This window comes from Amphiura filiformis, chromosome 6, assembly GCF_039555335.1.
Source record: "Amphiura filiformis chromosome 6, Afil_fr2py, whole genome shotgun sequence".
Classification (NCBI taxonomy): Eukaryota; Metazoa; Echinodermata; class Ophiuroidea; order Amphilepidida; family Amphiuridae; genus Amphiura; species Amphiura filiformis.
The window spans coordinates 54377578-54521756 of record NC_092633.1 but is presented as its reverse complement, the minus strand read 5'-3'; the positions used below and the strand labels follow the sequence as shown (position 1 = coordinate 54521756).

The following is a 144179-nucleotide window of genomic DNA, read 5'->3' as shown; positions in this document are numbered from 1 at the left end:
AGGAACATAGTAGTCATGGCTACGGTATATCCTTTATCCATAACAATCAAACGTACGGTATCTAACAAAGGAGAATTACCATATTATCAAAGGAGGTACCTTAGCGGTCATTCACCGAATCCCAGAGAAGTTGGTGTGTTTACATGTTCGTTTAAATTCGAAAGTAACTTCCGAGTGTGTCCACACGAGGCGTATGCCTACTTGTTAGTTCACTCCCGGGAGAGGAGAGAGTGGAGGTGAGAGGGAATGAGAGAGACAGGGTGGGTGAGTCGGGGCACCACTGATATGGTTAGTTTCCGTAAGGGATTAGTGAAACTGCTCAGCTGCGCAAGCCCGATAAGTGTTATGGTAATTCTCTTCATTGTTTTACCGTATTAGACACATTAGGTAAAGGTTTACACCCAGTCGCCTTTGGAACAGCGGTTTTATTCAATAAAGTCAATCAATCGTCGCGATAGCGTAGCGACTGAGTTTAAACATTTACCTAAGGTGAGTAACCTGTTCCGTAACAAACAATGAAGAGAATTAGCATAACAAGCGGCCTTATGCGCTCTCTAATCCCTCACGGTAACTAACAATGAAGGAACATAGTAGTCATGGCTACGGTATATCCTTTATCCATAACAATCAAACGTACGGTACCTAACAAAGGAGAATTAGCATACTAACAAAAGAATAACCTTAGCGGTCATTCACCTAATCCCAGAGAAGTTGGTGTGTTTACATGTTCGTTTAATTTCGAAAGTAACTTCCGAGTGTGTCCACACGAGACGTAGGTCTACTTGTAAGTTCACTCCCGGGAGAGGAGAGAGTGGAGGTGAGAGGGGATGAGAGATACGGGGTGGGTGAGTCGGGGCCATGTGTGGGAGAAAGAAGAAAGGGAGAGAGAGCAAATAAGGAAAGGGGATGGACTGGGAGAGGAGGAAGAGTTAATGTTACGGAGGAAGCGGACTCTGTAACGGTAACTAACAATGAAGGAACATAGTAGTCATGGCTACGGTATATCCTTTATCCATAACAATCAAACGTACGGTATCTAACAAAGGAGAATTAACATACTAACAAAGGAATAACCTTAGCGGTCATTCACCTAATCCCAGAGAAGTTGGTGTGTTTACATGTTCGTTTAATTTCGAAAGTAACTTGCGAGTGTGTACACACGAGACGTAGGCCTACTTAAAGTTCACTTCCGGGAGAGGAGAGCGAATGAGAGCGACGGGGTGGGTGGGTTGGGACCATATGTGGAGAGAGAAGAAAGGGAGAGAGAGAGCATTGTGATGCACGGTTGTTTGATGGGATCATTTATTAGTTTTTCAAACAAAACATCATGTACAACCAAATTTTAGGCTTAAACAGCTAAATGTGATATCATCCTAATGTATACAGATGCTTGTGAGTCATTCTCAACATTAATTTCCCCTCTTTTACAAAATTATTCACTTTTATAGCATTTTTATAGCTTTTTCGGATATAAAATGTATCTATTAATGACAATATTGGTAGCGCTATTTTGTTACTGGAAATTACTCTTTCAAGCTTTTAATACAAATAATTCCTTTTATTGTTTGATGAAATATGTTTATAAAATTTTCTTGTTGCTTGTTTCACCTATTCCAGCTGTTTTAATGGCAGTATTATTCACCTACCCCTTGCAAATAAAGAAATATGATTTAGGATGAATAGCGCCATCTATAGTTTGCATTTAGTTAATAATGAAGCCAATTCTATATACATCAAACAACCGTGATGAGAGAGATAGAGAGGGCGCCTGACCACTTCAAAGGCCAGTATAATCAGCCCTATATCACCCCGGTTTTTATTTAGTACATGTACAATATTAATTGAGATAAAAATACCTCATTAAACAAACACATACAGGAGGCGCCGCGGGGGGGGCATGGGAGTAAATTGGTTGATTTAGCCCACTCCCATGCCCCCGAAAAAATCCTGGCCCGCCATTGTTTATGACATGAAACAAGAACACACATTTTATGACAAACAAGGTGGTGGCAGTACACAAAAAATATGCAAATGTAAACTTGTTGCGCCAATTTTGGCCAAAAGTTGTCTACCCCACCCCAGAAATTCACTTTGCCTATATCCCCGAAAGAGAAATTCATGGTGCCGCTACTACCTCCCCCTCCCCTTGAGAGGAGCCTGAGAGAGTGAGATAAGGCGGAAATATTTGAGGAGACAGGTATAGAATTTATTTTGCTTTCCAAGGCCAGAACAAGAACCTACAGATATAATCAAATCAATTCCGCAGTGGCCCAGGAATCGCCCAGGGCTTGGGGGGGGGGGGGGTAATTTTGGTGGGGCCAAGTACCCTAGGCACCTCCCAATAATCTAGGGTAAAATTCATAATTTAAGGGTAAAGTTCATAATTTTAAGATCAAATTCACAATTTCAAGGTAAAATTCATAATTTGGAGGTGTTCATTATTTTATTGTATTGTATTGTATTTTAAGGTCAAATTCCTAATTTTAGGGTATAATTCATAATGTAATTGATTTTAGGTTAACATGTATGCATTTCGAAACCCGCCCTCCCGCACCCACCCCTTCAGCATATCGGGTCTCGGAGCAGGCTCAAAATAATTGCCCCCCCTTCCCTATACTGTAAAACCACTAAATTTTGCTAGGGATTTAATTTCGCTAATTTCGCTAATTTCGCTAGAAGCCTTAATTCGCAAAATTAAATACCCGCACATTGAACAGTTTTACATTGAACTGTACACATAAATTGCTGGATTAGCGAAATTAAATACCAACAAAAATGGTGGTCATTGGCAATTAGCGAAATTAAGTACTAGCGAAATTAAATAGCTTTACAGTATTCAAAATCGTTCAGAAATTCTGCTCCGCGATGACCATGAAGCTTGTGAATCGAAAACCACCGCCCTCATTGAAGAGGACTACTATGCATCGATGCACAAACCCTCTCATTGTTATGTGTATTATACTTTGGATTCGATTTCAAGTCGGATTTATTGATTGATATCAGCACGCTCCTCGTGGTGTGTCACGCATGTTGAGTACTTCAAATTATACAGCTGATTGACTTTTAACCGTAGGTCTATTCATCAAAATCTACGGTGCGTATGCATACGGGAGCCGCAACAACGCTATTAAACCCAAGCGGAACGAGAGTTGCTAAGTAACCGCTATCCGAACCATAAACACATTCATGATCAGACAGCGAGTGTTCAATTTCCCATAGCTTCCCACGTTGTACACACGTCAGTTGAATTTGGCGGTGTTGGTTTGTTTGTCCTCCAAGTTCAGTTGTAGTCTAATTCTACCTAAAAGCGGGCCACGTTATTTCTATAGATCTGCAGCGCATTGAAATTGCATTGTATTGTATCGTAATTTTATTTGTGTCCATGCTAATTATGTTTACACAACATGAACTCACGTGTTTTCAAACAAATTCGCCGATAATAGGCGATCGGAATGTTACAAAAGTACAGATCGCATTCAGCTTACTTCATATGAGATGATCTTTGGAAAAATACGGCATAATTTGTCATGGTGCTTGCGTTTCTGCCATGCAGAAAAATACTAAAACGTTGCGGCAATTCATGATTGACAACTAAAAATCGGCGTGTCGTTCGTATCCTCGGCTGTCAATTTCTTATCCACTCACTAGTCCTCACAAAGCTTTGTGTTGATTACGTAATGTGTGGAGGCAAATTGCAATAAGTACAATAAAATAATGAGTAGGGCGGGTTTCTTCTTCGTCTTACGTAACAGTATTGTTCTCCAAATAACCCGGAAGCTTGTTGTCTGGCGCTCTAGCTGAAATACAGCAAGATAATGTAAGATAATAAAATAATGTAAACCTGTATTTTAGCTAGAGTATCTCGAGCTATCCAAGTTATAGCATTGTTCACTTTGTGTTGAACATTGTATCATGATTGTATGCCCAGATTGTATGTGGGCCTCACTGTAATAACATAAAGGTTACTGTGATATCATTAAGGTTATTAATTATTTTAAACTGTTGTGATTTGGTAGTTCACAGCATCTTACGAATGGTAGTGAGCTTTGGCAAACATTGCATTGCTCAATTCATAGCGAGCGTGTAGAAGAATTAAAATATCACAGATATACTTTTATAGGTGCTGCGGTTCTTGAGTTACGTTGTGAAGAGGGCTGAAACAACAACACTTTTGTAAAACGTACGTAACTAATTAACAACAACAAATTAAGCAAGTTTGCAGAGTATACGATTTGTAGAATGAACTTTTGCAAAACATCAAGGTGTTAATTTTCAATATAAATATATTGATCTAGATAATGAAAATCGATTTTTAGGTTGCTTCGACCAACAATACCTCGTCTACCCTTAAGAGGCCACTTTCCCGAATAAGCTGAACAGTCTACGTGGAGGAATTTTATGCATGAGAAATCACATCAATGACGTAGTAATGAATACACTCTATTCGAAGGCGAATATTCTTTGCCCAATACTTTTTGTGACGTCAAAATATAATATGGCAACGAATAAAATATGATGACACGCCGAGTTGAATCGGATTAAGTATGGCGCCCCTGATGCGAGATACTATTGACAGTGGCGTAGATTTCTTTTTGACATTGGGGGGATGGGGTTGGAAAAAATTTTGGAAATATAATGAATGCAGTACTTTTTGGCGACAGAATAAGTTCATGGTGCAAATGCGCGCGAAGCGCGCGAACAATTTTGCTGTTTTGAAGCTAAACTGATGAAATATGGTGCAAAAGCGGAATAAATGCTCGCGAAGCGCGCAAAAATTTGCACTTTTGGGGCTAAAATGGGCAAATATGAGGTTAATTTGATCAGAAACCCATATTCAGGCGTCAACATTGGGGGATGATTGTATGGAGCATCCCCCCTGGTAAAATATTGGGGGGATAAATCCCCCCCCCCCCGGATCTACGCCTATGACTATTGATTTATATGAAAGGCTCGAGGTCACCTGAATATTGTTCGACGAACGATGATTTCAAAAACCCCCAATGAAAATTTACCTACCCAGTAACTGTTGTCAAATACGCCTGGATAGTTCCAAAATGGCTGATAACGAACTGAAAGAAAATGTTAATAGAGAGAGAGATTGCGATTTCCAAACGTAGGTAACGGACATACGTCGATCTATTCAAAACCATTCTCCTGTATCGAAGCGAGGTCACGTGCGAAATCAACGTAGATACATCGTTGAAAATGCACAAAATGTGTCCATTTCACAATACTAGTATGTTAAAGACAGTCAAGGATAATAAAAATACGAAGGAAATTCTAATTTTTATTATGATCCTTTTGTTTATAACAAATATAGTAGGTACAGCGATGTATTAAAATTGACTAAATTTATACGCGATGTCCATACGCAGAGATTGCCCATTGAAATGTGTGTGATACTTTGCGTATAAAAAATGACATTGCGATTTCACATTTTGGACACCAACGTCGTATAAAACGCAGGTGTTACGTAGAAATAAGCTGATTTTACGACATGTCGAAGTTCATGCAACGCGCCTAATTTTCAGGATGAAAAAGTTTCATTTTGAAAGTAAAGTCATGATATATGGATGTAGTGATCCTTAATCTACCAAAATATATGTTTTTGGGCAACTATAATATTTGGGGAGCACAAAAACACAATTATTAAGTTTAAGCAGCATGTTAAGTCAAAATTTTAGTCAAAATCAAAAGCGTGCTGTTTGAATTAGGCAGAGACTCGGTAGCCTGCGGTTACCATTAACTTTTCAATCACTAAGCCTTCTATCGACCTAGATCAGATATTATAGTCTTTGTTCCAGCCGCCTTGTTCTCTATCGTGACGAATGAGCACAATCCAGTTTGGAACCGACAAAAGCAATATTTAACACCATATTAACGTACGTAAAAACGTACGTTAAAACGTACGGTCGCGGTCCACGTGCTGCGTAACATCGCAATCTCTCTATTAGTGCGGTACAAGCGTACCCATTTTTATCATACTGCAGTTACTGTCCGTTTTCCTATACACAATACACAGTGCTCTCACCATTGACGCGTGACCTTTACAAATGATCTACGTTGGAAGAATGGGCACTTGCCTAGTTAACATCACTGTGTGAAAAATAACCAGCCAATATGTTAGCTATTCTCCAAACTTCTAGCAAATATATTTCTCTAACATGACCTAAAATTACAGCTAGGTTAGATGTTCAGAAATAGTCGCACTTTTGTAAAATATGAGTGAGGGCAAGGCATAGCTAGCCAACTCCCCGTGTTAATTGAATGGAGATTTGACCGAAAATATTGGTATCGGACCGCTCACTTCTGAAGGATGCCACAAAAAACGGTACAAGCTACATTTTAACTATTCTCTGGCAATCATCATGATGAGTTTCTTATATAGTATGCCGAAATTGGGTACTGTAGGTGATTGACAAATGGTCGCACTTTTCTGATAAATAAGTGACAGTGAACATGAAATATCAGCGCCCATAAACCCAAGTTAGTAGCTAGTTAGTGGAGGCCGTCACGGACTGATTATTGATTATTGAAGTGCCTTATTAATAGATACGCACGATTTAGGGCAAGAAAAACAAACCGGGACACTTTTGGAGACATCATCATCATCATCATCATCATCATCATCATCATCATCATCATCATCATTATCATCATCATCATCATCGACATCATCATCATCATCATCACTTTCTACATTTTTTCTAAACAACATAGGGCCTACCGTTTTAATAAGATTTTTTTCTTGAAATGCATGTAACTATAATTATTGTTTAGAGCGTGATGAAATAAAACATCACGATTTTCATCACAAAACAAATATAATGCATAAGAAATCGTTTGTTTTAGAGCGTGATGATGAAATAAAACATCACGATTTTCATCCCGAAACAAAGTAATACATAAGAAATCAATTTTTCGTGAGTGATGAAATAAAACATCAAAATTGTCATCACGAAACAAAGTAATACATGAGAAATCGTTTGTTTTAAAGCGTGATGAAATAAAACATCACGATTTTCATCACAAAACAAAGTAATAGGCCTACAAAAGAAATACATTTTTCAAGAGTGATTGAATAAAACATCACGATTTTCATCACGGAACAAAGTAATACATAAGACATCGTTTGTTTGATTGCAATCAACCGCGACAGTTCGTCTCACACACATAACAATGCACTGCGATCAAATAGGTTGATGACAACATTTGATTGAATGGACTGCACTGCGCCATGATTACGTGCACCTGTTCAAATCCTTTGTTTGGAGCCAATCAATAATTTCACGTACAGCCTCTATGCAAATTAGAGTTTACACACGCTGCAGCTGGGGTAATCGACCGAAGCTTGTTGCCGTTAGTGATCGAATGCATGAGCTTATTTGCTTTACTGAATCGATTTACTGGTTTAATTTCCTGTTAACTGGGTTTAATGCCACAAAGGTCGAATCGCCTTTGCCATGGACTACACCACATTTCGCCATAATATATTCTAGAAACGCTTGCTGTTAGAATAAGAAAAATTTTAATTGTAATTATTGCACAGGTCACGGCGACCCTGTGACCTTTCCGGAAAAAGCCGAGTGGCAGGTTTTTCAAATAAATATTTTCTGTGTAAAAACTGTACCATCAGATAGGTAATGGAATATATGAATATTAACTGTACATCTATCACAACAATTTTTGATAACAACTTGCGTCACAATTGATCTAGTATAGAAGGTAGAGAATTTATTTCAATCTTATATACGCCATTTTTTTTTTGGAATTAAGTGAAAATTAATTCTGTAAAAACTGCATTTTTTTTATGTAATTTTCACATTAGACCCGACAAAAGATTACCGTTTTGTTGTTATGATAATCTAATCTTTTGATTTTGTAAATAAAATTAGGGGTCTAATGTGGATTTAGGATGCAAACTGGAACAATCCAATGCCTTGTCAAAATCATTTGCTTCAAAATGGAGTTCGGATGCACTTCGTAATACAACTTCCGCCACTGCGGGAAACCACATGCACAGCAGAGCACATGGCCGATATCAAAATCGATTTTATGTATTGTGTATGTATGCCTATTCATAGGACCCTCGTATTAATTGTCTCTATGCGCTTGAGAATTCAACAATATAAATAATGGTAGCTTTATTATAATACACATTAATGTTTTAAGGAGATAAAATTCCAAAATATGATGCAGTAATGAAGTTGCGATTTATTAATATTATAGGTATAAATTTTCACGATGACACTATCAAGTTCTTCGTGGTCGAGCGGTCTAAGGCGTTGGACGTATGGTATACGTGATACTAGCCAAAGCGGTGAGCCGTGAGTTCGAACCCCGCCTCTGCCAAACTTTAAAAGAAATAAAAATAAAAATTTTACTTTTTAAATATTTCATATTGGGGAAATGTGACTGGGAGAATTTATGTATGGCGTGGAGTGGTGTGGCCATGGACCATGACTGCATCATGTATGACATGAAAGTAATCTTGAAACTTGGTCAAAGTGTTTCTAATATGCTCTAATGTATTATATAATGAAGCCGCCCCCTAATTTGCATATTTGCATAATTAATTAGCATTTATGCAAATTAGCTCATTAATTATGCAAATATGCAAATTAGAGGGCGGGTTCACTATATAATACATTAGAACATATTAGAAACACTTTGACCAAGTTTCAGGACAAAAGTGTGCAAAATAAAAGTACCCTGAACATTTATGCATGGATTTTTAGCAAAATATTGGCAAAAATTACATATTAATGAGCCTTTGCAGTCCTTTTAGCTCATTAACTATATTGATTATTGACAAAAACAATAGGATACAAAGAACATATAAAGGGCATACTGATCAGTGTACTTTACCCTACTCAATTAATCTGTTTAAAACATGCACAAAGCATTTCCTAATTTCTAGAAAATGCATCCAATACCACCATAAACACGTCCAGAAAAAGGAAAATGCCTGGCAGGCAATAGCATTCCAATGCTGTAGTGATGGTAAGTAATGTTTTATGCAAATAATATGATATTTAGGGTTACAAACATAACCTACCAATGTATATAAGTTGGAATGTTTCCTGTGTTCTCTAACATGTCTAAACGATCTGGCTATTACATACACGAATAGAAGTGGCCATTCAATCTTTACCAAATCTGTCATATTTTTAAACAAAGGAATAAACACAATATTTTGAGGTTTATGATTTATATCGTACTTTCACTTTCAAGTGGCGCAGAAAGGCGTCAAACTTAGCTCCCTAGTAACCCCCCCCCCCCCAAAAAAAACCAACACACACACAAAACCCACACACACAAAATTGGGCCAAATCATGCCAATACCAAGAATATCCGATTACTAAAACATTTTAAGAGTTTAATACCTGTTTATGTTCACCGTACCGGCAAATCCTTTACTTTGGAAGATTCCAGATATAACATAATATTATAGAAACTTATGACAATGAGTAACAACAAAATATCAGTCCTAATCCTATAATCCTAAAATTATAGCTGTTGACTTGTATTGTTGGTCGCGAGGTAGCAGCCAAAAAGATCGATTTTCATTGTCTAAATTGAAAAATAACGCCTTGATGTTTTTTGCAGAAATTCAGTATACTTTGAAAACTTGCTACCCAGGACTTGCTTACTGCTATTGTTATGATTGTTGTTATTGTGTTATGTACGTTTTACGAAGGTGATCGTGGTGATGTTGTTTCAGTCCTCTTTACAACATAACACAAGAACCACAGGACCTATAAAAGTATATCAGATTTGAATCCTCTACACGCTCGCTATGAAATAATCAATGCAATTTTTGCTCACACCCGTTCCCTGGATGCTGACGCTGTGAACTACCAAATCGCAACAGTTGAAAATAGTTACTCACCTAAACAGTCCAACGGGAAATAATTTTTAGAACGTCATTTTTTCCTACAGTCGGCCAGGACAGTCGGGAGGAGCGGCTTGCTTGTAACTCGTTATTATGGATTTGGACATATTTTGTCGTGTTTCCTGCTTTATTTGCTTGCTTTTGGCACAGCAAAACATTATGGGTAAGTTTTCAGCAGTTCATTTAAAAACAATTTCTGTTTGTATTAATGTTATTTCGGACAGAGTTTGTTCAGGCCGGGGTTCAGGCTAGCTTACTTCGAACTTTGCGCAAACCCCGGACCCAACCCTCATAGAAATGTCTTCTTAGGCTTGTACCGGGGCCAACTAAGCACACCCAACATAAAAGTGCCCACATAGTTGCCGTTAATTATCTTGTGTTCTACTAACAAATAAAATTGTTCACTTGATTGTTGGGATTGGTTCTTTTCCGTGTTCTTTGTCTTCAAATCTATTTCTCACTTCTCTTTCCATAGGCCAGCTAGTCCTGCCAGCAAGACTTCAGTCTTTATCATAAACATAATGACATCTAGGTATGACGAGTTACAGTTACTGGAACTATAGGCCAGCATGCTTATATAGACTTTTAAGACTGGCTTGAGCATTTCGTTTGAGCCTCGTCTAATCAGGACCCAAATGTGTCTCTACATGGAGCGACCGTTTAAACAAACAAACAAACAACCAACCAAAAAATGAGTCAAAAAAGTTTAGAAAATAGTCGGGTTTTTTATTAATGCGATTAATGAGATGTTCACCTGTCACTTATAACATTTCTCATTTTCGACACTTTCCACTTGAAATAAGTTCTATCATTTAAAGCATAAAACCTATTAGCTTCATGTCATTGGGTCTTTCCAAATCGACACTTTTCAAGTTTCAACACGTTTTCTCTTATAATCTTCACAAAACACGTTGGCTCTTTCAAAATCGACACTTTTGGAAGTTTTCAACACCTTTTCTCAAAAGAGAAATTTGGTCGTCTGTGTCTTATATCATTTCTTATTTTCAAAACTTTTTACTGAAAATTAATTCTACCATGATAAGATTGATCATTTAATTTAAGACTAATTTTACCATATATATAACACAAAACCTACTAGTTTCACAAATGATATTGGCTTTTTCAAAATCGACACTTAAGGGATCTAAAATGAGCGTTTATTGCGTTTCGACAGTATTTTTTGTAGGACATGAGAGCACCTCAGACCTATAGAATTGCATTCTGAATACGAAGAATGTCTCTCTGATATCAAATAATTTTCCTTTTTGAAAATAACAATATAATATAAATTTTATGACAAATTATAATAATTTGATATTTCTCAAATTTTTTATATATAACAGTCCTCTAATTAAATTATATAAATCTAATGATAAATTCTTAAAGTGTATGTAGCAGGGAGGAAAAGCCGACGGTCAATTGAAAATTTGGACCTTTCATATTGAAGATATGGATTTTTCCCCAAAAGACCTATTTTTTTGGTGTTTTGGGAAAAAAATCCATATCTTCAATACGAAAGGTCAAAATTTTCAATTGATCGTCGGCTTTTCATCCCACCTACATACACTTTAAGTGTAAATCATCAGATTTATAAAGTTAATTCAAGTACTGTTAAATATCAAAAATATCAATTTTTAATGATTTGCCATAAAATGTGTATTAAATTGCGAAGTTCAAAAAATCAAAATTATTTGATATCAGAAATGACATTCTTCGTATTCAGAATGCAATTCGATATGTCTGATGTGCTCTGATGTCCCAAAATAAATACTGTCCAAACGTTCATACCCCAGCCCTTAACTGTATACGTGGTAAAGGGAAATTTGGTCATTTATCTCTTGTATAACATTTCTCATTATCAACATTAACCTAACTAGCTTCATATTACACCGGTCTTTGTAAATCGACACCTTTTGAAGTTTTCCACCCTTTTTCTCAACAGTGAAATTTTTCATGGCCTGTCTTTTATAACATTTCTGATTTTCAAAACTTTTCATTGAAATTTAATTTTCAAAACCTGCCTCTTGAAAAACAAAAAGTATTGAAAGCTTCAAAAAAAGCGTCGATTTTGAAAGAGCTTTTATGTCATTTTTACAGCCAGTAGATTTTATCCCCGCCCCAAAATATATACTGACTACGGGCCTGAGGATACTTAGGTGAAACTCTGCTTTCTTTCCGTATGCAAAATTTTGTGGTGGATATAGTCTCACAGAGGCCGTAGCATTCTTTATCAGTGTGCTGGTAAAAAAAAAAAACCTGCGCCGGGCAGCTACCGCTTAAAAGCACATCTATGATTATGTTCTCCGACTGATTTTCTCATTATACAGGTGTCTATTCGGCGAATTATTATAGAGAATTACTTGACAAATTGTTTGACCCCACCAATGATTACTACAAAGTGATTCGCCCCGTCAAAGATAGCTCATTTCCAGTCAATGTTTCTATGCAACTAGTTCTTACTGATATCACTGCAGTGGTGAGTATTAAACATGTTAAAGGCATATTCCGTAATTTACTGACCGGAGGATCGTAAAAACTCAACAAAATTCAGATATTGGCAACTTTTTTAGCGTTATAGTGATTAAGCCGAAAGCTAGAGTCAAAATAAGACATCTTACATGAGTGTAATTTCCCTAGCAAAATTAGCTACGTGTCATTTCAATGGGGCTTTAACTTAATCAATTCTTACTCTTTTCCTTGTTTTTGCCCAAGTTTTCATTTCAAAAATACTTAATGACAATTTTAATGACATATCCTTCACTTTCAGGCAATTTATACACAATTTTATTTTTTTTTACACCTTCGCTTACGTGCGGGAGCGGTTTTGTCGGTAGATTTGGTCTGAGCGAGTGCTTTGTGAATTTCCAATTACGATAAACGCAAAGGTTCAGTGCTTTTTGTAGATGTTCCCGTTCCTGTTCCTTCGCGTCCTCACTAGAGGGAATAGTGTTCGCTCTATGAAATAAAGTGCGTATTACACCCACAATCTCAGAAAATATTGTTCGAACACTTTAAAGGCCTTATTGGAAATAGTCCCCCTTCTACCCCCGTACAATGTTGGCATACCCAATATGCTCATCTTCACATATCTTCTCCCAACATTGATTGGTGGGGAAAGGGAGGGATATGCTTAAGATGAACATTGAGAGAACTCTATTATAAATCTTAGTTTCCAGTGACTCATATAGCGTGCGCACTATACTAAGATGAACATGGGAATTACAGTGGGTGTTCGAACACATTTTTTTTGTTTTTTTCTACAAAATTGCTTAGCAAAATCATCTGATTTTTGTTTTTGGACAATAACTCTGCAGTTACGCCTTCGATTTTAATGCAATTTGGCACACATGTTAGACATATAATTTGCTATCATCCCACAAAATATGGAGGAAATCAATGAATATTTTGATAGCGTTCTGTTAGTATAATTAACATAGCGTTTTGTACACACAAATACAGGCCTAAATTATTTATGTGCCATGTTTATTGAGCATATGTACATGTGGTATAATTAATTTAGAGAAGGTGTTAATATTTTATATTCAGCTAAAAACAGACATTACTCGTAAATTTAATGTTATGTATTTAAATGTCACAAATTTACCACTGTGTGATAAATCGGAGGGGGACGAGAGAGAGAGCGAGTGATAGGAAGGAGAGATACGCACAGGCTATGCACATTTATTGTTTTTAAAAACATTACTTGACCAACATTTAAGAAAATCAGCCTAATGTGTGAAATTGTGTTCATTAAACATTTTAAATACACCATGGTTAGGATGGTCAAATGGTGAATCATAACGATTTACACACATAGACAAGCACGCATTTCCAACGATTCACCATATAATAGAAAAGTAAATCCTATTATTCTTTATGTTTTGTGGTCAACCGTGCACAATGTGTGTTTTCAATGGGGAGATGTGCAATGATTTACCTTTACCATGAATAGGCTTTCACACTTTCAGTGTACACAGTTATACCCACTGAAGAGACAACGCAAATCATGTTTAATGAAATGTGCCAATTTGAGATTGCATAGGCCTAATAATAAAGGTCATTATCTATAATGCTCATAATGATCGGTGTTTGTTTAACTGAAAAACAACATTTTTGAATTGTTTATATTTTCTTTCTTTTTTCGATCCAAAATAATGACAATCATGAAATAAGCCTGAACTTGCACACCAATCATTGACCATGTTAGTTAAAATATTATTGATTGATGTGTCCTATACATTGCGCATGTGTCTTTTAATGTAAAATTGGACTTGAACTTGAAACATATTGAACAGCAAGTGACATTTGCACTTTTTATTCTTCCTTCTTTTTAATGCATTATTTTCCTTTTACTTAGATTTTTTGTTTTATCTTCCTTTATTTAATTTTGGCATTTTCTTTCCTATTTTGTGTTGGTTTTGTTTCTTTGTTTCTTATATCTTTCATTATTATTTTTTGTGGGGGGGGGTCTTTAATGACTTCTTTTTCGTTTTATTTGCTTGAAATCTTTGAAGTTTACTTTTGTGGGGTCAGGAATTACTGGTTTGGAAGGAGAAGTTTGGCAATGCATTGGACATAGGGTGGTAGATGTCGTTGCATTATTTTGCTATCTACTGCAGATAGCATTGACATATTTGCATTCCACATGCGTGTAATGTTTGATTGACGGTGCCCTTAGTGTTATAGCAAATATAAAAGATGGTCCATGATTGTCCAAAAACATTGTCAACTTTTTAGCTATTCAAATTGCTATGTTTTAAACTGTTTGGGGATATGTATCAGGTATTTTACGTCTTATTCGACTTAAATTATTCAAAATTTGATGAAAATATATGTTTAAAGTGACCGATCCCTGAAATATTTGTGGATGTAATGTAATATTATTTATTGCATGTGTTCCCTATTATATATAAACTAACATGTCCAAGTTTCATTTGAATCGCTCTACTGGATCTGAAGTTATGATCCCAAATGTGAAAAAAGCAAACACTGATTTTAGAATTCCTCAGACAATCTCAGAAAATATTGTTCGAACACTTTAAAGGCCTTATTGGAAATAGTCCCCCTTCTACCCCCGTACAATGTTGGCATACCCAATATGCTCATCTTCACATATCTTCTCCCAACATTGATTGGTGGGGAAAGGGAGGATATGCTTAAGATGAACATTGAGAGAACTCTATTATAAATCTTAGTTTCCAGTGACTCATATAGCGTGCGCACTATACTAAGATGAACATGGGAATTACAGTGGGTGTTCGAACACATTTTTTCCGGGATTGTCTACAAAATTGCTTAGCAAAATCATCTGATTTTAGTTTTTGGACAATAACTCTGCAGTTACGCCTTCGATTTTAATGCAATTTGGCACACATGTTAGACATATAATTTGCTATCATCCCACAAAATATGGAGGAAATCAATGAATATTTTGATAGCGTTCTGTTAGTATAATTAACATAGCGTTTTGTACACACAAATACAGGCCTAAATTATTTATGTGCCATGTTTATTGAGCATATGTACATGTGGTATAATTAATTTAGAGAAGGTGTTAATATTTTATATTCAGCTAAAAACAGACATTACTCGTAAATTTAATGTTATGTATTTAAATGTCACAAATTTACCACTGTGTGATAAATCGGAGGGGGGACGAGAGAGAGAGCGAGTGATAGGAAGGGAGAGATACGCACAGGCTATGCACATTTATTGTTTTTAAAAACATTACTTGACCAACATTTAAGAAAATCAGCCTAATGTGTGAAATTGTGTTCATTAAACATTTTAAATACACCATGGTTAGGATGGTCAAATGGTGAATCATAACGATTTACACACATAGACAAGCACGCATTTCCAACGATTCACCATATAATAGAAAAGTAAATCCTATTATTCTTTATGTTTTGTGGTCAACCGTGCACAATGTGTGTTTTCAATGGGGAGATGTGCAATGATTTACCTTTACCATGAATAGGCTTTCACACTTTCAGTGTACACAGTTATACCCACTGAAGAGACAACGCAAATCATGTTTAATGAAATGTGCCAATTTGAGATTGCATAGGCCTAATAATAAAGGTCATTATCTATAATGCTCATAATGATCGGTGTTTGTTTAACTGAAAAACAACATTTTTGATTTGTTTATATTTTCTTTCTTTTTTCGATCAAAAATAATGACAATCATGAAATAAGCCTGAACTTGCACACCAATCATTGACCATGTTAGTTAAAATATTATTGATTGATGTGTCCTATACATTGCGCATGTGTCTTTTAATGTAAAATTGGACTTGAACTTGAAACATATTGAACAGCAAGTGACATTTGCACTTTTTATTCTTGCTTCTTTTTAATGCATTATTTTCCTTTTACTTAGATTTTTTGTTTTATCTTCCTTTATTTAATTTTGGCATTTTCTTTCCTATTTTGTGTTGGTTTTGTTTCTTTGTTTCTTATATCTTTCATTATTATTTTTTGTGGGGGGTCTTTAATGACTTCTTTTTCGTTTTATTTGCTTGAAATCTTTGAAGTTTACTTTTGTGGGGTCAGGAATTACTGGTTTGGAAGGAGAAGTTTGGCAATGCATTGGACATAGGGTGGTAGATGTCGTTGCATTATTTTGCTATCTACTGCAGATAGCATTGACAAATTTGCATCCCACATCCGTGTAATGTTTGATTGACGGTGCCCTTAGTGTTATAGCAAATATAAAAGATGGTCCATGATTGTCCAAAAACATTGTCAACTTTTTAGCTATTCAAATTGCTATGTTTTAAACTGTTTGGGGATATGTATCAGGTATTTTACGTCTTATTCGACTTAAATTATTCAAAATTTGATGAAAATATATGTTTAAAGTGACCGATCCCTGAAATATTTGTGGATGTAATGTAATATTATTTATTGCATGTGTTCCCTATTATATATAAACTAACATGTCCAAGTTTCATTTGAATCGCTCTACTGGATCTGAAGTTATGATCCCAAATGTGAAAAAGCAAACACTGATTTTAGAATTCCTCAGACAATCTCAGAAAATATTGTTCGAACACTTTAAAGGCCTTATTGGAAATAGTCCCCTTCTACCCCCGTACAATGTTGGCATACCCAATATGCTCATCTTCACATATCTTCTCCCAACATTGATTGGTGGGGAAAGGGAGGGATATGCTTAAGATGAACATTGAGAGAACTCTATTATAAATCTTAGTTTCCAGTGACTCATATAGCGTGCGCACTATACTAAGATGAACATGGGAATTACAGTGGGTGTTCGAACACATTTTTTCCGGGATTGTCTACAAAATTGCTTAGCAAAATCATCTGATTTTAGTTTTTGGACAATAACTCTGCAGTTACGCCTTCGATTTTAATGCAATTTGGCACACATGTTAGACATATAATTTGCTATCATCCCACAAAATATGGAGGAAATCAATGAATATTTTGATAGCGTTCTGTTAGTATAATTAACATAGCGTTTTGTACACACAAATACAGGCCTAAATTATTTATGTGCCATGTTTATTGAGCATATGTACATGTGGTATAATTAATTTAGAGAAGGTGTTAATATTTTATATTCAGCTAAAAACAGACATTACTCGTAAATTTAATGTTATGTATTTAAATGTCACAAATTTACCACTGTGTGATAAATCGGAGGGGACGAGAGAGAGAGCGAGTGATAGGAAGGAGAGATACGCACAGGCTATGCACATTTATTGTTTTAAAAACATTACTTGACCAACATTTAAGAAAATCAGCCTAATGTGTGAAATTGTGTTCATTAAACATTTTAAATACACCATGGTTAGGATGGTCAAATGGTGAATCATAACGATTTACACACATAGACAAGCACGCATTTCCAACGATTCACCATATAATAGAAAAGTAAATCCTATTATTCTTTATGTTTTGTGGTCAACCGTGCACAATGTGTGTTTTCAATGGGGAGATGTGCAATGATTTACCTTTACCATGAATAGGCTTTCACACTTTCAGTGTACACAGTTATACCCACTGAAGAGACAACGCAAATCATGTTTAATGAAATGTGCCAATTTGAGATTGCATAGGCCTAATAATAAAGGTCATTATCTATAATGCTCATAATGATCGGTGTTTGTTTAACTGAAAAACAACATTTTGAATTGTTTATATTTTCTTTCTTTTCCCTCTTCCGATCCAAAATAATGACAATCATGAAATAAGCCTGAACTTGCACACCAATCATTGACCATGTTAGTTAAAATATTATTGATTGATGTGTCCTATACATTGCGCATGTGTCTTTTAATGTAAAATTGGACTTGAACTTGAAACATATTGAACAGCAAGTGACATTTGCACTTTTTATTCTTCCTTCTTAATGCATTATTTTCCTTTTACTTAGATTTTTTGTTTTATCTTCCTTTATTTAATTTTGGCATTTTCTTTCCTATTTTGTGTTGGTTTTGTTTCTTTGTTTCTTATATCTTTCATTATTATTTTTTGTGGGGGGTCTTTAATGACTTCTTTTTCGTTTTATTTGCTTGAAATCTTTGAAGTTTACTTTTGTGGGGTCAGGAATTACTGGTTTGGAAGGAGAAGTTTGGCAATGCATTGGACATAGGGTGGTAGATGTCGTTGCATTATTTTGCTATCTACTGCAGATAGCATTGACTAATTTGCATCCGGCGTCCGTGTAATGTTTGATTGACGGTGCCCTTAGTGTTATAGCAAATATAAAAGATGGTCCATGATTGTCCAAAACATTGTCAACTTTTAGCTATTCAAATTGCTATGTTTTAAACTGTTTGGGGATATGTATCAGGTATTTTACGTCTTATTCGACTTAAATTATTCAAAATTTGATGAAAATATATGTTTAAAGTGACCGATCCCTGAAATATTTGTGGATGTAATGTAATATTATTTATTGCATGTGTTCCCTATTATATATAAACTAACATGTCCAAGTTTCATTTGAATCGCTCTACTGGATCTGAAGTTATGATCCCAAATGTGAAAAAGCAAACACTGATTTTAGAATTCCTCAGACAATCTCAGAAAATATTGTTCGAACACTTTAAAGGCCTTATTGGAAATAGTCCCCTTCTACCCCCGTACAATGTTGGCATACCCAATATGCTCATCTTCACATATCTTCTCCCAACATTGATTGGTGGGGAAAGGGAGGGATATGCTTAAGATGAACATTGAGAGAACTCTATTATAAATCTTAGTTTCCAGTGACTCATATAGCGTGCGCACTATACTAAGATGAACATGGGAATTACAGTGGGTGTTCGAACACATTTTTCCGGGATTGTCTACAAAATTGCTTAGCAAAATCATCTGATTTTAGTTTTTGGACAATAACTCTGCAGTTACGCCTTCGATTTTAATGCAATTTGGCACACATGTTAGACATATAATTTGCTATCATCCCACAAAATATGGAGGAAATCAATGAATATTTTGATAGCGTTCTGTTAGTATAATTAACATAGCGTTTTGTACACACAAATACAGGCCTAAATTATTTATGTGCCATGTTTATTGAGCATATGTACATGTGGTATAATTAATTTAGAGAAGGTGTTAATATTTTATATTCAGCTAAAAACAGACATTACTCGTAAATTTAATGTTATGTATTTAAATGTCACAAATTTACCACTGTGTGATAAATCGGAGGGGGGACGAGAGAGAGCGAGTGATAGGAAGGGAGAGATACGCACAGGCTATGCACATTTATTGTTTTTAAAAACATTACTTGACCAACATTTAAGAAAATCAGCCTAATGTGTGAAATTGTGTTCATTAAACATTTTAAATACACCATGGTTAGGATGGTCAAATGGTGAATCATAACGATTTACACACATAGACAAGCACGCATTTCCAACGATTCACCATATAATAGAAAAGTAAATCCTATTATTCTTTATGTTTTGTGGTCAACCGTGCACAATGTGTGTTTTCAATGGGGAGATGTGCAATGATTTACCTTTACCATGAATAGGCTTTCACACTTTCAGTGTACACAGTTATACCCACTGAAGAGACAACGCAAATCATGTTTAATGAAATGTGCCAATTTGAGATTGCATAGGCCTAATAATAAAGGTCATTATCTATAATGCTCATAATGATCGGTGTTTGTTTAACTGAAAAACAACATTTTTGAATTGTTTATATTTTCTTTCTTTTTTCGTTCCAAAATAATGACAATCATGAAATAAGCCTGAACTTGCACACCAATCATTGACCATGTTAGTTAAAATATTATTGATTGATGTGTCCTATACATTGCGCATGTGTCTTTTAATGTAAAATTGGACTTGAACTTGAAACATATTGAACAGCAAGTGACATTTGCACTTTTTATTCTTCCTTCTTTTTAATGCATTATTTTCCTTTTACTTAGATTTTTTGTTTTATCTTCCTTTATTTAATTTTGGCATTTTCTTTCCTATTTTGTGTTGGTTTTGTTTCTTTGTTTCTTATATCTTTCATTATTATTTTTTTTTGGGGGGGGTCTTTAATGACTTCTTTTTCGTTTTATTTGCTTGAAATCTTTGAAGTTTACTTTTGTGGGGTCAGGAATTACTGGTTTGGAAGGAGAAGTTTGGCAATGCATTGGACATAGGGTGGTAGATGTCGTTGCATTATTTTGCTATCTACTGCAGATAGCATTGACAAATTTGCATCCCACATCCGTGTAATGTTTGATTGACGGTGCCCTTAGTGTTATAGCAAATATAAAAGATGGTCCATGATTGTCCAAAAACATTGTCAACTTTTTAGCTATTCAAATTGCTATGTTTTAAACTGTTTGGGGATATGTATCAGGTATTTTACGTCTTATTCGACTTAAATTATTCAAAATTTGATGAAAATATATGTTTAAAGTGACCGATCCCTGAAATATTTGTGGATGTAATGTAATATTATTTATTGCATGTGTTCCTATTATATATAAACTAACATGTCCAAGTTTCATTTGAATCGCTCTACTGGATCTGAAGTTATGATCCCAAATGTGAAAAAGCAAACACTGATTTTAGAATTCCTCAGACAATCTCAGAAAATATTGTTCGAACACTTTAAAGGCCTTATTGGAAATAGACCCCCTTCTACCCCCGTACAATGTTGGCATACCCAATATGCTCATCTTCACATATCTTCTCCCAACATTGATTGGTGGGGAAAGGGAGGGATATGCTTAAGATGAACATTGAGAGAACTCTATTATAAATCTTAGTTTCCAGTGACTCATATATAGCGTGCGCACTATACTAAGATGAACATGGGAATTACAGTGGGTGTTCGAACACATTTTTCCGGGATTGTCTACAAAATTGCTTAGCAAAATCATCTGATTTTAGTTTTGGACAATAACTCTGCAGTTACGCCATCGATTTTAATGCAATTTGGCACACATGTTAGACATATAATTTGCTATCATCCCACAAAATATGGAGGAAATCAATGAATATTTTGATAGCGTTCTGTTAGTATAATTAACATAGCGTTTTGTACACACAAATACAGGCCTAAATTATTTATGTGCCATGTTTATTGAGCATATGTACATGTGGTATAATTAATTTAGAGAAGGTGTTAATATTTTATATTCAGCTAAAAACAGACATTACTCGTAAATTTAATGTTATGTATTTAATGTCACAAATTTACCACTGTGTGATAAATCGGAGGGGGACGAGAGAGAGAGCGAGTGATAGGAAGGAGAGATACGCACAGGCTATGCACATTTATTGTTTTTAAAAACATTACTTGACCAACATTTAAGAAAATCAGCCTAATGTGTGAAATTGTGTTCATTAAACATTTTAAATACACCATGGTTAGGATGGTCAAATGGTGAATCATAACGATTTACACACATAGACAAGCACGCATTTCCAACGATTCACCATATAATAGAAAAGTAAATCCTATTATTCTTTATGTTTTGTGGTCAACCGTGCACAATGTGTGTTTTCAATGGGGAGATGTGCAATGATTTACCTTTACCATGAATAGGCTTTCACACTTTCAGTGTACACAGTTATACCCACTGAAGAGACAACGCAAATCATGTTTAATGAAATGTGCCAATTTGAGATTGCATAGGCCTAATAATAAAGGTCATTATCTATAATGCTCATAATGATCGGTGTTTGTTTAACTGAAAAACAACATTTTTGAATTGTTTATATTTTCTTTCTTTTTTCGTTCAAAAATAATGACAATCATGAAATAAGCCTGAACTTGCACACCAATCATTGACCATGTTAGTTAAAATATTATTGATTGATGTGTCCTATACATTGCGCATGTGTCTTTTAATGTAAAATTGGACTTGAACTTGAAACATATTGAACAGCAAGTGACATTTGCACTTTTTATTCTTCCTTCTTTTTAATGCATTATTTTCCTTTTACTTAGATTTTTGTTTTATCTTCCTTTATTTAATTTTGGCATTTTCTTTCCTATTTTGTGTTGGTTTTGTTTCTTTGTTTCTTATATCTTTCATTATTATTTTTTGTGGGGGGTCTTTAATGACTTCTTTTTCGTTTTATTTGCTTGAAATCTTTGAAGTTTACTTTTGTGGGGTCAGGAATTACTGGTTTGGAAGGAGAAGTTTGGCAATGCATTGGACATAGGGTGGTAGATGTCGTTGCATTATTTTGCTATCTACTGCAGATAGCATTGACAAATTTGCATCCCACATCCGTGTAATGTTTGATTGACGGTGCCCTTAGTGTTATAGCAAATATAAAAGATGGTCCATGATTGTCCAAAAACATTGTCAACTTTTTAGCTATTCAAATTGCTATGTTTTAAACTGTTTGGGGATATGTATCAGGTATTTTACGTCTTATTCGACTTAAATTATTCAAAATTTGATGAAAATATATGTTTAAAGTGACCGATCCCTGAAATATTTGTGGATGTAATGTAATATTATTTATTGCATGTGTTCTCTATTATATATAAACTAACATGTCCAAGTTTCATTTGAATCGCTCTACTGGATCTGAAGTTATGATCCCAAATGTGAAAAAGCAAACACTGATTTTAGAATTCCTCAGACAATCTCAGAAAATATTGTTCGAACACTTTAAAGGCCTTATTGGAAATAGTCCCCTTCTACCCCCGTACAATGTTGGCATACCTAATATGCTCATCTTCACATATCTTCTCCCAACATTGATTGGTGGGGAAAGGGAGGATATGCTTAAGATGAACATTGAGAGAACTCTATTATAAATCTTAGTTTCCAGTGACTCATATAGCGTGCGCACTATACTAAGATGAACATGGGACTTACAGTGGGCGTTCGAACACATTTTTTCCGGGCTTATCTACAAGATTGCTTAGCAAAATCATCTGATTTTAGTTTTTGGACAATAACTCTGCAGTTACGCCTTCGATTTTAATGCAATTTGGCACACATGTTAGACATATAATTTGCTATCATCCCACAAAATATGGAGGAAATCAATGAATATTTTGATAGCGTTCTGTTAGTATAATTAACATAGCGTTTTGTACACACAAATACAGGCCTAAATTATTTATGTGCCATGTTTATTGAGCATATGTACATGTGGTATAATTAATTTAGAGAAGGTGTTAATATTTTATATTCAGCTAATAACAGACATAACTCGTAAATTTAATGTTATGTATTTAAATGTCACAAATTTACCACTGTGTGATAAATCGGAGGGGGACGAGAGAGAGCGAGTGATAGGAAGGAGAGATACGCACAGGCTATGCACATTTATTGTTTTTAAAAACATTACTTGACCAACATTTAAGAAAATCAGCCTAATGTGTGAAATTGTGTTCATTAAACATTTTAAATACACCATGGTTAGGATGGTCAAATGGTGAATCATAACGATTTACACACATAGACAAGCACGCATTTCCAACGATTCACCATATAATAGAAAAGTAAATCCTATTATTCTTTATGTTTTGTGGTCAACCGTGCACAATGTGTGTTTTCAATGGGGAGATGTGCAATGATTTACCTTTACCATGAATAGGCTTTCACACTTTCAGTGTACACAGTTATACCCACTGAAGAGACAACGCAAATCATGTTTAATGAAATGTGCCAATTTGAGATTGCATAGGCCTAATAATAAAGGTCATTATCTATAATGCTCATAATGATCGGTGTTTGTTTAACTGAAAAACAACATTTTGAATTGTTTATATTTTCTTTCTTTTTTCGATCCAAAATAATGACAATCATGAAATAAGCCTGAACTTGCACACCAATCATTGACCATGTTAGTTAAAATATTATTGATTGATGTGTCCTATACATTGCGCATGTGTCTTTTAATGTAAAATTGGACTTGAACTTGAAACATATTGAACAGCAAGTGACATTTGCACTTTTTATTCTTCCTTCTTTTTAATGCATTATTTTCCTTTTACTTAGATTTTTGTTTTATCTTCCTTTATTTAATTTTGGCATTTTCTTTCCTATTTTGTGTTGGTTTTGTTTCTTTGTTTCTTATATCTTTCATTATTATTTTTTGTGGGGGGTCTTTAATGACTTCTTTTTCGTTTTATTTGCTTGAAATCTTTGAAGTTTACTTTTGTGGGGTCAGGAATTACTGGTTTGGAAGGAGAAGTTTGGCAATGCATTGGACATAGGGTGGTAGATGTCGTTGCATTATTTTGCTATCTACTGCAGATAGCATTGACAAATTGCATCCCACATCCGTGTAATGTTTGATTGACGGTGTGCCTTAGTGTTATAGCAAATATAAAAGATGGTCCATGATTGTCCAAAAACATTGTCAACTTTTTAGCTATTCAAATTGCTATGTTTTAAACTGTTTGGGGATATGTATCAGGTATTTTACGTCTTATTCGACTTAAATTATTCAAAATTTGATGAAAATATATGTTTAAAGTGACCGATCCCTGAAATATTTGTGGATGTAATGTAATATTATTTATTGCATGTGTTCCCTATTATATATAAACTAACATGTCCAAGTTTCATGTGAATCGCTCTACTGGATCTGAAGTTATGAAAAAAAAAAAAAAAAAGCAAACACTGATTTTAGAATTCCTCAGACAATCTCAGAAAATATTGTTCGAACACTTTAAAGGCCTTATTGGAAATAGTCCCCTTCTACCCCCGTACAATGTTGGCATACCCAATATGCTCATCTTCACATATCTTCTCCCAACATTGATTGGTGGGGAAAGGGGATGGGGATATGCTTAAGATGAACATTGAGAGAACTCTATTATAAATCTTAGTTTCCAGTGACTCATATAGCGTGCGCACTATACTAAGATGAACATGGGAATTACAGTGGGTGTTCGAACACATTTTTTCCGGGATTGCAGTTTGTGCACCAATGGGTGGTGTGATTCAAACAATAGATACTGATCTGTGTGCGTGTCCTTGCGGTAGACCGATGTTTCTAGGCTGCCATCGCTTTGCACTGTAACCAAACAGTCTAGAAACGCAAGTTTGTTGTCTTTCAGTTCTTCCTGCGTGAACTTGATATGTTCATTGACACTATTGATATGATCGTAGAAAGGGGCTAGTTGATCTTTACGTAGCTTCACCCAAGTATCATCAACATAACGATACCAGTAGTGCGAAGGGGGGTACCAGCATACGATGTAAGGGCCAACTGTTCAAACTGTTCCATAAACAAGTTTACGACAATCGGTGATACTGGTGATCCCATTGCGCAACCATGGCGTTGTCTGTAGAACTTGCCATCGTAGAGATAAAGTAGGTCGTGTTCAGACATAATTCAAGAACTTCACACACTTGGTCAGGACTGAGGTTTTTCGCTCCTTTAGGCTTGAATTTTGTTTCGATTGGCAGGGATGGGCTTCTCCAAAGGCGTTCCAGTTTCCAGAAAGCTGCAGAGGCTAGTATTTTTCTTCTTTTTAGGTCTCCAGCACTAGAGCCCATCTTGGAACCCAAGTACGTCTGTGACATGGTACTACCATAGACTTCAAGCGCTGGTTGGGCGTTACAGTTTGCAGTCATATATTCTGTCTTTTGGGTGCGCTGATGACAAGGCCTAGATCTGCTGCCGCAGTTGCAGATTTCTTCAGAAGGTAATCTACCAGGATAATGAACAGGAATAGTGCTAACACATCACCCTGAAGCACTCCAGTTGTTCCTTCGAAGGCTCTGCGATACTTCCATCTACCATAACGGCACTATTGGAGTCCTTGTAGAGCACCTGGATGGCATTTACCACAATCTTTGGTATTCCATAATGCCGCAGCACTGAAAACATGACGGATCTGTTGATGGAGTCGAAGGCTTTTTTGAAGTCCACAAAGGTGACTGTCAAGGGAAGTTCGCATGGCTCTTGCTTTCCAATACTCAGCAACTTCACGAACTGCTGTTTCAAAGGTCTCATACCTATCAGAGATGGGTGTGGCGTCATCCATGCTTAAGACCTGGAATCTGTTTGATAGCTCCAGCTGTAATTCCTCCTTTGTATCAGGATCTTGCAACTTCTTCCAGTTGTCTGGTAAAAGACGTAGATGAAGATGACATGCTTGTGTACCTCTATGGCTGCGCCAAACAAGGACAATGGCTCAGATGGGACTCTACCATGCAAGTAGATACATCATGGAAGAAGCTCCTGTATGTATGGACACCAGAGCTCCTATCTTTCCATGTCAATGCCATCCACGACCAACTTCCATCACCAGCTAATTTGAGACTCTGGAGAAAGACCAACCTTGGATCCTGCCATTTATGTCATCATAATAACTGTACTCTATTCCATATCTTAAACTATTCTCTGCAGAGTGGTAGATACAACTGGAGACATGATCAGACACTGAAAGATGTAGCAAATGGCATAATGCCCTTCATTGAAGAGGCAAATCAGAAGTCGTATATCCCTCCAGAAGATACCAGCTATATGACTACTATCAAATTCCGCACTGAAGATGGTGTAACCTACCGGAATCCAGCACTGCCTCTTCCAAAAGAGATCCAACAATTAACAAACCTCTTACAGAAGGCCAATGACTAGGAATTTCTGATTGATGAGAAACAGTAGTATTTCCTCCCATAATCACAGAGACCGCAAAACGTACTGATATTACAATCTATTCTGAAAGGACCAAAACAGTTATCATCATTGAGCTTACAGTCCCAATGGAAGAAAACCTGTCAAATGCCAATGCAAGAAAGGAAAGCAAATATCAAGATCTTGTAGCCGACTGCGAAAATAGGGGATGGTGTACGCACTACTTCGCACAAATTATTGAAATGGGAAGCAGAGGTATCTATAACACATCGCTGACAAAATGCATTGCTGCTCTTGGAGTACCAAGTGGAAAGAGACGTAACATCATGGACGTGGCTTCTAAAACTGCACTCAGAACCAGCAAAGCATTCCGACAGATAGACCTGATTCAATGCTGGGAAGTGAAGTTAAAGAAGTCGTACCAGCACAAGACACTCAGACCTAAATATGCCAAGTGATACTCCAACTGATAGTAAGACTAGGTTCCTGTAACCAGTCATTATCCTTAATGACACACAGCGTCATCATCCCTATATCTTCGTGTCAAAAATTGCCGTGATAGTACGGCGAATCCTCTCGTTTTTCAACAGCTACGCATGACGATTTTGTTCGAGATAGGCCGAGCGACTCAGGCTAAGCATGATACCATTTACACGATATGAGATACCACATGATTGCTGTGGATATATTTTACATACTGCAGTTACTGCCCGTTTTCCTATACACAATACACAGTGCTCTCACCATTGACGCGCGACCTTTACAAATAGTCTATGTTAGAAGTATATTGCATTTGCCTAGTTAACATCACTGTGTGAAAAATAACCGGCCAATATTTAAACTATTCTCCAAACTTCTAGCAAATATATTTCTCTAACATGACCTAAAATTACAGCTAGGTTAGATGTTCAGAAGGGGTCGCACTTTCGTAGAATATGCGTGAGGGCAAAGCATAGCTAGCTCATAGCTAGCCAACTCCCCGTGTTAATTGAATGGAGATTTGACCGAAAATATTGAGCTATTTTGGTAATGGACCGCTCCGTTCTGAAGAATGCCACAAAAAAACGGTACAAGCTACATTTTAACTATTCTATGAAATTCTAGAAAATATAGTTTTGTAACATGTCCTAAATTTTTAGCTAATTTAGGTGTTTGGAGAGGGTCGCACTTTTGTGTTTTAGGAAGGATATGTAAACAACAGATAACACCAAAAATATGAAGAAATTATTTCCAAACCGTGTTAAGTCAACAATCATTATGTTGCTCATTTTCAAGAATGCTGGTTAAAAAAAAGCAGGCCATTGTCTCATTTCGTGAACAAAGGTCCACTACCATTGTTTCCTTTCGTTTCCTTTATAATCGGTTACCCAACTGAAGCTATAATATCAGCGTGTAAAACAGACACATGTGCACAACCAGAGAAGATCCGATTTAATCAGTTGAGCTGTTTCAATGAGTGTTATCTTGGTTTAATAGCTTTTAATGGGGTTTAAGTCCTGCAAAGGTCGAGATGAATTCTACTGTAGACATGACTGCATCATGACTGCATTTTATACATTGCGTTCGGTGAAATACCAATCGCCCGTCGCTCACCAACGGAGTATTAAGTTGCAGGGAAAATATTTATAATACAGGGTGTCGACACTGTGTGACATTGCACATCCCAGTTCCACCAGTGCAAGCTCTGCTCAGCTGACTCTAGCTCAAGGGTCTGCTGGGTACTTGGCACGCTGGTTTACGCCACTCATACCAGCTGTTCCTAGCCTGAAAGTAGGACGGAGTGCCCACTCTCTGATGATGGTTTAATTAAATTTACCTCTGAGGGAAGCGGGACGGTTGGGATCCCTCAAAACCGGTTTAACCCACTAGAGTCTGGTCCTAAGTCCAGAGACCTCAGAGATGATTCCTGCTTCGTGGACACGTCGTCAAAGGATGTCCTTTTGAGCTCGCCGCACTTGAGCTGGTGTGTACGCAGGTGCTCGGGATCATTTCGGCTGATAGAGTTCATGTCAGCACTGAAATATGCTCTGAGGAAAGTCTGTTTAACCCACCAGAGTCTGGTCCTAAGTCCAGGGACCTCAGAGAATTGTTTGATGCCTACGCAAGACAAGGAGATATGCAGCTCAAGAAGAGGCATTATAATGGAGTGCTCATCTGTATAAGGGTAAAGCTCCGAAGGTGACTGCGCTGGTGCTCTACCAATGAATTACTTCTGTTTTATTACATTTTATCCCCAACATACTCATGATCAGGGCACAGTTCTTGAACCCCGATGCATTTGTATATTCATTGAAGCACCTTTGACAATTAGTGAACCAAAAACTCATACTCTGTAACTGCAGGTCAAATTTTGCACTATCATTGTTTAATTGAGGTTCTTGAAAATACCGTATACCATTGGGATAAGGCCATTGTGGTCCATAGTAATAACCCTAAGTGATTTGCAAGTTTACCTTGCTGTATTTCTTTTCATTATAGTCACACACAGACAGAAATTATAAATATTTGAAATGTCTTCTAGACTATTACGGGCATAATTTACAAATTATACATGTATATTATTGATTTTATTATTGATTTTATTATTTATCAATTTATTCAATTATTTATGATCTTCATCTATGATGTTGTCTTTTTTTAAGACAGTTCTAGTTACTATTGCATTTATTGTAACGTAACGCTTTTTGCCTTTTATTCTCCTCATAGGAAGAAATAAATCATCAAATTGAGCTTAATGTTTGGGTACGGCAAGTAAGTATTCGCAAACAAATTTAGTCAACTTTCTTTCAGACTTAGCAATAGTTCCTTTTCATTTTCTCTTAACGAAAATGCACAATGAGGTTCTAACAAAGCGCCAAAATAGAAGTGGAAGAAGAAGAAAGAGAATAATGATGATAATAATAACAACAATAACACTAATAATAATAATAGTAAAATAATAATAATAATAATAATAATAATAATAGTAAAATAATAATAATAATAATAATAATAATAATAATAATAATAATAATAATAATAATAATAATAATAATAATAATAATAATAGTAAAATAATAGTAAAATAATAATAATAATAATAATAATAATAGTAAAATAATAGTAAAATAATAATAATAATAATAATAATAATGTCTGTGGGTTTGTGCTTTTGTTTTTAGTTTTGATTTTTTTTTTTTTCATTCGTGTAAAGACGGATTTCTGACGTGGAATGAAACTGAGTTCGGAGGAGGAAAAAAACAAGTTGTGATTCCAGCAGAGTTTATTTGGATACCAGACCTCACTTTGTATAATGGGTATAATATATTTTACATACTTCAACCTTTTATTTTCTAGTATTTGTATGTATACCTACCCCCCCAGCTGGGTACTGAAATGCTATCCGATTCTTCTTTCGTTTTTCTTTTTCTTGCAACAAACTTAAACATGCTGCTCCTCGATCTACATGTTACGCCCTACATACAACTACAAACAATTACGTAACTTGCACACATGTATCGGCTATATCCAGTACCCGTAGGATGTAAACAAAATTAGGGTCAAAGGTCATTAAAGGGGCATTTCTGGTATATAACCAAATACCTTCAAAATGCTTCTTCTGTCACATTATATAGCACAATGACGTCACTTGCACATATGCATTGGCTTTAACCAGTGCTTCAAAATCTTTTTGGGGTCAAAGGTCATTAAGGGGGTAAATTCTTACAATTGCATCATCTTCTTATCTGTAAGGCGTATCAGGCTCCAAACTCAGTGACAACAAATCTCATGACCTGGGAAACATTTTGCAGGGGTCAGGTCAAAGGTCATGCAGAGGTCAAATTTTAGAAATGCATTTTCTGAACATATGTTGGGGTACGGGGCTCAAAGTTGGTGTCAACAAACTTAATGACCAGGGGAACATTTTGGAACACTTTGCAGGGGTCAGGTCAAAGGTTATTTGGGGTCAAATCTTATAATTTCTTTATCTGGACATCTGTAAGGGGTGTGGGGCTCAAACGCAGTGATAACAAATCTCATAACCAGAGGAACATTTTGCACGGGTCAGGTCAAAGGTCATGCAGAGGTCAAATTTTAGAAATGCATTTTCTGGACATCTGTAAGGGGTATGTGGCTCAAACTCGGTGACAACAAACATAATGACCAGGGGAACATTTTGGAACATTTTGCAGGGGTTAGGTCAAAGGTCATCTAGGGTCAAATCTTAGAATGTCATTTTCTGGACATCTGTAAGGGTATGGGCCCAAACTCAGTAATAACATATCTCATGACCAGTGAAACATTTTACAGAGGTCAGGTCAAAGGTCATGCAGAGGTCAAATTTTAGAAATGCATTTTCTGGACATCTGTAAGAGGTACGGGACTCAAACTCGGTAACAACAAACCTCATGACCAGGGTAATATTTTGGAACATTTTGCAGGGGTTGCACAACACCAACACGCCCCAGCTAGGTTTGTGGTATGACCACCATTTGCCACTAGTTCCGCTTTCATAAATACTTTGTAAATAATTGTATATGATAAATTAAACTCGTTTCAATAGTTCTCAAATCTAACCTATATTCGGGGCCGTAAAATAATTATGCTTCTCCCCTTCTCGGCCTGCCAAAAATTCTCCCCCCCAATTGCGAATGCCAAATTTTTGGGATCCCAATTTACAAACCTTAAATGATCTAGATACATGTGGCGAGCGCACCGAGCAGGTAAATTTGCATATTTAAGCATTTCCGTACTGTTTTCCTTTTTAGAACGTTTTATTTAAAAGGCGCCCCATGAATGTGTGCCAAAAATCGCTTTCCCCCTCTCGGGTTGCCAAAAATTGCTTCCCCTCCTTTCGGCTAGCCTAAAATTTCTTTATCTAGATACATGTGGCGAGCGCACCGAGCAGGAAAATTTGCATATTTAAGCATTTCCGTACTGTTTTCCTTTTTAGAGCGTTTTATTTAAAAGGCGCCCCATGAATGTGTGCCAAAAATCGCTTTCCCCCTCTCGGGTTGCCAAAAATTGCTTCCCCTCCTTTCGGCTAGCCTAAAATTTCTTGCCCCCCCCCCAATTTTACCCTTCCCCAAGGCTCATAATTATTGCACAGCCCCTTATGGTATCCTCAATGGTTTTGTAACGAACCAAAAATAATCTATACAGGCCAAAATGCTCTACAAAGGGATGAAGAATCCTTTAAAGCACTATGACAGTTCTATCTTTTTACAGAACTTTTTTTCACGGCTCCACATTCCATAATGGACAAAAAGGGTTCTTTTAGGGGGCTGGCATTTTTCCGAAGGGGGGTCCCAAATATGTCGGTGACCGGAGTCAATTTTTATGACCCCCCTATCGCGGCCAAAAATGTTTACGACCCCCCTCAAGACAAATTATTCATTGCCGGAACTAAGGCGCGGAGTACGCCAAAAGCTAAGAGTGAAGAAAGTGCGCGGAGCGCGTTACAATTTGTATCGTAAGTGTAAAGAAGGCGTGCGAAGCGCATAAAAATCTTGCATTATATAGCTATCGATCGTATGCACATTTTGATTTTGAAATTAAAGTATGCGCGCACAGAGCGTGAATGTTTTGAGTCACCGGCCCTTAATAATTCTATAACCCCCTATTTTGGGTCTAAAAATTATGTGACCCCCTCCCCTATATTTGGGACCCACCCCTTCTAAAGAAAATGCTAGACTATGCTATAGTCGAATTTTATTAAAAATATGTTATTATTCATGATGAACCCATTTCGTTGAACTCAAAATTATACTGATGTTTATTAAAATTAAAGTATTCAATAGTAAATGGTCATAAAGAGTTAACAATATCAGATGATTTAGACAATAAAAGTAATTGAATGCAACATTATCTTGCATAATTATAATGGCTCACTTTAATACTGAACAATTCTGATTTTGGAATCTACCAGTTTATTGATAGCGAGCCCCGAAAATCCGACTATGAACTTTGAATTTTAAGCAGAACTTACGGGACTTTCCTCTCTAAAAACACACTGTCAAGCATACTTGTTTATCAGTCCATTAACCACAAGTACTAAGCATGGTATAGTACAAGACGCGCTAGATGTTTGATGAGAGCAAGGGCGGCGGAACGATTTTGAAAGTGGGGGGGCCAGTCCGGGTGATGCAAAAAATATAAACAATGGCGAAGCGGCCATCTCGTCGCGCTTGCGCGACGCAGGGGGGTGTCTGAGGGGGGATGTGCCCCCCTCAGAAGTGAAAAACTTTTGCAAACTGAAGGCCCAATTGAAGCCATTTGGTGGACCATTCTGGCACTATCATTGTGTACAATTTTTGTTTGAAAAATCCGAAAAAAGGTTTTCACTATAATTGTATAAATTATTGCTTTTAGTGTTGGGTACTGTCCTAATACAGGGGAGTTGGAAAATTTTGCAAAATGAAGGTCCAATTGAAGCCATTTCGTGCATCATTTTTACACTTTTTTAAGCATGTTAAGGGTCTAGAATAGAGATTTGATTTTTATGTTCACCAGGACATGTTACACACAGCACATTATGGGTTAAAAGGGGGGGGCCAGGCCCCCCAGCCAAAAAGTGGAGGGGCCACTGGCCCCCCTGCCCCCCCCCCCCGGTTCCGCCGCCCTTGGATGAGAGATTAACTTTCGCGTCAACACAAAAGCGCCGCAAATACCACAGATAGTTGTGTACGGTGTAGTTAATGGTAATGGCGCGGGCCCTGAAGATTTAAACCATAGCGAGATATGGGCGACCAATCACAAGGCAGGTCCATTTAAAGATGCATTACATCATGGCCAATTTTAGTTAGGCCAGAAATTGGCCTAACTCTCCAAAGAGTCCCGTGTTAAAAATCTTAACCGCAAGGCAAAGTCAGTAGTCCACTTGGGAAGCTAACAAACAGAGGGAGTGCGGTGACTGAAAAGATCAGATACAGATGTGAAAATCTATCAGTTGCACACAAATCAATATAAATCAGAGTTTTATGCTTAAATGTGATAGCCAGAGTAGTGCAAAATGGGCAAGTGGACTACGGAGAAGTCTAAGAAAATGCCAGCCCCTACTTTTTGCTGAGAGTGTGAATGCAAATTGAAAGAAAATCCGTCTTTTCACACTGCGACTTTTTGACTAATACTTGCTTGTTTGTATATTTTGTAGCGTTGGTGATTCCAACGATTTAAAAGCGGAAGGCGCAAAAGTTACTGTTAGTTCCGACGGATCAATACGATGGTCCATAAAGGCCACTCTGCGGTCGGCCTGTCAGATGAGGTTAATCTCTTTCCCTTTCGACCGACAAGAGTGCATTCTTCGCTTCGGTTCCTGGACTTATGATGGTACTTTAGTAAACCTAGACATACTAGGGGGAGATGCTGGATTCGATGCACATTCGGAGTACCACCCGAACAGCGAATGGGATCTGATGTCCGCTATAGCTTACCGTGAAGAGATTGCTTATATCATTCCTTCAAGTTCAAATGCATCAGGTATTGCTTCTTCTGATGTCCTGATATGGCCAGAGGCATTTTTCGCACTACAACTGAAGCGAAAATTTACTTTCTATTTGTTCACCTTGTTGGTACCTTACTTCATCATTTCGTCATTATCAGGGCTAGTATTTTACCTCCAACCAGAATCTGGTGAAAAAATGGGCCTTGCTGTTACCACCTTACTATCCCTGGTAGTTTTTAATGAGTATGTGATGAGTATTGTGCCACCAAGTGCGGATTTCTTCCCTTTACTGAGTAAGTATAGCTTGGTTCATATTATGGCCTAGTGGAACTTTCCGGGACATGAAAATTAGGGGTTTACACTGTACAGTACTCCATTCGATACCAACCATTAGGTTTCACTGCCGGAACAGAATTGATGTCTCGCCTCCTTTTTCAACCAAAATCGACGGTAAAATGTAGCGAGGGATCAACATTTGACCACAAATTGCCTCAGCACAGGCAAAACTCACTTCCTGGGAACTAATTACCACACAAGGTCATTTTTATGTAACTCATTGACCCATTTGTGTCATATACTGCCTCTAGCTATAATGACAGCCTGGTGATCTGGTCAACTCTTTGACAGATACCAACTTCAGGAGGGAATTCAAGTTTTGATCAATTCTCTTTAGGTAGTGAAACCTAATGGCTACGATTTATATACACTTGGAGTATAATTATTGCTCATTGTACAATGTACAACCCAGCAAACACAAAACGTTTTCGACATCATTCGCAAAAGGTTATAAAAGGTTGTCAGAAAACGTTTAAATGTCGGGTTATATAAAGGGTACATTAATGGTATAAAACGTTTTCATAACATTAAAAAACATTTGTTGGTAATTTACTGCACAGCAAACACAAATGTTTTACAGAAAACATTTAAATGTTGGGTTATATAAAGGGTATAAAAACGTTTTAATAACATTCCAAACACATTTTAAAAACTTGGTACAAATCATTCTAAACAGAATGTTATTTTGGGGTTGAAAAATATTTTGCAAAAATGTTTGCCCAAAATATTTACAATAACGTTTTGAAAATGTTTTCACGACCTTTATATAACCCGACATTTAAATGTTATTAAAACGTTTTGTATAAAACATTTTAAGAACATTTCTGTGTTTGCTGGGTGCAAATATTTTAACATAATGTTTTTTAAGTGTTGACAAAATATTTGGCCAACAATGTTTGCAAAAATAGTTAACAATGACATTTCGAAAACATTTTAAAAATATTGTTGTAGTGTGTTTTCATACAAAACGTTTTAAAACGATTTCATGACCTTTATATAACCCGACATTTTAATGTTATTAAAACGTTTTTACCTAAACTAAAACCCAAAATATAACTTATTTAAAACGGTTTAAAAACGTTTTTGTGTTTGTTGGGTATCTACCGACGCGACGGCTTAACGTCTGCACTAAAGGACGGAATACTTTCATGGTTCATTTTTTAAGTTCTAATGTTGAGAGTCAGACCTTAATCTATAAATGTCACTAATTAAATCCAGATTTTCCCATTTCAGCACATTGAATGACGTTATATTGTTAAAATCTGTTAGGCCTAAAGATCGAAAGACAAACAGCGCTATAGACAATTATTCCTATAATCATGATAATTGGCGTCTTCCTGAATATCGATATCACACAAAGTACCTACTGTAAAGTACGGTGAAGTACTATAAAAGTACTGTAAAGTACTATAAAGGGCTGTAAAGTACTATAAAAGTACTGTAAAGTACTATAAAAGTACTGTAAAGTACTATAAAGTATAAAGTCACGTGCTACAAAACAACGAAAGAGAGATCAAGAGGAGTATCACGTGATAGTCTTCTTGACCTCGTTTTCGTTGTTTTATAGCAGGCCTACGTGATATCGATGTTCACCTTATCAACGCCAGGAAGGTACCAATTGTAAGAAAGGTCTATAAGCATGATAAGCTCCTATGATCACCAAATCTCTTAACTTTTGAAAAGTATATTTAGTTTGTTTTATTGATCCTTCATATTTGTTGTTTTTGTTTTCTGTGCAGCCGAGTACTTTACGATCATGATATGTTGGGTGGGCATGTGTGTTTTGATTTCAACTTGGATTCTGCACATTCATCATCAAGACCCTAAATACTGCTCTCGGATGGGGCCACGATTACGAGTTCTCATCTTCGTCTACATGGCTCGCGTTGTTGGCGGTTGCGGTCAAACCAAGAGGAACGACAGTACATCTGCTGAAAATAGCAATCGCAATAAATCAGTCGTCAAAATACATACATATAATGTTGGTTTTCCAGAAGAGCGCAGTCCACCAGAGAATGAAATAGATTCCTCAAAAGTCACAGCCATAAACATTGCAGGAGTTCGCAGTCTATCTTCACTAGATAGTGGAATGGATTCCTCAGAGGTCACAACCACCGACATAGCAGGAGAGCAGAGTCCATCTGCACCAGAGGATGAAATGGTTTCCTCAAAAGTCACAACCACAAACACAGACGGATGCGGTATGTTGGAATCAGATGTCCACAAAATCAGACAATTACTTTTAACTAAGGAAGAAGAAGAAAAGAAAAATGAGGAGGAAGAGGCTCCTCTGCAAGAGTGGAGAGATGCGGCTAAGATTGTCGATCAATTTTTCTTTGGGCTTTATAATGGCGTCAATATATTTCTGGTGCTAGTATTTACTCTGAAATCACTGACCGCATCTTACCATATCGAGCACGATTTTTAAACTGAGTTGTAAGCATTATGCAAAATACTTTTATGTAATGTAATATATAGGTAATTTAAATTATTCACTTGGTGTTGTTATACTAAACATGCTAAAAGCTCTTGTACAGGTTTCACCATTAAATGTGTATACTGTGTTTTATAAATGTGACGTGTCGTGTCAAAAACAGACACTTTTGGACAGGTTATCAATTTTGAGGTTTTTACAAATCTTAAATATAGAGATATTTTGCTCTACAACGCCGTTTTCCCCAATGAAATTAGACATTCCTAAGCAAAGATATTGAGTTCGTAATTTATGGTATTATAAAATTGGAAATTGAGATATCGGCCTTTAAAAATATTAATGACAATGTTGAGAGTAGGAATTACCTTGACAAATGTCTAAAAAAATACAAGATGCCAATTATATTTTGGTCTGAAACTATCAGACAATATTTTAGATATTAATAACATCACAAATTCGCAACAAACCCAAATTGTGAAAAAAATCACCCGGGGCAGATTTTTGGCTATTTCTCAATTTATTTAGGATCCTGCCCAAAAGTGTCTGCTTTCAAACTATTGAACTCAGCGGGATTCTATTGCAAGTGCTTTTATATTATTACAAAACGGATCATGGTTATTGCCTTGACAAACCTAATAAATACATTGTATACCTGCTTAGCGATTTTGGTCAGATTTTGAGTTCAAGACTCACGGCCGTTTCTCAAAGCGCAAACTAACGACTATCATGTCTGTTCAACACGTATTTTCAAGTGTATGAGACCAGATCTGGTTTCTTGAGAAAAAATCATTTACGGGAGATATACATCATTTTCTAACCCGGTATCCGAAGATTTTCGTCTGATATCAAAATCGTGCATAGCAATTCACGTGTATCGATCCCGTGTATTCATTTTAGTGTCTCTGCTGCACCAAATAATTATTAGCCAGGCGATGTCGGTGTGAGGCATAATGATATCTACCAAAAAACGTTTCAAAACGTAAAAAGGGGTCAAAGTTTAAAAAATATTTCCTGTGTGGCTTTTCACCCTTTTTTAAACTTGGTCCCATTCAGTAAAGTAGTAATAACATGAAGAACGAGTCCTAATTTACTACATGCAACAATTAGGTTTAAGACTGTTCGAAAGCATAGGCTATGTATTAATAAAAACATTTGAAGGTTTATGTTTTATTATATTGCGTGTTCATAAAGAGTAGTAGAGTATTATATATACTTAGCAAATTGACTGTCTGTCAACCTGCTACATATAGGCCCTGCATCTGTATAATTATGAGGCGCAGAATCGCACAAAACGATGAAGAATTTAACAAAGTAAGTATTTGCTACTTTTGCTTAAATCAAAATACATTATAACGTCTTTACGGAAAAACTTCAATCACGTACGAACATTAATTCATTTACTCTACAAAAAGAACACTGACAACTAAGAATTCTTTCGTATGGGTCTTTAGAAACTTTCATAAATGGGACCAAGTTTAAAAAAGGGTGAAAAGCCACACAGGAAAGATTTTTAAACTTTGTCCCCTTTTTACGTTTTGAAACGTTTTTGGTAGATATTAATTCTTTTTTGAGGTAAAAAATATTGCGCAGTAAGTGGTTCTTTGTAGCCATGCGAGGCGAACTAGTTGGATATCCATATTTCGCGGTTAATGGTTCTTTGTAGCCCTGCGGGGCAAACTATTTCGCGATGAGTGATTTTTTGAAGCTTCGAGGGGCAAAGATATCCATATTTTGCGGTTAGCAGTTCTTTGTAGCCCTGCGGGGCAAACGAGTTGGATATCCATATTTCGCGATGAGTGGTTTTATGGAAGCTTCGAGGCGAAGTAGTTGGATATCCATATTTCGCGGTTAATGGTTCTTTGTAGCCCTGCGGGGCAAACTATTTCGCGATGAGTGATTTTTTGAAGCTTCGAGGGGCAAACTAGTTGGATATCCATATTTCGCGGTTAGCAGTTTTTTGTAGCCCTGCGGGGCAAACTAGTTGGATATCCATATTTCGCGGTTTGTGGTTCTTTTAAGCCCTGCGGTTCGACTAGTTCGATATCCTCATTTCGCGGTTAGTTGTTTTAACGACCCGTAACCACCCCAATCAGCTGCATGGAGTAGAAGAATTATTACAAAAATTAATAGCTGAACCCAATAGTTCAGACAGGGACTGGAAACGACATATTGATGACTGTATATAGAGTGTATTCAATAAACCCAAGCGGAACGAGAGCTGCTATAAAGTACTGACGTTTCGTACAAAACTACTTTATCAAAGTGAGCAAAAACAACCATGGCACTCCCATCACGCGCCACTACAACGAGATTCCCCATATTCCGTCTGATCTTAATGTCACTGGCCTTCTCCAAACCTCAGGTTCAGATCACTAGCGTTGGTTGAAGGAACAACAGACCCATTCCATGTCAACTCCAGGGATGTGCACCGCAGCACCTCTTCAATTTTTTTCTTTTTCTGTGTGGTGGTAGATATTGATGAGAAAGTACAATCCCGAAAATTTGAGCTTCATACTCTATTTCGTTTCCCGTGGCATCAATTTGAAATTTAGGGGGTCAGCATAAAAATGTGTCGCAACGCGAAGTACGACGTTTGGAGGTCCATAAATGTATAAAGGGAACCCTTTACAACTTTGAAAAGTATGTACCTGGGGTACTTATTTGTGTAGAATTCAAATCTGGCATCAGAAAACTTGTAACTCCTTTACTTGAAAAGATATAGGGCCCTGAAAATGCAACTTCGCCCATCCAGGACCAACTTTGGGGGGTCAGAACTCCAAAAGTAAAAATAATTTTACTGTCCATTTTTTTGCCAGTCAGAGCCCTTTGGTAGGACATTACTCTTATCAAATATTGAGCCTATTCGAATAATTTTAGCTGAGATATTACCCATAAAGAAACCCCAATTGTACATTTTTGTACATTTTGACCCCCTGAAAACCAATGTCAGACATTTTGATCCACCATCAACTTCAGGTATGTTGAAGATATGTCCTTGAACAACATTTCTGAGAGATATTGGCTTTGGGACTCGATGACTTCAACACATCAGTGAGGTTTGCATTCTCCATAGAGTTGTACATAGGTCATTATACATGGAAATCAAAGCTGTGTACAACTCTGGAGTATGAAGCTCAAATTTTCGGATTGTACTTTCTCATCAATATCTACCACCACACAGAAAAAGAAAACATTGAAGAGGTGCTGCGGTGCACATCCCTGGAGTTGACATGGAATGGGTCAACATACTATATACCATTACGGCACCCTTGCTGGCCCTGATAGCATCCAACTTAATGTCCAATTTTCTGCATTCAAACTTTTGGTCACGCCCTGCCCATTTGGTAGATCTTCATTCTCTCCATTATAGCAGTTTTTTGTATTAATTTCCTGTGTTTTCTCATTTTCTTTTTTCCTTCTTTCTTTCTCTCTTTCTCTCCTTCTTTCTTTCTCTCTTTCTTTCCTCCTTTCTTTCGTTTTTCTTTCATAGGCCTACTTTCATTATTCCTTTCCTTTTTAGTTCTTTTTTCTTTTCTTTATTTCTTTCTTCTCTTTTCCTTCCTTTCTTTTTTTTCCTTTCTTTCATTCTTTCTTCCTTTCTTTCTCTCCTTCTTTCTTTCTTTCTTTCTTTCTTCCTCTCTTTCTTTCTTTCTTTTTTCTTTCTTTCTTTCTTATTTTCTTTCTTTCTTTCTTTCATAGGCCTACTTTCATTCTTTCCTTTCCTTTTCTTTTTCCTTTCTTCATTTCTTTCTTCTCGTTTCTTTTTCCTTCCTTTCTTTCCTCATTTCTTTCTTTCTTTCTTTCTTTCTTTCTTTCTTTCTTTCTTTCTTTCTTTCTTTCTTTCTTTCTTTCTTTCTTTCTTTCTTTCTTTCTTTCTTTCTTTCTTTCTTTCTTTCTTTCTTTCTTTCTTTCTTTCTTTCTTTCTTTCTTTCTTTCTCTTTTTCTTTTCTCTTTCTTTTTTTCATTCTTTACTTTCTTCCTTTATTTTCATCTCTCTTCCTCTTTCTTTGCATTTCATTTAATATCTAGAGTTTGTCTGCGACCGCTTTCGCTCGCGCTGCTTTAATTTGCGTGTTGCGCCATTTCAGTACGCACCTTTAACATCGCGCTTCTCATTTTTGTTTTCCGCGCTCGCAGACAATCTCTATTTGCTCACTTTGATAAAGTACTTTTGTACGAAACGTCAGTGTATAATTTTCACAGAATAATTTTATATTAAAACATCGTTGAACAACACCATTTTGTTCAATTACTTTTCATTATTTGGTGGCATGGTGGTGATTTCAGGATGTCACCAACCCAGACAAACAAGTACCTAGACCAAGAACTTTGGGTCGCGTAGTGAAGCCGACACTGCTTAGCAACGACTTTGACAAAGACGCCAACCCGGACGCAAGCAAGCAGATTTGTTCGCGTGTATGGAACATGTTGCATTTGACGCGAGCGATAATGGCGCAACAATCACGCAAACGAGCGCGTTTTTCTCTCCAGACATGAACGCTTATTTCTCCGCGTCCGACCACCCGACCAAAATCACCTTGGATACGAGGCTTCACCTATATACTGCCATGGTCAGGGATGGGCAGTTATAGGTCTAGGTTGATACGTCTATGGTCACCAATGGAAAGAGCGCCCTCGCATTACCCATGATATGGATTTATCTCAAAATGTATTTAAAAAAGGGTGTAGCTTTGAATTTTTATTCAATATCTATGCTGACCAACAGATCGTTCTACGGTTTCACGATTTAAATTACTATAGGCCTATAATGGCCCTATTCGCTACTTGCACGGTTCCGCCATTATGCACTATGTGCGGGAGAGCCTCGAACTGGCAGCATACATGAAAGGAAGAATTATGTAACCTTACACAGAACGTTATGACTAGTTCAATTCCCATTCATGTATGCTGCCAGTTCGAGGCTCTCCCGCACATAGTGCATAATGGCGGAACCGTGCAAGTAGCGAATAGATAGCCGGGAAGGCATTGATGCAAACATCATGCATGTGAAATGTTCCAGAGGTTAATGAACGAGAATGAAAAGAACAGATTAACTTTATCATGTTTGTCTCTCTATGCATGTGTGCGTATATTTATGGCCTTTACAATATTTCCTTATGTTCTTGTTAGGTATGGGGTATTATTAAAATAAAAAATAGTTATATTAAATGAAATCCTGGCACAAATAAATCGTCTTCATTCAATTGTGCTCTCTTTAAAGCAAGTAGAAATAGCTTGTACACTTTCAACATGGGAACACGTTTTGACGTATCTATAATTAGTAAAAAGATGTAGCTCAGCGGCCAGCCAACAAAAAGAAATTGTCTATAGTAGGCCCTATACAAGAAACAAGATTTTCTCTCTGAATTGACCGTTTTTTACGTGTAAGAAAATCAATCGCATTATCGAGTTCACTCAAAAATTTAGAAAATAAATGGGCACTTCTGGGTTGGGTATCTATAGATTCTATAGAATTTAAGTATGATATATTTTCGACGGTAACATATTTTCACTTGAAAAGTTAATAGTTTTCAGAATTGCAATTTCTGAATATTATATAAAAAAGTACTAATAAGACTATAAATGTAAGAGTATGGGATCATTTTGAATGTTAATAAATGCGAAACGCCGGCGGTAGACACCAGCAATATCAGGGATTGCCGCGATTCTTGCAGTAGCTTTTATGAATAGAATACAATAGTGGATACAATAGCGGATACAATAGCGGAACAATAGAGCTCTCTTACGGGCAAATAAACCTCGTCGCGTTTTGCTAAATTTCATGACCGTTATTTTTTAAACTTGTGGCAAAACATCGACCGGTGTTTTTAATTAATATCTTCCTATCACAAGGCGTGGCATTTTTACTTCCACAAATGGCAGTAGTGGTATATCATCTCTTCTCAAATTGTGACCTAGGTCCCGACATTTAACCTGACTCGAGCATTCTCACCCCTGGTTACTAGTATATAAAGGTCATGAAAATGTTATGTATGAAAACACACTACAAAACTATCTCTACAATGTTTTCAAAATGTTATTGTAAAATATTTTGTTAAGAACATTATGTTACAATATTTGCAGGCGGTTATCAAAAAATGTTTTAAAATGTTTAATATGAAAACGTTTTTTACCCTTTATATACCTTTTATATAACCCGACATTTAAACGTTTTCTGGTAACCTTTTCTAACCTTTGGTGAATGATGTCAAAAACGTTTGGTGTTTGATACCACATTTTTTTTTTTAATCCAGCAAGTCCTATTTTTCCGTGCCAAAAGATAATGAAGAAAAATATTTTAAAATAGAATGCATAAACGTGATCAATATCCTAGCTTTGTCACACCCCTCCACATCCCCATACTTTTGGGTTGTTCCCTAACTATCAGATATATCCTTGTTATACATTTCATCTAAATATCGTCATCTAGATCTTGCTAGATGATATATATCAAATTTGTCTAACTATCGTTCTCAAGATCTAGCTAGATTATAATCAATTTTGTCTAACTATCAGACATCTCTCCGATATTTGATAAAGTTTCCTTCCTACTTTGCCTTATTTAAATTCGCCAGCTAGATGATTTATTAGATATATCGCCGATATTTCATAAAAATTTGCTATAGGCCTATACTTTGCCTATCGTTCTATCGTTTCTAAAATCTAGCTAGACGATATCTATCATTTGTCTAACTATCAGATATATCGCCGATATTTCATAAAATTTCCAAGTTCCTATATACTTTGTCTATCGTTCTCAAAATCCAGATAGACGATATCTCTCATTTGTCTAACTATCAGATATATCGCCGATATTTTATAAAATTTCCAAGTTCCTACTTTGTCTATCTATCGTTCTCAAAATCTAGCTAGATGATATCTATCATTTTGTCTAACTATCAGATATATCGCCGATATTTTATAAAAATTTCTGTGCTATTTGTCTTTATCTAAATATCGCCATATAAATCTAACTAGACGATATGTATCGTTTGTCTATAACTATCAGATATATCGCCGATATTTTATAAAATTTCCAAGTTCCTACTTTGTCTTATCTAAATATCGCCATCTAAATCTAGCTAGACGATATGTATAGTTTGTCTAACTATATCAGATATATCGTTGATAGTTCATAAAATTTCCAAGTTGCTACTTTGTCTAACTATCGTTCTCAAAATCTAGCTAGATGATATCTATCAGATATATCGCCGATATTTTTATAAAATTTCCAAGTTCCTACTTTGTCTTATCTAAATATCGTCATCTAAATCTAACTAGACGATATGTATCGTTTGTCTAAGGGAAAAACCCAAAAGTTCGATGAAGCCCTATAAACGAAAGTCCTTTCGTTAGAAGGCTACCCCCCTCCCCCCTCCCTTCTAACGTAAGTGTCAAATATCGAAAATTCCAACCCGTGTTCATATTAGGATACAGGGTCGTCGCTATGGTGGATGGGGTTGTGGAGGAGGTGCGACAATAGGATATTGATCACGTTTATGGATGAAACAGATATTCTTATTTTATTATAAAATACTGTTCTTTATACCTTTTTTGGCACGAAAAAAATTAGGACTTGCTGGATTTTCCAATAAAAAAAACCAAAGTGCGGTACAGCCATTGACAGCTGCTTTAAAAATGAACTTATAAGTTGTAGGTTACGAGTACTGCACTCTATATTGATTTGAAATAATTTTGAAGCAACGACTGTAAAATGTCAAATATCGTACTTCAGAAAATACTTATATTTTAAAATTATATATTAAATCCTTAAAAAAGATCAACTCAGTGACCGATGTTTTAACTACTTTTTTACAATCGTAATCTGACTTTTTGACCCCCTCCTCCCTAACGAAAGGACTTTCGTTTATAGGGCTTCATCGAACTTTTGGGTTGTTCCCTAACTATCAGATATATCGTCGATATTTCATAAAATTTCCAAGTTCCTACTTTGTCTTATCTAAATATCGCCATATAAATCTAGCTATTAGTACGTTAAAATATCATTCACCCACCCAAAAAGACCAATCCTGCACCTTCCTCGTTTTGAGTGAGTCCATGGTAATGCAAACTGGCCTTCAGATATTCTTTATTACCAACTTCTATTATTATGCGGCATTAAATGTCGGCTCAGCGATAACAAAATTATAACGACAATTGCATAATAATAATGCTAAATCTGTGTCAGAATGCTACCAAGGGGGTGACACTAAATTCACGGTTGTTCTATTAGCAACGCAAAACGTATGAAAAATTCCGCTGGTTTACTAGCTAGAAAGTGAGGCCAGTTATCGATCCGTTATGAATAATTCATGTTCGACCCCTTGGTTCATGTTAATTGATATTGGCAAATAACAACGTTGTTAGTTTTGCAAACTTTGCCTGTTCAATGAGAGTATAGCGCGCCCCCAATACATCTGGGCACAAACCAGGCGAATACGATCCAGTTTAATATAAAAAATGGCGGTGATATGTTTTTTCAAAGAAAGTCTACTATAATTTGATATGAAATGACATTTTGCAATAGCAAAGTCAAAATTATGACTTGCTGTCAATAATATGAAGGAAATATGTGACAGACGCAAGGTGTGAAATAAACAAGTAGTATTTGAAGTTACAGTAACCTTTGATACCCGACCTGACCTTCCATCATGGCGCCTTATTCGTCTTATGTATTTCTACAGCTCAACTGATCATACTTTTCCTACATTCGACCTTGCATGATTTTTGAGTTGACACAGTCATGAAAATAACTATAGATACTTGACAGACCATTAGTAGCCCAGTTCTGAACCTTTTCATTGATCATTCATAACAATAGGTATCTGATGGATCAGTGAAGATAAGAAGGGACTATAATATATCCGTAACCTTGATATTATAGTACATCTCGAAGAAAAAGTGCAATGGACATGTGTTCAAAATGTTGATTTTTACCAATTTTGGGGCAAAAAAGGAAAAATAAGCAAAAATATCAAAATCTGTTTTAACAGTTTCATTCATCAAGTCATAACAAACGGCCTACATGCTTAATTTCTAATAAAATATTGAAATTGTGAAAATATAGGTATTTATTGATTTTCATGTTTTTTCTTGCAAATATGCTAATAATATGCAAATTGTGAAATTGCAAAATAAAGTTTCTACATAGCATACATCTTTCAAGTGTGATGTTCAAAATGACAGACATCAAAAAGAGATTCGATGAAATGTAAAGGTGTAGTAACAATTTTGGCATGGACTGTCTGGTTAGGAAAAGTACGGTAAGTTGAGCTGTATTATGCTCTCAAGTAAAATAAAATACCAATCTACACTAAGCAGACAGAATGTTACTTGGCTCCCAGCATGAATTATTGATTTTATACGGAGGTAAGGAACTGCACAGTTGACTACGACTATGTGCAAGCCGTGCAACAATACTCCAAATATTTACGGTAAATCTGAATAATGGTCACATGTTGACATATCATGTGTTCGGGAAATCACGTGGCAACATTTTAAGATTTCAGACTTGTTTACTAGTTAAATTGTCATTTGTATTATTGATTATTTATCTTTGTTAATTAATATATCTTTTAAATGCTGATAAATCGTGGTTGGCTGCCCATAATATCTGTTAAATTCAATGTTTTATTAATATAATTCTACCATGCAGAGGGGGTCACACAGCATAATTTTACACCACACGACTTAGCTAGATTTCGGAGCTCTGCACTTGAATTCACATAAATTTCAAAGTTTATATTTGATATAATACTTATTTGTTTGTTGAACAAACTGGTACACGAAATATACTAGCTTATTATCTATAGGCCTACAGAAAGGGGATTTATACACATTCACTCAGCAATTTGACATGCCTGGCGCATCGAGCCATTCTCTGTCTGCATAACATGACTACCGCCCTCTATAAGCCTGGGCACAAATTTAAATAACAATACCGTAAAATGGGGTAACTTCGGTCAGCGGGGTAACTTTGGTCGGTCAAATATATTTTTTTCAAATGATCATATTTACGTACAGCAATATTGTTTTTAGTTATATTTGGTGCCAATTTGTTAAGAAATATATTTGGAAGAAATAATAGTCGCTCATGTCCAATTTCCTCGAAATTTACGAAAAAATCGGGATTTTTGACCAAAAATTAGCATTTTTTTACATTTTTTTCAGAAGAATTAAAAATCGATATTTGTAAGCAATGACGTGTGCTTGATTAATTTTCCAAGGGGTCAAATGTCACAAAAAACAACAACTTGCCCATATACAGCGAAGATCAATTTTTTTGATTATTTTTTTCTTCATGGAATGTAATACTCTGACCAAAGTTGCCCCAAGCGCGGGGTAACTTTGGTCGGGTTATTTTTAACCCTAGGGCATGGCACCCTTACAAAATTATTAAAAAATCTTTTTCAACTTCAAGGTGTAGAAGGGAACCCTAATGTCATAAAAAAGAGATAATTGGAAATATAAATGGTTCTGTTTGGAAGCAGTGGTTTAAAAACTCTGAAAAGTGCCCAAAGTTACCCCATTTTACGGTACGCTATTTACATATCAATGCGGCCTCATGCTAATTTCTAGTGCCGCTTTCAGGTATTGTTCTATGATGCTACATGAAAGACGACATTTAACATAATTAAGAAAGCGATCAGGTTGATGATTTTATATCTGTCATTGTTAGGTGAGATAATTCCACAGATTCAAGGAATTCCTACATTCAATCAGAGAAGATATGAAAAGAGAGGAGATTTAGATTAAGCTGATTATCCCAATTATTGACTCCCACGTCAGCATTTGAAGTAAACATTACCGGGAAACATAAAACCTTCATGGCTGAAAAGTTTCATCCTTAAGAGAACAACCCAAAAGTTCGATGAAGCCCTATAAACGAAAGTCCTTTCGTTAAGGAGGCATAGGAGGGAAGGGGTCAAAAAGTCCGATTACGTTTGTAAAAAAGTACCGGTAGTTAAAACATCGGTCAAAGTTGATCTTTTTTAAGGATTTAATATATAGGCCTAAATTTTAGTATTTTCTGAAGTATATACGATATTGACATTTTACAGTGGTTGCTTCGAAATAATTTCAAATCAATATGTGACACGATCTGGTCCATGGGGGCTAAAGGCAGCAAATTTGAAATTGAGATAAAGGCAAAAATATGGAGTAAAAAAACAATAAATTACATAAGAAAATAGACATCACAAAACTTCATAACTTTAGAACCAAGTATGCTAGACCTTTGGTGTTTTCAGTAGGCCTATATGATAGCTGATGTTTGTATAAGGTAATGATGCAAGTAACTCAATTTTCAAAAATGCCTCCTTGGGCCCCCATGGACCAGATCGTGTCATATATAGAGTGCAGTACTCGCAACCTGCAATTTGTAAGTTCATTTTTAATCAGCTGTACCGCACCTTGATTCTTATTTATTTGAAAATCCAGCAAGTCAAAAAAAATTACATGAAAAAAAGGTATGAAGAAAAATATTTTTAAAAAAATAAAATAGAATAGGCCTATTGGTTTCTTCCATAAACGTGATCAATATCATTGCATTGTTGCACTCCTACACATCCCCATCCACCATAGTCCTGTATCTTAATATGAATCCGGGTTGGAACTTTCGATATTTGAAAACTTACGTTATAGAAGGGGGAGGAGGGGGTTAGCCTTCTAACGAAAGGACTTTCGTTTAAAGGGCTTCATCGAACTTTTGGGTTGTTCCCTAAAACTGGGTAAAAAGCTATTTTTGATTGTCAATCAGTGATGTGAAATTTTGGGCGCTCCCATATACAAACATCACCATTGACATTTAGACATACCGCCGTATACCGTGTCCCCCTTTTTTGACTTTCTACACCGATAGGCCTAGACCCTGAGTTTCGTACGCTGATGGGCACAGGTACGTCATTTTCATATTCGAGTGACCCCCCGGGTTAGCGCCCCTCCTTTTTTTTTACAGCTTTGTAAGTTCTTTTGTACTCTCTTCTCCCAGAGCACTGAGTAATCACAACAGCCCCCTCGCTTGATTTAAAAGAAGAATACAACGACTGGCACATGAGAGTATGAAAAAAAGTGTCAATTAACCTTTGACCCGTGATAGTACAGGTCAACATGGCGGATACCAAGGGACTTCCAGTTTCGGAAAGCTGTTAGAGATTTTCATAAAATATCACTAGATTTCCTTGCTGTTTATGTTATTAGTGTACAGGAAATGATAAAGGAGCCATGTCGAGAGCTGAAGGTGGTCAACGAACGAAGCATGTAGGCCTCGTCACGCAGCAGGTGAGTTGCAGGTTGAATAGAAATCGCATCAAATGACAAATCCAATGGCAATCATGGCAATGCATGAATGTGAATGTCATTTCATTTTCATTTCAATTTTATTTATACACCATTGTACACGGGAAAGCCCAGATCATCCCTTAAGCTGGTCTTCCCTGGGGCCGTGTTGCTACAAAAATTTACATGTTACATTACATCATTAAGAATTATATTAAAATGTAATTGAATATACAAAACAAGTATAAAAACCAGAGTAAAGAGTGACCATGTTGACAAATGTGACACGATCAAGGGAAATGAGTCGCATGTCGCTAATATTGATTTTGAGATATTGGCAAAGAAAGTATTTGAATTCTTTTGTTTTACATTGTTTTCAGCGATTGATAAATTGACGTAACTTTGCAAAGGAAAGTCATATCAACATAGGGGTTTCAGTTTCTGAAAGCTCTAAATGTCCTCTTTAGGAATATTACGTAAAACTCATTTTCGACCAGGGTCGACATGCGACTCATTCCCCTTGATCATGTCACAAATGATAAAATATCATGATATACAACAAAGCAAACATATAAGGCCAAATAAAAAAATAAACATGTTTCACGTCCCCTCCCGCTTCCTTTTTTGAGGTTTCCTCAAATATATTTTTATTTTTTGAAATTCAGTTATAACTTTTCAAAAAATATGTGTAGGAAGTTGGGATGCATTCTATAGCCTTGTTAAGATACAAGAAACACTTTAGGAAGGTTTTGTGATCATTAGAGGGGGTGTAACTCTCAGAACAACAAATAAAAAAGGGCCTCCTCCTTTTTCCAGGCATTATTGTATACGCTAAAACAGCTCTAAGTATGGGTATTTTACCGTATTTACACCAATTTTATGCGATAAAAATAGAAAATAAAAAGCCCCTCTTCCTCCTTTTTTTCAAAACCCGGACGTGAAACATGTTTTATTTTTTACTTGGCCTAATTGACAAAGTATTTATAACCAAAAGCAAAATTTAGGCAAAGTTCAGTTCATTTTCATACATTGTAAAATTTTACAGTAAAGCAATCTGATGAACACAGCAGATATGCAGATCTATCGCACAATTGTGTTTCAGCTGAGAGATTATTCCAAAAGATGAGCACCCCTATCACTCATTCACTGTGTTTCTTAAAGTTATTTGAAGGAAAAGGAACATTAACATTATTTGGATTTAATACGCCTGAGATTATAATTATATTCCTTTTTCTCAAATAACATGCAAATATTACCAGGAAGCAAATTGTTTGTAACTCTGAACATGAACTCTGCCAAATGGATGTTTCTTATTTCAGCAAGTGTCAACCAGCTGAGTAAGAACTTCAGACCCTGATGTGTCCCAAGGAACATTACAAATATCTAGCAGCTCTTGTCTGCATTCTTTGCAACTTTTTATTGGAATCTGTTTTGGTACAATTACCCCAAATTATATCACAATAATTGAAATGTTGGTGCAACAATAGTGTTGTATAAGCTTAAGAGCACTCATGGGAACTAAAGTCTTAGCCCTCATAGAAAGACTCCTGGCAGACTTAAGGGGGTACTACACCCCTGCCCAATTTATGTATATTTTTGCATTTTTCTCAAAAATTATAGCGCATTGGGGTCAAGTAAGATATACATATTATAGGGGCAAGGACTACAACTACTGCACTGGAAATTTTATTTCAGCACAGACAACAGTTGTGGAGTTACAGTCAAAAATGAGGGAAAACCATTATTTGATCAATAAATCAATAACTACTTGCTTTGAGTTGCTGACATTTTAGTACATTAATTGTAGTCCTTGCCCCTATAATATACATGTACATATCTTACTTGTCACCAATGTGCTATAATTTTTGAGAAAAATGCAAAAATAGGTACAAAATTGGCCAGGGGTGTAGTACCCCCTTAAATACAACAAATAATCAATATGATCATGCCAATTTAAGTTACTATCAACTATTACATTTTTGTATATATACCCAAATGGGTGCAAGAGAAAACTCTTTCAATAATATCACCATTAATATGAACCAGGGTCTTAGCTAGGAATTCAGACTTGCCCATCATTTGAATAAATTTGCCTGTCCCAATTTGACCTTCAAAACATTTACCAGACTTCTACAGTCCATTCGGGGTTCAAAGAGTTCAAATATGTGCTGCTAATGGTGCTACATGTATAGCCTTGGTTTGCAAACCTGGTCTACTAAAAAGGTCAATAGACTTTCTAAACACCTACAATTAATTGTCAATTACAATGTAGCATCTGTCAAGTGCATTAATTTTGCCCGTCCCAGGAGCAAACTCCCCGTCTAAAATGACGGCCAGACGGGTGGCTAGCTAAGACACTGCATTCAAAACATCATCATTAATAATATCACCATTAAAACATTCAAAACATCATCATTAATTCTAGCCAATCTCTGTGGTGTTGAGGTGTTCCAAGCATAATAAATTATGTCATGTCTCAAAACTCGGACTCATGATCATGATGAATCGCGACCATCCAATACCGGTACATGCAATGATGCATCACATTCTAGGTAGACTTAGCTGGAGAGACCGAGACTCTATCTAAAATACAGGTTTACAAATTTTACTATCTTACATTATCTTGCTGTATTTCAGAGTGCCATATAAACCTGTATTTTTGTCTGAGAACAATACAAACACCACTTACAGCAGTCAAGTTAGCTCAATCGATAAGGCATTCGATTATGGTGCGAGAGGTTGCGGGTTCGAACCCTGGCGGTGCCCAGTTTGCTCTCGTGGAAAAAATTGAATTAGCTTGAAATTCCCCTGGACAAGGAACTTACTGCTAATTGTCTCGTTGTAACCCGTACAACGATTTCCCCAACCCAAAAGTCGTCTCTGGACATGGATGCACCCAACGGGCTCAAAACACCAACTGGACCACACATCCTTGTCAACAGCAAGTGGGTTAATTCCCTGTGCAATTGCAGAGCTTATAACTCTGTAGAGCTGGATTCAGACCATCGAATACTCAGCATACGACTGCACACCAGTCTCCGAACCACCAAAGGTAAACCTTGTAAGAGGCCTAAGTACAACTGGAAGAAGCTGCTTCATGCTCCTACTAAGAACCGTTTCCAAATTGAACTTTCAAACAGATTCCAGGTCCTCCAGTGTGACGACAACGACCAGTCACCAATTTCTGAGAGGTATGAAATGTTTGAGAAAGTAGTCGAAGAAGTTGCGGAAGAGGTTGTTGGAAAATGTAGCCCTTGTGGAATGCCAAGCTGGGTGACAGACAAGACCCTCAAGTTAAGATCAGAAAGAGATGCAGCCAAGAAGACATATCTACTTGTTAGAACTCGCCATGCCAGAGAAGTGTGGAGAAAGCTCAACACCCAGCTCAACGAGTCATATAGGGCTGATGAACTTGCCTCTATACACAGGCAGATGGAAGACCTGCAAGTAGCAAATGAAAATGGCAATTACAACACCACATGGAAAATAATCCATGACATCTCGGGGGAAGAAGAGATCAAATCCCAAAGTGAAGAAGAGAGATGGGACAATCCCCTCAAGCGACAAAGAACTACTTGCTGAGTGGAAGGACTACTTCTGTGCCTTGCTGAACAATGACAATGGACCACCAACATCTGATCTCCCACCACCCGCCGACCAGGACTTGCCTATTTGTGCTGACCCCCCTACCCTGGAAGAGACAAGAAAAGCCATTCAAGCAATGAAAACAAACAAAGCTGCTGGACTGGACTGTGCGATTACCACTGAGGCACTCCAGGGTGGTGGTGAAGCTATGGTAGACATCATCCATAAATTCTGCGTGGAAGTTTTTACAAAGCTTACGCCACCAGAACAGTGGATTACCAATGTTATTGTTCCACTTCCAAAGAAAGGAGACCTCAGCCTCATGAACAACTATAGAGGAATCACACTGATGTCAGTTGCAGCTAAGGTGTACAATAGGATCCTACTGAACAGAATTAGGGACCATGTTGATCCTGTAATAAGAAGTAACCAGGCCGGATTTAGACCAGGCAGAAGCTGTGCTCAGCAAACGCATATCCTCTGTAGAATCATGGAGGCTTTCCATAGTTACCAACTTCCACTAACTATAACATTCATTGACTTCAAGAAAGCCTTTGACTCAATCAACAGGAAGATGATGTTTTCTGTTTTGCGGCACTATGGTAATAATAATAATAATAATACACAGATTTAGAGAGCGCTTTTTAAATGAAGAAACAAAGCGCTATGGAAAAGGAAAAATGCAAGAGTGAGGAAACATTAGGTGAAAAGGTGAGTTTTTAGGTTCTTTTTGAAAGTTTGGACATTGGGAGAGTCACTAATGTGGGAAGGCAAGCCATTCCATAGAACAGGGGCAATGATGGAAAATGCTCTGTCACCAGCCAACTTGTGGGATCTAGGAATGGAAAGACAAGTGGCAGCAGTAGAGCGCAAAGAGTACCCAGAATGACGGGTGTGAAGGATGGAGGACAGGTATTCAGGTGTAGATGAAGCAAGAACCTTATAAACATGGACGAGAGTGCGGAACTGGACACGTTTAGCAACTGGAAGCCAGTGCAGACTATGAAGCAAAGGAGAAGTATGCGTATATTTTGGTTCTCTGAAAATGAGTCTAGCGCACTTGTTCTGGAGAAGCTGTAGGCGGGTGAGGTTTTTCTGGGAGATGCCATTAAGCAAGGAGGAGCAGTAATCAATCTTGGACAGGACAAGAGTCCTAACCGCATTGGTACACGCATCAAAACTTAGGAATCGCCTAATCCTCCAAATATTGCCAATCTGCCAGTTCAAAGTTTTGGACAAATGTGCAACATAACTGGACATCTTCATGTCATGGTCAAAAATGACCCCTAAATTCTTTATGGATGAAGATACAGAGATCTCCAACCCATCCAAATAAAGGGTGAGATGCTTGAGATTAATGTAGTGATAATCAGAAGAGGCAGTAAAAAACTCAGTCTTAGCCATATTGAGCTTGAGCTTGTTACTGGTGAGCCAAGTTTGTAGCTCATGGATGCAGTTGGAAAGTTTGAACAAGGCACAAGCTGCATCACCCGGGATGGCAGGATTAAAGGTGATAATCAGCTGAACATCATCAGCATAGAGGTGATATTGGAGGCCATGATTACGAATAATGTTCCCGATGGCATGAGTGTAATAGGTGAACAATATCGGACCAATGACCGATCCCTGGGGGACACCATAAGGCAGATGAACCTTATCAGAATAGCATCCCTTCACAAAGACCTGACTACTGCGATTTTCAAGGTAGGACTGGGACACTCTATGGGCATCACCAATGATGCCAAATTCTTGGCTCAACCGCTGCAACAGAATACGGTGATCCACCGTATCAAATGCGGCAGTCAAGTCCAGTAACACCACAAAGACAGCCCTGTTGTCATCAATAGCTCTGAGGATGGTATTATGAACAGCCAAGAGTGCTGTCTCAGTGCTGTGAGCAGCTCGACACGCTGACTGCAAAGGCTCAGCCAGTTTATTGCACTTGACATACTCGGTGAGCTGAACACTGACAACCTTCTCAATCAGTTTACCAACAAAGGCCAGATTGGAGACAGGCCGGTAGTTCGAGAGCTGCTGTTTGTCAAGGGACACCTTTTTTAGCACAGGCGTGATGGTAGCCCTACGTAGTTCAGCAGGAAAGCAGCCAGAAAGGAGGGAGTTATTGACGATCTTAGTAAGAATAGGGAGAAAGATATGGATATGTTTCTTTAACAACCAGGTCGGGAGGGGGTCTAGCTAGGTCACATGACTTGGAGGTCCATGGTGTTATTATTTTAGATAACTCTTCTTCAGACACAACTTCAAATTTGTCAAACGAGCATTGCAATGTGCTAGATGTAGAACATTGAGAAGTGGTGTTTGAAGAGGTAGCATGGACAGCATCAACATCAGCAAGAATTGTTTCTACTTTACCAATGAAATATTTACAGAAATCATTAGCTAATGTAGCTGGAGAGCTACTATCAGGAAGGTCACGTGAGGTCTTATTCAAAAGAGCATTTATAGTCTTATACATGTCCTTAGTGTTACAATTGAGTAACCTTTCATTATAAAAAGATGCTTTCTCTTTGCTAATGGTTGTTGCAGCTTCCCTCTGGGAATCAATATAGGCTTGACGGTCAACTTCAGTCCTTGTTTTACGCCAGCGCCATTCACTCCGCCCTACGTGCGTCAGCGCATCCTGAACAGTTTGATTAAACCATTCAGGTTTGATGCGAACGGTACATGGTTTTTCTTTGGCAGGTGCATGGGTCTCAAGGCTGAAGCTGTGCTCAGCAAACGCAAATCAGCAAAATGGTATCCCTGAGAGCATCGTAAAAGCAATACGTGTGCTGTATACTAATTCGCAAAGTGCCGTATTGGTAGATGGCAACATCTCGGATCCCTTCCTAGTGACTACTGGAGTATTGCAGGGGGATGTTCTAGCCCCATTCCTATTCATTGTTCTCATTGACTATTTGATGACGATGGCTACCGAGGGGAATAACAGCGGTGTTGAAACACACCCGCGTCGCTCCAGGCGTTATCCTGCCAAGGTTTTTAATGACTTGGATTTCGCTGATGATATTGCCTTGCTTGAATCTTCCATCCCGCGGGCAAAGGCACAGCTGACCAGAACAGCGGCTGCAGCAGAAAGCCTGGGTCTCATCATCAGTGTTCCCAAAACTGAGTACATGACCATCAACTGCAATCCTCAACCACCACTCCAAGTATACGGAGGACCCATCAAGTATGTCACTGATTTTAAATATCTTGGTTCCATGATGGGCTCTAGCACCAGTGACCTCTCCCGACGGAAGGCGCTTGCTTGGTATGCATTTTGGAAACTGGAGCATCTGTGGAGAAGTCCAACAATCACTGTTGCAACCAAAGTCAAGCTGTTTAACACCACTTGTGTTACAGTATTGCTCTATGGCTGTGAGTCCTGGGTGATATCTACTGATATGGAAAATAAGATCAACGCTTTTGGTACATCATGTTACAGGATAATGCTGAACATCAAGCGCACCGACCATGTTAGTAATGAAAGGGTCTATACCATCACCAACACTGTGCCTCTTATCAACTCTGTCAGATCACGACAACTACGATTCCTGGGACATATCTTGAGGATGCAGGAAGATGAACCATGCAGAAGATATGCTCTCTACACCCCATACATGGTAAAGAAGACCTGGAAGGCAAAGAACATCCTACTTGTCTTATGTGCAAAAACTGTTGGGGGATTTCGACAACTTTCTACTGCCAGATACCATTGCCACTTTGGCTTCAGATCGTAGTACATGGAGAAACTTTTAGTCGTTGCTTCGCAGTCGAATGAAATGAATGAATGAATGAATGAATGAACCCGTACGAAACTCGGGGAGCTGATCCTGGTTGCGAAGGTTATTTGTGGAATGTCTAGGGTGTGCGCTCTTGAAGCTGCAAAGTCCCTGAGTTGTTGTTAAATGGTTTATGGAATGATGTGGGGCCGTAGTGGTCAGCGACAACCTGTAAAGTGTGCTGAGGCTTGTGGATCAACGTCTAGGCGTTGTGCCTGTGCGTAGCGCACTATAAATCACTGCGCTTTTTTTCTCTTTTTTTTCTTCTTACAACTGTGTAGAGAATTTCAACTAACATAAATTATCTGTCGTATCCAAATACGGTAGCTCGTTATCCAAATACGGCAAGTCGTAATAAACAGCGCCGCTCATTATGACATTATTGATCATGTAGGTTGAGTTGGTGGACTGACCATCCCCGGGAATGGTGCGTCATTATCCCTATGTGCGTTGTTCCTTTATGTACCATGATGCACTCTCATGTCCCTCAGTCATTAAAAGTGCCTCGCCATTTAACAGCATTGACGCACATATGAATTGAAATTGTGACACACCATTTCATGAAATGACTCGCCCAATGGAGCTCATAAATTTTGTTCTTGTACATGTACATCAGAACAAATTGCTTTTCGAGCAACAATTTATATTTCTATCGCTGCGATCGCAGAAATAATGTATGCAAAAGACCGTACCATTTACACTTCCGCATACATGTACAGTACCATTTTCTTCTTTGAGCTGTTCATCGAAAATGTTTTCATAACTCAAAATGAGAGTATATGGTCATTTTCACAGTAAAGGGTGTAACTTTTGATTTTTAGGGTCAAAATTTCAAACCACTTAAATATGTTTCTGTTTACTGAAATCATGCATAGAAGCAACTTAAATTCCAGTAAAATAATGTTTCAAGGCTTAAATCTTTTGATTTCTAATAAAAAATTTGACATCGCCATAACATTTTGGTTAAAATCTAAGAAAAAATGTATTTTACATAACCTCAGAAAATTATGACATGAAAGCTGGAATACATGTGAAATCCCATTCCAAAGTAAGTCAACAGATATAAGTTAAATTTTATACCATGTTTTGCTATGTTTGTAATTGCAGTTTTGAAAATTTTTAACATCAAGTGTCATTTACAATGGAAATTTCCAAACCTTAAACATATTTTTTAAGTTTTAATTGGGTTCCTAAAATAATTTGAATGTCTAACTTCATGTACAAATACTACTTGATGAAAGGAACCTCCCAGCCAAGTTTCACAGAAATTGGAGTTATTTTTTAGAATTGGCAATTCAAGCGATTTGTGTTTCGGAGGCTTCAGTTAACAACACAGGTGATCATAAAAGTAAAATATTTGGCTAACTACTACAAGTTGACATAAAAAATAGGTAAAAAATATCACAATTACCAATTTTCATGCTTTGCTTCTAAGTATTGAATTTCAGTTGTGACAAAAATTAAATTATCACAGCAAGTCATTTTTTTGTTTCGAGGCTTCATGTTAACAATTGTTAAACATTGCAGAAGTAGTTTTTTGAAAACAACAGTGTTGGGATCATCTAAGCTGTTATTTTCTTGTGTGTATTGAATCAATGATTCTATGCGGCAGATATTGTAGATTTATCACATGTTAATTTTTTCACCCATTTGTTAAGTATGGTGTTTTTTGCATGTGAAGCCTCCAAAACAGGCTTTTTTGGGTATCAGTATATTTTTCAAACATTAACCATAATGTCAAAATTTTTTTTAATTTATGACATTCTGCACATATCAAGTAATAATTACAATGCAGATATCAGTATGAAACACACCAAAATCTATATGCATAGATGATAATTAATCTTATTGTTGTTTCGGAGGCTTCATTTGTTTCGGAGGCTTCAATTGTTAACGGAAAGTTTGTATTGGGTCCCATTTTTAAATGGTGATATATATCTCCACAATTTAAAAACATGTGACTTGAGGATCTACTTTGCTACATTTTGATAAATAGATTGGATGAGCTCTTTTATTTATATTTGCACAAGCTTGCTGAACAGTTTGTTTCGGAGGCTTCAAAAAAGTTAACGGAAAAACGGCTCTTTGAAGTCAAGATTTTATAAAAATTTTAAAAGTTTGCAAATCGACTAATTTTTGTTACCCATTTCAAGTTAAGATAACAACTGTTATGAATCAAGAAGAAGTGAAGAAATAACCAAGAATTATGAACCAAAGCTACACCCACAAAGTTTGTTAACAATTGTTAACGGAAAATGAAGCCTCCGAAACAACAAATATCAAGTCCGGTTCTCAAAAATACAGGGCTGTTCACAATTAAATCTAATGTGGCAGTGTTTACTGAACATATGACTGTACTTTCAGGATAAGAAAAATTATCCATGAACTAACTGAAGAAAACACAGGGTTTTACAAAAATGTTACTGTTTTTTATAGTTTTTCAAAATGGCAATATTAAGTACATTTAAGCCTGCTAAAACTTAACGCAGTAACTCCCAAAGCTGATTATGCTACCCAAGGTAGCTGCTAACTAGATGACTTATGTGGCCAAAAATCATGGAATTCTGTGGCTTTATTAGAACACTACGGATTAAAATGTTAAAAATCCAAAGTTACACCCTTTACCGTGAAAATGACCATATTTAATACATTGTGATATAAATTACAAAAAAATAATAAAAAGATATTGCAGAATATAAAAACCAATGTTCATAAATATTTACACAAATGTTTAAGAAAGATTATTTGGGTCTCTGAAACCTTCAAAAAATCATAACTTTGCAACCCGTAGATGGAATTGTTTTAAAATAGGTCTTTGATATCATTGACTTGGTAAGGACTGCAGGACTCCATGTCTGGACATATATTCCACATGTGGATGAACATAGGCATTATACATTTTTGTACAGGATGGAGAAACTCTCTTTATCGATGTACTTCAATGTTCTCTTGATGATTCACAGACTGGTCATGGCCTTGTTGGCAGCCTTTGTTCACTGCATTGAATGGTTTGCAGTCATCTGGGATGTAGACACCCAGATAAATGCTTTCTGCTCATTCTCAATTTTATGCATTTAAAATTAAGACATGTTTCATCATTAGGCCTATGGCAGGCAGGAGGAGGGAGGGGAGATAGAATGAGTAGAAAGTAAGCAACTACAATGTAGTCATGACAATACATGCAGGTAGGCCTGTTACACATACGCGGTATTGGAGGGCAAAATATGCACATCGATTTTAAAAAACAATATACGATTCCTGCCAAGGACACAAAATCTAATTTCAAGTTTTAATTTCTTTCTTTTTTTAGCGGACATGGAAAGTCCCCTGGACCTAAATAATTTGCTGCATAATTTATTTTTTCTATTTTTTATGGGTACAGAGGCGGCTGCGGCACCTACGTAGTCTTTCTGCTCGTAATATCATTGTAGAACGTAGCAAAGCAGACAAGGATGCATTAATGGAGACTTACTTTACCTTACATCTCACACCATCATCTGAAGGTAGGTTTCAGGTCGATTCTGTTCAACTAAAATTTGTTATTTAAAATGTACATATATATATACATGTATCGAGGTGTCAGTGACACAAAGACATAACTCCATTTTGGCCATTCTGAGAAAAATGAGTTTAAAGGTAATGGTCAACATTGACTTCTATAGTTAAGTCTATGTTTCATTGGCCATTGATGTCAAAGGGGTGCTAAATGGAGTTACTTCTATGTGTTTCTGATATTGATATCAAAATCTCATTTTAGCAACAAATGGAGTTACGTCTTTGTGTCACTGACCCCACACCCACGGTATGTAAATGACAAGAAATTGCTTGCTGTGACTCAGATGCCATTTTGAATAGATCTTCTAATCTGAGCCAAAGGATTACTGTACACACCATGAAAATTGGAAATGTTTAAGGATATTGTTTTCAATGTTAATTGTTTGTGTGTGAAATACATGTCCAGGTATAAATGCATCCAACTAACAGGATCTTAAATTATCATGAAATACTAAATGATGCTTTAACTTGTAACCATAATTAATTTTGACAACAAGATACTCTTTACATGTAGGGACTAATATTTATGTTAGATAGTTACAGCTTTCAAACTTACATTGTGGGTTTTTCCCTCTTTGTTCTTTCTTTTTCTCATGCAGGATTTTATACAAGTGAAAAAGTACAAGATTCACTGGTAAGGGTCTTTATCATGTTATCACTACGAGAAATGGAAATAAATTTCAACATAAAATGTCTAATTCAAACAAAGAATGTGGTGAAAATGGATATCACATAATAAAAAGTTTGATCAGCTCGTAATCGGCAAGAATTGTTAGGCTCTTACCACTTCGCCGAAAAGTAGACTCACATTAAAAGTGATATATAGTTGACCTGGCTGGTCTATATTGTGCATGCTAAAAAAAGTAGGCAAAGTATAGGACTTGAATTAATAATTTGTGATGCTTCTGGCGTGATGTCACAAGAAAATTCTCGAAATAAAATCAAATATAGGCCTGCCGATTACGAGCTGATCAAACTATAGATCTGCATCACTGATGATCACTCACATACTTGTATGTATGGTTTAGTTCTGGGCATCAGAAAGGAATAGCCCATTATTTCTCAACAGTGAGTATTTATTGTACATGTATCAGACAGGATCACAGGAAAAGCCCATTATTTCTCAACAGTGAGTGTTCATGTATAGGCAGGACAAAAATTTTCCAGTATTGTACTACCATGCGTCTTGATACAATGTAGTAAGGGTTGTTTTTTAGCGAAATATTTTATTTTCAGGGGTGTGAGAGTTCTATTTTTAGCTGATTTCCTTTTTTTAATTGCCAAAATTTACATGTTTTCTTTTATTTTCAGTCCATATTTGGCATTTTTACCCTGAGTTTATGCTGTTTATCAGAGTTTTTTTGGGTGTGGCTTCTCATACCCCTGAGTTGTACAAGGGAACACATAAATGTCCATCCTTGTGCATAATTTGAAGTGATGTGGTTGATAGTGTGTAGGTGTACATGTACATGCATTCCATTCCCTAGTCAGTTACATGTATTCCATTTTTTCCACTCTGTAAATACCAGTTGGTCTAACATTACTTCTTTGTCTACCTCTTGTTATCACAGAATCCTACATGGAGGAGTTTTGATTTACAGCAGTCTGGAGTCAATGTTGATTTCTCACGGTCCTGTATCCTTTATCTTTCAAAGTCTAACTTCACTTTTTCAGCCAGAATGAAATCAATCAATGGTGGATAGGATGCTAATTGTTTAAATCTGCATTAACCATAACCGTACCAAACAACAAAAAACCACAGTTCACAAAGCATATGCACAGGCAGGTATCACACATGATGCGAACATTCATATGGTCACGGAAAGCTTGGCGGCAAAGCTACACCCCGTGGCAAGGTAGGCCCGATGCACGTGTCTGGCGCCAAGGGTCGGTGGTTCAAAACCGCACCCGAGAAAAAAGTTTTCTCTTCTTCTTCTTTCTTTCTTCTTTCCTTCCCCCTCGCCAAAAAGCAGCTAGGGCGTTAGGGTTAAATGTCAAAAATATAGAAATTGGGACAACATTATTCAGCCATAGCAACATTGAAAAGATGGTGCACTGAGGGATAACACAGTGTATTACCCCTTCCCATTGAAAAGTATGTTTATTCTGAAGATAGTTCATCTGGATAAATAAGAAATCAATATAAAGGTCTGGATATATGTGAGGTTGGAAGTTTCATTTCAAACAAATTAACATTCAAACGTGGTAATATATTATAAAATGCTCTTTGGGGTACAAAGCATCTAGGGGACTTATTCGCTACTTGCACGGTTCCGCCATTATGCACTATGTGTGGGGAGAGCCTCGAACTGGCAGCATACATGAAAGGAAGAATTATGTAACCTTACACAGAACGTTATGACTAGTTCAATTCCCATTCATGTATGCTGCCAGTTCGAGGCTCTCCCGCACATAGTGCATAATGGCGGAACCGCAAGCAAGTAGCTTAATTGGCAAAGTACTTTTCAAGATAAGATTAAAATAGACAGAAAATAATAAGAATTTGGGATGCTTTTTCACTTATAAAATATGAATGCCTTGATCAATTTTAGCAAATGAGGTGTTATTTTAAAGCTTGCAAAAAATGACTTCAAAGCAGAAATACTGAACTCAAAATTGACTTTGCCTGCAAAGCCCCCCTTCGATTTACTGCATCACATTTTACATTTCAACCTTGAGAATCTTATTAGATGCATTTTACCATGTCAAGGGGGGAATTGCAATCCTTTGAGTGTAAGCCATCTAAGTGGATTAACTATTATTAATGAAAGGACAAACAGGTTACTGAATTATAGCACATAATAAAATACATATGAAAAAAAATCATGAAAAACACAGAAGTAAATAAAACTTTCAACCCTCACTGAGCAATTTTATGCGAAAGGCCTGTAATGAGAGTGTGTAGATTCGGTCCGGCATCCAATTATTCCAAAATAAGGCATTATTTTTATCAACAGATTCACACAAAAAACAGGTTTTCATTGTAAATTTATTTATTCATTGTAAACATATCTAGCAACTGTAGTGTAAGATGGCTCAAATTAAAGATTATATTGACCTCTTTCATATGATACCAATTGTGCCATTGTTTTTTTGTAGTTTCCCAGTTCTAAGCACTTTTATGCCTGCAATGCATAACATGCCATTCCCGCAAAAAATGCCAATGGTAAACTAGTTTGGTTCCCCATGCATCACATTGCACATTGGTTTCAAGAGAATATTTTAGGAGACACATTTTGTGAATATCTTGTGGATTCCTTAACTAACTGTTACAACAGGTTTTCTAGTGAGAGTATGGGGAGGCAGGAAAGGGGATTACAGGCTGATCATAGAATGGAAAGTCAACCTTAAAGAGCTGTGTTATCTTGGTGAAAGGGTGAGTACATTATGCACAGGCATAAACCCAAAAGCCCCTGTACACTTTACAGGTATTTGATGACCACTGTGGCCTAAGACATACCATAGAAACCATTTAGCAGCAATCGGGCAGTTTTAGCTAAGAAGCGCACATTTTTTACGTACTACAATAAACAATCACAGCCAGGATCAGCTCCCTGAGTGCATGTACACTTGTTCAGGTAACTGAGACAATAAGCAAAAAGTTCCTTTCCCAGGGGATTTTCAAGTTAGCTCAATTATTTCATGAGAATAAAGATCAATTCGCCAACTGAGTTAACTTGACTGTGTGAAGAATTTCACTAAATTAAGCCAAAGTGTAATTTTTGCATCATAGGTTACTGATATGAGTTTTCATACTATATAGTTTATTTTACAATAAATTTGAATAATATGTACTTCACTATGCACATGTTATTCTGAGCCTTCAAAGCAGTTACTAGAATAGCATTCTGGTTTTTGCTGTCATCCCTTCCTAAACAGTAGTCAAGAGACATGGTACACACAATACAACATTTGTCTTGTAAAATAATTATTTGATTTTGTAAAGTGGTTAATATAATAAAAGGAAGTGTAACTGTACGTCCATTGCATCCAGTATTCTCCCAGTGGGCGCATTATCATGGTAGAGTGGTGGGAAAAGAGAAGGGGGATCATCCCCGGTTCTGATATCTGCCATCAATCTTGGGTTCCAGGATTGTGCATAGGTAAACTGTGCACGTTAAGCCCGTGCGACAATACTCAATTTGAGGTATGCACATATATAGGAAGAAGAAGAAGAAGAATGTAGGCATTTAGTCATAGTCATGCTATGTTGATTTATTTGAAATTCCGACTAGAAGATGTTTGTAACCCATGATCTTTGCTTGGACAGGTTGGAGATGTTTTACAATTGTGTTTATTGTCTCTTACAGATTCATAAAGATGGGCTGAAGTATCAACCTAATACAATTATATTTGGTATGTTTGAAGGCTTCTACAGTTCAGCAGATAATATAGCTGTAAGTGATATTGCTTTGTTTAATTGTGGGAGTGTGTTTTTGTAATTTGTTTTTGTAGAATAACTCTAGGTCATAGATAGCACAAATTATAACTTTTTTTGACTTCCGTGTGCTCAGGTGAACAATATGGTATCTCTTTCAACAAGAGTGGCATATTGTCAAAATTTTATCCTGTGTCCCCTTTTGTGACCTCTATCTGTCACCAAAAGTCAAATCCAAAATGTCTGCAGCTCTTAAAATAAACTTTGGACCTTGTTCTTCATGTGTGGAAACCTCATACATTTATCGCAAAGTACACAATGGTCCCCATTTTGGGAGCCTAGCAACTGCACTACAACCCCATGTTAAAAATTGTGTTGTATATATATACATACCATCCTATAATTGGTACTTTCTTGCAGTTGATGAGTGAACATCGATATCTTGTTTGTTTGTTATTTTATAATCATGTGATGCCCTTCTTGTCCTCGTTTTTGTTATTTCATATTGATGTTCACCCCATCAACAACAGGAAAGTGTCAATTATAGGAATGGTCTATAAGATGTTATGTCCCACCTTATTCTTGTGTGGTCGCATGACCCCCTAAATGTGAGTCACTGGTTGGGAAACACTTTTTATGGTAATTCTAATGATGTTTGGTGGTGTGGTTTTTTTCCAGGACACTGATAGGAATGTACATAATGACTTCAAGGAGTCAGTAGAAGTGGAGCAGAATTCTGCTATCTTTTGTTATGGAATCTACTCATTAGGAAGGTATGTGATTAACCACATTGATATAGGCATCCCATGGATAATACTTTATGTGTATTTAATGTATTTACTTTCAGCAACAGACGAATAGCCAGGGTAGCACAAATGGGGCATTCCTTAGTACTGACACATATCTGTATTGGGAGGGGGCTCCATGGGATCCATAATTCAATGTTTCCATAATAGCGTATTGCTTTTCTTGTGCTCTCATTTTGTATTCAACTGTTTTTGTTGGAATTCCCTGGCCACAGACAATTGGCAATTCATGTCATTCAGTTGTTATTCAATTGTTAAGTTTGTTGATGTTAAGTTTGCAATTTTTTTTGTTTAGTGTGGCTTTTGTTATGTAACAAAAAAAACCAAAGTGCATTGCTTGGATTTTCAAAATCTACTGCCTTACCTGCTTAGTGTATGCATATACAGCATCTATACTTCATGAAATACCAATATAAAATTTGCTGAAATGCTGACATTTGCAATAAGATGTATTTCCTTTCTGACTTTGAATCAAAGTCAACATTTCCCAGTTTTCTCATCCTTCATTTTCCCATGGGCATTATCTCAATTTCTAGAATGACAGTGTTTCCCTGAACTGATCAACAAAGGTGGTAGCAATGATAGCCCCAGCACCTCCTTGCACAATTTCCTACAATGTAGTCCAATGTTAGCTACCAGAATAATATAAACTTTTTGTAGCTTGTATAATTATTCAATACTTAATTTTTCAACCTCTTATTTTTCCTCGTCAGATTACACACAACCCAGCGTGCAATATGTCAGACAAAGTCGTCAGAATCAAAGGTGCGGTGTGCTATTATGGAGAAACTTACCAGAGCTGAAGCAAGAACCAAGTTGGTAAGTCATCAGAGCATATTTGTTATAGAGCAGTATGTACATAAGGATGAAGTCCTCTAGTGCGATCTGCTTCCTTAATTATTTTTCATTGTGCTTGGTTTCATAAGGTCAGGTATGTAAGTAAGTAAATTGCTTTGTCCCCAGCAACAACAAAAAAAGTAAATATGTAAATAAGAACTTGATTTTCATGGCAACTTTCTTGTAAATTGAACTGATGTGGTGTTAAAGTCTGTTACGAACAACAATCTGAAGGCAGTCGTTCTCAGTTAGGACCAAATGCATTTCAAAGATCTGTGTTTGAGGGATGTGGCCCAGACTCCGCCAATTGGGAACCCCTGGTCTAATAATAGTGTGCCTCGTCTCAAGTTAAGCGTAACACCATGTTGGATTTTGAAGTGGCAGATTCAAATCAGTATGCTCACATGGAAGGATCGCCACTGTATGGATAAATCACCATCTACAAGTGTTTATACATCCCACGGATTATGTCAGCATGTGATTTCGAAACTGCCACTGCATAACCCAACATGGCGCTACCCTCATCTTGAAACAAGACACTAGGAAGCAATTAGATTTTGCTTGTTAAAACGTCTTGCTAACATTTAAAATCAAAGTGCACATAAAATTAAGTTCAAGTTAAACTGCAGTAACATTTTTAGTGTGAAAAGCAAATAATATGTATGCTATATATATTATTTTTCCAGCTTTCAAGTAAAGAAACACTCCTGTTAAAAGTTAATCTTCTACGTGATGAGCTGGAGCAGCGAAGACTGCTGCTAGAGGCAGAGACTGTCATCTGTAAAAAAGAAACAGCAAAAGTTCAAAATGCTGTGGAAGAGATGAGAGATAAAACAAAGCAACTCCAAAAAGACTGGGAGCAGCTAAGAAAAGATAAGCAACAACTGCATGAACAGAGGTATTTAAAAAAAAATCTTTAACCATAATCTTGGAAATGTTGTAAACCAATTCATTCAGAGGCCTCTTACTGAAATGTCAATGTAGGAATACCCTTCACCGTCCTGGTTTGAGAACTTGCTTATTGATGTCATGTGTGGATGCAATGATCCTTGTGCTTTCCTTTGGGGTGTGGGCTAAGTGAGAAATTTGTTGTCTTTGTCAAGAATTTCAGAAAGAGCTCAAGGATTGTGAAAAAGTAATTTGGTGACTAAAATATGCAAATTATATACAGAGATGCCAGTTTTTTGCAGTAATTTAGATTTGGAATTTTTGCAATTTTAACAAAAAGTTCAGATAATTAGTTGTTTTTTCTTTTCTTTTTTTATATATTTTGTTACTAAAACCAAGTTTTAAAGTAATTTAAATCCCCAAAATACAAGATAATAGTTGAAAAATGTGGTTTTAAAACCCTAGAGTCTTTAGCCCTTTGGTTTGGACTCCGCTGAGGTGCTGCTACTGGGCCCAAGACCTCTGGCCTAGTTTATAAATGCCTTGCTGGCATCTCTGTATATAACATAACCTGTGTAGAATATGTCATAAGTTTTGAAATCATGACTGGTGTTTGTATCTTGAACCCACAGAGAAGAAAGCAGAAAATTGCACCACCAATATAGAGAACGTAAGACGACTCTGATATCGGAATTAGCCGACATCTATCCAATCGTGGAACTCGGCAAGAATCATGCTATCTTGGGGATTAAGCTGCCAAATGCAGAGAATTATGCAGGTAGGAAATATGGAGCAAAAGGTCATGTAGTCACTGAGTATCATCAGGGTGGTGTCTGTACTGCCTTCAGAAACTGAGAGTTATTTAGCCTAAACTTTGCATATGTGACCAGCTCCAACAAAACCCAGAACAAGTCGCCAGGCATGTTTTTGAGTTATAGGCCTTTAAAGATGACATTCCCATAAAAAAGAATCAAATTTTGGAATTCTTAATTTCATGATATTTGACCTTGGGACTGAGTGGACTTTGAAATCCTTGAAAGTACTTATTAAAAAGAGGTGTATTTTTAAATAAATAATTGACAGTTGAACTATGATAATCCCTATTCAATCCTGTGTAAGGTAGGAAACTAATTAGCACATTACTCAGACTAGCAATTTTGCAAAAATATCAAGTTATCATTTACAAAATTATCCATATCTTGAAAAGTATTGATGCTATGTATATAATTTTGGTATCATTTTGAAGCTTATTGTCCTGTGCTTACATGTTTATTCAAATCATGAAATGTCAAAAATGCAACTTGGTCCTGGGGCCTGGTTTTGTTGGAATGGGTCACATATGTGAAGACATCAGTGATTGCATACTGCTGCTAAAGAGAGATAGACTTATCTAGTATGTTTGAATGATAGTCTCAAATCTTTGCAAACATGTACTTCTCTGCATATTTGTGAATGCAGTTACAATTGTTTGTAACCCAGTTAAGGGATGGGGTATGAACGTTTGGACAGTATTTATTGTGGGACATTAGAGTACATCAGACATATCGAATTGCATTCTGAAATCGAAGAATGTCCTTCTGATATCAAATAATTTTGATTTTTGAAATTATGTAATACACATTTTATGGCAAATGATTAAAATTGATATTTTTGATATTTAACAGTACTCAAGTACTTAAAGTGTATGTAGGTGGGATGAAAAGCCAACGATCAATTGAAAATTTTGACCTTTCGTATTGAAGATATGGATTTTTTTTCCAAAACACCAAAAAAAATTGGTCTTTTGGGGGGAAAAATCCATATCTTCAATATGAAAGGTCAAAATGTTCAATTGATCGTCGGCTTTTCCTCCCAACTACATACACTTTAAGAATATATCATTAGATTTATAAAATTTACTTTGAGGACTGTTATATATCAAAAATGTGAAAAATATCAATTTTAATAATTTGTCATAAAATTTGTATTATATCATGAATTTCAAAAATGAAAATTATTGGATATCAGAAAGACATTCTTCGTATTCAGAATGCAATTCGATATGTCTGATGTGCTCTCATGTCCCACAAAAAATACTGTCAAAATGCTCAAACGCTCATCCCAGATCCCTTAATGGAAAGTATGTTTATTTCATTGGTCACATCACATACTGTTCTATACAAAAACAGACAAAATGTGTTTCACATACAGAGCTATACAGAGCTAAATTGGATTTAGCCTCAAACTTATTTATTGCTAAATTAATTTCACTCCAATGGTATTTTTATGAACAAGACACTTGAAAGTTCTTGTTGAATTCTACATGCAAATCTTTCAAGTAACATTGTGCAACATGGTATTAAAGTAATAGCTCTGTATGAGAAACAATTTTGTTTAAAATGTTATTAAACTTCTAGGTCTGTATGTGATGTGACCGACGATTTGTAAAATACTTTTTTTAATCAAACCTTGTTCTATCGTGTTCTTGGATAGAAAATATTAGACCCATATATTGAAGGTACGTTTCTTGCAAATATATGAACAGGCATAAAAGTAGATCAGTACATCATTAATTCTTCATCCAAGCCTTGCGCATATCGTTGGGTGCATCACAAAGTGAGGGATGTCAAACCCAGGGTGTATTACATAGTGACAGATGTTGATCGCAAATTTATCAAAAAATGGGCATGGGGAAAATGTTGAGTAGGTAAATTGTATTTGGCATAGATTATAAGCTTGCCATTAATGTTCAGCAATTCATGTGTCTATTGAAAGTAGACCCATGAAAGATATTCTCAAAATGTTAAGATGTAGCAAAATCATACATCTCACATTTATAATAGATTGCGAAAGTTGTCCGTCACTATGTCTTGCGCAATTATTTTGAGAGCTCAACATCCATCACTAAGGGTTTTACTGTAAAGTGCAGATTGGTCACTATGTAATACACTTGACGATATATCTATTCATGAGATATGTACCAGATTAGTAAGTCACTTGCACAAAAGATTGTCGTAAAGGCCAGTTTGTGTTTTGTTTTGCCAGAGAACCTAATCTACATTGAAATTTTGTGTTTCTGAGATAGAAAAGTTTTCATGCTGCTGATAGCAATAAATTGCAAAGCATATAGTGACATATTTCAGCCACATGTCAAAATTAACATGGTTAACAGATATTGTGAATGCTCAAAGGCAAAAATATATTTTTCCTGGCCTTTGTAAAACAATTACAGTACATGTATGCCTCTGGAGCCATTGATATAGTGTTGATTATCCATTCACTTCTAGGTTCAGATGATACTGCAACAGCAACTGCCCTCGGCCACACGTGTCATCTAATTCTGATGGTTGCACGCTTCTTACAACTACCGCTACGCTATCCCATGATGCATTGTGGCTCAAGATCTGTTGTTAGGGATCACATCACAGAACAACTCGCTGAAAGAGATAGAGAGTAAGTTTCAATTTATTGTGAGTTAAAGATGTGAAAGTGACGTAAATGAGATTGTTTACAGCATTAAATTATATTAAAGAAATAGAATGGAAATAAATATATAAGTGTTTTTGTAGTATCATAGAATTCTAAACATGATGATAAATTAGATACTATTTTGTATTTTAATTGCAAACCAAGTGTAAAAGTCTCAAGGGCTAGTGCTCATTTTGATCAGCCAACAAACATTTTCAAGTTGTTCTGAGTTTGAGGCATGGGATCTTAAAGCCATGTTTATCTAGTTTGACTAGTTTATCAAGCATATCATGCTCTTCTGTGGTCTCATTTCAGTTTTCCACTGTTCAGCCGAGGCAAGGAACGCTTCCAGTTCAACTACGCTGTGTATTTACTAAATCGTAACATTGCACAGCTGAGATTTGCACTAGGTCTCCCCACTACAGATCTGAGAATGACGCTTCCCAATCTCAAGTCATTACTGGAAACCAAATGGGGTGTCAAAGTGTAAGTCCAGCAATTTCATACTTTATTTATATATAACTAAGTAAATCATTACATCTGGAATGATGTAAAAGAGAGTGTATAAAGTAACAATCTCTTCCTGTCTTTGTCTGCCTTTACTCGAGTCCCAATGAAAAAAAAAGTTCTAGTTCAAATATGTATACCAATCAGCTGATGCCATATTCAACTTAACATGGCACTTTCAATCACTCATTGAATAAATTGAAAACAACAAATGGCCTACAGTAAAGTAGGGTTTGATGTTTTTATGCAATTCAAAACTCGATTGGGGATGAAAAATTGCTTACTCCCATTTCAGAATCAAGGTCTGTAAACCAAAATATCAATTGAAGTCCTATAAACATAACTAGTTTTGTTTAAAAGCTTCCTTCTCATCTGTAACAATCCGGAAGTCAGTTGATGTTTTTTTATATATGAAAAAGAGAATTGAAATTTTAACCCCTCTCCCTCCTTAACAAAACTACTTCATTCATAAAGACTTCATTGGTCTTAAATACTTTTTAATGACAATGAAAGCATTAGTATTACATGACTAACACAGAATAAATCAGTGGCTCCGAAGGCTTGTGGATGTAAGGTGCAGGCTACCACAGCTCTGAACAATAATAGTTGTGAGATGCAAGTTAAAACTATTATGCTATTAGTGTTATTGTTTGTGTCTTTTCCATTAAGATACCCTGAATAACTAGACAACTAATTTTGTGTTTTTGTTTGTGATAGGACCAGCCCATCAGTGCTACAAGTGGAACCAGCAGTGGTATCCCAACATCAACTGTCTCCTGGTAGCCAAGGCTCATCAGGCTCAGAGGTAGCCATCCCTGGAGCAGACGCACCCCATCAATACCCTTCACAGTACTCAGAAACACCAGCCTCAATTGCATCAGAAGTAACCCCCGATGCACAGCAAGATAACGACGGCATTCCTCACAGTCCACCGCCGCCATACCAGTCTTCAGATGATCAAAGCATCAACAGCGAAGGTGCTAGTATAGGGGAGAGTGCAGGAAGTTTAGCTGAGACTGGTATTGCCATTAATAAAGCACTACAACACACAGTGCAATATGCAGATGATCACAATAGCGTTGTGGAGGAGGATCCTTTATCCACATCACCAAGTTTACATAGCAATGATGCTAGTGGAGCATTCCCTGTGTTAGAAGGCAGTAGCAATAGCACTGTAAAAGAACAAAGTGAACAATTAGAAAACGATATGCAAAATGATAGGACTACTTTGGAAATACCCAACAAAGGTGCCATGGGTGATGCAATATCAATAGAACAAGGCTGTCATAATGTGCCAACTCCAAATAGGACAGAAAATGATCCGTGCGATAGTCAAGATGCAGCTGCCTTGCCTTCCCAGGTGGACTCCTCTCACATTCCAAAAGATAACGGTAATCATTTGCATCAGTATGGCGATGAGCCGCTTCATCAAAATACTAAGAACAATATCTCGGCCTCTCCCACTGTTATCCAAGGTAATGAAAATCACCACAATCACAACTCGCATATAGAGAGGTCTAGCGCAGCTTCCAAAGAAAACATTCCCACCACTGTGGCAAGTTCTCAGCAAGTGCCAAGTACTGTGTCATCACAAAATCAATGTCAGGAAAATGCAAGATTGGAAGAGGGCGGTGGTAATAATAATGCAGGGATGGACGATCCAATGGAGGTGCAACGTTTAATGGATAGCCTCGGTGTTATCGATGGAATGTTCCAATTTGAAGATCTCGGATCAAGAACGGATGCACTTGATGATGCTCGTACTGGTAGTTTCTCAAGTTTTCGTAAGCCAAATGCCAGTGGAGGCAGCTTAAATTGAGTCTATTGAGGAGTTGTGTTTTGGTATATTTTTATCTGTATAATGCTGAGAAGTAGGAATTTAGCTGTTTCAATTATTTTTCACAGTTTTATAAATGCATATTACAAAATATAAAATGAAAAGCTTCTTTGTATGTCAACCAGGTTTCTAAATTTGCCTTGAGATTGGCTAGCAAATTGCATGACTGCACTTACAAAAGCAGATTTCACAGAGTGCTTAACCCATTATGTCGTAGTCGGCTCTTACTGAAATTCCTGACACAGGATAGAGCCAGGAATCTGTCCATTTACATAAATGTACACTTGGATGGGCAGATTTTACATCAGTGCATAATTGCACAGATATGCCTGCTGTGTCCAGTGCCTCCTTGTGGTGTGTTGTTAAGGGAACATTCTTCATGCTGTGTTCATTCAGTTGTCCATCTCCATCGAAGGAAAGTTTGGGATGACTTGCTCTTGCCTGTAAACAATGGATATCAATCAACATCCATGAATTTACGCATGCCAGGAAGCAGGTATTCCTGGTCCTTCCTTTGTATTGGCATTTCAGTTCGAGCCATGATTTTACCATTTCTCTTCTTTTATCAAAATTTGATGGGGCATACCTTTCAGGAATATCTATAGACCATATGACTTCCAAATCATGAAACCTTTTTAGAAATTGACTTTACTTTGTATTATTATTTACCATGAATTTAACAACTTGCCGTATAAATCCCTGCTAAAGCAGTGAAGTTAACTTGATTGATTAGGAGCTTTACTCTTAAAGATGGATGGGTAGATTGAAATTATCTTTGACAAAGGATTGTCACTGCTTGTTCTAGATCATTTTTTCACCCTGGTGATTCAGTGAGGTCAGTGCGCATTTCATCGGGGGTGCATGAAACCAGGCATGAGAATGATCATCCATAAAAAAAACCTGAAGTGTTGAAAAAAAACCTGAAATGGGGCATGAAATTGGGCTCAAGAAGCCATAAACGGGCTGAAATTAAAAGAAAGTGCAGAAATTTGGACAACAAAAAAGCCTTAATTCAGGTTTAAACTTGAAAATTCTCATGCCTGAATTGAAACGCTGGCATTCACACGTACGTGTTTAAAGATGCTACATAGACTTCTGTGCAAAACAGCTGCCTCAAAGCATTGACATAACTGATTTAACAGACAAAAAAGTGTATAGTTTACTGGTCCTGTGCAAAACTTTGTGGTACTTGATCATTGATGAGATGGTAGTATTGTAGTGGAAATTTCAATTGAATGAACGCAGCCTGACATAGCATGATTTTTTGCATACACTGTGTGATCTACATGTACGCCAGCATGTGCGACTGTGCATGAGAAACGCGGAAATCCAACCATGAGAACGCATTTGTGATTGTTTAGTATCAGGGTTCGGTTTTTGCCGGCAAAAACCTGTTTTTGCTGGCCAGGGTGGCAAAAACTGGCAAAAACCTGTTTTTGTCCAGTTTAAACTATCAAAACTAGAAAAAACTGTCAAAACTCACTTATAGTCACTCAAATATTAAAAAGTAACACAGAAAGCTCATAAACAGTAACACAAAACTTTGAATGAATCATTTAACATATTTTTTGTCTCATCAAGTCCTTAAAATGAAAAAGTTATGAATTTGATATACATGTATGCCACATTTCAGCTAAATGCACTTTGAGCAATGAAACGCATGCCTTTAATTTCTTAATATGTTACTTATAATTACAGAATCTGGCCTTGTTACACTCAGGCAATTATTTTAATAACTTAATAATTTGGTTTGAGATGAAAAAACTGAACTATAAATCACTTTTTTAGTTTTTGCCATTTTTGCCGGCAAAAACTGTTTTTGCCAAGCGGTTAAAACCGTGTTTAAAACCGTGGTTTTTTCCACCTGCGGCAAAAACCTGCGAACCCTGGTTAGTATTGTATCCAAGGTCTTGCGTTCGCGTTGTAGTTTGAAATATGCGATATACGATCGCGGTTAGATTGAGTACATCTGTTGAAAGCTGTGATCATCCAATTGAAATTCCTACAATGTTCACTGATAAGGTACTTGGCCTATTTCGGGACACTTTTGTACAGTGCATTAAAATCAAACCACCTGTCCCCCCATACAATGTTGATTGGATCCGTATTGTCAGTTGTAGTATTGGGCCTGTCAACATTGGTTGGTGGCATTGAGGATGAGAGTGACTTGTTTGACCTGATTGACCATCAAGCTTGTAATAATTTAATTTAAAGTACATTTATTATTTCCAAATACCCAGGACAAACATAAAATTGTACTGATGAAACAGTATTTTTCTTTTTATACAAATTCAACTCATGTCATATCAATATCAATGCAGATCACTATATATTTATGCAATTAGGACCGAGCTGAATCATATCTGAAGCTTGTAATTTCACTGCAGTACATGCCCAGATTGTTACTAATTGTGTTTATTACTGTAATGAGTGTTCAGTTGCATATAATTATCCAACATTTCTTGCTTTAAAATAAGAATTTTGGTTTCAGTTGAGTCCTGGTGGATTTTGCATGTTTATGTCTTTTATTGTGGTATAGGTAAAATAGAGAGGTACACTGTGAAACACTTATCATCTATCAGGCAGCATATTTGTTTGGAGAACCTATTAAAAGATGAGGTTGCTACAGGTTCTAAGTTCTAAGGAAGGATCCAACATTTGTTTGGAACATTCATAAAAACAGTACCAACTATAACACATGTAAACTTAAAAAGTTGTATTATTGTTTCCAGACATTTGAATTTTAAGCCCAGTTGAGGGTTGCAATTCCCATTTTTTGAGTCCGACCAGGACATGTGTAATATTTGTTATCAAATTATTGTATTCTCTCTAATAATCACTACCCTGGGTGTAATCTGGGCTCCATTCTGATGTGTATCATCACACAGTGAAATTTATTTGTGTGATAATGGTAATAGAGACACAATCACTTGGTTGTTGACTTTCTAAGTGTGTTTAGATGTAAAAACGTGCATGAGAAAGAGTAATGATAAAATCATTACAATTGCTAATAAACTGGATGGGATTCAATTTTTGTGATTGTTAATTGACATTGTAACTACAGCATTTTGGCAACATCATCAAAGAAACTAATTCTGGATGTCTTAAAGTAGAGGGGCATGTTTGTTTCAGAGAATACAACAATTGTTTTTTTTTCTGGAGCAATATAATTAAATGACCAACATTTTCTTTCTAAATCTTTTATATTATAAAATCCAAAGAACCACAAGTAAGATGTACAGTGGAAAATTGCTGCCCATTATATTTTGTTCTTCCAACAAGTTCAAGTGTAAACTTCTAAATAATTTGAATTGCAATGCCCAAGAAACCAGAAATAAAGCTCTTACATTTATACTAATGAAGGAACCGTAACTATACAGTCACTGAGAACAACTCAGTTTTTCCCCCAACATATTGTAACCACGGGTTTGTGGTCTTTTTTGTGATACATGCTTCAATATGAACCATAAGTTTGTGTATTTGTTCAAATCTTGAAAAATATTTTAAGCAGCCAAAATTGCAATTGCACTGCATGACATGAAGAACTAGCGGTAGTATAGACTACCCCGTAGTCCACTTGCCCATTGTGCATACTCTGGATATTGTATTTAAGCTTAAAACTCTTGATTTAATTAATGTGTGCACAATTGATAGATTTTCACATCTGATCTTTTCAGTCACCCTACTCCCTCTCTTTGTTAGCTTCCCAAGCAGACTACTGACTTTGCCTTGCGGTTAAGATTTTTAACACGGGGCTCTATGGAGAGTTAGGCCAATTTCTGGCCTAACTAAAATTGGCCATGATGTAATGCATCTTTAAATGGATCTGCCTTGTGATTGGTCGCCCATATCTCCTATGATTTAAATCTTCTGGGCCCGCGCCATTACCATTAACTACACCGTAAACAACTGTCTGTGGTATTTGCGGCGCTTTTGTGTTGACGCGAAAGTTAATCTCTCATCAAACATCTAGCGCGTCTTGTACTATACCATGTTTAGTACTTGTGGTTAATGGACTGATCAACAAGTATGCTTGACAGTGTGTTTTTAGAGAGCAAAGTCCAGGGGGTAAAGTTCTGCTTACAATTCAAAGTCCATAGTCGAATTTTCGGGGTTCGCTATCAATAAACTGGTAGATTCCAAAATCAGAATTGTTCAGTATTTAAGTGAGCCATTATAATTATGCAAGATAATGTTGCATTCAATTACTTTTATTGTCACTAATCATCTGATATTTTTAACTCTTTATGACCATTTTACTCTTGAATACTTTAATTTTAATAAACATCAGTATAATTTTGAGTTCAACGAATTGGGTTCATCATGACTAATAATAACATATTTTTAATAAAATTCGACTATGGCATAGTCTAGCGGTAGTAGAGCACAAGTATCATATATATGCAAAGCAATTGCAATTTTGGCGGCTGCAAATGTTATACATGATTTTTAAAACACTGTTTCAACATGTTTTTGTAGTAAGGTTGATTTGTTTGTATTGAATGTGTTTCTGGTGCAATTAGCATGTTATAATGTTACGTTTAGGTTGATCTACAGTCTCTGTAACTCATGCCTATATTGGGGCTAAATAACAATGTGTATCATAGTATGAAGTGACTGGTGTGTGTTTGGATGAAGAGAATAGTTATTTCTGGTGTATACTGACAATAGTGACCAAGGTCAGAGTGATACGTGGTTGCAAAGTGTTAAAATCAGTCATAATTGGGTGTGATAATACCTGCCCTTTGGGGACCTACAGTAAGCCAAAAAATTAAGGTACCAGTCACGTTCACCCACTGTACAATGTATATATTCTAAATAAAGGCAGATATACTATAATTGGAACCAACAGCCAATAGCTGCATCTTTTAGCTCAAATTTAAGACCTCATTCGTTGAAATTATTCAAGAAATAAAGACACAGCAATCCAAAAACCCAAGGAAGATGCAAATTTAAAAGTTGCAGTTTGCCCCATTCCATGCCCTATTGATTTGTACACAAAGCGTTTGTGAACAAGATAACTAGCGCCGTGCTTTCATTGATTAGCACGAAAAACTAGCGTTGTGCTTTCATTGATTGGAACATAAAAGTGCAACTTTTTATTTTGTATCTTCATTAGGTTTTATATCACCGGTTCTTTAATTTTCAACCAATTTCAACAAATAAGGTCTTAAATCAGAGCTAAAGAGTACACACATTTGTCTTTATTTAGGATATACAGGGGTGAACACAACTGGTACCTTAATTCTTTGGCTTACTGTATTACACCAAAAATATCAAATGATTGATTACTGTATATATGACCCCAGATTGGGTGATTTAGCACATTATATGTTAGTGCCCTAGCTCAGCTGAAAACGTGTCTCAAGCTAGGTATGCCATGGTAAACCTATGCAATTAGGTTACTTCAAGTTCAATCCCTTTCTTGAAATTGGGTTATTTTACAAGTGCAAGCCCATGCCATTAAGAGTGTAATTTCCCTTCATTAAACAATTGCTCAAGTTTCGTTGGCTTCAAAAGGGCAAAATTGTGATTGTAGTATTTAAATGCACTTTCCAATTGGGTAATATTCAATAAAGTATCCAGGTTGTACACGATGTTGAGGCTAACGCCATGTTGGATTTTGCAGTGGCAGATTCGAATTAGTGTATTTACCCAGTTCGCCACCAGCATAGACAAATCGCCCATCTATGTATGTGTATATGCCCTGCGGGATTAGGTTAGTGCGCATGATTCAAATCTGCCACTGCAAAATCCAACATGGCGTTACTCTCAACTTGAGATGAGACAGACTATATAGCCTATATCCTGTTAGATCATATGTGACGTGTCATGTCAAAAGAAGACACTTTTGGGCAGGTTATCAATTTGGAGGTTTTTACATATCTTAAATGCAGAGATATTTTGCTGCACAACACCGTTTTCCCCTATGAAATCGGACATTCCTAAGCGAAGATATTGAGTTCGTAAGTTATGGTATTATAAAATTGGAAATTGAGATATCGGCCTTTAAAAATATTATTGACAATGTTGAGAGTAGGAATAACCTTGAAAAATGTCTCAAAAAATACTAGATGGCAGTTACATTCCGGTCTAAAACTATCAGACAATATTTTTAACATTAATAACATCATAAATTCGCAACAAACCCAAATTGTGAAAAAATCACCCCTGCCCCGATTTTTGGCTATTTCTCCATTTACGATCCTGCCCAAAAGTGTCTCCTTTTGACATGACACATCACATATTTAAGTTTCTTCAAGGCTGAACAAATTATACAACAAAATAGCATGACAAGTGGTTGAGGTCTTCAGCTAAAGGTGCATGTGATATATAAGAGGACTTTTTGTTTTAGAATTAGAAATATGTAGGTGTAATATGAAAACAAATGACCAGCAGGTGAGATTGGTGCTACAACAATACATTGCTAGATTTGTCAAGGACTAGTAAAGCAGATATTGGTTAGATTTTAAAATGCAGGGTGTTGTTTGAATTAATTTAGACATACAAGAAAGTTATGCTTGTGCTACGTTGATTACGTTGGTATATTTACCCCTATGCAGGTAGCCATGAAGTGAGATTCAAATATTATTGTTCACGAACAGTGTCTTAGGGAACAAACCAAAAGATAGAAGGAACCTAATATGTCTTAACTAGTTTAGTTTCAAAGCTGACTGCTTCCACCCTGTTTGTAATAAGTGGGTAACTAAAAATGCAAAATGACATCAATGTTTTCAAAGACATAGGAAAAACAGAATCAAAAATGTTAACCCCCTCCCAACCTAATGAATCTAGTTTTGTCCATAGGACTTCTTCAATCTTTTTGTTTGTTCCCTTAGTTAAGGTATCATGGAATCATCATTTTTTGTGTAACTTTAGTTGCTTTTATTCAAGTAAAGGTGACAAGCAGACCTGCCAACTGTCCCTCATTTTGAGGGACTGTCCCTCATTTGGGGTTTTCCAAAGTGAAAAAGAGGGACAGTCCTGCTTTCTGAAAATGTCAGTGATGGCAAATTTAAATGTAAAAACAGCAGAAAATGATGCAAATTTCACTTTAAAATTTTGTTATAACATTCTCTTTAGTCTATTGCGATAAATTCAGACCTGCAAAACCTTCCCTGCATTCTGAAAGTATTGCACACCTCAAGTCTTTGAATTTGTCAGTACCTGGTTTGTGCACATGTACTAGGTTTTGGCCTCGAGCTCAATGTCCCTCTTTCTGACTTTGGTAGGTTGGCAGGTCTGAATGGGTCATCTGTATCTCTCAGGAAAATGATGTTATCACTTCCTCTACATACACTACCAGATTCCTATTGCTGCTGCTGCTGCCCCAAGAGGTACACTACGGCCACCAGAGGTACACTGCGTTCCCCAGAGGTACACTGCGGGCCCCAGAGGTACACTGCGGCCTCAGAGGTACACTGCGGCCCCCGAGGTGCACTGTGGCCCAGCTACTTCATTGGTACTTTAAGGTACCTGTGTGGGTACTCACTAGAGTACACACATCAGAATCACATAGACAGTACACACACTGATACTGCACCGGTACTCTAGAGTAGCCACAAAGTTGGTATTGACAGCAATAGGAATCTGGTAGTGCACTTACTAAGAGTAAACTACTTAAAGCAGACATTCTCACATTTTCATCTAAAGGGTCCACAATTTCTAAGTTTCCCCAAAGTCTTTTTAGAATAAATCAAAAGTTTGTTACAAAATTAAACACATTTTAAACATTTGTTCAGAAGTCTTGGGGGAAATTAGAACTTGTGGAACCTTTCTATATCAGTGTGCACTTTTACTAATTATTATAACAAATTCCAATTAGTAACTGCAATTAATGACCCACCTTCAGAGAGACAGAGAGAGCTAGCTTAATTTTGAAGGCAATTTATGTTGTTCAATGTTATAAAGTGTTAAGGAAAGACCATCTGTAGTAGATGTTATTGCTTTTTCATCTCTGGGAAAATGGAATGATTTTTGCATGTCTTTGTCTACATATAATCCATTTCCCTTTGTTTTGTTGATTAATTCATACACACCATTTCAGTAAACACCAGCAGTCCACAGGTCAGATCATAAAAATGAGTAAGAAACCAGACTGTTTTATAACAAGAAGTGAAAACTTTATTTTCTACTGAAAGTGAATATCAAATTTAAACTGAAATTCTCCTTCAGAAAATATTTAGGGGAATATTTTAGTAAGAACCTAATAAAAAGTACTATCTAAAGTAGTAGTTTTATTAACAAGTAGGGAACAAACCAAAAGTTTGATGACCTATAAATGGAAGTGCTTTCGTAAGGGTGCTGACTACCTCCCTCTATCAACTTTGACTGGTGTTTTATCCAGTTTTTGCAAACATAATCAGACTTTTTGACCCCCAACAGGGTTCGATTTAACTTGTGTCGTGGAGCAAAATGCTCTCCATTTTGGACAGCTTGTATAGCAATATTTTACAATGTAAACATATGCTAATATTATAATAACATCACCTAAATAAGGTTTTCGCTAAAAATCAAACCCTGCCCTCTAACAAAAGGACTTTTAGATCTATAGGACTTCATTGAACTTTTGGTTTGCTCACTAACATAAAGAATAATTCTGATATCATCTTCATGATGTTCAACTTGATCAGAAAGAATATTTTGATCTGAAACTGAAATATCATTATGTACTAGGGCATGCAAGAGCAAAATTGTCATGCATGATGATGAAAGAGAATGTGTCCGTTCCGCCTGGTTTAGCATTATATGAGCTGCTATAAAGAGCCAACTACTGAAGACTTTTCGTTTTGCTGTTACAATATTTGCCAAGACAATTTTATATGCTGTGGATTATGCACAATGAGCTTGCTGTTGCAGGTACGCAATTATGTGTCATGCTAGTACCCTATTTTGCAAAGACCTTTCGCACTTGCCGACCGATCACGAAAAAAGAACCAAGTCACGCAATGCTACGCAGATTGATTGGTAAATGAGGTACTGATGTGATGATGATGTGATTCAATTAGCCAATTAGAACCGGACTTCATCAACTGCATCAAATCGGGCAGTGGGAAAGGTCATTGCAAACTACAGGAGAATCAATAATCGCAATACAAGTTGTACTGTAACAACTCTTGTTTTATTTTATTTTATTACCGTATTCGTCCAATATAGTCCCACGTTCGAGTATAATCCCACCCCCCCCCCCATTTTTCGAAAAATTTCAGAAATTGTAAAAAAAAAAAAAAAAAAAAATTATTTTTATTTTTTAAAGTTTATTTTTTGTGGTTTGAGTGTCCCTGGACCTAGATTTAGATGTAGGATCATTCATGGTTGACCTAAAAAAATATAAAAAATGAAAATTGATACTTTGTTTTCATGTCATACTCTATTAATGATTTCAAAATGCATTGAATTTGAATGCATTTTGAAATCATTCATTTTTTTTTTTTTTTTTAGGTCAACCATGAATGATCCTAGCATCTCTAGGTCTAGGTCCAGGGACACTCCAAAACCGGAATTTTTTGTTTTTGTTTGAAATTCGAGTATAATCCCACCCCCCAATTGTGAAAATTTTTCACATAAAAAACGGGTGGGACTATACTCGGACCAATACGGTAATTGTGAAAATCCAGTTTTGATTCCGCTTCTGGAAGAGAGAGAAGATAAACGCAGCAGACATTTGACATTTTCAAAATCTGGAAGGAATTTGACAATCATTATTTTGTTGGCAGTGAAGACAGACCACAAGCAATCTAATGGTATCAGTAGTTCAATTTGAATTAAGATTTATTTAAAGGTTACTACTGACATACTTTAAATATTATGATTAACAGGCAACAACAAAAATCTGTTCTACAAGCCTGACCAACTAAAATTCTAAAAATTGGCAAAAACTTGTCCTGTACGAATGAATACCGACCAAAATTTCTGAATTTTTTTCAATATCTGATTATTTGGTTCTATAGATTATACTCATTATATATAGTACTCATAAAATGATGAAAATGCTTTTATTGATTATTCTTAACTAACTTAAAGCATGAATAAAGTAATATTTCACTAATGTAAGGCCTGTATTGGAAATAAAGAATTGTTATGGGAATGTACAATACGCATTACAAAGAAAAAGACTAACACCCCAACTAATCGGCCAACCTGACTTCAAGAATCCCTCTGCTTGTAGAACAGGGTTTTTTTGACACCTAAGTGCAACCTTTTCCATGCAAATGTATATAAAAAGTAGCAAAGTTACAATAGCATTATGAGAATTTCATTCCCTTTGTACCCACAGCTGAGAATATATTCTTACTTTTGTATTTTGGCAAGTCATATATTATGTATAGAGAGAAATTGTTTCCCCAACCCAAGTGCAACTTGATTTTCCCATGGCTGTTACAGTAATAATTTACTATCAAATTAATCTTATTTAGGAAATACTTGTGAATAAATAACGGAACTGAATTAATTATTTTGGTATAGATATATGATTATATTATACATGATGTATATAAAATATTATTCCACATGAAATATGTGTCTGATGAATAAATGTTAAAATTAAACTAGATGGAAGTTGGTTGTAGTTAATTCTGTGTGAAAAATAAATGGGGTTATTTTGTCAGTTCTCAAGGAACTCCAAACTGGTGCCACCATCCGATACATAAAGGGTTTGCAAGTTTTTGAATCTACAAAGGTATTCCTTTGGATTTCATTTTCGGTTTCTCATAAGTACCAGGTTGATTGATGGGGGGAAATGAAAACAGCAGAAGGTATTGAAAAACCCTTTTTTGGTGTTGACAAAAACAATTAAACAAACAATCCTTTTACTAACTGCTCCAATTTGTAACACTTCCCGGAGCATTTTCACCAGTGCCTTTGGCAGATGTGAGCAATAACATCCACTGATGATGCCGGTTGAGTAGGTGAAAGCGCTCTACTGAGAGTTTCCCACTTTGTAGCATAGCATTTAAAAACGGATTCCCATTTAGTAATTAACCGCTACATAATATGAATATACATCATAATACCATAAATCATGTTTGCCAGGCACAAGTGAAAACCATGTTTGGAAGGCCATTATTATCACATCCATGAGTGAAGCATGCTTTCTCTAGTGTTATTCTACATGTTTTATGGTACGAACCTTTACTATCCACAAGCCCTCATTTCACAATAGTACAAAAATTATCAATTCAAGAGTCAAGACCATGCTGATTCATGCATGTATGTACTTAAGTTTGTTAACTGTAAACATCTATCTTTAAGTTCATTCAGGCCCTTGGGTGTGAAATCCCCCAAAAGGCCAAATTCACATATGTGACCCCTCGGCACAACTGAGCCCTGAAGTCGCCAATCATCATTTTTGAGATATTCAACCAAAATATTCTGCTTGAAATTAGCTTTAAAATGATGTATATATCATGTCTATAGTACTTGACATTTGAGAAGTGAAAAATCAATAAAACAGTCAATAAATCCTTTGTTTCCTATTGTTTATTGTTAAGTTCGATGGAGCATATCTCAATAGTGGCACTGGCGACATCCGGGCTCAGTTGTGCCGAGAGGTCACATATTAAATTTTACTGTTAATCCACATTTGACACTTTGTAAGGAAAATCAACAACAGATAATGCTCTGAATTGAAGTTGAAGTCAGAATTTAGTCCATTTTGCCGACTTTCATATCAAAATTTCATGGACCAGCACAGGGTAGCATATTGGCGGGCCCTCAGTGATTTTCACTGGCTTTGTTAGGACCAAGAGACTGCCATATTTTGAGCACTGTTGCCACAGTAGATTTGATATCAAATCATGAGCTATAGGGCTCAAAATATGCTAAGGTGTCATATTATAGCCATATATTTTGACATCTTTTTTTAAAAATAATAATTATAGAAATGGAATATTTGCTAGTTTAGTGGCAAGTTTAGGTAGTAAAGACATAGCATACACAATTTAAGTAAAATCCTTTCACTCTAAATAATAAAAAAAATAAAAAATAGCTGTAAAAATGCCTATTTTTACACTTTTATTTGTAACATGCCAAGAGACGCCTTTTTCAACAGCTTTTAATTTTTTTTATGGATCCTTATAGAAATTCATGTGACCTGTTTCCCAAAATGGTGCAGTAAACCAATAAAAAAACCAGAAAGAGGCATTATGAATTATAAGTTAACAGATCAAAAAAGGATTTAAAAGTTTGCCTTTGCGTATGTTACTATTGTCTGTCAAACTTTTGATTGATTTTGAAGTCCCTCAGTTTTTTATAAACAAAGACTTGAAGCATAAACTAAAGGGTAAATCTATTGTAAATAACTTCATTTCTCCATATTATAATCAATTTGTAAGTGGCTGCCATCTTTTTTGAACATATAACAATTTAAAATTTTTTCTTGAAATGTCTGTCAAATAGTAACATACGCAAGACCGTGCTGTAATTCCTGCTAAACTAGGGTGATACAGCTAATTATGCTACATGACATAGCATTTAGCTCCACCTAGCTTTGTGGCACTATCACTTTGTGAGGAGAAGCTTTTTTGATGACACAATCCATTGTTAAGTGTTGTCTGTCAAACATTTGTACGCAAGTAACATACGCTAGATTTGTATGTGTCTGTCAAAAGTAACATACGTAATATGTTTAAAAAAATTAAAAATCACTTGATGTTCACATTATGATGATAGTTTAGAGTTTATAAAAGTGTTTTAAAACATGTGATTTATAAACTGCATGTGATCTTTATTCAATTTCCCATCTTGAACTACTGTTTTTGCCAAATTATTATTCTGTATGTTACATTTGACAGACATCTTATGTATGTTATGGCTTGACAGACACACATATTTTATTTATAACAATTTATCCTCCTTATTGTAATATTTGGACACATTTTTTCCCACAATCAGTTGCTGTAGGTCCTACACCTAAATAACCACAAAATACCTTTTGTAATACTTTATAAATTTTTATTTGATTGCAGAAAATCATCAAAATTGTGTCTGTCAAATATAACGTACGCAAGGGCTAGAAAATTAAATTTGTGAAGTAAATGGTCTATAACTTATCTTTCTTTTAGTGTATTATGAACGATATATGTGCATACTATAATTTAAACCTGGTTGGAGACCAAAAGAAAAGAGCTGGAAAAATAATTGTGTGTTACACTTTTATGACACCTTAGCTTATTTTGAGCCACATATATAACGTCTCCAACCATGTGCTCTTTAAGATTCACAAAGTAAACTTTGGCATGGAATGAAGATGAATACCCATGAAGCATTGGATTATTACTCATCATCAGTTATGTACGAGTTTGGTCTCCAAAGTTTAAATACCCCAGATGAAGCACTTATCATACAAGATTCTTCTGGGTGGAATGATAATGAATGTACAGTGCCTGTTCCAGCCTCTCCTATAGTACTGCTCATGCTGCCCTGAAATGTAAAGCAAATACATGTAGTGTTACAAATCAAGTTAGTAACATTTCCTGTATCTCATTGATTTAGAGGACCAAAGTATGCAAAGGAGCTACAAGAATACACACTGCAAGTCCTGGAGGAGGTGCACTACCAATCTTGAGTTGACAGGACATGTATGTTGGACACAAATCTTTCAATTTCTTTACAAACTCAAGCTCTGTTCCCCAAAGACCTTTTACCTTGGTCCAGACACCTGAAGGCCCCTTGTATGACTACTTTCCTTCAGCACTGCTTTCATGATTTGTTTGTCTAAAATAACCAAAGCCATTTGAAGCTGTTTTCATATTCTAGGCTTCTGAGGGACTGTTCTAACTATTAGGCCTTGTGTTTTAGATTTTATTTTATTTCCATTCAGCACTGCTTTCATGGGTTTTTTTTAAATAGCCAAAAACATTTGAAGCTGTTTTTGTATTCCAGACTTTCTGAGGGACTGCTCCAAGTTCCAACTATCATCCAAAGACATTGTTTTTAAGAATCCCTTTGTGAGAACTACATAGTGGACATTTTGTCAGAAATATAAAAATACTTATCCATACCTCAACTAAATCCCAGAAGCAAATTTTACCATCTTCTGAGCCACTGACAACATGAGTATCATTATGATTCATACAACTGTCTATTCTATATTCAATGTTCTTGTGTCCTGAATATTCTCCCAGAAGCTCCCCTGTGTCTTTGTCAAGTAATCGTAGTGTACTGTCCATTGATGACACCAGCATACACTGACCATCCTTTGTAAAAGTCACACATGTCACAGGTTCTGTGAAGAAAATTATGCAAATGATTAAATGAAACAGCCGGACAAGTACATTCTGGAATTAACTTCTTGCAGTATAATGTGCAAGTCAATGAATTAATACACAAATGGGCTGTTCTAGATATTGTACACCCTCTATGAAAAACATGACCACAGTCTTCCACACAGGGAGTGTAAATTGCAAATGGGACTACCTGAATGGGTTACTCCATTTAAATTTCACATTCTCTGTGTGGAAGATTAACTTTCTTATAGGGGGTATAGGCCTATTGGATTTAATCTGGAATAGGTGTACAGATTGGTCAAACAGAGGATGTAATTTGCTTTGCTTGAGTTACTGGGCAAATAACCAGGTGTACACTAGCTCCAGAAAAAAATCCAGATTTTTTGCCTCCTTTGAAGTTGAATGAATCTCAAATTTAAATTCCCGTGCCTGGGTATTTACATATATCGCTATCCTACCATAAAATTATATGAAAGCATGAAATGGGCAAAGCTGATTCAAATTTTGTTCAATCAGGTAAACTTTTCAATAATAATAACAATGATCAATCTTTTTCAATAATAACAACAACAATCAACAAAAAATTGTTGCAACTGCAAACAAAGGAAGGTTAAGAATCTTGTATCATTGGTTGATTGGACATGTTGTTTCTTCTATTTCTAAATGCCTCCTGTGACTTTACAACCGTGATACCCAACTGCTGAAATAGAGATTTGTCTGTCATTTGAATATACATTTGTATCTGCCTATCCTAAAACAATCACATCAGGGTATTTCAAGTTGCTTCTTTGGTTAGAAAATGTTTTCAAAACCTATAATAATTAAGCATATGTCAAAGGCCTTATTTTTTGTTTTTCACAGGAATTTAAAAAGAGACAAAATCAGTTTATAATTGATATGATATGAACATAATTTTTTTTAAATTGACTTGGATTTACCGCTACATGTATAATGTGTGCAAACAAAATAACAAACAGAAAAGCTTTCACATTTGTAACACAATCTGGTCCATGGGGGCCAAAGGCGGCAAATTTGAAATTGAGATAATGGCAAACATATATGGAGTAAAAAACAAGAAAATACATAAGAAAATACACATCACAAAACTTTGGAAGAACCAAATATGCTAGACCTTTGGTGTTTTCAGTATATGATAGCCTAATGTAATGTTTGTATAAGGTAATAATTATGGTAACTCAATTTTTCAAAAATGCCTCCTTTGACCCCATGGAGCAGATCGTGTCACATTTTATATATTGTGTCTCCATCTGATCCAATCTTACCAAGAGTAATCAGTTCACATTACACAGACATATTAATAAATGGTTTCATAACATACTTCCAATGCAATCAGCATTCATTTTCCCATTGCGTAAATCATATCTTCTGACATATCCATCTACAGATCCAGCAAGTATCTCATGATCAGACACTTGGATGTTGGATATACTGTCTTTGGCTTCATCAAGGATCTGAATGGGTTCCATTTTTCTGGAGCGGCAATCCCATACACGGATAGTTGCATCTATAGAACCTGGAACATGAGAATGAAGTCATGTGATAAGCAAGGGCTTGAAAGAGTCCTAGAATTCAAGTGATATACAGCTAGTCTAGATCTGGGCCCGTCATTATAGAATTCATACAATGGAGTAGGGTAATGCAAATTAATGAAATCAAAACCAAAACCTGGGTATAGATAAGTTGTTTTATATTTGAGGGTCAAATTTTGGTATAGATTGGACGGGTGGTTTCTGATTTCTGGATAAGACTCTGTACAGAAGTTCTTGGTTATCATTTATAAACACATTGCAAAGCAAACACTTTCTTCAAGCTAGGGGTAGGGCTTTGGGGAAATAACAACAATATATTAGGGGCCTCGATCCCCATTTTTATGATAATGTTGATTGTTGACAAATGACAATGCCTTTGCAATTACAATTTTACACAAAAATGAATGGTGAATTTGTAACAAATTAACAAATAATAATAATGGCCTCCCTCACCAAATTTTGAGAAAGTTTGGACGATATACATTTATTTATTTTACTTGGCCTAACTTTAAATTGTTGTCAGATAGGAATTACACACTACTGGTACGATGTATAGAGCTCAGTTTATACCTGATAATACAACTGATGCATCCTCATTGAAACACACACAATTCACTCGTCCTGCATGCCCTCGATATTTACGCAGAGATTGTCCTGAACCAACGTCCCATAAAATCACCATCTTGTCCAATCCACATGAGGCAATATGTGCATTATCTACTGAACTCTTTGCATCCAGCACTTCATAACCATGTCCAGAATACGCTTTTAATAATAAGCCTCTGTAGGGATTCCATAATTTGACTGATTTATCACTTCCACAAGTTAAGCAGTAGTTTCCGTCTGTATTGAAGCGCACAGCACGTACAGCTCCTTGTTTACAATCCACTGTTCCAACAAGTTTGGTGGGAAGTTCACTCGCCATGATTTATCTCACAGATTAATTATAGTGTTTAGCTATAAAAGAAGTGGTTTACAAATAAAAAATAAATCAAGTGATTAAAATAACAGAATTGGATAAAATGTACAAAATCTTAGTTCAATAGTTGCTAACTTGGTCAGCTAGCTTTACTCTCCATTGAGAGTCCGAGTATAGCTACATCGACTATATAAAAACAGCTTTTGTGTAATGTCAATTCCCGGGTGTCAATTCTTCTAGTTAGGCCTGTTTTAAACAGCTACTTGACACAGTATGCATGCTGGTCTACATGATACCGTAATCATAAAGTGTTCAATATTTGCTGCTTGTCAATCATAACATAGGTTGGTTGACCTTTTGTACCCCCAGTATATACTACACAATAGGATTACTTCTTACGCATCTGTGTTGCTGTGCATTAAATATGAAAATCATGCCCGGGACATGTAAATTTGTGATCACAGCATGTACATCGGAAGTTTAGAACACTGTATAGCTCATAAATTTGATATGAAAGTATTAACACCAGCAAATATCAATTAATATTAGCAATATTAGACTTTTCAATTTCATGCTAGCTTCATCATGATCATGCTGATGAAATTTTGAATAATTTGAAACATTGTAACTTTGTAAGATAATTCTATGAGTTAAAATATAAATCCCAAAGTGTGCAGTGGGTTTGACCCCACCCTTTTTTTATTATTTCTGGTCCTATTAACCCCAAATATAATACGGTATTAAAAGGATTGTATTTAAGATCGCATTGGTGAAAGATCATTGTTATGTCGAATTGGAATGCTGTCAGGGTCTATCCAAAGTTTGATGCACTTTTCAGGTTAGAACTTCTGTTTTAATGTTATTATCTAAAAAAAGTATTATTCCTTACATGTCAATCCACACTTTTTGCAAATTTATGCACACATTTTAGTGAGTAAGCATATAACCCAATCCTTATCAATATTTTGCGCCTTTATTTATCCCACGCACACACTATAACGCAATGGTGCAATGAGCCTGTTGCACTGCATCAAACACACACGGCGTGACATTGAATGGAATTTCTTCCCGTGTTTAATAGTATGCATGGCAATTTTTCTTGTTAAAGTTCTAAGCTTTAATCTTTAAAAAAAGTAAAATTCTACATTGAAACAAGCCCCACCATTTCATTTTACTCCCATCTTTTTTACCAATCCAACCTCTACACAAACAGAGTTTAAACGCACTTTTTCCGATTTCCCAACTGCCAGAACTGCTTTCTAATGCATGCTGTGCATGCAGTGAGCAGGGCTGTCAACTCTCACATATTGCGACTCATACATTCAGGCACTTTCTCACGCTCTCACACCAATGTGGTAAAAAAAAAGCTCAAGTCAAGGCAGTAAATCTCACGCAAAGGTAGTATATCTCACACATCGTCAAAATAAATTGTTGTCCCTATACCCCCCCCCCCCCCTATTTTAGATTTGCAAGCACCCTGATTCAAATAATCCATAGGTCAAAAATGACCAATTTTAGTTGGCAAACAATAAATTCCGTCCTGGTACGCCACTCACACCAAGCAATTCCAAAAAGTTGACAGCCCTGCAGTGAGTCATGAAAAAAATCTTGCTTACTTTTTCGTTAATGTTTTCCAGTTTTATTTTCAGCTCTTGGTTTTCTTCCTTTAACCTTGTATTTTCTTTGCGCAACAAATCATTGTCTTTCTTTAGTTGTTCTTTTGTGGTTCTTTTTCCAGGTAAGTCTACATTCCTCAGTTCGTTCTTGGGTTTTCGTTTCCGTTTTATGCCTGATGATTTTGGAAGTTTGTATGGGCTGTTTAACAAAAGTTCAGACCTCCTTTTTTGTTCTTCTGTCTTTCTGTTTTTCTTTAATTTTTTTACACTTTCAGATAACACAAGTATTGAGCTCCTTAAAGTTGATTCCACTAGGTTGCCATCCTCAAACTTGGTGCAGACAGCAGCATGAAATGTTTTGAAGTTCACTGTGATACATGTACTTTTAGACTTTTTATTTGTCACAAATTTGTAGATTTCAAGGATGAGCTTGTTTGTTATTTGGTCATTGTCTAATTCATGAAGTCTTTCAATGAGGTTGCCAGCATGCATGCACAACCTGCTTGCTTCTGGCCCAATCTTTAATTCGCAACTCTCAGCCATGTATGTATTCAGATGAGTTGACCTCAATGTTTATCAACAAAGGCAAGGGACAGCACATTGACAATACTGTCAAGAAAGCTAACTCCGTCATGGGTCTGGTGAAGAGAAACCTCTACGCAGCACCTAAGGAAACAAAAATCCTAGCATATCAATCTATTGTGAGACCTACTTTAGAATATGCAGATCCATCTGGGATCCGCACACAGAGAAAAATATTACTAAACTTGAAAAAGTACAGCGCTCTGCAGCCCGTTTTGTTTGTAGTAACTATAGCAGATACAGCATCGTAACATCTATGCTTCAAGAACTAGAATGGCAATCTCTTCAAAACAGAAGAGAAGCTGCTAGACTCACCAATTTTTATAAAATCAGAAAGGGTGATCAACATGTAACTGCTGCGGACAAACAGCTGATTCCAACCAAGAGCACTCGCTTACATTCTGCAAGATATAAACATCTCAACTCAAGAACTGAAGTACATGTACATATACGGTCATGCGCCATGAATTGGGGTATAGGAAAAGGTGGCGGTGTTACATTTTTTTTTCCCCAAACATTTTGTCACAGATCTCAAGAATGGATAGGGGTACTAAACTGGTTTTGGTCTTATTTTCTTGCTAATTTATCTGGCTAAAATTGTGGAAGGTAAAACTTTCATACTATTTGTACTTTGTGAGATATTGCCAATCAAAGGATGTTAAGTCAGGGGTGGTGGAGCCTACGGATGAGGAGCCTACGGATGAGGCATGTGTTAAAGTATAGGGAATATTGTTTTTGGTGACTCTCAAATATATTTTTTACTGTAACTTCATAACCCAGCAAGGTATAGAGATGGATTATGTACCTACCATTGTTTTGGTATTTCTGTCTAGTTTGAAGTGTGACTTGTTTTACTCCAAGTAAAATTAATTTGTTGCAAGTGTGCTGCATTCTGTGTCATGGGTTCTAGACGTTTCCTATATGTTACTATACTAGGTATTTATTTATGCTCCGAAATGTTCTGACTATCATATTTCTTGAAGGAGTTACCCTACTGCTGTGAAAGTTAGCATTTTCTTGATGGATATTTGATGAGGAATTCAAATATGCCAATGGTTTTTGTGTAGGGCCTGGAGGAAAAAAGTTTTGATTGATAATGTTATAAAAATCAAAAAAATCATGTACGACTTTTGAACACCCTGTATCTCAGTAAGGCAACATAACTCATCATTACATGTTTGCTTTTTTTGGAAGCATACAATGTTATTAGCACATCTGAAAAGGTTTTAGCAGAAAAAGTATTTACGTTAGTAAATAAGAGAGGAACAAAATTTTATACTTTTTGAACCAAAATTTAACTTTTCCACCCTATATGACATTTGTGGCACCCTGTATATTGACCAATTGTTTGTATGTGTGTATTCCTGGTACTCTAAGCTTGACAGTGATATATAATTTTATAGGGTTTTGATGAACAGTTTATGAATTAGATCAGTTTTAGTACAAACCCATGTAAATTGTTCAATTTTTTAGTATGTAACGCATTTAGCCCCCAATTCATGGCACACGACCATACTCTTATTTTCCCAAAACAATTGTCGACTGGAATGCCCTGCCCCCCTTGGTCATCGAGGCACCTTCTACACCATCCTTTAAAGAAAGGCTTAAAGAACATTTAATCCAGCATATCTAAACAGCTGACCCTAACCCCCATTAGCATGATCCTCCAGAGGAGGCGTTGCTGATTATCAATCCAGATCCAGATCCAGACAGCTATATCGATAGGCCTACATTGTATGTTTGAGCGAACTACATACAATACAACCATTACACTGTTCAATAGCCCTTCTTGTGATGTGGCGGTAGTTTTAAAAGCATAAGCCCTTAACAAAATATGATGCGCGCACATACTGCCAGGCAAAAAACAATGGAAATTGTGACGATGTGTGCGTATACATGTACTGCCAGGCAATGACGTCATGAATGAATGAATGAATAGTAGTAGTAGATCGTAGCTCCCGCCTGTATGTAGGCGCCCCCCTGAATCACACAGGGTAATATGAAGGGGGGGGGACGAAACAATATATAAACCACAGAAGCGAAGACAGCACGAAAATCCTCCACCAATCATACATCTATTAGGTAACCCAGGCAAACCTTAGTTAACACATTTGCTAGTCAGTCAAATTCGCCGACAAATGTCAATGTATATTTACATAGAAATTTAAAACAACTGGCCGAAGAAGGAAACGTACATAAATATGTTTTCTATACTTCACTTGACCCAAATACAGTGTATATGATTTTTTATGGTGATAAGTCACTCGCACATGGAATTTTAGAGGGATTTGGATAGCAGTTCCATTAAAAAAAGCTGCTATCATAATGAGACTAAGATCTAGAAACACCCCCGAAATGTCGTTTTGGGGAATTTTGCTAGCTGAAACTTTTTGATGAGTCAATCTTTGACAAGATGTAACTTTGCTACGGAAAGTGCTATGAAAAAATGGTTTTCAGTTTTGGCTTTGTTTACTCAAGGGCTTTAATTTGATATATAAAATGATGCAGTTTGATGGCAAATTTGAATTCACCTAGCATACCTACATCTATCTAAATTCTAAGTAACTAGCTAAAAACACCAAACTACTGCTACAAAAACTCGTAGTGTACAGCATGACAACCACTGCCATCACTCATGCAGACAAGACAAGACGAAAAGTACATGGATGATCAGCTCCCTCCAGGCTGAAAGTAAAGGGCTATTAATCTCCCATCACATCACATATAATCACACAGTCATGCAGTGCAGTCATGCATGACACAGTTCTGAATTTTATTGCATTTTTGCACCCTCAATCCTCCTTCAACTCAGCTCTCAGCAGAGGCTCACAGAGCCTCAGTTCATCATCAGTTCAGTACACACCAGCAGAGAGTACAACGCTCTATAGAAGGACCCATTAGACTTTACCTCGCTCGATGCCTTCAAGACAGCATATTATTCAGTTCCTGAAGTCCACGGAGAGGAAGAAAAGTGTGTTTTACTCTCTGACTTTTAGCAGACGAAACTGTTTTATTTGTATGACGGGCTGTTAAAAACGGGCTTTCCGGACTACCTGAAAGGTGAAAGGTCAAATATGTCAATACCTAAATTTTAAATACGCTCATGGTGATTAGTCAATTTTAGTAACTAACTGTTGTGACAGCCAATCAACAAAGGTGTAAGTAATGACTCTAAAAATAGCAACAAATATGGCGACGTCCATGAAGGTGAGTTGGACAAAAGTTGTTTCCGAAACTGCTCCGTTTTCATGTTAGAGTATGCATTGTTTGCTTACTTATTGAATTTTTGTAATATTTTGCTTTTTGATATTTGAGTTATTTACAGCAAAATATCCTTGGTATTCCATAACTTCTCGAATTAGCTTATATTTTCCATTCCAATCATACGCGTGTTCAATTGTGATTGGCTGATTATAAATCGAAGCTTATTTTAGGATTCCTGCACTTTTTCGCTTTGTATTGAAAATCTTAACTAATGTAGTGTCACTTGAAAAATAAACCCACAGTGCTTAAAGGAGTATTTCGTGATCCCAGCATCCTCTTTTTATGACATTTTTCAGTAGATATCTACAAAAAAAGATTTTTCCCAAAATGTTCATGATCAGCGAATACAATGACCAATGTACGATGATTTACGCATTTGTATCTGTTTGTGTGTGAAACTTAGTGAAAACAACTCACCATTTCTCATCCTTTCAAAACTCCAAATACAATAGGAAATTATTTTTACAGAAGATGGAATTTTCCTATTTAAAAGTTTTCCACAAAAAAAGAACATTAAGCACGTTTTTTAATGTCATGAACTTGTTGAAGTTCAGGAGTTATGACCGTAGCGACTCGATCGACGGGACGCCATTTTTTCGTCTGCTTGAAATTCACGAAATCTCGATTTGGATTTATCCACGAGACTCCACGAGACTTGATGATGTCATCATTTTAGGCCCCGAACAATCGATTTTGAGTTTCCCGTCACATAATTTTTGAAAGCAAGTGAGGTAACTTTTTCATTATTCATTATTCATTATTTTCGTGACTTTCATTATATGACAAAATGCGAGTGTGAAACACGTTGTTATTTACCGCTCACTCACTCAAAGGATGTTTAACCAAAGATATAAACTTGCAAAGAGGCTGCAAGGTCAAAATTGATACCAATTCCTTTCTTTTTACTATTATTTTTCTTATTTATTTATAATTTTGTGTGATTTCAAGTACAAAGTATCCAGTTGACGTTGACATGCGATATCGTCCACTGCATGACAGTACGACCACTGTGGCATTATACTGGCATATCTTAATTGATATGTACATGACAAATCTTTAATACAAACGTCAGCAAAGTCCCATCAAATTGAAATCAAAATGCGAAACAATTGCAATTCATGAATTGGTAAGTTTTACAGCTCCACTATCGAATCTTGCGCCAACAAAATTAAAGGAAAACCCCATGCGTCGTGTTTTGTTGATGTTGAATACCGCATAGTTCTTGTCATAAACACAACGGAGTTGAAATATATAATTTTTGCTCTTTTTGTATATTAAATTTAATTTAAAACTATGTCGAATACTATTTAAAATAAATAAATAATCGGAACGACAAATATAAAATTAACAGTATTAATATATTTCTTTAATTACCACAAACAACGATATTGTGCAAAGTCACAAACAGCACTGTAGAATAAAAAATCAGACATTGAAAAATATTTTTGTTCGACCGCATATTTCGTGCAACAGTGTCACAATAGAGCAGAGTTGAAATATAAATTTTGCCATTTTTGTACAGTCAAATTAATGTATAAACGATACCAAGTACTATTTTAAAATATATGATTGATATTTATGAAAAGAAATCCAAAAATAACAGAATCAATATATTTTTTTTAAATTCGCACAAACATCACTATTCATTGTGCGATTTCGCGAACAGCACTGTAGAATCATTGATCTGCATGACAGCATTAATCTGTCAGTCCAGTATATGATACGCACGTGGAAAAGGACAGCGACGTCAACATATTTACAACGCGCTGCGAACCGGGCCTACAGGATCTAGGCTATCACTATCAGACGGCAATCAACCGGCCGCAATGAGTTTACTGCCGGTAGCGAAATCGATGTTTTGAATTTGATTTTCCACTAAAAATGCACGGATTTCGTCGTTTTTTGTGCAAAAATGATAAGATTTTATTTTTATTTTTTGAAAATCGCAATAATGAATTCAAGTGCGGGCCCGAAAATGAAGTGCGGGCGGGCGACGGGAAACTCAAAATCGACTTTGCCAGGCCTTATAGGGAATTTTGTGACCTTTGCACTCATACCAAACACGACGGGGTTTGTTTTGGGGAAAGCCCCTAATTTTTCAGTTTTTTGAGGTCTATTTTTTAGGTAAAATTTTCATGGTTTTTGGCGTAAATAGTTGTTGAAATGGAGCAGAAGGATGTCATTACACCTATATTACACCCATATAATATGAAATTTTAGAATATTTTAAAGATGTTTGTGGTCATTCTTCTGCAGAAATCCATCGCGCATAGATGCGCAAAGGAATTACTGTGATGACCCGTATTTGCAATTGGCCGTGAAAATACGACAATACGGGGAGAAGTGGTGAGGTGGCGGTGCACGTGTTGTTCCTGATCGGGCTGACGCCGGGGTGGGAGATGTAGCGCATATCGGGTCATGTCGTATGTGGTAAAATGCAAAATGCACACTTAATTCAAGTGATATTATTTTTGTTACTACTTTTAATCAACTCTATGATACTTTAATAAGAATTTGTATAATTTTTTTTTCAATTTTTTTTCACTTCCTTTGTATTTTTTTTTTCAATACTAAAGTTGAGTAGTGCAGTGTCAGATGAGGTTGACAAGTAAACTAATGGCACTGGCAGAACATGTTCATGTGTTGCATGGGTCATATTAGATTATGATTACATATTCATTTGTTCATTTTTTTTTTATTTATTCCTTTATTCATTCATTCCTAAATTTACTTGTTTATTTACTTACAATATTTATTTATTTATTTCTTGTAGGCAATATCATCGTCTCTAAAATAATGCTGTATTTATTGTACGCAAAAAATTGACTCACAAAAAACCCAGTAAACTTCACTTGACTTTAAATAGGCATAACCTCCCCATATTTTAAGTTATAGCTCTGATTCTGGCACCATTGTCTTTCTTTTTTAATGCCCTTTACATTGATACCAGATTTGTAAGTGTTACTTGTAAAAATATTCAAGTGCTAGACAAATAAATCCAGGGTACCATAAACAAAAAATGACAGACAAATTCCGCTACCCTTCACAACTTCAAATAGGTATAACTCCCCCATACTTTGAGCTATAGAGCTGTTTTTGGTACCATTGTCCAAGTTTCTTAATGCTCTTTACAGTGATACCAAATTTGTAGATGCTCCTAGAATAAACCTAAAAAGTGTTGTCCTCGCTAATTTGATTCCGGCGTTTCTTAAAGGAGTATTTCGTGATCCTAGCATCCTCTTTTTATGACATTTTTCAGTACATATCCACGAAAAAAAGCATATTCCCAAAATTTCAGTTGATTCCGATGTTGCGTTTGCGAGTTATGCATGATTATGTGTATTACACTGCTCCATAGACAATACGTTGTAATTTCGTTATGGTGCACCAGAACAAAATTCAAATTTCGCGATATCTTTGCTAAACGAATTAATCTGCAAGATATATTTTGTACATTTAACATTATGTAGCCAGAGTATTCCAGTGATATAAAAATCTCAACTTTTTTTGAGAAAAGTGGGGGATGAGGCTGTGGATCACGAAATGCCCTTTTAAATTAGGGGTCTTATTCTTACATAGCTGCCTTGTGGAGGTACAGTGTTATAACCCTAACCCTAAGTTACCTTAACCCTAACCAGTGCAGAAGGCAGCTAATGCGCTATTACATGTAAAAATAAAAACCTCTAAGTAAAGGTTTGCCTTGATTCCATTTATACTTATCAGCGATAGCGATTGCAGATGAAAAAAAATATTCTAAATGCCTTGCTGTTAATAATTATTGTTTTAAATTAATTCGTCACTAAAAATTAATAATCGAGAAAGGTAAATTAATTAGCAAAATAATAGATCCAGTTGGTTGTATATTAGCCGAGGTACTCACACCTCCGTCCTACGATTTCCACTGTCCTTCTCCGGACGAAGGTCTGAGACTCCTGAGCATATCTGGTCCAGGTTACACATAAAATACCACTTTTTCTCATAAATACCACTTCCTACCATTCCTCATGTGAAGATGAGACTTAAACAAAACATATTTGGTGCATGTTTGTAAATTTTGAGCACATTTGAGGATGTAAAAGACCAGACTTGTGACTGTTATCGTCGCCGTGTTTTGAACTCTTCCTATAAATAGATGCCGTCAGTTTGACGTCATCACCGCGACGTGATTTCATGGTGCCCCGTTTTTACGTACGTAGGGCATTCATGGCCCTAGTGAGGAAGGAACAGGGCCATGATGTTTCGGGCTAGTTGTATATGATTGGTTGATGCATTCATGTGTCAAGCGATATCGCTGGGAAGTTGAGATATCTTCAACTTGCAAAAGTGACATCGTTTTTGCCTCAGCGATTTGAATCAATTGATGCTCTGGACGCTCTGGAAATGTATGTAAACACTGAGCATGCGTGAGAATCGCTTTTCTGCAAAAGCGATCGTCATCGAATATAAATTCAGACTTACAGTTTTTTCAGAGAAGAACAACACTTGTTTACATTTTGAGAGTGTGCAGAGGCAGACACAAGCTCATACCATCTAAAAACGGGATTTCTTATTTCTAAAGATTGGTAGCGCATTCATATGAGATGCTAAGGCCAAGTAAAATAATTAACATGTAGGCCTTTTTCTTCCCTGCCCTCACTGATTTTTGGAGATTTTCAATTTTTTTTTTCCGTAAACTTATTTCCATAAACTGGTCGAAATTTCATTTGAATGAACATATCGTGATGAACATGCACATACACTGGATGACAGATGTTTGCAATATGTGAATTCAATTCACTGTGTATGTCAGGTATTTCCAATGTCATTTGATCAGTATTTGTATTTTGAAATATGATCACGGTTCTATCGCATAAAGCTGTTGTTTTAGCAGCAGAGTTCATTCATATTATGAAATTAGTCTAACTAAGTTTACAGTTACATTTTACAGCAGTTAGTTGACCCCATGCCCTACGAACCCGAGAACTCAAGCTTCGAATTTGCAACAATCGTAAACATATTCAAAGCTAGAGTCCTACAAAAATGTAAGCTATCACGGGGGAAAAAGTTCATTTTGGCATTTGCGAGGGCAGCCAGGTAATTCTGCTGAGGCCTGCTCGGGCACTAAGGCAATCACATGCCAAAGAATATGAGGGTCATTCAAAAAGTTCTACTTCCATCGTCATATATCTCTGTTATCTGAAGTGCCAGGAAGTTGAAATTACTCATAATTATACTCTTAATTCTTGGCTACAAAAGAAAAGTTATTTGCCGAAAATGTGATTTTTGGTTGTTAAGATGTGTTGGTTTTAAGCTAATGCAGATTTGGTAGCTTAATATTTGCATCTTAATAATTTTCTTCTTCTTGTGTTTACAGAGCATGATGCTGCACTACTTGTATTTGTTATTTATGTTGGTCCAGTGCCATGCTGCTGGGCGCTCCAAACCAATTACCACATCGCTGGATGCTAAATGGGGTACTCATTCTGTGGCTCTAGAGATAGCTGAGTTTCTGGCAGAAAAAAATAATGATGATTTTTGGGGCTATGTCTTTACCTTGAGGCATCTTACAGATAGTAAGTCATTGCAACCCTATAAAATACAGTTTCAGTTTCATTTTTATTTACCAAAAATCATATAAATCAAAACATACGCTATTACAATGGAAGGATGACCAAAAAAGAGCACAAGGCTCGTTACTCGTACAAGGTTTGGCCACCCTTTAAGTAATTTATGAGAGGGCTACTGAATTAAATACTACCGGTACGGTACGTGCAGAGACGAGAGACGTATAGGTCACTTGTTGCTACTCATCCAAAAATTCACTGTATAGAAAGCACCATCAACATACCATCCTGCATAGTGCATAATATGGTTACATTTGGGAAAAAAAGTTTTTTGAAAGTCAACTTAGTACTGAAAATAGAAAATGGAATGTCAGAGATATTATTGCCTTATACTGCAATAAAAGTACTAATTCATTAGGACAGTGGCAAAGTCTACCCTTATCCAAACCAGCTCTTATGTAGAATATCTCTGTTATCTTCCAAGGGAAATATGTACCAATGCTGTGACACATATTTTCATGTGCTGAAACATTAGGAGTTTATTGCTGTGTTCAGCACTGTGTGAAAATACCATATATTCAGTGTTATTACCCCCATATTCAGTAATAATTGTTCTTGTTGTCTCAATTTCACTTTATGTACTCAATGCAGAATTATTAGATAATTCACTTAACCAGATTTTTCATTTATCTAGCCAATGCTGGGCCCCCCATCATGGTCGGATAAACACTGTAAACAACGAACTGTACTTGATAGCAACATTATTAATTGCCTAACTTACCAATTTTGTTGTGTTCCATATTTCAGTGTCTGATCAGGCCATTTATAACCAATCTCTGCAGTTTGCATCCAAGTACCTGTCACCTACAGAGCAAAATCTACTGATACTTTCTTTAGCTATGCATTCATACTCGCCAAAGATAGAAATGTACAACCAGGTAAGTGTCATGAAATTTAAAAAAAGCCTTTTGATTATGATTGAACATGTCAGTGTGTTCAGAATAACAAAAACAAAACATTTTAATCCCCTGTATGTATATGTATAGGCCCATTCCATGTCAACTCCAGGGATGTGCACCGCAGCACCTCTTCAATTTTTTTTTTTTTCTGTGTGGTGGTAGATATTGATGAGAAAGTAAAATCCTGAAAATTTGAGCTTCATACTCCATTTCGTTTTCCCGTGGCATCAATTTGAAATTTAGGGGATCAGCGTAAAAATGTGTTGCAACGCGAAAGACGACGTTTGGAGGTCCATAAATGTATAAAGGGAACCCTTTAAAACTTTGAAAAGTATGTATCCTGGGGTACTTTTTGGTGTAGAATTCAAATCTGCTATCAGAAAACTTTTAACTCCTTTACTTTAAAAGATATAGGGCCCTCAAAATGCAACTTCATTCCAACCAGGACCAACTTTGGGGGGTCAGAACTCCAAAAGTAAAAATAATTTTATTGACCATTTTTTTTGCCAGTCAGAGCCCTTTGGTAGGACATTACTCTTATCCAATATTGAGCATATTAGAATACATTTAGCTGAGATATTACCCATGGAAACCACTTTTTTTTACATTTTGACACCCCTGAAAACCAATGTCAGATAATTTGCCCCACCATCAACTTCAGGTATGTTGAAGATATGTTCTTGGACAACATTTCTGAGAGATATTGGCTTTGGTTCTTGATGGCTTCAACACATTAGTAAGGTTTGCCTTCTCCATAGAGTTGTACACATTTTTGATTTTGTTGTACACATTTTTGATTTTGCATGTATAATGATTTCAGAAAATGACAAAAATTGAAGAGGTGCTGCGGTGCACATCCCTGGAGTTGACATGGAATGGGCCTATAGTGGAGTTATATGTATGTGTGTGTATGTTCCATTTTGGTTAGGTTTTTCATTTTCCCATTATCTGGAGATCTGTATGAGGTACAATGACATAACGTAGTAGAAGGGTAGCAGGACCAGAGGTTCTCAACCTGATTAGATTTTCTTTTTTCCCCTTTTTTTCAACCAGTTGACTTTGTAACTTGTGTTGTCAAATTGACACCATACTTTTTAAGTCAAGGTGCATAATGTATGAAGTGAATAGATCATTTAAAAGTTGTATCCCAATCTTGCACCCGACTTGGTAGTTGTATGGCAATAGGCAAATTGTAGCCTGCAAATGGTGATGTGATACAGCTTTGAGGTATGGCAGTAACTTAGCATGATCTGATCACGCCATGTTCTCTCTTTTTGCCATGTTCTCTTTTTCCCCTACCAGATTGCATTGGATCTACCACCACCTGCTGATTGTGATAGCTTTGTGGATATCCATGGTGAAATCACCTGCAACCCTGATGAAGTGCCAAAATTGATAAAGTCGGTTTCAGATAGGTAAGATCATGTCCAATAAATATCTTGGACCATCTGTCTGATTTCTTCAAGGTGAAAGTGAGACCTTATTGGAGAAAAGCTTTGCTATGTACTTTGATATTCACATGATATCATGGAATAGTAGTATGTTAATATATGAGATGTAATACTTTGTCGGGATGGATGCAGAATTTCATTATCAATTTTGTTTGTCAATCACTCTATATTCAATGAACCAAACACAAACAGTGTACACAAAGCTAATTTTATATCATATATGGCTAACTCCAGCGTGACAGACGGGACATTTAGATAGGCTCTTTTTTTTCAAATGCCTCAACAACAAAATCTACAAGACATATCCCAAATTGTTATACTCCAAGTCAAAGAGAACATGTCACAATTTAATTTAAAACACACAAGATGAAACCAAGTGATTCAATGGCTGTATGGTTGCAAATTGAAATACAGCGTGACAGACGGACGGAAAAAGCACCCATTTAAAAAAAAAAGTACATTCTTGCAAAACTCTATCTGTTCTCAAGTGAGATTTATTGAAAAATGCTGTCAAAATTAAACATTGGTACATAAACTCTCAGTAAACATCATACTCAAAAAATACAAAGCTGAGATTTTTATACCTGGGCTCGCCAAAGTCGTGACAGACGGGACCATTTTTGAACATTTTTTACAGTGATCTTTAGAGCAATGGTGAGTTGCTCAAATACACTTTGTGGGTTTTATTTTCATACAGAAATTACAAACAACATCTAATCATGATAAAATATTACCTTAAACATCATTTGAGGCCTCTTGTGCGAAGGGAGTCAACCTCAAACAGCCAGTACCCATAAAAATGATCAAATTTTAGTGTTTACAATGGTTTGACTGCCAGATGGAATTTTAATTGTCAAAATGAGCATTAAATCATTTTTTATTTGCCAAAATTTAGTGCAGAATATGAATCTGAAGTAAAAAAACAAATATTTCTGACTTGAAAATTTCCCCCATTTGATTGTACATGGTAAGAATGCTAAAATGTGACAGACGGACACATTTTGAGATGGAATATCTTCTATACTAAATGTCAGTGAACAATTTTACTTTATTTTTTATATGAGGCCTACTTGATAGGAGATAGGAATTAAGTTTTGAACAAAAAATATATTAAAATATGGAAAATAAACAACTTTTTGATGTTTTTCTGTGACAGACGGGACATTTCAATACCCACATTTGAAGGCCGTAGTATACGTTTATAATGTTACTGATGGGTTTAAATTTTGTTCTGGAATTGCAGTAGAGATATCAAAGCTAATATTAAACCACTAATACATATCTTTTGTGCATGTACACTGGGATCAGCAATACTCATAAGATCAGCAATTTCCTGCAAAATTAGGGATACACAAACCTGTTCTAGTTCCCACTTCTTCAAATTGTCATAAAAATATATTAGATTGTGCAAGGCAAAAAACAAAAGTGGTTTCTGAAAGCTTTGTTAGTCTACTTTCCAGGAAACAATAACTTGGAAGCATTGAATGAACTTTTAAAATTTATGAAAATGTACCATTTCTGTGGAGTTAGCCATATGTTTTTTCCCTCTTTGATAGGCCACCACCAAGTATGTACAAGGTTGATCATCATTACCCAGGCTCCAACAATAACCCCATAGTAGCCATTTTATATGGTGATGTCAGCAAGTGGAAAACTGATTCTCACTCCTTCCATAAAGTACTCATGCACTTAGCACGTGATGGCAAGATCAATTATGTTCTCAGACATTACATCATGGTAAGTAACCTCCATTGATTGTGTAATAGGGTGTTATGATACATTGACATCAGACTTTAGTAGAGTAGACAGTGAGTCAGGTCTTTGGTAATGTCTTATTAAATGTTAAAACTATAAATAATCCAGATTTACGCAAATATACATGGCGGCAACATGATACTTTGAAACAAGCCCGTCTTGATTTCTTTTTAATATCGTCAGAATTAAATTCCAAACTATCTAAATGTGATATCAAACCAGGTTATCGTATACGGACCATTCATTAGTCGATATACATCTAGATTTCAATGACATTGAGCGTGGCAAAGGCTACTGGAAGTTTAATAACTCTCTTTTAAAGGATACAGAATATGTTAATTTGGTGAAGAAAACTATTAAAGAAGTGGTAGAGAAGTATGCGGCACCTCCATATATTTTGTCAAATTTAAACACAATCCATCCTAGAGATATCCAGTTTATAATCAATGATCAACTGTTTTTTGACATGATTTCGTTAGAAATTAGTGGTAGAACTATTTCTTACTCAGCTTTCAAAAAGAAAGATTTGGGAAGATTGGAGAGAGAACTTGAATCTGAGATAACAGAATTATTTACAAAGGTCGCTTCGGGTGACCACACTTTAAATGTACAATTGAATATGAAGCAAAAGCGATCTTGAGAATCTGCGTAAAGATAAAATGAAGGGGGTCTTGATAAGATCTAAAACTCGCTGGTTTGAGCTTGGTGAAAAACCGTCTAAATATTTTTTGAACATGGAAAAACGTAATTTAGTTAACAAAACAATAAATAGAATAGTTCGTACAGATGGTTCCGTTTTAACCAACTCAAAGGATATTCTTTCTGAGGCAAGAAATTTTTATAAAGATTTATATTCGGAATCTGAAACTGATGATAATGCTGATGTTGACTCTGTTTTTGCAAATATAAATACTCCAATCTTGTCAAACGCCCAGCGCGATAGTCTTGAAGGTCCTATAACATATAAGGAACGTTTAAATGCTCTTAAAAACAGCAAAATGATAAATCACCTGGATCTGATGGATTTAGTTCGAATTTTATAAAGTATTTTCAATGATCTTGTATGGTATTTGCTTCGTTCGTTAAATTATGCGTATGAAAATGGACAACTTTCTGTAACTCAAAAATATGGTATAATCACTTTATTACCCAAAGGAGATAAACCACGTCAATTTTTGAAGAACTGGCGGCCTATTTCCCTCCTAAATGTATCTTATAAACTTCGCCTAAATGGTCGCATCGCAACCAGATTAAAATCCTGCTTGTCCGATATTATACACGAACACCAAAAAGGTTTTGTCACGGGTCGATATATTGGAGAAAACATACGTTTAATGTACGACCTGATGAATTTGGCAGAGAATAAAAATATTCCTGGCCTTTTTCTCATGATTGATTTCGAAAAGGCCTTCGATTCGGTATCACATACATTTATAATGAAAATATTAGATAAATTCAATTTTGGCAATTCGATTAAAAAATGGATTCGTGTTTTTATAATCAAGCTTCATCATCAGTACTAGTTAATGGATTTCTTTCGAATCTTTTAAGGTGGGTAGAGGATGCAGACAAGGCGACGGACTAAGTCCCTATTTATTCATCCTTTGTGCGGAAGTCCTAGGTATGATGGTTCGAAAAAATCAGAATATTAAAGGTATTAGAATAGGGGATGCAGAATATCGCATATCGCAATATGCTGATGATACTGTTCTTTTTCTTGATGGCACAGAGAAGTCAATGAATGAAGCTTTTAAAATCCTCGATTCTTTTGAAAACATGTGTGGTTTACGGGTAAATATAGACAAAACTAATGTTGTGTGGATTGGGTCAAAAAGTGGTAGCAATGAAACAATTTGTGATCATTTGAACGTTAAATGGATTCATAATAATAACTGTTTTAGAGCACTAGGTATTGACTTCACTGTGTCACTTGAAAGAATGGTGCAGATTAATTATGTAAAAACAATGGAGTCAATTCATGAATTAATTCACCAATGGTCAAGACGTAATCTTACAGTTCTGGGCCGTGTAACAATAGTTAAATCACTTATTTTATCTAAGCTTACCTTTCTGATTTTAACTTTGCCTAATCCACAATACGAGTTAATAAAAGATTTAAACCAAATAATATATAAATTTATATGGAAAGGTATTGATAAGGTTACAAGAAATCAAATGATCCAAGATTATGGTCAAGGAGGTGTGAGAATGGTTGATGTCCAGTCATATATACATGCACTAAAAATAACCTGGATTCAGTAGAATCATTAAAAATCTTGCGGAGACAGAGTGGGTAAAGCTTTTTCTTCAGACAACAGGTATAAACCGTATCCAGGACATTGAGGGTGGATCTACTAATATTATGAATTTCATGAATAATAACAATGATAAACCGAATCAATTTTGGAAAGATGTTTTTTGGCATGGTTTAGTTTTTCTAACTGTCATCAACCAACTACCAGACAGGAGGTACTGAAAAGTTCACTTTGGTACAATGAAAACATTAAAGTGGGTAAACAAAGTTTGTATTACCAGCATTGGGTTCAAGTAATGGTGTTGATCTTGTAAATGATCTATTAAATGAGAGAGGGAATTCCTCTTGCTGGAGGATTTTATGCGTATATTTCATGTTCGCACAAATTTTGTTGAATACGGTGGTGTAATATTGGCGATCAAAAAGTCATTTCCAAAATTCTTTGACAAACCTGGTGATACCCTTGTTTATCCCACTATTCCATTTCACTTTGATGTTCTCTTTAAAGATAAAAAGGGTTCCAGAAGAATATACAATATTCTTGTTTCGAAAAAAACAATTGTTCGTAAATATGTACACAAATGGGAAGAAAAGCTTGAAGCTACATTTGATCCTTCAAGATGGAATGTTATTTTTAATACACCCTTCAAATGTACAATAAGTACTAAACTCAGGTGGTTTCAATTCAGAATAATTCACAGAATCCTTGGTACAAACGCATTTTTATTTAAAATTGGGATAAAAGATTCCAGTATGTGTACCTTCTGTCTGGAGGAGAGTGAAACTTTGATTCATATGTTTTGTGATTGTCATGTGGTTAGGAAATTTTGGGATGATGTGAAAAGGTGGATCGAAAACAAAGTTAATATAAATCTCTCTTGGAAAAAAGATAATCTGCTTTTTGGCGTTGGTCCTAGCTATATTGTTTTGGATTTGATTCTAGTTTTATGTAGATTTCATATATATAAAATGAAAATGAAAGAAAATAACCCTACGATCCACATTTTCAAGAAAGAATTGCAAAATCATTATAAATTAGAAAAATATATTTACATATGTAACAATAATATTGGTTTATTTTATAAAAGATGGGGTATTTTCAATTCACTCTGTAGAGAATAAGATTTAGACCCTCATACACGCCGGAGAGGTTTTTGCATGGCTATGTGTAGTGGCAGAACCTCGTAATGTGAGGTTCTGTACTTGCATAGCGTTGTGTGAGAGCTTCTCTGTGTGTATGAAATTATATTTCATCATGTGTATCGTGTAATATCATTGTGTATCATGTGTATGCTTAATGTTTACCTCTGTTTAAAGTTAAACTTGAATAAATGTTTTTTTTTCTCTGAAAAAAAAAGGAAAAAAAAAAAGATAAAAAAAAAAAAAAAAAAAAAAATGTTAAAACTAATTATTCTGTTTTCCATAAGCAGACTATCAAGCCAATCTGGTATTACAAAGAGACCTGTCAATCATAGTCTCAATTTCAAAAAGGAGTATAATAAGCAATCAAAGGATCATCATTTTAGCTCCAGACTTCAGAGGGCAGCATATCAGTTTTTTAATAATGGTCAGTGATAAGCAAGCGTAAGAGGGTGGCATACAAGAGTAGATAACAGTGTAGCACAACACAGTTGATACTGATCACCGTTAAAAATTGATATGTTGCTCTCTGGTGCTGAGCCCTTGTTCACCAATTCAAAATATCCATGCGTAATATGAATTTAACCAAAAGACAAATCCAGATTCAGCAGTATATCCAACTCATAACAATATATTTTCTTTTTCTCACTATTGGGAATTTTCAGGACCCGAATCCTAAGAAAGTTCGCCTTTCTGGTTATGGTGTGGAGCTGGCTATTAAGAGCACTGAGTACAAGGCTGTTGATGATACAGATGTGAAGGAGGGCAGTAATCAGGAACAGCAACAAGAGGAGGATCTGGCTGATGAGGTGCAAGGATTCGTCTTCTCAAAACTCAAGTAAGAAAACAGTTGTATGGGGGTTAACTTATATACATCACATGGACAGTCAAGGCAATGGTGATGTCACTTCAAGTGAAGAGCAAAGCAATGCCACATGTTGAGATGCAGAGATTCAGTCAGAGTGCTACAGGGTCAGAATTTCTGCAACAATCCAAGAATCAATTCTCGCAAATATTCTTGCAAACAAATTTGCTTGAATTAAAGTTGATTACACAGAAATTGATTGGTAAGGATCAAATGATTTCCACAAATTCACTCTGGAAGAATCAAGATTCAATCCCGCACAGTACAGTGGAACAAAATTCTGACCTTAGTGCTAGTTCTTGTAATGATAAAATAATATGATAAAATAGACTACAATAAGCCCAATCGCCATTGTAACTTCGGGTTATTTTGGGACACTTTGACATTTGACATATCGGGAAATTGCTGTAAATTATTCTGAATTAATTTATTACTGAAAAAATGCTATCATTAAAAATATTCAAATAATTAATTTATTCAATAATAATGTTTTTTGGGTTTGTTTTCATTCTTGTAAAACATTTTAGATTATATTTTGTACGCACAAAAACCAATTTTTCTGAATTTTCCCAATAGGTCAGAGGGCAAAGTGTCACAAAACTGCAAAAACTGTCCCACAATGCATTGCAAACTTCCAATGCCGATTGGGCTTATTTCATCCTCCTAGCCAAATATAGATAAGATGTTTCCTTGTTTGGTTAATTATTCAGAAACTCTATGTTGATTGGTTGATTTATGTTCTTGTACATATTACAATTTCAATCCCCCAAGAATTTATTTTTAGAAAATAATACCTTATTTTACGTGTTTATTGCGCAGTTATTTTTTTACAGACTTGATATGGGTTGTTAGTGTCGAAAATCATGCATGTAATGCATACTTATAAATAGCAAGTCTCATAACATCATGGATTGATATAGAATGACGTGCATGCAGCTGGCGGGCAGTGCCTATGCTAGTTGCGCTTAGCATATTATGTGTGTCTGGTGCATGCTTATGTGGATTTACTCGAGCATAAGTTGGGATTTCACTGACGCATGCAGTAACAAAAACCAAATAATGTGTACCATAGTAATTTCTCACTCTTTGTTTCACTCTTATGTCATTTATATTTTTACAGACAGCAACATCCAGATCTTGCAGAGAATTTGAATGAATGGAGAAACTTCTTACTGGAAAGCACCACTAAAATAACACCACTCAAAGTTTGGCAGCTGCAGAGTAAGTCATAACATCAGACAGAGAGATAATTTATTGAACACACAGTGATAAAAACTTTAATAAATACAATATAAAATGTGAAATATTACTTTGGGAAAATGTTGATGCTCTACACAGTGCATGTCATGTTGTATGCAGGCCTGATAGTTTCCCGAGTTTCTCCCCCCCCCCCCACCGGGACGTTGCCCCTGGACCCCACAAAGGGCCCTTAAACAGCCCCTGGACCCCCGGCCGTGAGGGGCGAGACATTGGTCGCTTCGCTCCCTCCATTCGCCAAAAAAAGATACACACTCTCAGGCCTGGTTGTATATGGTCATGTTTTGTATACTGGGCACCTAAAAAGGGTGGCTTTGGTGCATTCTTACTCATCAAGACGTTTTTACATGCATGTATCTTGTTTATTTGATATTTATTACGAGCTTGTTTAGTACTATTTTTTCCTTAGACATTGGTCTTTCAATTTCTGAAACAAAAATTTATGATTTTCATTTGTACTAATTACTGTAACTCGTTAAGTCTAATTAGTCATGAAACATGATAAAAGACTCAAATTTCTTAAGCAGACCTTGGTTGTGATCCTCTTTACTTCAGTAAACTAAAAACTAATAGAACAAAGAAAATTTGTGACAAATCTGAAAGAGCGCCTCATGCTCACTTTTGATCCAAAAAGTCCATTTTTACGAAAACGCTTTGTCAAATTCTCTTTTAACTTTAAAAACTGGATTGTTGAGCTTATTTTACATCTAGTAACATGCCTCAATCATAAAAATTTGCATCTCCAGTGCCAGATAAGGGGTGTTTTGAAGAAATTTATATAAATATTGATAGATTTTTGACCACCCTGTATTTACCTAATTGAAGTACTTGACCGCTAAAAGTTCCATATGGCTGGGTGGGCAATTAAGTTAACTATATTAAACGTGTGTCAAAACTTTAAATTATCAATGTACGTCGAGGGGTGACACCCCTAACTGAATTAATATTTTCATCCTTATTTTTCTTGTTACACCCTGTATATTATATGGGTCGCCCTGTATAATGACTCCCATTGTATTGTTTCTGAAATCGTCTGAGTATATGCTCTCAGAATATATATTTTTATTGGGTTTTAATGTAAACTTTTGAAATTATAGTACCAAACCTGTAAAAGCATGTGATTTGTTTGAAAAATACACATGCTACGCAACTGGTGCCCAGCATAAAAAACATGACCATATCAGACTGTTGATCAAGTAATTTCTCACACATCTGCAAGTTCATCCCTCTGGTCCGTATGCATCAAATGTAAATTATTGTGTGTCACAGCTATCCCAGGTTGGAAGGATAATATTATTCATAATATGTTTCACAGATTTAGACACCACATTTGTTATAAGTTAAACTGATTGTTTCAATACAATTGTATATTTACAAATAAAGCTTAATGCATATTCAAATTTTATATTTTCTTCATGCCTTATGTAGACATAGCATTCCAGTCAGCACAGAGGATCCTTTCATCAAGTGGACATGATGCTTTAAGAATGATGAGGGATATCAGCCAAAACTTTCCATTGATGGCAAGGACTGTTGTAAAGACGCAGGTGGATGATAAAGTGAGGCGTGAAATCAGAAGCAATCAAAAGGTAAAGGCCTAAAGAGATAATCTCATTGTAAGAGGCTGACAAACAGGGTTTTCAGATGGCATATTTTCTGTGTTCCTAATATAAAACTAGTAGTCTGTCATGTTTGAGCTATTAGACACACATTTCTAAGAAATAAGTTAAAACTACTCAAAATATGAATATTTAAAAACTAAATTAAAAGTACAAACAAATTTAAATATCTTTGGTTTTTGTGGCATTTAAATATTGTTTATGTGTAAGGCTTCGAGAACCAGAATTACAAGTGTAACTTACTGTTGTATTGTTCAGACTGTTCATCAATATGTTTTTGATGCAACATATATTGTTTGCTTCATATTTTGTCAGACTCTGCAAATGCAGTATGGTATTGGTCCTGGGGATTCCCTGATTATGATTGATGGACTTATGATAGATACAGATGTTGCAGATCCTTACATGTAAGTATATTTCATATTATTAAATCATAGTAGTAGTTGTGTATATCAAGGACTTTTCAATAGAAAACCATACCACCATGAAGAATATATTGGTAACCAAATTCAACAGTTAAATAGCCTTTTCAAAATCCCAGGCATTTTCATCCAAAAAACAGTGGAAAGGGTGTGGAAGATTTAGGACTTTCAAACATCATTTTCCAAAAAGGAGCCAACTTAATTTTAAAATATTCACATAAGCGTTCTGACTGGATTGACTGTCATGTTCAACTGGAATTGAGAAAGCAATGTCACCCTCAATGCCTTGGGTAAGCTTGGTTTAAATTCTGACTGAATAGTTTGAATCTTGCAACTTCATGCTTGAAATGAAAGGTATGCCATCAAGTTGAATTTCAAGGTTCCAGGAATTCTCATTGTTGTACTATTCATTGCACTTTACATTTGGGCAATTTGGCAATCTCAAAAATACATGTATATATGGCATCTTATACCGTAAGTTCTTTACAAGTATGAAATTTGATTTGAGAAGCAGCGGTACGTTGATCTATTTGTATATCTTTAAACAGGATGTTGGATTTATTGAGGTCAGAAGGCAAACTTCTTCAGGGACTTTATCAATTAGGAGTCAAGGTATGTGATCATCTTGTGTTTGTATAGATTAATCTATCCATCTATTTATCTATCTCAGCCATCATTGGCATTGCAGGCCCCACCAAGCTGATGCCATTTTATTTAGTCCTGTCCTCAGTGGCACAGCTAGGAGTTGTGGTGCCCATGGCAAGGATAAAATTAAAATGATTAATTGTTGACCCAAATTCTTTTTGCCCAGAATGCTCAAGAATTTGAAAAATGGGGGGGGTAGTGATCAAAAAATGTCCTCATTTTTGTAAACACAATTTAAAGATAGATAGCGATATGTTGTCATCAGAAAACATCCCTCGTGCAACGTGCAATTAATACACTGCAAAAAAGGGTGATTTTTTCATGTTGCATTCTATCTTTCCTCAACCCCTATTCTTTTTATACCATCACTATTTTGGCATCCCCCTAAATGTGGCGCCCAGGGCATATGCCCTCCTGGCCCCCTTGCTACACCACTGCATATCCAGTGCTTCTTGTATATAAGTGGTTTAAATATTTGAAGAATTTTCAGATGCAAAACATGATGTCTCCAAAGTCTGCCTTGTTTATATTTGAATCCATTTTTCTAATGAGATACAATTCAACTTTCCTGATTTGTTTTATCATTAAAGAGTGTTTTTACTCTCTAATTACAGGGTGAAGATCTGAACAAGTTGTTGAGGATTCAAGTTGAGTCCAATGAAGGTGATTTTGCTGTAGATGTCAGAGATCAGTCTGTTATGGTAAGTTAAGTTAGATGATGGAATCAAAAAACAATCAAATCGTCAGCTAGGTGAACCAGTGTATTTGTCTTGTAAGTTAACACAAATTGTGAAGACAAAAAAATTGACATGTAAATCATCAAAACTTGCAGGAGTATTCCCACCTCTTTTATTTTAACCCTGTGTTATCTGTGGCCCTGGAATTATTAGAATGCATATAAGTGAACACAGTGGGCACATTTTGGGCTCTTATTTTATACACCTCGGACATCAGCATGAAACAACCAAATTGTTAGTCATATGCAAGTTAACAATCATGGTCAAGTCCTATGTGACTATACTGATGTGTTCGTCTGTTACAGTTAATTAGAACATGTTATTATACATATCATATATTATTAACAATCTGATTATGTTGATATGTATGATGTGTCTTTTATCTTCCAACCATATGTGACCATCCACCACGAAGTGGTAGTAAAGTCAGCTCTAGGTCATTTTCTGTTTATTGCAGATTTTGAAAGAATTCACTTATAGCTTCAAAATGACACCTCAACCAGCCTCATCGGACATCTGGAAGTGAAGTTATAGTTCATCAAAGGTCAAATTCCTAGTATATTCAACATAGAAATCCAATTACTGTTTTTGGTTGTATATCAAAATGGAAAATGCCGACTTTACGACCAGTTTGTGGTGGATGGGCACATATATCAAAGATCTGTAACCTGTAACTTATCATGCTTGTGTCCTTTGTCTGTGTTTCAGTTTATAAATGATCTTGAGATGGATAGCAGATATCAACATTGGCCTTCAAGTATACAAGAAATGCTGAGACCTGTCTTCCCAGGGATGATGAGATATATGCGCAAAAACATCTTTCATTTGGTAAGAAATGCTAATGTCATTGGATATCAAAGAATTCAAGATCAGACGTTTTTTCCCTACAGATGAATGATTTCACATGATTGTACATTTTCTCCTCTTTCTTACCTTTAGGTAGTTTCCCAATGGTAAATCACTTATCCGAGGATGAATTGATGAATTCCCATTGTAAAAGCCAATATTAACACAAAGAATACCATTTGTGATTACAGGTGTTCATGTTAGATCCTACAACCCCTGACAGCGACATGATGTTCCAATTAGCCGAGATGTTCTATACCAACGAGGCACCTGTACGCATCGGCATAGTGTTTGTTGTCAATGAGGAGGCTGATGTGGATGGTCATGAAGATGCTGGTGTTGCCATGGTCAGGGCGTTTAATTTTGCTCTGCAAGATGATGGTGGTGATGCAGCCAAAGCATTAGATCTACTTATCAAGGTGGGTCAATTAGCTAGTGCAGCATGATATAGTATACAAATTTGTACTACTATGCGAGACATGGTTTAAAATCTTTGGCCTGCAATGAACCATGCTATGACTGAAAGTGCAGTCAAGGGTCATTTCATGGTATTGAGGTCCGTCATAACGTTTAAGTTTAAATATTTCCCAGATATATAGCTGTCAATATTTATTTATGTACCCAAAATATAGATTTTTGTCATCATTATGCCCCCACCCTTAAATTTTGTAGGCATGTAAGCTTACACAGAACAAAATCAATTGAGTAAGCCTAAGTTGTTGTTTTTTGTTAATCTGCAAAGCCATTTCCTGAACAAGTAGAAATGCATCCCTATGTTCATATATCAGTTCGGGGGCACTGCTAATTCAAAGACGTCTCTGATATCAAAGACTCTTCAGTGCCGAGACACCTGACAGTATCATAATTCAGAGACGTCTCATAAATCACATACTCCCTAGTCTCAAAACCCAGCCGCAAACGATATTAGTAATGTTGGTGAACGTGAACCGGCGCAGCTGGAATAATTTTGCGAGTAGACCTAATCAGGGTTGTAGCTAGCCCAAGTTGAGTGCCTGCTAATTTTACTATCCAATTCAGGAATTAAAGCGCAGGCTCGGGGTACACTCTTTATATTCAAACGTGAGAAATCGGGGAATGCTAAAAGAAATTTTGTTGCTCTTTTTCATAACTTTGAGCTTAAATGCTGCAGAATAACTTTGCTTCCTCGACGACATTTTGCAGACTTTCATTTCTCCGTACACATCAAAACTCAACATGTGGTGATGAATGCACCAAAACTTTTACATTAATATTTCATAGAGTATTTATACTTGAACTGCAACATTATATGGGGAGTAGTAAATTAATTGTTCAGACCCCGACTCATGGAAACAATTTCAACCAATACCAAGAAGAAACTAGAAACATTTTTATTCACTATTTCATTAAAACATTTTTATTTCCTAAAATTATTATCATCGTATTATTTACAGGGCGTTTCTAGATTCCGAGACCGTCGGGGCTGAACTGAACAAAATTTCAAAATGTTGAACATCGGCGTGGCAGCCCCGCTAGGGTTGTCTGAGGGGCGATGTGCCCCCTCACACCTCCGAATTAGACATTTTTTTCAATGTGAAGGCCCCAATGGAGCCATTTGGTACAACATGTTTATTGGTTATTTTCGGAGCATATACTTTTTACAGATTTCCAACTGAGCTGCAAATTTTAGTTTTAAATGAACAGGCTTACTTGTGCTCAATAACTCCTACAATTCAGCCTAAGTGTAGCCTTTTTTTGTTTTAACGCAAGGGGTGCTTGAGGGGGATCTGCTATAATAGGCCTATAGGCATATATCTATGAAAGATAGGCCTGTAATTCATAACAAATTTCTGTCTCCCTCTTTTTTAAGACCCGGGGGCTGCAGGCCCCAAAGCCCCACCCCCTGAGCACGCGCCTGGTTTACCGTAATTTGTTGATCTTTTTTGAGCCACCTGATCATAACATAACCCCACCCTTATTAATAAAATACAAGTGTCCATATTTATCCAAATTCATCCCATGCACGTGTACAAGAAGAGTCAAGCCACGAGGTTAGACCTGAACGTTTCCGTAGGGGCCTACCATTTTCCCCAAGTAATATTTTTGAAAAGGTGCCGCCAGCGTGCCGCCACAATGCGTGCCAAAAATCGCTCCCTTCCCCCCCCCCTCATTGACTGGCAAAAACATTCCTTGTCCCCTCATTTTTTGCCTTGCCAAAATATTCACCCTACCCCCATGAATTGGGATTTTTTTTTACTTCAAAACGTTGGAATTGGGCCGTAAATGGCTCGATTTTGCAATCTAAGTATTTTCTGAGACCATTTGTCAAAATTTGCACAGATGATATGATGTTTGCACAGATAGATATTTCCTAAACATAGGAAAGCATGTTCTGATACATTCACCTTCGTGCCGAAGTGCTGCATCTAGTGCCGAAATGACCCCCGTATGTGAAATCACTGACCCGTCTTTGATATCAGAGACGTCTTTGAATTAGCAGTGCCCCGAACTGATATGTCAAATGAAAAAGCTTTTCTAAGAAAAGTATATTAACAAATTGAACTGATCCAGTCCTGTTTCAAAATAGAGGCCCTGCATGCTTTTATCGATTGGCTCCAAACAAAGGATTTGAATGGGTGTCCTTCAACTTAATCATGACGCAGTGCAGTCCATTCAATCAAATGTTGTTATCAACCTATTTTATCATAGTGCATTTGTTATGTGTGTGAGACGAACTGTCGTGGTAGATTGCAAGCATGCTTTTGTTGAATGCATTTGAGTAGTCTGCCATATTTACGGTATGAATATGCACAATCTCTATAATGTGAATATCAAAACAAGTGTGTTAACATTTCTTTCAAAGTGAACACTGTCAAATACATAATGCACTCTTAGTGCAAAATTTTAACTTGAAATTGTATCCACTTCAAATCTATGCCTGTTATTATATCTTCAGCTTTTGAATTGTGTTGTCACTGTTTTCTCTATTTCTTATTGTATATAGATTCATAATATTGCTGATGGAAACCCTATTACTGTGGATAATGTCATTGATACCTTTGAGAAGATGTTCAAAGGAGAAGACATTCAAGATATCATTGGACTGGGGTCAGATTATGATGAGAAAAGACCTGTGAGTATAAGCATGGAACAACAACTTATGAATAGAATAAAAATTCAGTAGACTTCTAATGTGTGTTCGATTAGCTCAAACACACATTTTTAAATGGTTATTTAAAATGTTTGCAATATTTTTAGATACTGTATTATCTCTAATTAACACCCGGGCTGTTGCATTTTCCAAAAGGGGGTGTTAGTTAGGTCTTATTTTCAATGGTAATTCCTGCTAGTACCATATGTCAGTACAGCTGTGCTCCACAAACTAAGGAATTTCTACAAATACTGTAAACACTGTCGATAACAATGGCCACACATGGATATTGGTGAAATCGGCGATCTCATCTTCGAAAATACTAGTACTGTATGGTATTTTTACAGCATTTATGGAATAGTTTGGGTGCAACAAATAAAAATGGTAGCAGCGTTTATGGGGAGGCTTTAATAAGAGAGAATAATTATGTATACATTGGTGAGACAGTTACATGGTCAAATAATGGATTTCTTTCTTGGTTAAAATGTTTAATATGAAATTATGTGTAGTAACTAAAATGAAGTAAAAATGTCTATTTTTAGCATGGTGCTGCATTCTTTGAAAAGACTGCTCTGGGATCACTACCTCAGGTTATGCTCAATGGAGTTCCTTTCACAAAGCAAGAGGTAAGTGCTTTCTGCTTGGGTTGAATTTGGTCAACTTGAAGGTCTGTTGTGTTGTTAGTTTGTTTTTGTTTGTTGCTTGTATTAATATGATGTAATTATTGTGGAATTCATGTCATGATGGACATTTTGAAGCTGCCACAAGTTTGTTCATTCATGTCAAGCTTTAAATGATGATTTGTCATCGTCTACATCTTGTTACGTGATGACAAACTAAAGTAGTCCATGTAGGGCCACAGTAGAGGGATACATGGTCATGGACTGGGTTGGGTTTGACGGATGTGATCTATAATTTGACTTTTGACATGTTATGTGATGTTGATGATGTTGTGAGTCCGGTCCCCGCACGCCGTGTATCTGCGGGTACTCATGCGTGTCGAAAATTTGTCAAAATTATGGGCATTTTCAGATAAAGAAACGTGATTCGCGAAACACCAATAAAAGGGTAATTTTTCATACGACTTGTTCGCGAAATGAAAAAAATGGTGGGATTTTTCTTCATTTTACAAATTTATGCACAACTCATCTCAGTTTCATTTTTCCGTTTGGCACACATTACACATCACATCCATGTACGACACACACAACTGTGAGTGCCGTGCATTATACCCTATGCGCGTTTCTGTCAAAAAGGGTATATCACGTAATCCTTAAAAATAGGGGTGTTTTTATCAAGATAACTTTGCGAAATTAGATGCAAAAGGGGGTGTTTTTAAAGTTTGCCGACGAGCATAAGTGCCCACGGATACACATAGTGCAGGGACCGGGGTCGTGAGGCAGTCAAATAAATTTGAAACAGTTGTGGCATGTACTCATATTAAATATTTAATTTGTTCCTAAACTTTTTTTAATTTTCTACACTGATTCTTTTTGTGTTCATAGCTTGAGCCAGACAACTTTGAGGAGACTGTGGTTTCATCTATCATGCAAAATACTCCAGAGATACAGAGGGCTGTTTATCAGGTAAATAAAGACGAGGGATGGTTAGAAAGAAATAAGAATGCATGAAGAGAGAGGTTAGACCCATATGTTTGAGCTGATAAGTTTATAGAATGAAGGAATTTGTAATACTTTGCTGCATGTAAGCAAACAATTTCAGAGTGTAGATTTCTTGCATTAAAAATACCCAGAAATATGGATAGTTATCACAGGGCACTTCAACAGTACAAATATCTAGCCTAAGAGTTAATGACTTGTTTCAGAATATTGTCTTTCAAACACATGAAGAAGCAACACTAGATCTGATAATGACCACACAGGTATTTTGTGGAAGCCAGTGGTCAAAATAACAACTAAGAGTAGGAATACTGGTGGTTTTTTGGGTGTTTTTTTTGTAGATGGTTACAGTGAGTGTCAAGTCAGAGGATAATGTTAGAACCAAAATCCATTGCAAAAATGTTATCACCAGGATTTCAAATGCCAAATCCCTTTGAATTCTATTGGAAAGATGACATTTTAAAACTGTCACAGTGTAGTTACTACTCAGTTGAGACAACAAAAGAGTCCTACTTCTGGGGGATCAGGGTTGTAGCTGCAGTGGCGGGCGGTAGAGCTCACCTTTTGGAGCCCACCATGCACTCAGCTTCAATTTTAGCACTGGAGCCCAGCACTCGGAGACCAAAATTGCACAATTTGATTGAATTAGTCATGCGTATGGTCAATTTTGGCAACAAATTGCCAATATGCAAAATTTTCATCAAATGCCACCCAGCATCCTCTGGGATCAACATTGGCATGAAGTTTTGAATTTTCATGGTACATAGAAAATGTTTGATACTTTCCTTTCTATGACACGGTGCTTGATTCTGTCTCCAATGTCTGTTTTCCAAGGGACCAGCCCATTGGTCCAGAAGGTAATTTTTCCGAAAAGGGTTTAGGTCATTTTAGGTTAGGATTAGGGATAAGCTTAGGATTATCATTAAAGTTAGTGTTAGAGATATGGTTAGGCTAGGGTCAGAGTGAGGATTAAAGTCAGGGTTATGTTTAAAGTTAGTATTAGGACTTAAGTTAGGGTAAGGATTATGGTTTATATTCAAGTTATTGGGTTTTCGGAATAATGACCCTTCGGACTATCAATCTGTAACAGATACCAATGAAAAAGGGACATATTGATGATAGACCATGCATTACATCTCATATTAAGAATTTCATTTCAGCTCGTCATAAACCTTTTGAAACTGATAAAATTGAGTGGCATAGATCACACAATGTTGTTAAAGCAAAAACATCTTATCGTGCTGATAGAATTAGGATTCTTCAGCAGACTATCCCACGTAAGTGGCATCAAGCAGAACTTTGCATTCCACTCACAGATGTTGTTAATATTTCATACAGGTGTCACACTGCCAAATGCCAATCCTGCAGAGATGTGTACTAGACATCAGTTTCCCCTCACAGTTACAGGAGCAACTTGATTCTTAGCGACAGCTGTGATGGTTGGAATCAGCCCTTGCCTGTAATCTTTGACTAAGCAAAACAATATGTTGAACAACATTATTTTTACAACTGGCATTCAAAGTCCACAATGTCTGGGTTTACATACTCTCTATGCAAAATCAGGCAAGAGTTTCTTAAGGGGTGGGGTATGAACGTTTGGATAGTATTTATTGTGGGACATTAGAGCACATCAGATCAGACATATAGAATTGCATTCTGAATACAAAGAATGTCCTTCTGATATCAAATAATTTTGATTCATTAAAAATTGATATTTTTGATATTTAACAGTACTCGAAGTAAACTTTATAAATCTGATAATATGTATGTAAGTGTATGTAAGTGTATGTAGGTGGGATGAAAAGCTGACGATCAATTGAAAATTTTGACATTTCGTATGGAAGATATGGATTTTTTTCCCAAAACACCAAAAAAAAAATAGGTCTTTTGGGAAAAAATCCATATCTTCAATATGAAAGGTCAAAATTTTCAATTGATCGTCGGCTTTTCCTCCCAGCTACATATATATCATTAGGTTTATAAAATTTAGTTAGGATTTAGTTTAGGACCGTTATATATCAAAAATGTGAAAAATATCACATTTTAATAATTTGTCATAAAATTTGTATTATATCGTGAATTTCAAAAATGAAAATTATTTGATATCAGAAAGACATTCTTCAGATTCAGAATGCAATTCGATATGTCTCATGTGCTCTCATGTCCCACAAAAAATACTGTCAAAACGCTCATTCCAGATCCCTTAACAGAAAACAGAAGAAAAAGGGTGTGCTTAAAATCATTAAAAATTACCTAATCTATCTTATCTGTGGTAGACTTGCAGGATTTTATAGCATAGCTAATTGTGACCAATCCAAATCCTCTTTCCATGAATTGAAACAGGCATTAATATTAAGGGCACTCCACTTGAACTATGTTGATATTTGGTGGTGTGAGATCTACTGTCATTAGCTAACATTTTGTCTGATTGTTCTCTATATAAGATCATTTGCATCTAATTAACTTATTTTGAGCATAATTTGATGAAGAAAACTAGTTTTTCAAATAAATTCAATGTGTAGCTTATCTGCTATCTACTGAAGATAGTAATAGAATGGTGGGCAATTTGTAGACACAGCTGTTAGTTTTGTTTGACATGTTGAATTAAATGCATCCATCTGCGTTAGGAATTTGAAAAGACAGTCACTGAAGTGTGTGTGCCTACAATGTATGCAATTTCTAATATGATGACATTACATGTTAGCCATACATGCATGTGCATGCATGCATGCATGTAAAAGTAAAATAAGTGACATAAAGGTTACAGAACAGCTAGGATTAAGGGTAAAGGGTTAGGCTTATGGTTAACAAGCTGATTCACTAGCTGTAGTCAGCCTATGTGTATCCAATTACCTTAGTAAGCCTAGATTGTGTGACAAAGTAAACAGTACATGGTATGGTGTAATATATCATAAACATTGTATAATTTTCAGTGAGAACTAGTGTTGAAGATCATAAAGAGTCAGGAAAAAAACCAGTTGCAAGTTGGAAGTCAATTAGGCCTATAATAATTGGCGTGGATCAGGTTTTCAGTGAATTACCGCGATGTTAAATAACATCGCTTCGAGATTTGTACTAAATTTGCTGTAAGACGACATATTTTTTTCTTCACAGGAGCAACTCGGTTCTTAGCAACAGCAAATGATGGATGAAATCAGCCCTTGTCTGACCTCACTGACTAGAAAAAACAATAGGTTGACTCACCATTAACTTTACAACTGGCCCTCAAATTCCATGATGTCTGGTCTTGTATGCTCTATGCTAAATCAGGCTAGAGTTTCTTGCCAGAAACATAAGGAAAAGGGTGCTTAAAATCATTAAAAATTACTCAATCTCTCATATCTGTGGCAGACTTGCTGAATTTTAAAATACTTTAAAAAATTGGATTTGACAAAATTAGTCCCTCTGTTGTCCTAAAGGGTTATCTGAGACCTGTTCTTGAACATTCTGCAGTAGTTTAGCATTGTGCAAATTCCGTCTCACAGTTTGAATTTAGAACATCTCATTTTCAGAACATATTTTATCAATGTGCTCAATAACCATGCTTTAGTGCATGTAGTGTGTCTGAATTTTATTATTGTTTTTATTGTGTGTGCTCTCTTATAGTTGGTTTGTTGTAATAACTTGTTTTTTAAGTTGTTCATATTTTCATTAGTGAATGCTTTTGACATAATTGTTTATTTTGTTAATTTATTTGAAAATACTGCAATGTTATTTTGTTATTGTAAAAACTTATGCAATTCAAAAATGAAATTGAAAACTTTTGGTGATTAAGATATGTTCTGGTGATTAAGATATAAGTTGTAATCTTTCCCCAGAGTGGGCTATGCTAACATTATAGGAACATGTTGAAAAAACAATGCACCTGTGGGTCGCTAAATTGTATTTATTTGTACTGTTGAAGTTTAATACAATTATATCACCTTGTAACTAGGCACTAATATCATAGTTTCCCCTCCTTTTGGTAACATTTCAGGGTAAGATAAATGATCGGACTGACATACTAGAGTGGCTGATGGACAAACCCAGAGTCATGCCTAGACTCAACCCTAGGGTGCTGTCAGGAGATAACCAGATTGTGGAATTTGCTGGTCAGCTAGGTAGGAACATAAATGAGATATCTTGTGGTCTTTGCAAAGTATTTACAGTATTTCTTCAAACAAAACAAAAAACACAGTAGTAAATATATTAACGGTAAAAAATGCATCTTCTATAACAGTTTAAAGGAATTCATAATTATTCCTTCATTACCAATTGCAACCATATATAAAATATGAATTGCTTTTATGGAATATGCTGGTGATGCATGGATAGTGCAGGTATAATTGAAGACTGAATTTAAAAGACTAGTTTGCATATATGACGTCCTGTCAACCAGACCAAAAATGCTGTTCTGCGCAGGTCAGCAAGCAATCACGCCGCGCCTTTGCCCTGACGTCAGATGTAATCTAGTCTTTTTAATACGGTCTTCAATTATAGTGTAGTTACACTTACAAGTTGCTCTCATCAGTCCAGAAGAGTTGTTAATGGTAAGCTGGGATTTGACAGTATGTGAAAAAGTGAAGTCCAATATTCCCAATTATTTTTTTGTGCTACAATATCACTTTTGATAGCTACATGTAGAAGAATAACAAGTGAGCTATACTTGGAAGTTGCTTCCAATTCGGTAGTGATGTAAGTGCATATTACAGTGGTCGCAGTTTCGAATAGCGAGCACCACCATAATCCTGCAGGGGAGTAATACACATTTATACTAAAGCTGTTTGTCAGTATGCTTGCAGTGCAACTGTGGAAAAGCACTGGTGTTACTTCCAGAATCAAATAGTTTCCCATGAGAAACAAAGTCAATGTTCTTATAATATTATTACAATATTTTATGTTTTGATTAGATGCCAAGGAGTTGAACAGTACTGATTTCAGCACATTAAGTTCTACTGGTATGACAGCATCTATGATAGAAAATATCAAATATCTCACCAAGAGAGGTAAGAACTCAACACATTATTTATCAGGGTTCCCACGGAGTACAAATTGGCCCAAGTCCCTGGAGTTACTGGTCATTGACCAGTGGTATCATCTGTGAAAAAAAAAAAACATGTAAAAAGTCATTTTCAAGATCAAAGCACTGCAAGTATGTTACGTGAATAGGGTATCAAAAACAAGCAAATTTGAGAAAAGGGGTATTCTTGCTCAGTAAATCATACGTATTAAGGGTCCTATGAAAAAATAGTGTGAAATTATGGAAACTTTTTGACCTTGTGAGTTTTAAGTATTTTTCCAGTTATATAATTATTTTTGTCTCAGATAACAAGTTTAATTTTTGAGTCCAGAAAATTGATACTTTACTTGCTACGGGAATAAGGTAATGCCTATACTTGTTTAGGGGTGAATTTCCAAATCAATGCTATTGCTCATTGTTTAGGGTGCTTTTTGAAAGACCCATGTTCATGGATGATACTCCCTTGTCATTGTCAAGTGTTTAGGTTATTGTTTCTAAAGATAGATTTCATTTACATAAATAATCTTTCAAGTATTACTGAACAGGCACACAACTTTCTAAATAAATGAAAACAGTTTGTATATTGGAAGCTAGAATCAGATCGTTAGATGGATTAAATGACTAGAGAAAGCTATTAGTGAAATTTGCATGAAGAACACCGGTTGAAATCCAACTTATTATGTATGCTATTTGTGTATTGTGTCACCCATCAGAGGAATCAACTCTGAGACCTGTTACAGAATGGATTGTATGTGATTTAGCAACCAAACCAGGAAGACAGTTACTACATGAGGCTGTCAAAAATCTGGTTAGTATTTATGTTGTATGAAATTATTTTAGATGAGTATATTTACATCTTGGATTGCTTACATTATTCACACTACACTTATTGATGACAATATGTTATAAGAAATTGATGAAAAGCTGCTTGTTTTGCATTTTGGATATTATGTGACTCCACACAATAGTGGGATCCACATTAAAGGGAATCTGTACCATAAACTAATCAATGGCTATATAGTTGCAGTAATAATAAAAACGACAATCAGTAAAAGTCCCAAGCTTATATACGTCCAAATAAAGGAGAAATTCTTAATTCCTTACGACGATCAGCGGTGAGTTTGCGATACATGGTGGCTGCCATATTGATACCCGATGTATTTTTTATTACGCTGTAACGGTACCCCGATTTTGAAACCAGCGAAATCCGTGCCACAAGCCTCGTCCCTCGTGAACTTTGGTGACACGGGTTTAATACTACCAAAGTTCAGATTCAACATTCGTTCAAAAGAAAACGCGACAATTTTACCCATAAAACTACAGAAGAACATAAAAAATGTATTTTAAGTAATATTTATGATCAACAATGTCTTTTGAGAACGAAAAGTAAAAACAGCACAAAAAACCAAAATTCGCTGTAGGGGTCGCGAATGCCATACAGCAACACACGCTCGCCGTCGGTCTGTGTGAAAGGTTACACTACCGCTTGTGGCAGAAAGGATTCGCAAGCAGCTATCATGGCGGCTCCCTTGAATAGCAGAAACGAAGGATTAAAAGTGCTTTTTCTTTGTTAGGAATATTCCGAAATTCATATAGAGCGTCTGGTATGTTTAATTTAGGGGTATATAACTATATTAGCCATTGATTAGTTTATGGTACAGATTTCCTTTAAACCATTTCAATGCGATCTCCTGGGATCCATCGTAGAATGTGTCTACATGGCATTCAAATCCGCAGCCGGGACATGATCACGTAGTGTGTGCTTGCGTATGCGTGTAAGGCGCTCATGATGCAATGCCGTGTGTGTGTAGGGCACTCATGATGCATTGCCTGCCTTCTACTTGCACATGATAAGATTTAAGTGGCACAACTAAATTTACATGAATAAACTTTGTGAGAATAGAAAAAATAGCAAAAATTCTAACCCTCATTGTCGTCTGCTTCTTGTTTCATTGTACAGAAATCTTCCAACGATGTCCGTGTTGGTGTAATCCACAACCCATCATCAGCTCCTAATAAAGAAGCTCATTGGCTAGCAAGGGCTGCGTACACTGTACAGGTGACTCAGACTCGTAACTTTGCCAAGAATTTTATTTCCAAGCTGCTCAAAGAATCTAATTACCAAAGCATAGTTAGTGGCAAATCGAAGGTCCAGGATTATGAAGTCAATGTAAGTGAATGAATTTTTTTCAAGTGATTAAATAATCTGTCATAAAGCTAAAGCATAACGAATTTGTTGGTTTGCCTAAAATGACAGACCTTAAAGTATACCAGACCAAATTGTAAAATTTCTACTTGCCCTTCTCTTTTCTAAATGTACACATACCGTATTGTGTCCAGTCTCTATTAAACGCCCACCCCCAAAAAAACACATGAAAATGCAATATTAGATAGTATTTAGCTATTGCGGGTATTGTCGTTGGTGCCATTGTCGGTCGAAACAGCTTTTTTATAATGGTAAAAACGTACACTATATATTAGTCCCTAATAAACGCCCACCCTTCGTGAAATGTCATGGCCCATGGGCGCTTATTAGGAACAATATGGTATGAGCTTGTTCATTATTGATGCCAAAGGGGGGGGGGAGTAGAGAATGTTTGCTACACAAATAAAATTGCTTAATGCGGACCCTGAAGATGTGAGAAAAGAAAACTATATTTCCTCCACCCAACTGTAATTTTTCAAAAGATGTTCAGTATCTTAAACGGTGAGTCAAACTGTGAATATTGGGAACAAAGCAAAAAAGAAAGTAACTTCATATTTTTCATCCCTTATATCAAACAAACATCAGACAGCCATCTTATGTTTTGGTCATCCATAAGGTCACTCATTCTGCCTAGTTTAGCTGATTTTCATTGATTAAAAGGGCATTTCGTGATCCACACCCTCATCCCCCCACTGTTTTCAAAAAAAGTTGAGATTTTTATACCACTGGAATCCTCTGGCTACATAATGTTGATGTACCAAACATTTCTTGCAGATTAGTTTGTTTAGCCAAAATATCGTCAAATTTGAATTTTGTTCTGGTATACCAGAACGAAATTACAACAGTGGCCTATGGAGCAGTGTAATGCACATAATCATGTATAACTCGCAAACGCAAAATCGGAATCAACTGAAATTTTTTTGTGGATATCAACTGAAAAATGTCATAAAAAGAGAATGCTAGGATCACAAAACGAAATCTTGCTTTAAATATATTTTTAATTTGTTTAATCATGTATTTTGTGTCATCATTTTATGTGGTAAACGAAAAGAATTGAGGGCAAAACTAGTCAAAATTATGTTTACTTATAATTTATTATCTTTCTTCATAGGGAATGAACATGGGCAAATTCAACAAACTGTTTAAAAGTGATGACATATCCATCGTAGAGTCACACCAGCTGTTTAGTGGGAGAGTACTGGGCTTATCACCTGGACAGAGAGCCATCGTCGCCAACGGTAGAATATTTGGGCCTCTTGGAGACGAGGAGAAATTTATTGGTCAGGATTTTACATTGGTTGAGAAATTGATCTTGGCTACGTCAGCTGGAGATGTAACTGAAAGGGTAAGAGCTGAAGTTGTCTTTAAAGTGACATGATACTATGTAGACGACTCTGTCAGTCAGTATCTCTGTCCAAATGCATACATGTTCATTTTACATGTGCGCTGATGCATAGACCTATGCGATAGCTAAGTAAACATGCAAATATTTGGGCCTAAAAAAATTGTTTGATTGGCGTAAAATACAAAAAAAATTTAGGATAGGTAGGTCTGATTCAAATTTTAGCGAAAAATAATGTGCCAATTTCTGCTCATTTTAATGTGGGATTTACTGACCTGGGGTATCTTGCCTTAGAAATGAAGCATAACTGCCAGAGGGGGCCTGACTAGTTTGTGTTATGAGATTTGATGTGGTGTATTTTACATGTAACTATCTAATTTGACAGGTGAAGACAACTAAGGTTGGCAAGATAGGGGACAAAGATGAGCTGACTAACCTTGTCATGAAACTGGATGCCCTAGTCGCTGCTAGTCCACGCTCTGAAAACCGCAGAGAGCTGAACCATGTGGAAGAAAAACACAGGTATTCCTTTTGAATGTAATAATTCAAAATATTGTATGTTTATGGATTACTGTAATTCATGTTTCCTATTTGTGTGGTTTATTAAATGAGCAATTCCAAGCATCATTCCGCAACGCGAAGTTTGCATATATGCAAATTAGGGTCGTTTGGAAAAGTTTCTCCCACATTAATCTTTCACTTACCCAAAATAGTTTCCATTATACTATTCACCCACCTAATTGGCTGCTGCATTAAAACAAATTCATGTGCAGGATGATGTTGCTTGGAATTGCCCAATATAGCACTTTTAGGCTTGTTAAAAAAAATGCTGAAATCTGAATTGGGTGTTCTGCTTTACTAAAACACTGATTGGGTTATTCCAGTTGAAATCCATATGCCATGTATGGAAGGCATGACCTTAATCTTCAACACAGGGGGTATAAATTTTAAATGGAGTCACCCATTTTGGTAACCCCATTTGAAATTCACACTCCCTGTGTAGGAGGTTAAGGGCATGCCTTTCGTATGGGGTGTATGAATTTCAACTATCATTGTTCCTTAAAGTTCCTTAAAGTTTGACTTAACTTTCAAATAGTGAAGTGAGTGAATAAGGACATTGTGTACATAAAATAATATTATGATCTCAATGCCAATTCTTCATTTGCTTTTAAAAAAAATAATAATTGTGTGTTACAGTGTGCTGATATTGGAACCTCGTTCACCTGAAGAACCATCTTTTGAGATTGTAGCTGTGTTGGATCCTCTCACAAGAGACTGTCAAAAATGGAGTCATATCCTGCTGGTGTTGAGTCAGAGTTTAAATGTAAAACTTAAAGTGTTCATGAATCCAAAGGATAAAGCATCAGAGATGCCACTCAAGAGGTGAGCTTAAGCATAGACATAACCACCTAGACCTATAACTGCCCATCCCTAACCATGGCAGTAGGTGAAGCCACGTATCCAAGGTGATTTTGGTCGGGTGGTCGGACGCAGAGAAATAAGCGCTCATGTCTGGAACAAAAAACGCTTATGCGTGATTGCTGCGCCGTTATCGCCAAGCGCAAATGCAACATGTTCTGTAGACGCGCACATGTCTGCTTGTTTGCGTCCTTGTCAAAATCGTTGCTAAGCAGTTGACTTCACTACGCGAACCAAAGTCATAGGTCTAGGTACTTGTTTGTCTGGGAGCTTAAGAGTGAATGTTAGTCAAAAGTTTTTATTGTAAAACTGAGTCTTCATGAATCAAAGGGATAAACTCTTTGTATTTAAATAATAGAGCTGAGTCAATAATAGAGCTGAGTCAGAGTTAGTAAAACTGAGAGTCGTCATGCATCTCAAGGGATAATGTGTCAGTAGTGTTAAGTGATCAGTAGTGATAGTTTAGAATGTAGATGTCTAACTCAAAGTCTTCATGAATCCAAAGCATAGATCATCAGATATGCCCCTCAACTTTAATATGATGAGTTTGAGTTTTAATGTGAAACTCAGAGATTGTCAGAAATGCCGCTCAAGAGTTAAGAGTTAAATCATTGAGTTTAATTTATTAGAGTTAAATCATAGGTAAGAAGTAAAATTCAAAGTCATCATGAGTCAAAGGGATAAAGTCTCAAAAATGCCACTCAAGAGGTGGGAGTTATAAATTGTTGAATTTAACCTCACCTTCATTGGTGTTAAGTTGGAGTTCAGCTGAAAAATTGTCATTGTTTTTTATTTGTTTTAACATTAGCTTCATAAAACATTGTGCTCCCATTGTAATGAAAAACTAGTTTTTACAGAAGTTTACCAAGCTTAACAAATACTGCAATTGTTTAAGTTATGAATTAAGATAGGAAATATAAAATTGTTTGATTTATTTTGCCTGCAGCTTCTACCGGTATGTGTTTGAACCTGAGATGACTTTCCGTGTTGACAGCAGGTTGGTAAACAATTATTTATTTATTTATTTTATTTATTTATAACATTCGGCCGAAGCCAGGCTAATCCCAATAGTGCTCAAAGGGCTACTAAATTTAAGGGACGCCATCCGGATATGATGGGACAGGGATATGGGAAGAGGTCCGATTTTAGATGCAGGAGGAAAACCGGAGCACCCGGAGAAAAACCTGCGAGGACGAGCATGGATCGGCAACCAAACTCACATGTGGCGCCACGGGAATTGAACCCGGGCCACAGTGGTGAGAAGCGAGTGAGAAGACCACTACACTAACCCGCCCTCCCTAATTATATTACCCATTTCACTTTCAACAAGTAATATGCAATTGTTAACATCGTACTGGCTGGGAAATCATAACTCGAATGCTACTCGCAACATCAAAATCTTCTCTAATCCTAAACCTAGTCCTAACCATATCCTATCCCTACCCTAGAACCAAACTCTAATCCTAATCATTTTGGGTGATCAATGATAAATCTTGCTGTGTAACATCACTTTTAAGTGAATAATCAGTAATCAGTACATGTTAAAACATGTACTGATTATTGTGTTTGTTTTCCCATTTCTAGTTCTACAGCAGGTCCATCAGCCAAATTCTATGACATGCCACCTGATACTCTATTGACAATGAACCTGCTTACACCCGAGAGTTGGCTGGTAGAAGCAGTCAGATCCATATATGACTTGGATAACATCAAACTTGTAGATGTAAGTAGTAATCAAATATTTTATAGCATCACTGATCATATATATTTTTTTTTTTTTTTTTAAACTTATTCTCACAAGCAAATAGAAAACTCATTCAGAATTTTTTGTGACTCGTCTTAGTTTGCTTCTTCAGCTGAAGTGACTGCTGGTTCACATGATCGATCATGTGATATTGATCCATGTGACTCCAGATGCCTTTGTGTATGTATATGTTGCTGTTAGTGTTATTTTTCATAAAATTTATTTCAAACATGACACAATCTGATTGAATCCCGCCAAAGGTAACAATTGTGAGAATGAGATAAAGGCAAAAATAAAAGGTCCTAAAAACAATAAAATACATAAAAAATTGCATTATAAAAACACACAACTTTGAAGCTAAATATGGAGAGATGTAAGGAATTCAGCAATTTGATGATAATAATAAATAGAGCTGTTCCAGTTGAAATCCACACGCCCCTGGGAGAAGACTTTACATTATTCTTACACACAGGGGGTGTAGATTTCAAATGGGGTCATACATTCAGGTAACCCCATTTGAAATCTACACTCCCTATGTGGAAGATTAAGGTCAGGACTTCCATAGAGGGTGTATGGATTTCAATTTGAATAGGCTATTAATTTTCAAAGTTGCCTCCTTTGGCTTGATTGGATTAGATATGTCATAAGTAATATTTCCAACATTATATATGATTCAGGTTGAGACTGGTATTCAAGCCGAGTATGAGCTAGAAAATCTGCTGTTGGAAGGTCACTGCTTTGAACTGCCCTCAGGATCTCCACCTCGAGGACTACAATTCACATTGGGTACTCAGAATCAACCTGTCATGGTGGACACTATCGTCATGGCAAATTTGGTAAGATCTCATATTTTATCAAATATTGATTAAGAGTTATTTGGTACTCAAGGTTAATATCATAGTGTGATCGTAATTTATTCTTTCTCTCAAATCGGCCAAGGAACTGAAGGAAGAATAATATACTTAATGCTTGTTGTTAGAGAAGCAGAAAAATATGATCTGGGCCCTTCCACCTATAATATGATATTATATAACAATGACAAATAAAAAATATTTTGTTCCACACTAATCATGCTAACAACTCTGCCAGTGTGACTGTTGTCATGTCCACGATGTGCCAGTACAAGGGAAAAGGTTGCTATACCTTCAAAATATCTTAAAATTTTGCAAGTTAATTGTTTGCCAATTATTTAAAAATTGGTTTTGTCAAGTATAACACATAACTTGCATTCTTATTATGAACACAACCTTTGCTAATACTTTGAGTGAAATATAGTTTTCATAGTATTTTCCTGTATTTTTGTGCACAGGGTTACTTTCAATTGAAGGCTACACCTGGTGCTATGCTATTGAGATTGCGACAAGGCAGATCAGCAGATATATATGACATATCTAGGTAACTATTAACACTTGTTAAACTTCCACAAAATTCTCACTGAAACTGTGTCTTTATACTTCATTTGTAGTTTATTATCAATTTTCACAGATGAATTCATGTAGAGTATTGTTTATTGTAGAGTTTGTGAAAATGAAAGATGATTTTATTTATGGTTATATTATAAAAGCAGTAGCTACGAGCATAGCATTTTTGGTGACATTTTAATTCCAATATATGGAATAGAAGTCACTAGCATCAACTTGTTACCAGTCAACTTGAAAGCAATACATAAATGAATCAGCAGCAGTGTTTGCACAGTCACTGCTAGAATTGGGCTATTCCAGTTTTTATCCATACACCCCCTATGGAACACATGACCTTAATCTCCTACACAGGAAGTGTGAATTTCAAATGGGGTTACCTGAATGGGTGGCTTATTTGAAATCTACATCCCCTCTGTGGGAGATTAAGGTCATGTCTTCCATAGGGTGTGTGGATTTTAACAGGAATAGCCCATTCACTGCAGTTGCTAGTATGATACATGCTAAGCATGTCTTACAATCCCAAAGATATTATACTCAAATCTTACTGACTCAAAATTGCACCATATGTAATGTAGCACTATGGTAAATCCACCATTTTGGTTTGTCACTTATCGAAATTTGCCAAGTCCATTAACCTTATCCGAACCAAAAGCTCACTTTACAAAGCATCTGCAAGTGCAGGTATCCCACATGGTGCGATATCATCATCATGCGAACGCACATATGGGCATGGAAAGCTTGGTCGGCCAAGGTAGACCCCCGTGGTAAGCAAGCCCTGTGTGCCAAACAGCCCCTGGTTCAGTTGGGTAAAGTAGCCTCCATGAGCAAAACACAAACATTGTTGAGTCGGTATTCTTTGATTGTACCTCATTGAATAACCCCCATAGATTGACACAGCTGTTTCCTGTACCTGTCTCTTCTATTTGCTCTACGATTTGTATTGAACTGTTTTGTTTGCAGTCATGATGGAACAGATTCATCTGCTAATAGTGAAGATATCATTGTCATCATGGATAGCTTCAAAGCAAAGATTGTCAAAGTCAAGGTAAGGATGAACTATCCAAGCCTATGGTTGATCTTAACTTTAGGTCTAGCCATAGGCCATAACCATAACCGTTACCTTGCTTTTAACCGTTACCTTGCCTGACTCTGTGTATTTTTGCAGAGCGGCGCCTGACTTTGTGTGGCCGCAGCGGCGGTGGCTCGGCACCCCCCGTATTGAAAATTCCTGGATCCGCCCCTGAAATCAATGAAGGTCTACACAATGTATATTACATAGCTAAAGAAAATTAAGTAATCGTGTAAACTGTCTAAGTAAATTATATTAGGGGTTAAAGAAGGGAATATAGCCTAATTGTATTATATGTTATGACAGGTCAATAAGAAGCCAGGTAAAGAAGAAGAAGGTTTACTGTCTGAGCCAGATGAAGCTGTCCCTAAGGCTGGAGGTGGTGGTATATGGGACTCAATATCAAGGTAAGCAAATAGAGCCCTCCCTCCCTGTGGGAAAAATTTTCTCCTTACTTGGCTCTGCACAGTCTGCAGTTGCCCTGGAGCTATCCAGGCCCAACTTGAACATTTACTTGTGCCTGAATGCTTAAAGTCTTAAACCCCATTCTTCCACTGTGGTCAGTAGAATGTTATTCAAAATTTTGTAGTAAAGGTGATTCTCGTAAAATTTACCAATGGTGTCAAAAATTATTATAAATCAGGTAACATTGTAAATTTGAAGGTAGACCTCAGTCGGGGATAAGCGCTCAATTTGGCGATCGACATGATCGCTGAATAGAGCTACATGATTCCGACATTGGCGAATTTGGCGACATTCCGTATTATAAGTTGAAAGTGTGTAAATTGATGTGCGAAGTTGCCCGAAATACTTTCCAAGGTGTGCATCGCCATTTGCAATGTTTTTGCTGTAACTGTTCATGCGCATAGAGCGTCATGCCCTTATGAGGGCCAACCGCTTCACATTCTAAATTCATCCGCAGCATGTGCATCTCGTTGAGCAATTTCTTTCAGAAATATTACTGTTTTTTATCCTTTTGCATCCGAAAGATAAGGCTAAATTTACCCACATATCCATGCAAATTGTATTTATCAGTTATTTCCGGACCTATTTTCAGATGGTGACTTTGGGGAATCCCCTCAAAGCTGACGAAAGTGAAGATTTCTGGTGACTTGCGCATTTCAAAATACGATTTCTTTCACAAATTTCCTCCAAATTTAGTCTCATGCTGCAGGAGAATTCCTCGATAGATATTTTTTGGCCCGGTGAGGTTTTAGATATTTATATCAAAAGTAAATTGGCAAAGAAATATTTTGTGAAGAACGTAATGCTTTTGTGAAGTGGGAGCTAAACCTGTATATCGCCGTATACAACGATACATTGTCGCCCTGTTTGGCGAGGTCGCCGCTTTGAGTGAGTCGCCCTATCAAGCGCTTATCCCCGACTGACCTGCATTGTACAGTAGTTTTGCATAATTACATAAAATTCTGCCCAACTTGACTATCAGTTGCATTCACCTCTATTCATTTTCATCCATTTTCATTCTTTTTATTAACAATTTGTTGAATTAAATCTAATACTGGAACTTATTTGCTCTTTTTTTTTGCATCTTGTTACATTGCATCTGTTCACCATCAGACCTGGTCATGTGATATTTCATACATCATTCTTTCCATTATTCATTAACAACATTACATTATTTTGTTATCTTTCTTTCAATGTTTTTGGTATGAAATTTGAGTTTTTTTATCTTTTCTGTCGATCACATAAATATTAAACCCAAAGGCCTGTATGCACAAAAGAGTTAGACCAGGTCTAAAGTTAGACCTGGTCTAAGTGGAAGTCCAGGGAAGTGACATTTTTTTATTTTGTATTATTTTTGAACATATCATTGAAATCATTAGAATTTGTTAGCTACTCTAGGAAGGAGCAAAGAACCATTCCTGATGGAACTAAATTCCACTTAGACTGGGTCTAACTCTTTTGTGCATACGGACCAAAGAGTTGCAACTCATAATTGCAACATGCAAAATGCTATGGTAAATCCTCTATATTGGTTTTCCACACAAGAGTCCAAAATCTAACGATAATCTGCATCTTTGAGCTTGAGTATTACAAAGATTTATGCATGTAACACTTAGCGCACATGCAAAAATGCACATTTTGAAATCAAATTTGCTGGGTGCATGGCATAAAATAATCCATAGATCTGTACACTGTTTTGCCCTCCATGAGTGACATACAGACATGGTGGAATCCGTACTCTTTGGGTCTTTGGTCCATCACTAGATATTTTCTCTCTAGGTGTGTAAATGATTAAAACAAGGATTATCTCTTCCTACTCCCATTTATTATGGTGTCCACAAAAGAATCATGCACAAAATTCTCCTCCACATCCACATAAGTCTTCACAATATCACTCCAATCGATCTTGCTTCATCACTAACTTTGCATCATTCCACTAGGAAGGTTTACATTCTGATACTACACGTCTTGTTGAGCAGCACAACATTTGTCCAAAGTCACTTTCTCTGGGCACACTGAAAAAACTTCCTCAATTGTCGCATTAACACTTATGGACAATCTTCCAATCTCCATCAAGTCTAGCACCTCTCCAGCAGTTTTCAAAGCATCTCTTAAAGCTCAGTTGTTGCCAAACTAATTTATTTTGGTTTCATTATTCCTTCTTGTTTATGTGCTTTTGCATCCCCGCAGTGGTCTGGATGAAAAAGCGAGTTCTAAAACTGTATTATATGTATGTATCTGTTGGCTTTTCTGTCTCATTCTTTTTTACTAACCAACACATTGACACCACCAATTGCGCATTTCTGACCATACCAGTTCCATTTCTAGTTTGACTGGTGGCAGCGGTGCAAGCAAGAAGCAGAAAGAGCCCAGCTCAGAAGGAGAGGAAACATTGAATATATTCTCTATTGCATCTGGACATTTATACGAAAGATTTCTCAGGTATGTGTACTTCATGTAATGAACCAAGATGAATAAGTAAATTGTGTTTTAAAAGGGCATTTCGTGATCCTCAGCATCATCCCCCCCACTTTTCTCAAAAAAAGTTGAGATTTTTATATCACTGGAAACCTCAGGCTACATAATGTTTATGTTCAAAATATTTCTTGCAGATTAATTCGTTTACCAAAGATATCGTTAAATTTGAATTTCGTTCTGGTATACCAGAATGAAATTACAACACATTGTCTATGGAGTAGTGCTTTACACATAAACATGCATAACTCGCAAACGCAAAATCGGAATCAACTGAAATTTTGGGAATAAGCTTTTTTCGTGCATATCTGCTGAAAAATGTCATAAAAAGAAGATGCCAGGATCACAAAATACTCCTTTAATTAAAGAATAAATGTTACAGTTTTGTGTCTCTGTCATATACAGGGTGTCCCAAAAATCTCTTAACCATCTTTCACAAGTATTTTCGTAAGGAGAATACAAATACATATGTGACCAGCTCCAACAAAACCCGGAACAATTCGCCAGACATGTTTTTGAGTTACAGGCCTTTAAAAATGACATTCCCATAAAAAAATGAAATTTTGGAATTCTTAATTTCATGGTATGTGACTGTGTGACTAAGAGGACTTATTAAAAAGAGGTTTATTTAATAAATAAATAACAGTTGAACTATGATAATCTTTATTCAAACCTGTGTAAGGCAGGAAAGCCCATTACTCAGAATAGCAATTTGGCAAAAATATCAAGGTATCATTTGCAAAATTATCCATATCTTGAAAAGTATTGATGCTATTCATATAATTTTGGTATCATTTTAAAGCTTATTGTTTAGTGCTTACATTTTTATTCAAATCATGAAATGTCAAAAATGTGACTTGTTCCTGGTTTTGCCGGAGCGGGTCACATATTTGAAAAGGGCAACATTGTACAATTATTTTGATGCCAAACTTGACATAATTTTCTTTTTCATTCAAAGCATTAAAACCATTTCCAAACCACCCAAATATTTGATATTTCATTGTTGGCTAGTCAAATTATGAAATGACTCCCCACTAATTACAACAGAAGCCATTTTATATGCATCCATCACCCAAACTCATACAAAAAATCCAAGAGGTGGAAAGCGCCTAATTTGCATAAATCCAAAATGGTTACTTATGCAGGGGTGAAATTTCAAAATTGGTAAATCTTGTTAAAATCCATATCAGTGTAGGCCTATTGCTCTGGTCATAAGGATTCAGAAAAGTCATAGTTTTATCTGTAAAAAACATGTATTTCTACTTGGAGGGAGACAGTCGAGCGACAGGCTGGTCAATTGTATACATGTAGTGAAATTCATATTTCCCTCTCTTTTAACTATCATACAGAATCATGATGTTGAGTGTCCTAAAAAATACGAAATCTCCTGTCAAGTTTTGGTTTGTAAAGAACTTCTTGTCACCAACATTTAAAGTGAGTATACAATTTGTTGTTCTGCTTATTAATTTGTTTGATGTATAAGATGTGTACATTCCACATATGGAATTAAATGGAATTATTTAGGGCCTAATTATGTATCAATAAAGTTACTCTTACAGATAATTAATTTCTGTGCATATTTGAAGCTATTTGCACTTGAAATGGAAGAGGCTATAAATTGAGCCTAAAATTCACAGGCGGCTTTAAAAATCTGAAATTTGTGTGCAAATTTTCAAAATTTTATTCAAAACATTTTATTTAAATCAATCCACTTTGGCCAAAAAACTGCTATTTTTAATTTCGGGCAACTATAAATACAAAATCTGGGTTGATCGGGCCCATAGAACAGGGTGGGTGGTTTTGGTGGGTTTTTTTCCTGTTTTTTTTTTTCAGTCGTTAAAACCAAAAGTGGTTTTGAAACGATTTAAACATATTCTTTAAAGTATTCTACTTGTGCGACTTTTGTTTAATTTCTGTAGGATTTTATTCCACACATGGCAGAAGAATATGGATTTGAGTATGAGCTAGTACAATATAAATGGCCACGCTGGCTACATCAACAGACAGAGAAACAAAGAATGATTTGGGGGTAGGTATATTAGAGTATATAGATTAGAGTACGAACTAGTACAATATAAATGGCCACGCTGGCTACATCAACAGACAGAGAAACAAAGAATGATTTGGGGGTAGGTATACTAGAATATATACCGTATTGTCTCTATTAGACGCTCCCCCTCTGATAAATGCCCCCTCATATATTTAGCATTTTCATCATATAAATAGCATTGCAACCCGAAATAAGTACAGGAAGTACAACTAGAGGTCACCTGGCTATATTTCGTCATTTCCAGATATATGTATAAGCTTACGTATGGAGTTTGCCTATGTTTTATTGTTGAAAATTCGCCTCTAATAAACGTCACCCCTTAAGAAAAATGCAACGCCCCAGGGGCATTTATTACAGAAAATACGGTAGATTTGAGTATGAACTAGTACGATATAATGGCCAAGCTGGCTACATACAAAAAACAGTATGTCTCCAAGCTTGTAAAGATTTTACAATTCTAGGCACAATGCATTGCAGAATTTTCCCCTTTTTTCCCCCTGGACTCAAAAGCAATCAAAATAAGCTTGAGATAATTGACACTTTCAAAACTTACATCTTTTTACAAATAATGATATATTTTCACTAACTTAAAGTGTTAATAACACAATTCTTACACTGTTTTTTAAACATATTTACCTATGTTATTATTATTTTTTGAATAATGGCAAATGCGCACTGCCAAACAAATGCATACGGCTTCGAGACATACTTCTTTTTCCCCTTAAACAAACCTTTGTGAACATGCCCAGAATTTAATTTCACTGAACGCAAATTCTACAAAAACAACAAATTTGTGTCCATTTGCTAAACAAAAGCTGTCTCAAGTCTGCCCCTAATGTGTGATCTTCTGTCAGGCAAGTTGATCTATTTCACAGTAATGTTACATGTATTTTTATAATTCTGCACATGAGCATATTAAATGTAATCAAAAACTTGTTGATAACATGTTCATAAATAATATTTATTTCATTTTGCAGGTACAAAATTTTATTCTTAGATGTACTGTTTCCGCTAGATGTAAAAAAGATCATATTTGTTGATGCTGATCAAATTGTACGGGCAGACCTACAGGAACTGGCAGATTTAGATCTAAACGGCGCCCCCTATGGGTATACACCTTTCTGTGAAAGTCGCAGAGAAATGGATGGTTTTAGATTTTGGAAGTCCGGGTATTGGGCTAGTCATCTTGCCGGAAGAAAGTATCATATTAGGTAAGATAAAGTTGAGCTTCTTGCTCCTGTTGTGTGGGTAGTCTTATCACTAAAGGCCTGTGGAGCCAATTATGGGTTTAAAAATGACCTTATGGAGATCATTTTCCTTGTGGACACAAAACAATGTTCCATAAGGAAAAATGTTCCAAAATTACTGTAAATTGATTGTCCCAATAAAGTAATACTTTGGACCTGCATACAGTCTGCACCTGCATAGCTGTTAACATTGTGTCTGATTTGCACTACAAAGCATGTGTGGTAGTGTGTATGTGTGGTGGAGTGTGTTTATAAATGCCGTCCGGACAAGAACGGTGGCCATCCACATTTCCTAAACTGTGTTTATAAATGTAAAACACCATTAGAAAGTGTTAAAGCTATTGATCGCAGTTGTCAGTCCGCACCTGTATAGTAAAACGTAATCACATCCAGGGCAAGGCTCTAACATCTGTGCCCATGGTTGATAGTAAATACTCTTATATTTTGTTTTCCTCATTTGCCAGTGGTTACACATAGGAGTATTTGGTACTTGAGTCTTTGTATATTTTTTTCTGTTATGCAACAAAAAAAAATCTGTTCTACGGACGGGCGGACCTTTCAAGTAGGGTCGGTCGGTCAGGCTTGATGGATCAACATAGCAACATGTCAAACACATAACTTTAATAAATTATCATGTGCATCTTGTTTTTCAGTGCATTGTATGTTGTAGATCTTCTTAAATTCCGCAAAATAGCAGCTGGTGACAGGTTGCGAGGCCAGTACCAAGCATTAAGTCAAGATCCAAATAGTTTAGCTAATTTAGATCAGGTAAGAAGAGCAGACTATAGTTTGTCTAGTATAAGTTGGAACATGACCCCATCCATTAACCTTTGTTAACTTGTGCACTCTGTCCAAACTCATATTCTCTAAATGGACTCTAACAACTGAAGTATAATCTACCATAAGTTGGCAACATGACCTTTGTTCCATTTGTGAAAGATCCATACATTTTGGTGTAGGTAGTGTTCCAACTTTTACTGAACTGACTTTAGTCTGATTTGAATTAGTTTTACATGCCATGTTTTAGGTTCTTTGAAATGTAATTGACATGTTAAAAGTGGCATCTTGAGTCAATATCAAGTTATATGTTGTCATCTTCATGAGTTGAAATAAGTATAAATACAACACTCTTTCTTCATACATGCAAAGAAAGAATTAAACAAATGTGACCAAACAGATGTGATGTAGACAGAATCATGGAAAACTTAGTTATACTTTGATCAGCTCGTAATCGGCGGGAATTGTTAGGCTTTTACCACTACATCGAAAAGTAGACCCACGTTAAGAGTGATATAGTTCACCTGTCTGGTCTATATTGTGCATGTTAAATAAAGCAGACAAAGTATAGGTCTTCAATTTATAATTTGTGATGCCTCTGACGAGATGTCGCAAGGCAATTCTCAAAATAAAATATATTGATATTAATCCGCGATGTTGTAAGGCGCTGATCAAACTGTAGAGAATGACTGGCCAGTGAAGTTGTTTATTCAAGTACATGAATAGAATTTTAAAGCGATCATTTTGTGTGTCCTTTGTGAAACACAATAAGCTTTATGCTTGTTAGTTGAGTGTTAGATTAAAAAAAAATACTGCTGTTCTTACATGTATGTGTATATTCCCTTGGACACGATATGTAGATTTGGAAGCAACAAGTGTTTTCCACAAGCATTTCATAAATGTATGATGTTGTAAACTATGCATGAGTTGACAAATTAACCAATCACGCTGCGCAATATTGTTAAAAAACAGAAGTATGCACATTTATTGACACAACACTTGACACGTACAACCGTGTTTGAGAATTAAATATACAAAACTACCTACCTAACAGGCATGCATTTCTACAGTTATGATCCTTAGCAATGAGTCTTCTAATCTCCAGTTCATTTCAAGTCTTGTGAGGTCCTTCCTTATTTGTTCCTTCCATTTAATCCTTGGGCTACCTGGTCTACATCTGCCATGAGTTGGGATTCCATTTGTAGAGTCATTTTGATGTGTGATTTCTCTATCTGTTGAAGGTGTTCAAACCATTGAAGCCATTTCTTCCTAATTATGTTTGTGAGTTTTGTTTCTTACAATGTTGTATGTTTCCTATTACATTTCAGGATCTACCTAACAATATGATTCACCAAGTTAGCATTAAGTCTCTACCACAGGAGTGGCTATGGTGTGAAACATGGTGCAGTGATGGAGAGAAACGCTCTGCTAAAACAATAGATCTGGTATGTGTAAGAGATGTAAATTAATGCCATTTATTGCATTTGCCAAAAGAATGGAACAGGTGTGTAGAAGATATTCATATTGTTGCCAAATATTTGTCAAGATCAAAATAAGTTGAGAACCTTGAGCCCCTATTTATATTCAAATTCATCAGATAGAAGGTGAAATTGTATGATTTGCAGGGTAAAAATCAGATGGCATTTAGTGTGCTATGCAAAATTCTACAGGCCCCAGCACACTTATTGCTAATTATATACATCACGTATTTGTCATTAATATGTAGTAGTTGTAAAGAGGGTATTGAATACATTAGAATAAACTGAACTGTGAGAAAAGGTTAGACATTGACCCTGTCTGGGACAACCTCCTGACCCCACCGGAACCAAGGGGGCGGCACAACATCTTCCTGTTTGATGTCATCAACATCTGTGATGTCATCGGAGGTGTCCTAGTATTACATCACTAGCAACAACAATCTTCAGAGCAATAACATCCGCTGAAGAGGCCAGTTGACCCGTTGAACGCGCTCCGGTGAGTACCAAATTTGAGTAGCGTATAAATTTTGCTTTCTATTTTTGTTTTTCTTGTTTTTGCAGTGTAACAATCCACTAACGAAGGAACCCAAATTAACAGCAGCAGTAAGGATAGTGTCAGAATGGGGAGATTATGATAATGAAGTTAAACGATTACAAGAAAAACTTTATAAAGAAAGAAATCAAGGGGAAGAAGAGGAGGTACAAGAGGAAGAAGCTAGTCCTAAAAAAGGTGAGCTTATAACAAGAGGTTTTTTCCTGTAGGGCGAACACGTTTTATATTGGGAGCAATTTTATTACTATTCATGTTTTAAATATCATTATTTTTCTAAGAAGCATAAATGTAATACAAATATTTATATTATTATATTAATCAATCTAGGGCTTTCGTAAAGGTTATGTTTTTCACATTTTTTTCAATTGACTTGATAATAATTATTTGGGACTTGAAGCATAATTTACCATGAATCTTGACAGGAAAGTAAGCCAATAATTACATCTTTGTTTGTATAGCACCTAAAGGAAGCAGACATTTTGTTTTTTTGAAGAGATTTTTAGTGTCACAATCTTTACGACAATCATGCAAACTCTGACAAAGAAAATAAGCCATTTATTTTGCTAAATTAATATTTGTGATTTAATTTAACATTCTGTTTAATTGGGTACAACATGCTGAAATGTTCATCAACATTAGTAGTACAGATTCTGAGATAAACTCTGTGGCCAAAACTCAAAATAAGTCTTCCCACAAATGATGCATGATTGTGCCTGATGACATATTTTGAGGCAAAATCAGTCACTGGGGTGAGGGTAAAAAATGCCATTGATGAGATAGAAATCTGCACATCTTTATTTGCACCATTGCACGTCTTCTAATCCAAATGTGTTGTTTGTCTCTATTTCTCATATTTCAGATGATGACCACACAGAGTTATGATGAAGGCTTACTGTTTAGTTTGATATCATTATTGTTGCAAAATGTAAGTTATAAACATTGGGTGTGTATCAGCCATCAGTATTGTTAGCATTTCTGATGTCTGTTGGAAACAAGAATAGCTGCTGTGATCATCAAAGGCTGCCCTATGTCAGCTGAACCTTTGTACTGTAATAGCACTGTTATTATTGGATACACAGCAGTTATATGTCAGGGGTGCGTGTGCAATTGCCTTCAATCTAGGACACACACACACACACACGCTCCACATTCCAACCATGGACCACTCAACAATGGGGGAACCGTCCTCGGATTTGTGGAGGTCTGCAAGTGACTGCAAATGCATGTTTAACATTTTTGCGAAATATGTCCTCTATCGTTATATTAGAAAAACATCCGCAGTTACTAGGTTAAATTCCATAACCACAAAAATACACACAAAAAATGGCAGAAAACATTCTCTGTATGTCGATTGAGTATGGATTTGGACATCCACGTTTGCATAGTCCTAAACAGTGTCCACGTTTGGAGGCGATTGCATGTAGGGGTGATCTTGTTTGTTGAAAAGGGTAGACCAGTACTGTGCACTCCGTGACTCAGAGGGGAACATA

The 144179-nt window shown here is 36.2% G+C and overlaps 4 protein-coding genes and 1 long non-coding RNA gene across 9 annotated transcripts; 4 read left to right on the top strand and 1 right to left on the bottom strand.

The window, feature by feature from the left end:
- The first annotated feature begins 9643 nt into the window (after positions 1 to 9643).
- Positions 9644 to 29708, top strand: LOC140154288 (uncharacterized). Its single transcript, XR_011859295.1, has 3 exons — positions 9644 to 10058; positions 12223 to 12371; positions 29662 to 29708. It is a non-coding gene; the product is annotated as an uncharacterized lncRNA (long non-coding RNA).
- A 437-nt stretch (positions 29709 to 30145) lies between these two features.
- LOC140154287 (neuronal acetylcholine receptor subunit non-alpha-3-like) lies at positions 30146 to 37922 on the top strand. The gene is made up of 3 exons (XM_072176869.1): positions 30146 to 30251; positions 34088 to 34671; positions 36454 to 37922. Exons 2-3 carry the CDS (start codon positions 34194 to 34196, stop codon positions 37140 to 37142), a joined length of 1167 nt encoding a protein of 388 aa, XP_072032970.1. The 5' UTR covers positions 30146 to 30251; positions 34088 to 34193; the 3' UTR covers positions 37143 to 37922.
- Positions 37923 to 49250: 11328 nt separating this feature from the next.
- Positions 49251 to 73993, top strand: LOC140155633 (UV radiation resistance-associated protein-like). The gene is made up of 13 exons (XM_072178549.1): positions 49251 to 49427; positions 60174 to 60294; positions 60946 to 60980; positions 61918 to 61981; positions 63625 to 63722; positions 64657 to 64743; positions 65403 to 65497; positions 66244 to 66349; positions 67054 to 67265; positions 67888 to 68033; positions 70522 to 70687; positions 71018 to 71188; positions 71927 to 73993. The coding sequence occupies exons 1-13, from the start codon at positions 49371 to 49373 to the stop codon at positions 73026 to 73028; spliced, it is 2460 nt and encodes an 819-aa protein (XP_072034650.1). The 5' UTR covers positions 49251 to 49370; the 3' UTR covers positions 73029 to 73993.
- An 8988-nt stretch (positions 73994 to 82981) lies between these two features.
- Positions 82982 to 94959, bottom strand: LOC140155632 (WD repeat domain-containing protein 83-like). Of its 5 annotated transcripts, XR_011859409.1 has the most exons (8): positions 94847 to 94959; positions 92254 to 92339; positions 91357 to 92022; positions 89392 to 89778; positions 88611 to 88805; positions 87047 to 87270; positions 86228 to 86465; positions 82982 to 84846 (listed from the first exon to the last, which is right to left on the bottom strand). XR_011859409.1 is itself a non-coding variant. In XM_072178548.1 (7 exons), the coding sequence occupies exons 4-7, from the start codon at positions 89744 to 89746 to the stop codon at positions 86319 to 86321; spliced, it is 921 nt and encodes a 306-aa protein (XP_072034649.1). In that variant the 5' UTR covers positions 89747 to 89778; positions 91357 to 92022; positions 92254 to 92339; positions 94847 to 94959; the 3' UTR covers positions 86011 to 86318. The 5 variants fall into 5 exon arrangements, 1 of the variants encoding a protein (XP_072034649.1); XR_011859411.1 differs by lacking the exon at positions 91357 to 92022; XR_011859410.1 differs by lacking the exon at positions 92254 to 92339.
- A 149-nt stretch (positions 94960 to 95108) lies between these two features.
- LOC140155631 (UDP-glucose:glycoprotein glucosyltransferase 1-like) lies at positions 95109 to 143842 on the top strand. The gene is made up of 37 exons (XM_072178547.1): positions 95109 to 95145; positions 100556 to 100754; positions 101553 to 101683; positions 103007 to 103119; positions 104712 to 104892; positions 108970 to 109142; positions 110290 to 110390; positions 111855 to 112015; positions 112361 to 112452; positions 113016 to 113079; positions 113727 to 113813; positions 114558 to 114677; positions 114887 to 115114; positions 117679 to 117807; positions 118368 to 118451; positions 119331 to 119411; positions 123421 to 123544; positions 124334 to 124429; positions 125157 to 125251; positions 126404 to 126613; positions 127761 to 127994; positions 128377 to 128513; positions 129189 to 129374; positions 130357 to 130407; positions 130995 to 131133; positions 131832 to 131990; positions 132464 to 132549; positions 133536 to 133620; positions 133951 to 134051; positions 136426 to 136551; positions 137934 to 138018; positions 138504 to 138613; positions 139612 to 139845; positions 140535 to 140649; positions 141987 to 142103; positions 142698 to 142866; positions 143549 to 143842. Exons 1-37 carry the CDS (start codon positions 95128 to 95130, stop codon positions 143569 to 143571), a joined length of 4644 nt encoding a protein of 1547 aa, XP_072034648.1. The 5' UTR covers positions 95109 to 95127; the 3' UTR covers positions 143572 to 143842.
- Positions 143843 to 144179: the final 337 nt, after the last annotated feature.

Bases quoted from the DNA above. Each gene is read 5' to 3' on its own strand.
- LOC140155633 (XM_072178549.1), top strand. From the start codon at position 49,371: ATGTCGAGAGCTGAAGGTGGTCAACGAACGAAGCATGTAGGCCTCGTC. The intron at 49,428-60,173 runs GTGAGTTGCAGG...TTATGGGTACAG, and splicing joins TAGGCCTCGTCACGCAGCAG to AGGCGGCTGCGGCACCTACG. The intron at 61,982-63,624 runs GTATCCTTTATC...CTGTTACAACAG, and splicing joins TGTTGATTTCTCACGGTCCT to GTTTTCTAGTGAGAGTATGG.
- LOC140155632 (XM_072178548.1), bottom strand. From the start codon at position 89,746: ATGGCGAGTGAACTTCCCACCAAACTTGTTGGAACAGTGGATTGTAAA. The intron at 88,806-89,391 runs GTATAAACTGAG...CTCATGTTCCAG, and splicing joins TGCATCAGTTGTATTATCAG to GTTCTATAGATGCAACTATC. The intron at 86,466-87,046 runs GTATGGATAAGT...TTTACATTTCAG, and splicing joins GCTTCTGGGATTTAGTTGAG to GGCAGCATGAGCAGTACTAT.
- LOC140154287 (XM_072176869.1), top strand. From the start codon at position 34,194: ATGAGGTTAATCTCTTTCCCTTTCGACCGACAAGAGTGCATTCTTCGC. The intron at 34,672-36,453 runs GTAAGTATAGCT...TTTTCTGTGCAG, and splicing joins GGATTTCTTCCCTTTACTGA to CCGAGTACTTTACGATCATG.
- LOC140155631 (XM_072178547.1), top strand. The intron at 101,684-103,006 runs GTAAGTGTCATG...TTCCCCTACCAG, and splicing joins AGATAGAAATGTACAACCAG to ATTGCATTGGATCTACCACC. The intron at 142,867-143,548 runs GTGAGCTTATAA...CTCATATTTCAG, and splicing joins AGAAGCTAGTCCTAAAAAAG to ATGATGACCACACAGAGTTA.